At 45.0% G+C, this 132,475-nt stretch overlaps 3 protein-coding genes across 21 annotated transcripts; 1 reads left to right on the plus strand and 2 right to left on the minus strand.

The window, feature by feature from the left end:
- The first annotated feature begins 9,301 nt into the window (after positions 1-9,301).
- AKR1D1 (aldo-keto reductase family 1 member D1) lies at positions 9,302-43,085 on the plus strand. Its single transcript, XM_066997911.1, has 9 exons — positions 9,302-9,569; positions 25,494-25,661; positions 30,196-30,312; positions 33,916-33,993; positions 35,769-35,891; positions 37,655-37,764; positions 38,219-38,384; positions 39,193-39,275; positions 42,919-43,085. The coding sequence occupies exons 1-9, from the start codon at positions 9,477-9,479 to the stop codon at positions 42,959-42,961; spliced, it is 981 nt and encodes a 326-aa protein (XP_066854012.1). The 5' UTR covers positions 9,302-9,476; the 3' UTR covers positions 42,962-43,085.
- Positions 43,086-60,951: 17,866 nt separating this feature from the next.
- On the minus strand, positions 60,952-96,127 carry LOC106031013 (protein mono-ADP-ribosyltransferase PARP12-like). Of its 14 annotated transcripts, none has more exons than XR_010831832.1 (13): positions 94,293-96,127; positions 92,957-93,003; positions 91,359-91,494; positions 90,765-90,885; positions 89,624-89,714; positions 88,299-88,374; positions 87,375-87,505; positions 85,300-85,451; positions 83,337-84,666; positions 72,918-72,996; positions 72,658-72,766; positions 69,633-69,782; positions 60,952-69,277 (listed from the first exon to the last, which is right to left on the minus strand). XR_010831832.1 is itself a non-coding variant. In XM_066998015.1 (10 exons), the coding sequence occupies exons 4-10, from the start codon at positions 91,416-91,418 to the stop codon at positions 84,386-84,388; spliced, it is 912 nt and encodes a 303-aa protein (XP_066854116.1). In that variant the 5' UTR covers positions 91,419-91,494; positions 92,726-92,792; positions 92,957-93,003; positions 94,108-94,286; the 3' UTR covers positions 82,557-84,385. The 14 variants fall into 14 exon arrangements, 10 of the variants coding, with proteins under 10 accessions (XP_066854116.1, XP_066854111.1, XP_066854101.1 ...); XR_010831826.1 differs by having other exon boundaries at positions 83,108-84,666; XR_010831837.1 differs by lacking the exon at positions 72,658-72,766.
- A 333-nt stretch (positions 96,128-96,460) lies between these two features.
- Positions 96,461-114,500, minus strand: LOC106031011 (cystine/glutamate transporter-like). Of its 6 annotated transcripts, none has more exons than XM_066997968.1 (14): positions 114,482-114,500; positions 114,159-114,268; positions 111,033-113,458; positions 109,047-109,173; positions 108,185-108,300; positions 107,579-107,704; positions 105,213-105,312; positions 105,082-105,126; positions 104,759-104,882; positions 104,359-104,462; positions 102,486-102,582; positions 101,697-101,846; positions 98,719-98,893; positions 96,461-97,829 (listed from the first exon to the last, which is right to left on the minus strand). In XM_066997968.1, the coding sequence occupies exons 3-14, from the start codon at positions 111,226-111,228 to the stop codon at positions 97,765-97,767; spliced, it is 1,425 nt and encodes a 474-aa protein (XP_066854069.1). In that variant the 5' UTR covers positions 111,229-113,458; positions 114,159-114,268; positions 114,482-114,500; the 3' UTR covers positions 96,461-97,764. The 6 variants fall into 6 exon arrangements, 5 of the variants coding, with proteins under 5 accessions (XP_066854069.1, XP_047912960.2, XP_066854075.1 ...); XM_048057003.2 differs by lacking the exon at positions 114,482-114,500 and adding an exon at positions 114,386-114,403; XR_007160638.2 differs by lacking the exon at positions 114,482-114,500 and having other exon boundaries at positions 101,697-101,784; positions 114,159-114,379.
- Between the last annotated feature and the right edge of the window lie 17,975 nt (positions 114,501-132,475).

Here is a 132,475-nt window from a genome sequence, read left to right on the forward strand (position 1 = left end):
ATCCTGCAGTTTTAATCTCAATAACCACTAAAAAACTGTTTAGAAGTAAAGAGACATGGATGGATCTGACAAGGAATAAGCACAGGCAGGGGGTTAAGGGTGGATGAAACCAGCCAATTCCCAGAGAGACAAGGGACAGCAAAAAGAGCACACACACAGTCCATTTCACTTGATCCCAACAAAAGCAATTTCTGTTTCAAAATCAAGACATGAAAGAAATCATCACAATGAAGACATCTAGTCCTAAAAGCCACACCTTACCAGTCTTATTCCACACTGAGCAGACACTGTAACCTCAGGGGTGCTCACTTTATTTCCAGGTTTGTAGCCCAAGGGACAGGTTTGTGACTTGGGAAGAGGGGGTGAGCCCAAGGCTCTGGCAGCCTCCAGCCTCTTAGTCCCAGTCTGCCTCTTTCCCCGAGCTGCATACAACTCAAAGCAAATCCTATGACCCAGCATCAATGTTTTCCTGTAGTTCCTATACATATTTCTCATATTGTTGCAAGTATACTGTTACCCATAAAAGCCAACTGTGACTGTATCTACATCACTTGTCTCCTTTCTGCCTTAAACACTGAGCCCCACAGAGCCTTTTCATTTCAAAGAGCTGCTTCTCCATTGCAAATCCAGGCTGATGCTCTGCATGGAAGAAAAAAAAGCATTTTACACCCATGTCTACAATAAGCAGAATAATATACCTGAAATGTTAGCTTGACTTTTCGTGCCACCTCAGTGGAAATCAGACATACAGACTATTTAATAATTATTACTACACTGACAAAGGTACTGTCTCAATTCTCAGTTTGGAGACTTAATAGTTTTCAGGAAGGACTATCTGAAAGACACATCATCGAAGTGGAAAGAGAACCCAAAACTTCCTGTCTAAAATGTCACTTAATGAGACTACGAGTAAGATTTAAAATACACCTATACATTAAAGGTGCTAGGAAAAATAATTTTCCATTTTAGAAAATTTTTGTTGCCTTCCTACAACAGCATGTGCATGACTTGAATAGCTATCAGCGTACAGGGCCAGCATCAGAAGAGCTTACGTAGCTACTTTTTTCGAAACGATTAAAAATTTCAGGATCAAACACTTCAAAGGCGCTTTGCCAACAACAGAAGAAAATTACTTTGCAAAATTTTAAAAAGCTTAATTTGGCAATGTTTCTTTAATTGGTTTTAAAACGCTTAATAAAATTTTAATGATACGGTCCTACCCTAGGGCCACTGTTAATCCATTATGGCTATGACAGACACTAAGTAACTTGTGGGATCCAGAAAAGAACATTTTGTCCTTTATTTCCCCACCTATTAATGTTTACTAAAGTAATTACAGAAGATTTAATAGATCTTCTCAGAAAAAAGAAGTTGCTGCAAGCTCCCCTTTCTTGTTATGACAGGCAGTCCACGAGCTCCTCTGGGTTCGATCCCCAGCTTTTCCTCCCCCCGCTTTTCTACTCTTACGCAAACGAGGAATTGCTTGTCTGCCTCCATTTCCTAATCTGAAATTGGACTGCTACCACTCGATTTGCAGAGATGCTGCACAAGTCCTCGGAGAGAGGAGGCTTTCGAGCACAGAGCGGTGTGCTGCCTCCCCGCACAAGATAGCACGAGGCATGGGAAAGTGGTAGAGAGAAAGGACAGACCTTCAATAAAAGGCAGATAACTCAAGCCTAAGCTTGAATAAACCTGACAATGAGGTTCAAATGAGCAAGGTAGTCTGTAAGACTAGCGATAGGCTGGCAGTGCTTGGCAGAATATGATAAGCATGTTACACAACGTACCAGGAGATTTCCCAATTTTCCAATGTACGTGTGAACATCAAAAATTGAATGGCAACACTGGAAAAGCAGAAAATGACTAAAGGGTGGGTATGGCTTTGGTTTGGTTTTTACCTGTACTGAAAAGCAGACAAAAGGAATGGTTGTTCTCAGCTGAGAGAGTACTGAGAGGACAAACCCTTGTGGTCAGCGAGCGGCACCTTGGTAATAAACATGGAATGAGAAGGTGAACACAGCTGTAAGTCCAGCCAGACACGATAAAATTCATAACACACAGGGACGCTCTTCCTCAGCTGCCTAGATGGGCTGCTTCAGCACATGAGAGTTATTCCAGCATGCCAGCTCCAGGAAAAGGCTAGCCCACACAAAACCGATATTCTCTGGTCTTTCACAGCACTCTGGCACACTTTAAAAAGCACACAGGTAGACTGAAATGCATCAGTGGGCTGCCTAGAAGCCTACTCTTCTAAATTCCCTGTTTTTTCCCACTAGCAAGAGGCACCAGCAAAGCCTTCAATGCTGCTTATTTCTAAGGCATTCACAGGAAATACCTGCAAGCAAAGAAACCAGCAGGCTGTCAGGCTTTACCTGCAGGGGTCTCTTTCCAAACTAACCGTTTCCTCCTCCTGATGTTGGCTCTGGCCCAGGTGAGATGTACTTCATGGGAAGAGCTGCCACCATAGGGACCTGAAGCTGGAAGTGCTGTGATAAATGGGGACTGGACGCTTTGGCAGCCTCATCTCCAAACCTGCCTTGCTTTCACCCTTTTGAACAGTACAAGACAGGGGGAAAAGCCTACAAGTGCTTATACCCTGCTATTTTATCTCAACACCATTTGCCAGGTGTTATGCCATGGAAAAAATTTGTTCATTTTAGCACGCTGCCCCAGTTGCAACAAAGGTGCCTGTGTGGCTCTGCTGCAATTAGTCAGACATGTCTGCTTGTTGCTGGAGGCAAGGAAAGAAGCAACATGCCAGCGAGACTCTTAAAGCAGGTAACACAGAAAACATCTGTTTGTTCATCGCAAGGAAGTAAGATGATAGCTCGTCAGAGCTGAACTGAAAAGACCTAACGTGCAGCCCTAAGGTGGACCCAAGAGAAACGTGTTAGGTTACCTGTAAGGTAAACCAAGAAGATGGCTGGAAGAGTAGTGCTGCACAGAGGAGCGGGGAGCCCCAGACCCAGCTCTGTATGAAGAGGAGGCAAGGAAAACCTCAGGTTGGGGGAACATGTTAAGATCTGATGATGTTTCTTATCTGATGTTAAGGTCTCATGCTTGTCCCAAGAGCCTGATTTGGAATAAATGACTCAAGTGGAGACATGGTCCTCTCGGTGAGTCACCTGCAATGAATTAGGAGCAAAGCAAAACAAAGCAAAACAAAACAACAACAAAAACCACAACCCCACCCAAAAAAAAAAAACACTTTAGCCACTTGATATAGGCATGAACTTCTTCCCACTGTGGCTATCACTCTTTTTGATAAAGAGAGGGAAGAAGCTACCACTGGTCCCCCAGCCCCTGGCCTCTGTCAGCAGGAGGGTCTGTGAGGCACGGCCACATCTTCTCCTGCAGCTCCTTCTCTGAGGGCTTATTCAGAGCTGGGCGCAATGCACGAAGTATTTTCCACCAGCATCAGGTGGATGGCATACTGGAAATCCTCAAGACAGGGCTTGGATTTGCAGGATGCCAAAGGGAAGATTATTATATCGGGCAGGATCAAATAGCCAGCCAGACTAAATGAGGTGAGATATGAGGACGCTTACTTAGGGCCAAAGGTTAATGCCTCCCCACATGACAAGGGCTGGTATCCGAAGAATCCAGAGGCCACTATGCAGCTACTGACCTTTGCCTGGGGAGCTGACAGACAGTGCTCACCGGCTTCAGGATCATGCAAGTGCCGCAGCAGAAACTGAGATACTGTTGCTAAAAGAAAGTGATAGCATCAGTAAACAGACCTGGGAAAAAATAAGCTGCCTCTGGCTTGATTCATTGTGAGCCCGGCTAGCTGAACTCAAGCACGAGGACAGAGCCCAAAAGACAGCAGGCTCACGAGACGGTGCCTCCATATAAATGACGCTGGAGGACTAGAGGATTACCTTTCCAGAGGATCAGAAGGATTACCCTTGCAAACAGAGCATCTCTTTCCCTCCCCTGACAGCTCCCAGACCCCAAAGGGTGATGCTCTGGGGCCTTACTGAGGAGCCCAGCAGCCAAACCTACCCCAAAGGGGAGCAGACACGCTTAGGGACTGTACTGCCTGTGCTGGCCACCCTCCTGCCATGCCATAGGAAATGCAGTGGCAGCACCTGAACAACCCAGCTAATTTTGCCTCTCATGTTGTGAGGTTTTCCCTCCATCCCTCTCCCTCAGGTGGGGAGACACCAAGATGTCACACAAGGCTGCTGCCTCTTGCATTCATGCTCGTAGAGCATCCCCCGGGCTCCACACCAGCTCCAAGGGGAACGGGGACAAACCGGGATGGCCGTGGTGCGACCAGCCCCCGGGAAGCCTCTGTGCCTGGCTGGGTGTAAGCACAGCCCCGCAGCCGCTGGGAGCAGCCGGAGGATAATGCATAGCAGCTGCTGGCATTCCTTGTGTGCCCTGGGCGCAATCAAGCCCAGCAGTCGACTGACTTTTCCAGCGTTACTGAGAGCAATGGAGCAGCGTCAAGGATACCTAGGAATTTCCCTTTTATGATAGCTGTAGCCACAGCGCGTTTATAGGAAGCAGAAGGGATCAGTGGCCCAGCCATCAAGTATTTTCCTAATTCTCTCCCCAGCACAAGTGGTAGGCACATTTTCTCCCTCTCCTCGTACTCTCCTTACGGATCCAGCACAAGTGCTGTACCTCTGCTGGAAAAATGGGGCCATCTGAGGTTTTTGGAAGTTATGCATTTCTTTCTGGGTCTTTCAGTGAAAAGTTTCAGCAAAAGCACACGTGTATGATACTGCCAGTACTACAGAGCTGTAAGTCAGACACCATTTGAAAGCAAACTTCAAGACTCCAAGGCAGGACTTAACCAAACCAAATCCTGAGCAGACATAAAAATTATTTAAATAAACCAGAGCATGTCACTTAAGCGTTTCATTGTTTGCAAGGTAGTGTATATGCAACAGTGGGAGGCAGGGGAAAAGTGTTTGCATAGAAACTCTTGAGAAGGCCCATTATATCACACTTCCCAACAAAGCCCAGGCTGTTATCCCAGCTGTAATCAGTCTCATTTTGCAGCAGACATGATCAAAGGGAAAAGATCTTGAATGCTCCCATACGAGAAAACCCTTGGCCACTGAGCAAGGAAATTACCTGGGCAATATAAGGTATCACTCATCTCACTGGCTGTCCTTGAGAACTAGACCATGGCATACAGGAAGATAATTAGAAGCTGAGAATATGGAATTAGTAGATGCTGCAACATTTTTTTTTCCAGATAAAAAGCATTTTCCAGCTCAGTTTAGACCATTTGTTTCTATACTGAAAAAAGCAGTAAGAAAAAAAAAATCTCATTTCATTTCTAGTTCACCTACAAAACACTATGCAGACTTATTTCTTAGAGTTAAGAAGAGAGATTGGAAGTTTCTCTTTATATGCATTAGTTAATCGTATTTAGTGAGGTAAAGGGAAAAGAAATATTGGTCTTGACACATGCTACCAAAACCTCTAAGCTAAATAGTTGTAAATATACATTATAAATAGCTATTCCACAAGCACAATGGACGCATGCTAGTTTATATGAGCTATTAAAGGACTAGGCTGAAAATATGCAGACTTTAAACCCATGTTTTAAGAAGTTCTAACCAAAAACACATGCAGAGTATGCATTCTAGCAGATAATTACACATAGTGAAGCACAGCTCATACAGAAAATAGAAACGGTGTAGCAACATGCGTTTTTTGTCTAATAGAGAAGCCCATATAGTATAAAAACACTTCCTATTTTCCTTCTAAGAAAGCTAACTTTTTAGGCACTACAGGTCACCAGCCTCTAGAAACTCACTAATCTAATCTGCAATGTGTAAACACACACGAATTTACAAGACCCAAGAGAATGCTATTTTTAACATCTTCCCTTGTCCAAAACATCAGCTTGCTAAGAAAAGAAAAAGGACTGGCAACCCACAAATCTCAGGAAAAATACGAAACCTAAATGCCCATCCTTTCCAGTCAACAATTCTTTCTCATTCCCATCTTTTATCTTCCGAAATCCAGGGAGGCTGTATTTAAAGGCCACAACACATTTTCTCCTGTTCCTGGGTTACTCAGTAATTCAATGCAAAATGAGAAAAGGGGTGATCTCTTTCCTCTAAAAGACTGCTGACAAACTTTATTTGGCTAAGGGGGCCATTAAACACTTTCTTTAGCTGAGATTTCTGTTATTTTTAACAGGAAGAAACCTCAGCTGTCTGATCCACTTTTCCTTTAAGATCTTGTATGAAATCATTATCTGTTGTGTGCATATACATGGGAACAAAACCATTAAAGTATAAGCTGCTGCTTTTCAAAACCCTGTTCTTTACTGGTCTGAGATGACTAATGGAGCTATAAAACTGCACCATCAATCCGGGAATCATGCATATACCTTAGCTGCTTTTTTAAGGTGTATTTCTATGCTTTACAAGCCTTGCTAGAGGCTGCGGACTTGTGCCGATAGGATGGTAATTCTCATTACTTGCTCCTAAAGCCAGGCTGAAACCTCGTTGTTTTTATTTCCTAGAGAAAGAGCTAAGATCACATCTGCCTTTTATAAAAGCTCCTGAATAGTTGCTGATCAACAACAACCAGCAGCCAAAGCTTTGCCTCCAGAAACTTGCATTGTTTTTCAGTTGGAGTTGCTAGATACAGTGCCCTCGTAAAAAATCTGGTTAAGTCATTTAAGCTCTGAAGCTGAGAACTATACTTCCCTGAACAGCTAGCATTAATTGTTACTAATGAGAATTATATCCAAAGGATTCTGGACTGCATTGTTCAGCTCCCTTTGTTCTTTAAAGGGTACTCATCATCATGCTAAAATCCACCAGTACTTCTAGATTTTGTGAAACAAAGCTATTTTGAGCTAGTAACTCAGTAGTAAATAGGGAAAAAAATACATTTTCCTATCTGTTTCCTGGGTTTTATTATAAGATCTGTGCAGGCATTAAAACAGTAGGGCAGGGAGCCGGAGCTGCGGTGGGAATTAAGAAGTTGCATGTGTAAAAGCGTTCACGCTACTCGCTATTGGCTAGGGCTGGAGGAGGACTCATAAACCTCGCTGCAATTTCTCCAACCAGCACATGGGCTGAATTTTACAAGGACCAGGCTCGCAGTGAACCAGAAGAGAGGCAGCTGATGCCTGCTGCCCGGGGGCTGCCGGAAACCCCCACTGCACCGAGTGCCAGGGGCTCGCAGCGCAGGGGGGCCTGGGGCTGCTGGGCTCTCCTGGCAGACTGCTTTTCCTGACCATTCCTAGAAGCTGGAGTTGTTCTCCTGCCCCAGCTCCCTTTTCTGTGAATTACGGCAAGTCCATCAGCCCCCCTTCCTCAGTTGTTGGGGCTCCTCGTGCTTTTTCACGTACCCAGGACAGGCACCGCAGGCACAGCCACGTTGTGCTTAGTTTGGGGTCACGCAGAGCTCAGAGCACGCAGAGCTCTGATGCTGGAGCAATGGATCCAGCTGCTTGTGTCCCGACCCCAGGGCAAATGAGTGAGCAGTGCCATAAATCCCCCACAAACTGCTGGGTTAGGGGGAATGATTGGAAAAGTGCTAGGGTGGGCTTGGAGAGTGGGAGCTCAGGGGTAGGAACCAGCCACGGGGCAGCCGGGCCTCTTCACAGGATACCAGTTGTGGACTGGAGATGCAGGATGCAGGTGCCCCCGAATGTCCTCTACCACCTCAGACTTCTCTACTCACACCACTTCCATCTCACTCCATGCTGTTCTCTGCTGGAAACAGGGCAGAAGCAGGTCTATAGCTAAGAGCTGCGGCAGGCTGTTCCACGCACTGGCATCAACTTGTCCTCCCACAAACACACAGAGTACACTTACGCATGGCTGGCATGGAGGGAGGAGATAAGAGCTGCTCCTGAAACAAGCAAATTGCAGCCAGTTACGCTGGGGAGGCATGGAGGAGGTCACTGGGTTCCCTTCCTCCCTATCCCGTGGGAACCCCTGCGCTCCCAGGCACCCGCAGCTCATGATAACGTGGGATGGGGTTCAGCAGGTCTAAGCTGCCTACAGTGCCCACATCTAGGCTGTAGTTTGTCCCAGCTTTGCTCCCCGAGATGATAACTTGGCCACCTTACAGCTAGATCTTTGCAGTACGTTGTGCAGGTGGTCAGAAAAGCCTTGGCCTCAGTTCACTTCCCAAGGAGCACTTTACACCACGGCGTGCTATCCTTGTCCTGCAGCACTGCACGTGCCATCTAGCAGAGATCTAGTGGGTTTGCACTTAGTCATGAGCTGCTTGGCAGGTTCCTACCAGCAAAAGCAGCAATTTTTCAGTCTCCACTGGAGACCCTTGAAGGTGTCCGACCCACAACACTGATGTAAAAGGCTCTCGTGGCAGGGTATTCTTCAGGCAGATCCCCAGCCTTAACAGCCACTACCTTTTCCCCAAATGCAAACTAGCAGCCAGCTATTGATTTCAAGAACCCTGTGAAGATGGCTTATGTGATGGATCCATGAACCCCTCCTTGAATTGCAGACTTGCTAAACTACTGACACGCACAGAAAGCTAGGCATGGTATTACAAGAGTGAAAATAACCTCCCAGGAGAAGGACATTGCCATGGCCAAGGAATAATCTTCTCTGAGGGCTTACCTTCAGGCAGAACTAGGAAGATATGGAAGGCCATACATTTCAAAATGAGATAGGGAGAGCTCGGCACAGCACAGCTGCAGGACACAACGTAGCTGGCTCAGGCCAGAGAACATCTTTGCAGCGCGGAGTAAAAGCTTGGCCCCGGGTGGACTGAGAGAGTCGGAAAGGACAGCAAGAGCTGTGGGTTGGATTTCACAAGGAGCATTGTCCCCTTCAGGGATAGCAGCAATAGGAAATGCATGCATTTTTTCCACCGTGGTGCAGAGCTAGACTGCGAGGAACTGTAATTCGGGACTCACACTGAGGCAAGGGAACAATTCACCACCCTCCTGGCTGGGATTTTCTTCATTCCTCCCTGCCCCTAAAACACCGGTCGCCAACCTGCGGACGGGAGGGGTGCCCCCACCCGGGGCAGACACCAAGCGAGCCCCATTCCTTTTAAAACCCTTTCACCCCCCAGCAGGAAAACTTCCCAAACCCGCGTTCCCAAAGCCAGGGAAGCCCCGGGGAGCCCCCGACCCCCTTGGGCGCGGGCGGCTCCGCGCTCAGCGGCGCGCCCCGAGTTTCCCACGGAGCAGCCGGTGCCCGGCGCGACCCGGCGGGGCCGAACCGAGCCGAGCCGAGCCGAGCTGAGCCGTGCTGAGCTCTGCCGAGCCGGGGCGGTGCGCGGGGGCCGCCGGTGTCCGCGGAGCCGGGGCGGGGCGCGGGGCGGTGCGCGGCGGGGCGCGGTGCGGGGCCGCGGCGGGCACACGTGGTGGCTCAGCCCCCCAAAAAGGCTTCTCCCGGCCGGCGGCAGCGGCCACTTCGGAGCTCGGCCCCCGGAGGTGGGTCGGTGCGCAGGGGGCTGGCTGCGGAGCGGCGCCGCCCGGCCGTGCGGAGGCAGCCCTACCTGGCGGCACGATGAACCTGACGGCCGAGAGCCACCGCGTCCCGCTGAGCGACGGGAACAGCATCCCGCTGCTGGGGCTGGGCACCTACGCCGACCCCCAGAAAGTAAGTCCGGGTCCCGGGGCAGGTGGGGAGCTGCCCTCCTGGTCCTTTCCTCTCCTCCCTCCCGCGCCCGGCTTGCTTTTTGCTCCTTTCCGCGCAAACTTTAAAGAAAAGAAAAAAAAAAAAAAAAAAAGAAAAACCCGACTTCTCCTTAAGAGCACTGGCAGCGCGCAGAGGAGGAAAGGTGGGAAGAAGGGGGGAAATATCCCAAAATCCCGCCGATCCCCAAATCCTTGCGCTGCGCGCCTCGCCTCCCGCACCGCCGCCGAGCTCCGCTCTTGGGGGCGCACGGGGAAGGGGCTGGGGGCCGGGGACCCCCGGGGGTGCCGCGGGCAGCGGGAGCAGCCCCAGGAGAGAACCGGGTCCCCGTAGGGGGTCCCCGAGCCCCGTCCCCGGGCGGGGGCGCCGCGTTTCGGCTCCCCCGGGCTGGCCCCGCTGCCCCCGGCACTGATAAGACAAGGGATTTCGGACCGTCTCGCAGCTGGCCCCGCCACTTTCCAAGGAATGTTCCTGAAACAAAGACCCAAATTCCTGCATCCTGATTCCTGCGGCTCCCACAGCTGACTGCCAGCGGCCAAACCACTCTCAAATACTCTGCATCCCTCGGTTTTGTGCGTCCCGGGCAGGCATCCCAGCTAACTGTGGCACTTTGCTGCTGCGTCAAGGCCGTGGAAGCACACCTGATGCTTCTTCCCTCTGCGCACCTGGGAGCACCGAGGCAACTCCCTAGCAGCTACCTTTCGCTCTCCTAAGCGGACTGATCTTGCAGCAGTTCTTTTTTGTTTGTTTGTTTGAAGGGAAGCGAAAGAGTTAGCATCGCCAGCCCCCTTCTTGTGTAATAGTATCAGAGCTGAGATGCAATGTTACATGCATGACTCTGCTTACCACGAGGTATTTAAAAATACCATTTTTAAGAAAATTCTTGATTAAAGCCATTTAACAACCGCTAAATGTGGCATATTAATAACAATGTCAAAGAAGACCCTCAAGAAAGGCTGCTGCAGGCAGTGTATGAGTGATACAGAAGGGGTGTAAGAAATCTCCAGAGCTGCCAGTTTCCTTGGTTAGCAGCGCCAGTTCACACAGGGAGAATCAGTGGGAATCTGCAATTTCAGAGGCTGGGCACCGTCCCCCACATCACTAGAGTTTCTGGAGATATTTTTAGCTAGTGATGTTCCTTGAATAAGGGTTAGCGAAACAAAATTAAGCTCCCTAACAGGAGCTTTAACGTACCACAGCCGAAGATTGCATAATTCGGTGACAAAACAGTTCTGAATAAACTTAGAGCGGTCTTTGCAGTTCTGCCTGCCATGCCCCCAGCCCGCGGGTTGCTGGCAAAGGGGTGGCCCAGCCTCACCGCGCTTCCCACCCACAGCCTGGGCGAGCTGTGGCATTATTTAGCTAAAGTAGGCTGCTCGGAGCGGCAGGAACCTGCCTGAGCCCCGTGGGGAGGCGATGGGATTCCCCATCCAGGGGCAGCCTTCTCGGCTAAGAGTAACCCTGCTAAGAGTTCACTCCGCAGAAGGTCGGATGTCCTGAAAGCACCGCGGCCACAGTCCCGCTCCTTCTGCCCCAGCCCTGCAAAATCCCATGTCCTCCTTTGCCCGCCTGCGGGTCAGGGCGATGGCGAGCCCTCCCCATGGAGCTCATCCAGCAGTCATCAATCATTTTTAGGTGCTGGTGGTTTCCAGCCGAATCAGCCCCTGGGAATTGGCTTTCTGCGTGTGCCTCCTTTGTTTTGTGGTGAGGGAAGGGGAGGACAGGACAATGCAGACAGGACTTTGCTATGGCAACCCCAATTAAGAGCAATTGCAGCCGCTGTGTAAGGACACCCTCCGTGGGGATGGGTGCGTGTCCCAGCCACCCGTTCACACTCCCCCCCCCCCCCCACATCTGTAGGAGTTTGATTCTCTGAGCTGTCTCCCTTGCACATGATAAACACATTAGAAAGTTGTGAGCGAGAGGAGGAGCTGAGAAGAGGTAGCAAAGCACTGATAAGTCGCTTGCAAAAGTCTCATTTTCTCAGGAGACCAGGTGAAATACTACGTGTTGATCCGGAGGTGCTGCAGCCCTATGCTAGGATTAGGACAGTGTGTTTGAGTCAGGGAATGTGCCAGGGAGGGCAGCTGGGGAAACGTGGTAGCAGGGCACTGCTGGATTTGTTGCAGGATTGTTTGCAGCTGCTGGTTGGTGATGGGGCAGGGCATTTAAATGGGTCACGGCTTAAAGCCTGTCCATCCCAAAAAGGCTGCTCGTCCAACGGGAGGACGGGGGGCTTCTGTCAGTGTCTTGCCATGGCACGAAGTGTGGCTGAGCTGGGACAAGCTGCTCTGCTGAGTGCTGACTTGTGCCTGGCACACCTTCCACCGGGATGCCTGGCAAGGTTTCCATCCTGTTCCTCTTGCCTAGAGAGTTGAAAGGGATTGTGGCAACGAGGGACAGTTTCAAGGTTTACCTTAGTGAGCAAGGCTATAAACTAGCACTGACATGTTTCTCTTAAAATGGTTAGCTGTAGCCTTTTGTGGCTGAATTGCTTAAGAAGCAGCATCTGAGCCACCCGTTTGCCAGTAGTGGGGGCAGGCAGCTGGTGGAAGTCACGGTGCCAGCCGTCCCGAGCACGCTATTTCTGCTCATGAATCAGATCTCCGCGACATGTAGCCATTTCGTGCTTTGATATGAAACGCAGAGCCGCTCACTTGTCAGATTATTCATCTTGCTCTTGGAGGCGGACTTTTTTTCAAAGGTTATTCACCCTGGCACCTCCGTGTCAGAGCAGCTTGTCCAAAACAAATCTGTTTTCTCAATCTGGCGCTGTAGCCCAGTAGCTCGTAATGAACCCGGAGTGTTCTTCCTGAAGTGCAGGAATGCGCCCGCTGGTTAAGCAAACCAGGCGTATCTAGCTAGCCACGGAGCAGGGAAAGCTGTTCCTCTGACGGCTGGTTACAAGGAAACAGAGGCAGGAGGCCAGCTTTCATGTTTCGGGCTTTGTCTGGGTAAACTGCACAGCAGCGCATTCAGAATTGAAATGTGTCAGCAGCTCATCTTAAATAACTTAATTGTTCTCCTAAAGACTACTTCAGAAGATAAGTCCTGCTTCTGCAGTTGTGAAACATCAAACAGAAAAATAAAATCTGTTGACTGAAGCTTGGTCTCGTGCATGAGCTTACTGATTCAATAAAGCGTATCACTCAGCTGGAGCAGAGCTGGCTGCTGGGGAAGAGGTCTGTTTGACAATCAGGTTACTTTGCATTTTTTGAAAGCTTTTTCCCTGCACTTAAAGGAAAGCTGCTCTTCTGGCTGGGTACAGGTTGAACTAATTGCTTGAGACTAACAACACTGATAGTGCAATATTGGGAGTTTTTGTTTTATTCTCCTAGCACAGCGGGAAAATGCAATGAATCCACTTGCTATCAGCTCATCCCCCCCCAGGAAGAAAGGAATTTTCAGTGGGTCATAGAATTAGTGATAAATTTGGACTGATTGTTAAAGAAGCTATTAGAAGACATTTTTGCTGCTCTAAGTGGTGTTTCCTATTCTTATTTTCATGGAATCCTAATAGCTGTATTACCAAAAAGCTTAGTTTGCTTTTTGGTGCAGATGCCAGTGCACTGAAGCTGATTTTGTGCTCTCCTTGCACAGGGAAGGAAACAAGTAAAATCTAGCCTGCCATAAATTTGCCTCTCCATCCTAGCAAGGATGGACTCAAGCAAAACACTGAAAATCTCAGTTGCTGTCTCCTTCCCCTTTTCTCTCCTCCCTTCTCCCTAGTGTCCCTTCCCTTCATGGATTTGGGTGGGAACCACAGCAGAAGCAGGGAGTCTGGACTATCAAGGCCCTCCAGACAGCTTTAAAATTTGAGGCCAATTCTGCCTCTCTCTGGCTGCGCGGATCCTCCTGGCAAAGCTCCGTGCATGCAGGAGCGGCTCTGCCAAGGCTGCACATCCAGCTTTCCCTCCCTGAGGGCCCCCAGGCCACTGACTCTATTCTCGAGGGTATTGAACACCTTGGGGAGGAAGGAGGGAGAAGGCAGCCCCAGGGGGGTGGGAGGGGAGGATGGAGGAGGACAGCCCCCTCGTTGAGCCTGTAGCATCGCCCGGTTCAAGTGCAGAGCTGGATCAGAGGGCTTGGTTCCCAGTGCCACCAGTGAGTGGTACCCACACCTGGCGGGCAGCGGACGGGGCATGGGGATGAGCAGGCTCAGAGGGGAAAGGTGCTAAAAACGCTCCTAAATCCTGGAAATCCTACGCCTCGTTAAAACTGCACTTATGCCCGCTTCACTTCATAACTCATCCCTGTCAACACGGCTAAGATCACCAGCCCAGTGCCTCCACATAAATACTCGCTGTCTCCCTGGAAGGTCAAGGGGCCTTGGCCGCACATCCTCTCCTGCCTTCCTGTTTTGACTGAGGGAGGAGAGGGCTCGGAGGGAAGGTTGTAGCAACCACACTGTACACAGGCACTGCTTCTGAAACATAAGATTGGGCAAAGCGCTCAAGAATAGCACTGGGTGAGGGCTTTTGGCAAGTTGTGACACTACTAAAAATGAGGTTCTGAGGTAGCCAAATCCATTCATAAATTGGAAGCAGTTTTGTGGAATAGTTTCAGGCAAAACAAATGGCAAAGCATTTCATTTTGGGCACTGGCAGTACAAGCTGAGGAATCAAAGGATTATTAAAGCAGTTGGAGGGAGCAGTTGCCTTACCCCGAATAGCCCGCTGGTTAGGGAACCCACTTGGGCGGTGGGAAACCAGATTCAGTCCTCCCCTCTGCCTCCGGGGATCAGATTCGTATCATGCAGCCCAGGGAAATAACGTGATTGTGGGGTATGTGGTAGCTTGTGGGGGGGCAAGAAGAACCACGCACACATGGGAGCGGGAGGAACACCCATCCCACAGCCCGGTGGCTCTGGCTGCAGAAGAGCTCTGCCTGGTGATTTCTCGCCAGGCAGGAGAGACCCATGCCTGAACCCCTAACTGCCACAAAGTCACCCTCATGAGCGCGAGCCTGCGTTTTGCTTAAAAAGGGTTGGCTGGTTTGAATCAGGGAAAGGAAAAGTTCATCCAGGGCTCCCACATCCGATCTGAGTGACCAAGTGAAAAGTCTTTTTTGGATAAGTAAGAACACTGTTTTGGCACTCTGAATTACTTTTTACACCCAAGCTAGAAGCTGAACAGAGTAAATTTTTGCTGTATAGTCCCAGTAGCCCCTAGTGTTCTCGTAGGAGCTTTTATGCCAAAAATGTTCCTCGCACGAGGGTGCACGCAGAAATTATTTCAATCAGCCCTAATGGTGTGGGCTGCATCTCTGCTGCAGGCTGCCCTTCGCTGGGGCTGGCCGTAGGCTACCCTGAAGTCAAGAGAGGTATCAGTTAACTTATCCCCATGGTGAGATCTGGATCCCTAAGCTGCAGGCGGGGGGGATTACACATGATTCAATTCTCTTTGTTTTCCTCCTGGCCATCAGCAGCTTCTGAAACATGATCGGATGGAGACAGCAATGATAGCAAGTGACTTGTAAAGAAAGTCACCTGGCTTGAACCAAATCCATGAAATGGATTGGGTATTGAAAGTCCCAGGCAGGAGCAATACCCGAGATCTCTGCAGTTGGGGTTGAAGCTTAAAGACTTCCACGTCCTGATCTCTTCGCTATTAATTCCTCCTTCTCCAAATCCAAACTTTCTTCTTCATCCTAAGGCAAACCTCCCACTCTGCTACAAGATTTTACTTGAAAGAAGTAATAGAGGCAGAAGCAAGCAGGAATTGCCATAACATGCACCGTGTCCTTACAGCCTTAGTTTATTTCCCACAGCACACTATTAAACAATAAAAAAAAACACAGTCCTATTAACATGAACAGTAACACACAATCATGTATGTGAACTCAGAGAGTACCTGGAGTATGAAGTTAGCTCTGTAATGAACCTGCACAAAATCACCACAGATGTAGGCCAGTGATACATTTTGCCTTTTTTTAGCCTTAAAAAAGGTATCTGGAATCCAATTTGAAAAGAGCTGTGGGGGAGTCAGCTGACATACTTGGCTATGAAGCCTCATATTCATGCCCTGAACTTAAGAAGTAAAATAAGTTCCCAGAAGAAAACTTTAAAAATAAAAATAAAAAAAATGGTGGGGCCATATCTCCCTAGCAGCATTTCCACAGGGCATTGTGCCCCTTTACAGTGCCCACTGGTGACCACTTCTGGCTTTCTCAAGCCATTTGCTTTCTGAGCAGCAGCATTTCCCCGTGGGTATTAATCAACCTTATCCCCAGGGAGCACTCGGGAGCAGCAGAGCACACAGCAACATGCTGCCTCTCAGGGCCGGGATTTCCGAGGTGTCTCTCAGGGTCTCTGAGGACATCCTCAAGCCACACTCCCGAGCTGAGACCCGCACACATGAAGCAAAGGTGGGAGGAAAGGAGGCACATTACAACAGCCCAGGGAGAAAGCTGTGCCTGAGCTGCTACACGTCCAAGACGGCTCTTTGCCTGCATATGAATAAACCATTAGCCTAGCCTTCAGGCTGAACAATATTTACCCCCAAACTATGCTTCTGTAGCTAGATCAAAGTTATGACTCAGCTGGTTTCCCGCTCGCAGGACTAGACCATACCCCAGCCGTTCTGCTTGCAGAGTGCAAGTGGCACACCTCGCCTTTGGTTACGGGCAGCGATGCCCTCGTTGCTTAATCTCTCGGATTTTACTCCTTATTCCTCAACTAAGTCACAGTTACTGGCAAGGCCTGGTTGCCAAGAGTGGATGAAGGCAGGATTTCTTAGTATTTGGTCCCCAGATGCCGGCATGAGGCAGCAGCAGGCGCCAGCTTTTAGCAGGCAGCAGAACAACGTGGCTCTCAGGCAGGAGGGCAGCCAATGGTTTGGAAACACGATCAAAAGCCCCGTAAGAAAGAAGTGACAGGAGAAGGAGTCTGCGCGAGGCTTCAAGAAACTGCAGTGACTCTGGGCTGTGTTACCGCCTTAATCCATCTCTGCTTTTTGCTACGGAGGTGGCGAGCATGCCAGAGCACGAGGGACGAACGCTTAAGGTACTGCTGTCCTTCTCATCACAAATAAATGAGGGTACCGAGTAGAAAAATGCAAAAAAAATCAAATGGTTTTCAAACAAATCCTGCTTTCATCACTGACTTTTGCTAAAAATCTTAAAGTTGCATGACACATTTTATATTTCCCTATCATATATGCTTTAATGGCATATTTGCCACCAATGAAGAGCAGAGTTCATTTAACTTGCAAATAATCAGAACCTTTTCCACTCTGCCATACAACTTTCCTGCTCTGCAGCTGGAACAGTCTTTCTACACTCCTGTGCCTTCAATGCTTTCTCAGCCGTGACCTATCCTCCCCCTGCCTGCAACCACCTCTTGACGCCTCAGTTCCTGCTAACTCCCTGTAATCTCATGTTATACAATGGAACAGTTTTGGCTTGCATAAATGCAAGATCGCATCTCTAACTCATTAAGAAAGAAAAATTAAGTCATCTAATTATATATTAAAAAAAAAAAAAGGACCTGTTAATCAGAAAAGGCAGCCTTTTTTTTTTTTTTCCTCCTGATATGTGGCAAGCTCAAAAGCTCCTACCTTTTGCGCAAGACCTGTCCTTTTACTGGTGAAGTTGGATTTGACAAAATGACTTATCACCCTCTGTCAAGCTGGAGAAAAGATTCTTGCACATAACTTTCTTAACAATGTAAGCTGTGTTTTTATGAGTTTTATTTGCACAAAGCTCTATTTTATTGGCTCTAAGACAGTGCTGAATTCACAGAAATGCCTGTTTACCTCTCTCTATCTTCTCTGCTGAAATCTCTGTGGTTCTTTATTTCTATGAATCCCATAGCTTACAAGAAAAAAAACTGATAGTATGACTAATCTCTGCTTCGTGCCAGTGGCTTCTGTGGTGTTTCCAGCTCTGAACACGATTAGCGTCTAATCATATGTGGAAGATTAAAAGCTTCATTCACTGAAATGGTCAACATGTAAAATGCCTGATGGGGATGGGCCTAGTCTCAAGGAAGAGGGCAAATGAAAGACTAACTTTCTAGCTACAAAGTTCATCAACCTATGAAGCAAAGTGACCACAAAATTGGTAGTTGCAGAAAATGGTAGATTTCTTAGTTTGCCCTGATGAGCAGATGGCATCACTGGTAAGTCAGAGTGACTTAGCCCACACCCCCAAACCTGAATATTCCTTAAGCTACAGGACCAAGAGATGTATATCCCCCTTCTGTAGGGTGGATGACCCGGGCTGATGAAGGCGTTGACAGCTAGATAATCGCCTGGCCCTGGTGCAGCGAAGCCTGTGTAATCCAAGCAGAGGGGCTGGCTCTTGCAGCCAACCTGGCACAGCTTCACTTGGCTCCCGGAGGCAGCACCGACACACACGGGCTTGGATGCCGCCGGAGCGCTCCGGGGGGAGAAGTTCCCAGAGCAAGGCGACATTTAGGAGATGACAGCTTTGGCTCTGAGCTGGTACGGCTCTCAGATGGTGGATATCAGATGCTAACATCACCCGCTGGAGCTAGATGTGTGGCTGTGACAGAGTGTGGAACTGCATTTAATCGGTCCAGATGCAAAACTAACAGAAGGTTAATCCAGATAAGCTTTTAAGGACGGTAGCACTACCCAAAAACAGTTTTAAGGATTCTTGTTTGAAAAGTAACCAAACAGGAAGCAGACCTTTTCCGTTCCATAGCTGTGCACGGCAGTGATGAGCACGAGCTGTTTCAATACATCCCTCTTCCAAAAACTACAAAGCTAGCTGTTACCAATGCAAGAATATGCAGCCCAAATATTGACCAAAAAAAGATTACTTTTTCTCTTTCTCTGGCTTTGTAAAGATGCTGGATTTTTAACCCTGCCCAAGAGCCATAGGGAAAGCCCTTCTATGTAAACAAAAGTTTTGCAGACTGCTTTACAGAAGTGGAGACAGGGAATCGCCAGCACTGTTGAAGAGAGTGGAAAAACTGAACCCCTACAAGTGAGTCATCTGAATTAACATGACTGAAAGATACACTTTTTGGCAAGAACACTTAGAGCCCAATTTTCTAGGCAAACCTGCTCCATTTTCTGAAACGTCCCTGAGTGACTCCATACGCTAAACGTGGCCGCGCACTCCCACGTGTCCCTGGTTCCGTGCGGTTCCCCGAGGAACAGCGTAAGGATGTTCTTACAGCTCATGTGGGAAGAGAACATCTGGGCTGTGTCTTCGGTTGACCCAGGAGGCCATATTTGTCAAAACTTGAAAACGCTGTGCAGAAAATGCCTCTTTAAGCTTCATCAAAGCCAACTTTTGTTGGTTCAGCTAACTAGGTGGTGGAATTCCCCAAGCTTTACATCTGCCTTCACAAACGTTTCTGCCAGCTGGTGCCAGAAACCTCTCCCCATTAACTCTAGGGAATGAAGTGGAGGAGCTACTGGCAATCTTTGCTTTCTCCTCCGCTATTGCACAAGCTGGTGCTTCATCCTCCCCTAGTACCTCACACATCCCTGGGATCACATTTCTTGTTTGAAGGATGTTTAGCATCCACCCTTTCAGTTAGATGTGTGCTTTCTAGGGCTGGATATTGTGTGCTCCAGCTCTACAGGAAACTGTCCCAGTACACCCAGCTGGCACTGCGAGCATGGGACGCCAGCATGCACATCATTTTCTTCGTTTGCTTTAATCCTCTAGCTGCTTAAAATTGGGGCACAGCAGGCCTTTTGCTTAGGCTTGCCTTAAGTGAAAACTTGCAGCGATCCTCAAGCTGAGGATTCCGCAATCAAGTGGTAAGAAAAACTCCAGCAGCCTCTGCCAGCTACAATAATAAGGCTTTCCTGAACACAGCTTTGGCTAAATCCTAGAATAACAGTGTCACAGGAATTCTAGAAACGCTAAATCTGCAGTTATGCAATCTAGGTTGCTGCTGTTCAGGCAGTCAGGCCACAGGCTTCGGACCACTGATGAGACGTCACACGAGACAGAAAGGCAACCCTTGTCCACGCTCATTTGCAGCACGACCCGAGGCAGAGAGCATCGCCATTCACTGCATCTACTGTGGGTGCATTTGTCATCCTCCACTTTCTAACCTAGTGCAGTGCTACAGAGCATAGCCCCAGGCCAGCGTAGCAGCCCCTTGCTGTGCTCCCTGCCGCCGACCTCAGCTCTACCTGCTTTTGCAGAGATCCCTTCTCCGGGTTTTGCTTCCCGGATGGTGGCTGCCAATACTTCCGGGGGAGAAAAGCCAGATTTTCATGTGTACAAGAGAGAGAGATGTGCTGGTGGTTGCGTTTTCCAAGAAAGAGGTGTACGGTACAGCTTCTTCTTTACAAGATTAAACAATTCTAAGAATGTACCCTTGTGCAGCTTATATCCTCTGGCTTTATAAACTCAACCTGCACTTTCCTGTAATGTCTTCAGTACACGTTTTCTATGCTGTGCTCCTGACATCTTAAGCCAGTCCTCTTTGCCAGTTTTTCCGGAAAACAGGCAAATGGAAATAAGCAATTGGGCTTCTAGAAACTTGCATAAGAATCTGTGTGTGAGTGCCGAGCTCTGGCAACGGAGGCGCTGAGCCCAGGAATGTACCTACTTTCTCCTTCCTGTATTTAGCTGACTAAGATTCCTAAACAGCAGCTCCACATCTTAAATTATAGGTTAGCACTGGAGCACTTAGCCCACAGTTTGGATCCCTTGTGTAATTCAGCTGCAGCTCGAGTCAGATTTTTTCCAGGAGTTGGCCCTGTCTTTCCCAACACCTCAAGCTCTTCCTCCCAGGATCACCAGTCCCGGAGGGGGGACTGGATACCACTCACTGCCCAGGTGAGGTGCTCAGAGCTAAGGTAAACTGCTCATCCCGTCAAGTGTTGCTTCTTCAGCTCCCATGAGCTGCTAAGGCGGGGGCAACTCTAAATCTGCGTGAATGAAATGAGGCAGAGCAACACGTGGGAACCTGTCAGACTCTTTACAGTATGTGCCAGTAAGGAAAAAATGACAATACTGGTGTTAAGTCATTGAAAAGCACTGCCCATGGGAGCTGTTCATGTGGTCTTGCAAGATTGCTATCTACCACTGATATGTCCCGTTAGCTTTGTCTTTAGAGGTAGCCGTAATCCCTCTGTATCAGCTAAAAAGTAGATAGAAATTGCTGACCAGAAAAGGATGCTACAGAAAAAGCAGAATGACTGGCATGAAGCTGAAATGCAACTCTAAATTGCAGTAATGTGTTGGACTACCCCAAACACTGCTAAGCAAATACTGTCCTACTTGAGAGGCAACAGCAAAATTTGTGGGTAATCCTGCACAAAAAAAAAAAAAAAAAGTATTCTCCTGTGGCTTGATCACGTGCAATCCTGAGTAAAACTGAAGCTGTACATTTTCTGTGGTAGGGAGAATAATTTCTGACAAAATGGGATGTGATGGAAGGTGTCTGGAATAAACATTAAAAAAAATTGATGGTCTCAGAGGAAAAGAGAGCATACCCTTTCAGACAGGCAGAACTGATGAAGCACATTGCTTTTTCAGACTCATAAAATGTGGTAACTGGCCAGTTGGCTACTTCTTCTATGGAGAAAGGGCCAAATTGCTTCTTCCTTTCTTTCAGTGAAGGTGCAGATCTGAGCCTGCTCCCCGCATCCTTCTGCCAGATTATATTTACCATAGAACATGAAGGAAGTGATTGCTGGTTTAATCTGTCATGCGTGCCAGTAAATCAGTAGGTTTACAGGCTATTGACCGATAGAGGGAAAAAGCTGCAAGTTGTTTCTTTAACCTGTATGATCTTAAAAATAACTTAGATGCTATTAAAGGTGTTCTTCGTGAAAGAGCAAATGGTTCTTGTTAACTGACCAGTTTTTCTTTCATCAGAATAGTTGTGATAAATGTAATACTTTTCTGGCACACAGTCACTGAATGTAACAGCACTGCAGATAAAATCTGGCTTACAGTGTACAAGTGGTTATAAAATTCCGGTTCTAAAATAACAGCCCTTGATCAAAGTAGCACGGTTGCAGGGCACACTGATTAGAAACTGAAACGTTAATTATAGCTAAGGATCAAGCACACTTCTTATCTATGGCTAAATAAAATGTAATAAAGAAGTAAAGATTTGTCTTAAGGCCAAAGACTCCTGAATGACTACTGACAAAGCGCAAAGGTTTATAGCGCCGAGACATTTCAGTACCTCGTCAGGCATTGGTACTGCTCAAAGCCTAATCCCCACTTACTTGGGAAATGGTGTGCGAACACATGGAGGCCTACCTGAAGAGAAAAGACAGCATGGGCAACCATTCTTGCTGGCGGGATGCACCACCACCTGTAGGTAGGCTAACCAGTGAGGCTGCTGAGGTCTGGCTGCCCTGGTAGAGGTGAGCCACTGCCCAGCCCCTACTCCCTTTACTTCATGAAAGACTGAAAATTGAGAAGTCTCAGGCTAAGCAGGTGAGTAGAGGGGAGAGATCCAGGCTTGCGCCTTCTCTGCTGGAAAGACAGATGAGCCATGGTCATGATCTGAGTCATCCTGCTTTAATACGGTCTGTCAAAAACAATGGAATAAGATACGACACTTAAGGCAGCACTTCTAAAAAGTGGCATAAACCACAAGATAACTAGCCTGTGCAACTCATCAGCGCAGTTTACCACAGCCCATTACTGCAGGCTTTGGAAGGATTAGAGATGTGAAATGCTAGAGATGATAGTTTCTCCATCAGAATGAAAATAAACATACAGTATAAAGTTTCCAGACTCACAGACGTCCCAGGCCTTCAGCTTGGAGGGTTCAATAAAGGCATTTTCCAAAAACCATTCCCTAGGTTCCCTTGCATTTTCATCTGAAACACCTTAAACTAGAATCTGTCAGAGCTAATATACCACATCAGATGAAATGAACTAGCACAATGAAAACATTTGTATTTAATGTAAACCCATCTCCAGCCCTTAGTAATCAAGGTGTGATCCAAAAAAAAAAAAAAAAAGCCTCCTCCAGCCCCTAAAGAATAAGATTAATCCTTTAATCCTTGAGATGGAGGAGTCTTTCACAAGATTATTTGTACAGATGTATATAAGTCCCATGCAGAAGAAGAAATACATACAGCTCTAACATAAACTAGCCAATTCAGCCAAAGGCAGTTGAAGTAGCTGCACGCGTGCTCATTTTCCTCTGTTCCACCCTCCTGCCAAACCTGCAGTGATACCCTTCTGTGGTATGCGACACTCTGCTCTTCTTTACCTATCCCTTCTGCTTCTCTTACTGACCAAATGGCCCCAGTGTCTGAGAAAATTAGACAACCGAGAAAATCAGCAACTCAGTAATCAACTCAGAAATCCTTGCTTTGCGGACTTTAGTTTACAGTTTGATGAAACAACTGGGAGCTGTGCTGATGCCATCTGACAAGAGCAAAAGAGAGGTGAGGAAATCTTAGGATCAGGTCCTTAACCCATTTTCAGGCTTTCCAACATAAGGGAAAAAAAAGAAAAAAAAACTTTAAAAAACCTGTATTAAGGTAATATGTCACTGTAAACTGAATGTTCTGGTTGCATACACATGTGTAACGGAAATCAAACAAAAATGTCTAAAAGCCACAGTTATTGAAAAATCAGGTTTCATAGAGAAAATACTGACCGCTCTTTTTAAAATATACTTCTCTTTTGGGTAACCAGTCACCCCTTGGACCTGAGCTCACAAAAGCTTTAAGCTGACCCCCCTTGCTCTGCTGGTCAGCCCAAGCCTTGCACCGATGGCTACAGTGCCGTGCAGCTCGTTGCTGCGGCAGAGCTCTGAGGTTACTGTCAGCAGCACCTGCAGACTCGCAGTGCTCGTGCCAGAGCTTTTCCTCTCTCACCTTCCTCAGACCCTGCACTCATAGGTTCAGGCAGCGAACATATTAGATGTTGTCACTGCTCCGTGCCTTGCGCTCCTGTCACGCTGCCCAGCATGCCCCGAGTGAAAGCTAGCCACCGACTGCTCCTGAAAGACTTTTAGCTGCCCTGATCCTCATTACATCCTATCAACAGCCAGGCGAGGGCCCTCAGGGGGCTGAGCATGCCCTTCGGAGGCTCCCACAGTGAAAGCAGCAGCATTCAAACAAGTGTTTCTTGTCTCTCTTAATTAAGAAGACAATATTGCATCGTCACTGCTCTAATTACTTGAGCATGTCAAATTGCACCATTCTGCCTCTCGGCCCTCTGTAATAAATCAGGGCAAGCACAAACGGCTTTACGTTTTAAGTAACATTTAGGCACTGCATCTTGGCATGGAAAGTCTCCGCTGAATCTGAACAGAAGCCAGCCCAGTCCTGTCTGACAGCAGCCAGCCCGGATGGGATGCTGAGGAGCAGAGCAAGTTGGCAGGGATACGGTCCCATTACTCCAGAATAACCCACTGCCAGCCCCCAGCTCTGGGATTTTAAAGACAGAGATATTGGCCCCCTTGTGTCTTCAGTAAGCCTTTCTTCCATTAACCTGGAAGAGTAGTCCAGGGTTCTTGCAGGCTGCAGCAACCTGTGGCAGCTATGAATTTCACACCTTCCAGTTCAGCAGGTGGTGGAAGAGCAATTGCTAATTTTATGGGAAACTCCTGGGAAGCCAAGCCGAAGGAAGGCTTGGAGGGAGACAGTGATCCCTGTGGGGAAAGTGGTCCTCCCTAGCAGCACCTGATGCCAGTCCCATTTTCTATCGTTCCTTGTCGTCAGCAAAACCAACAAATTTGACATCCTCTCTTCATATCCTGTCCCCATTCCAGATGTCTCTGGCTTCTGTTTTCTTCACAGGAGAAGTTTGGTCTTGGTCTCTCACTTGGAAATAGCAAAATTGACTTTTTGATATTTGCCTGCTGGCAGACAGCAGCACAGCAGGTTGACTCACCCTATTTCAGTTTTCCTTCGAGTGAATCAGATGTCCCTCTCTTAGCAGAATAATGCCTATGAAAAGTGGGAGAAAAGTGTTGCCATGTGTTATTGAGAGCCCTTAACCACCACTGCTTAGAGCTGCTCTGCTCACATATTGCAAACTCTGGCAACAAGGAGATGTTTTTCAGCCCAATTTCAGTGAGCAAATGCTTTCAGTGACCAGTCTTATGCTTTTTTGCTTGGTTTGGCCTGCGTGTATTTTGCTTGCCACATTGGCTTATGGAAAATATGGTTGTTCCGGAAAGAAAACATACACACAAAAAATGCTTACTCTGAATTTCAGCAAAGATGAGTAAGCATAAGTGCAGCACACAGTACAGAAATGTGCCTTGAACTTATTAAGAGGTTTTTTTGAGTTCATCTTAAACCAAAGCAGTAAGAGGTGTATACACATACACTAAAAGCCTGCTGATTCTTAGCCACACTGTAAAGCAACTGTCCACAGCTGGGAATACCAGTAGACCCCCCTGAGCTATCGCCCTTCAGACTGTGATGCCCCCAATTGTAAGTCAGTTTGAGGAGAAAGAAGTCACACCCAAATTCCTTCTTGCCCTGCTGAAAGCCCTGATGGGTCACAAGGTATTCAAGGAACTTCTGATTAGACAGATGTTTGATCAACTCTGCCCAGCCAAAAAGCCTTCTTCCATTTGAGGAAGGGAATTTATTGAACAGCTGTTGTAGGACAGCCTTTACTCTCTAGATGAGAAATTCTGAAATCATTTCCACCTCAAATATATTCAGTTCCTACTTTCTGAGGACTCTTGTACTCTTTCTTTCCTAGATGCATAGCAAATGTTCTGCTTTTCCAGCTCATTTTTCCAACCTGGTTCCACATTTATGACAGTCTTGAAGAAAAGTATGCAGCACATTTTTGTTCAGAAGTTGAAACACAGGTGTTTGGGGAGGCAGGGGATGGTTAGACTGGGTGAACTCCATCATGAACCTTGTGGCTATCTCAGTAACTCTAATATATTGAAAGAGAGGGAAGCAGGATGCTCTCTTGCATACTTTTATTCTTTTTCTTTCCCATTAGACTCCCAAAGGCTCCTGTTTGGAGTCAGTGAAGATTGCCATTGATACTGGTTATCGCCACATCGACGGTGCTTTTGTCTATTTCAATGAGCATGAAGTGGGCCAAGCCATCCGGGAGAAGATTGCTGAAGGAAGGATCAAACGAGAAGACATTTTTTACTGTGGCAAGGTAAGAAACTTGTGCTCAAATTATTTACACTAAATCCAGGATTTCTGTGAATGGGCTTTCTTAAGAATGCCAGTGCTCAACATCCGGCACATTTCCAGACCCAACGTCCTTTGTTTTTCTTTCCTAGCATTTCCATAATGCCTCGGCAATATCAGCACTAGATTTGATATAAAGCACAAGAATCCCTGTTGTCCTCAGCTTAATGCTAAGTTAGCAGTGAGAACAACACAACGTGCATTCTGCCTAGTATAGTAGGCATTTGCAAGTTCCGACCATTGCTACACACAGTGTTGCTAACCGAGGCTGTTACTGTCCCACGTGTTGTGCTGGCACAAGCATTTGTATAGTCACATGCTGAGCCAGACATGGACAATAATCTTGCAAATGAGTTATTTTCTGTTAGAGCAATTCCCCATACAGGTTTGCCTTGAGATTGCACAATGAACGGGGTGGGAGCAAACACGTGCATGCCAGTGTCTGTGTACGGGAGAACAGCAAGTGCTTGTGTTGGTACCGCTGCCAGAAAATTACTCATCAAGCTACACCCTAATTACTGTATCATCTGTCATTAAAGACTTCTCTGATCATGAATCAGCTCAGTTGGAGAGAAGAGGTCATCACACTTCCGCTTTAGAGCAGCAAGTCTGGAGTAGTGCATGAGCTACTTAATGCTTTAAAACCCTAGCTATAAGAGCCGATTCTCTGCTAGAAGAATGAAATCCCTTGCCTGACAAAGTGTATGATAGAAGCTGCTACAACCACGATGACTAGATTGCAGGTATAAGAGAGAGAGCTCATTGCACGTTGCTAAATAAAGATCGGATGACCCCCAGAAAGTTCATGGTCTCTGCCCAGTTTCTAATGGAGTTTATGGCCTCAAGTTCCCCTTCCGGCAGTGCTACTTTGGACCTATCAGCCTCATATTTTCCCTTTCTCCTTTCCCAAATAAGACGTAATCCAGAGAAGTTACTCAGCAGCCTTGGAAATAACTATCATGATTCCTAGAGTGAAAGATCTGATGGGATAAAAGGTCTGTTTTACTATGAACAATTTAGTTAAGCTTTATGATCAGGGAAACTAAACTTCAGATTGGGTAGTTTGCAGACCAAGTGGATTTTCAGCAGCTACAGAGCAATTTCCAAGTAAAGCAATTTCCAGTCTGTAAAGTATGCAACTCTTTTCCTAGTTCCCTTCTCAGTTCTGCTGGTAACAACCTTGCCATCTTGAGAAAAGCTTCAAGTCCTCAGATTTTCCACCTTTATCAGGGTAATCTCTCAATCTCTCATAAGCCAAAAAAGTTGATTTGGGTCAGGCGAAATATTTAGTTTCAACTGTTTTATAGCTTCATTACAGCAAATTACCAGTAATATTTCAAATCAAAAACACAAAATTGTGCCAAAAGTTTAGAACCAGATGTACTAACAATATTATGTCTTTAACTTTCCCAACTGCTTCCCCTGCAGTTTATTTTTCCATATAAATTTTTAGGATCTGCAAAAGTGCATCTCTTGGTAAAATTTTATCTTGATTCCAAACTTACTTTATTAGGGCTTTCTATGTTCAGTTGTCTGATCTAATCACCCAGTGATTTTCCCCACTGCTTAAACATTGAACCATCTGTGAAACCACATCTTCTGTTTCTTGATTATAAGTTCAATTGTTCCCTAAACTGCAGGTCCTGCTAGTCTCGAGGTTGCAATTGGCAGCACCGCAATAGTCAGTGCCTGTGGTTCCAGCCTTCCTCGTGACTGTGAGATAAGACACACATGGATTTATCTTTCTATTGTGTCCTAGTTTTGCTCAACAAAATGAGGGTTTTATTTTAGGTGGTCACATTAAGCATCTCATTAACATTCATTAGAGCATCTCTGTAGTCTTTAGAGTATTCAAGGGCAGAGGTGGAAAATATACAGCAACCAACTCAATCCATCACAAGCCAGATTTTCAAAGGTTTCACAAGACATTTTCACAGTCACTCTGAACCTCCCAGGAAGACTGGGACTGGATGACCCTTATCTTAGGAGCCTACATATCTTCAGCTTTGTGTACCTTATGCACTTAAGCATTGCACAAACTATAGGCAAGTATCAAGCCACCAATAGATACATCAGCCATTCACAGGTAACTGACCATTAACTGTTGAATCTTCTGGGAAACATGGTGATAGACCACTCCTGAAAGTAGCAGGTGCAACAAAAAACGTGTTTGTTTTCACCCTCTTTGAAATCGTAAGTCCTGAAAATGCAGAAGACTCTGCACACTCAAGCCCACCATGCAGACCTTCTCTTAAACAAAGATGATGCAAACCAAAGGTCCATCAGCGGGTACTAACAGGAACAGCCCCGCTGAGTGGCAGTGTTACTGGAACAGTGAGTTGGTGCAACCGTGCTGCATCTGCCAGTTGAAATCATCAGCACTTGCACTTGGCTCTTGCTGCTGGCTGGCTGATCAGGCACAGCAGCTCAGCATCCAGAAATTTTAGAGGTTTTCTATCAATTGCCAACAGCTCTCTTGGCTTATATAGCAAGACCTTTTTGGTCTCCTCTTTCATCCCAGGATATTTCTTTCATTAAACTAAAAGTAACATTTCCAGGAAATGTGGTGTCCTGAAATGCCAAAGCCAACTGGCAGCTTTGACTGCTCAAATGTCTACATGGGTTCTATTTAGGTAGATAATACAATAACTTGTACAAATCATGAAAACAGTTGTGAAACTCTTAAGTTTCCATGGTATCTTTGTATTAAGGTAATACAAATGTTTGCTATTGCTAAAGGCTGTTTCCTTAGAACCTCTGCCATTTTTTTTAAAGGGATGGATATTCACTGCTTAGTACTTAGCTCACTAAGCTAGGAAGGGCACTTGGAAAAACAGCTCCTAAGCTGTCGATATACCTCTGGTTACTAAATTTCTAAATCAAAGTAACAAAACAAACTGAAAATGAAGGGTATACAGACTCACTTCCTTACCTATATTTAAGCTCAAAAGAACACCTCATTTTACATAAGAAATGAAAATCAGAGATTGGCAAGTGTTCAAAAAACCACCCAAACCAAAGGCTCTCAGGAAATCCAGCAAAACAGCTTAAAACTCTGAGTGCAGGACCTTGGTCTCTGTACCGTAGTACACCTCAACCCATGTAACCAATACTTCACTGATCATAAACTCTTCATGTCTTGCACCATACAGCTGGGGTAAAGCCCACTGTCAATTTCCAGGTGCAAAGCCTGCTTTGGTGTGTCAGCTTAGAGCAGGGACAGACGTGCTGCTCATGGTACAGCTAAGCTTCAAGATAACGTGTCCTTGCCTTTGCTGGCACAACTGAGCAGGTAATTACTTGCTGGTTAAATAACAATCTAAAACACTTCAAAACTTACCCAGGCTATGTCCTTTGAAGCCTATAATCCTCATCTTCTCCTGATAATCTCATTTCAAGTGTTTCATGCCTCAATAATGGATTCATTCTACACCTTGGCATGCTGTGGCTGTCAGCACTGGTGGCAGAATTGGCTAGACAATGACCATATCGACAAACATCTTTTTAAACTTTGTTTTTTTTTCCAGCCATTAAAGGTGCCAAAAAGCTCAACGTGACTCCAAATGTCAGTTTTCTGCGTTAGGGGGATGGGGCAGGGGGTTGGGGATAAAACAGCCTAGTTTATTTTGTGCAACCAGATGGCACTTTTAACCTTCTATTGTGTGTTAATTCCACTTTTTGTAGATTTTAACTGCAGCAAACAGTTTACAAAGAGCTCTTGGTTACTAATTACCATGCTATGGCTCCATTCTTGCAAGAGATTTGCATCAGCAGAGTTTCTGTTAGAGGTAGCACTGCACGCCAATCAACTGAGCATACCCCGTGGCAACCTCGGGGCATAGCCCTGCGAGGAAGTGGCTGTGATTAAAGAGGAAGAAAAGGCTGTGCTTTAACTAGTCACACCTGCGTTACAGCAACAGAACAATAAAATACTTTTAGTGAGGCTAGGGGAGTAAGTTAAAGCTTCCCTAGGTCAAGCAGTCACTCAGGCTCCACGACCACAGGAGAAAACCAACAGCTCCTCTTCGTGCCAGGTGCCTGGCTATTCAATAGCCAACTCACGTGATCTGAGCTTCTGCCTTCAAGCATAAACCTGACCACAGATTTCTTGTGGGAACAAAGTTTTCCAGTGAAAGCATATGCTTGGAAAGCTCATAAAACAAAAGGAATCTGCCTAAATTCATTGAGCAAGAGTTTGCAATATACTCAACTCTGAATAACCTGTCTTGTAATAAACAAATATCTAATGGCTTTACTGTGTCAGCACACAGGCTGTCCTGGGCAAGGATTCCTGTCTTAACCTCTACAACTCCCTCAGGCAATAGGCAGGATAAGACGCCTTCTCTTTGTCTTGCAGCAATGTAGACCACAATGGCTTTGCAGTATGGATGCTGGGCTTTGTGGGAAGGACAGGAGTGTGCGTGGGAGGGGGGAATCAGCTGAAGGGAGCTCACTATGCCTCTGGCACCAACAAAAAGAGCCTGTGTTTGCCTCCCCAGCTGTGGAATACCTGCCACCCCCCAGAGCTGGTGCGTCCCACGCTGGAGAAAACCCTGAAAATCCTGCAGCTGGACTACGTGGACCTCTACATTATTGAGCTGCCAATGGCTTTCAAGGTAAAAAGAAAAATTGCCCTAAAAAGTACACGGTTGGCTTGAACTAAGGCATCCATTTAACATCATCTTTGTAGCCTCCAGTCCATGTTGAAGATAGCATTTTTGTGATATGTTGTATGTACACTGCCTGCTCACATTTCTATGCATTACCCACACAAAGAAGGGCTTATAGGTGTGGGAGAATAGTTACTAACAGCTGTAGCACAGGAAGGACAGGACTCCTGACTGGGATTGAGCACTTCATATGCTGAAGAACTGCATAGCTGAAGCTGCACATGTCATACAAAGCAACAAGGGGCTAGAGGCAAAGCCGGGGGGGGGGGGGGGGGGGGGGGGGGGGGGGGTCAGTGTAAAGAGCCACCAAACTGATTTCCATTAATCTGTCTCAAAAACAGAAAAGTCTCAGTAGCACTAAAAACAATAGGCAAATCATCATTGTGATCTTAATCTCCATAACCATAGTGATCCTCTCAGACAGCTTCAGTAGATGTCAGTTGCAATTTTTTTGTCTTTTTTTTTTTTTTTTTTTACAAGGTAGGTAGTTCTCTGATTATTAAAATTATGTTGTACCACAGACACCAAACTGCCATAAATCATCAGATAAGAGGCAATTTACCAATGGAGCAATCACTTTAGATCTGCAGTTCCTTTTTCCCTAAGTCAGCAATATCCCATTAAGACCTATATAGGAGTACTGTGCTTAGATTTTAAAACTTTATTTATATGGTCCCATGTATGTAATCCTTTTGGGTGCATTTTTAAAAATTTCCCACCGTTTTCAATTTCCTGTTTCCCCTTTCTTGTGTTTGTATTCTCTACTAGTTCATTCTCCCACATAGTGAAGGTCATTGTCTCACAATATAAAGATATAGACAGCTGGCTTTAAAGCAATGTACATCTGACTCCCTGAAGCTTGTATCAACAAGCTGGCTTGTTAAAAGAGTAGAAGTCCTGGAGACTCATTCATGTCCCCCTTGAGAGGGGAAAAAAAAGAAGTCACCTTCTGCCTGAAAAATATACATTTTTCTGTGCCAAAGATTTATTTCCTTTTTTTTTTTTGCTCCCTCCCTCCCAAATACACCCATCCCACGCACAGTGCTTGCCTTTGGTGAGGAGTGTGCAGGTACAGCACACTAACAAACTCCTACTCTGCAAAAGCTGGCACTTTGCTGTCTCCCCAAAAGACTCCTAATAAAACTACTTTCTGCTTGAAATCAGTGAATAACTTGAGCCAAAGCTCACAGTCCCACTCTGGAGCCAGAAGGAAACATGCCTCTGCACAGCCCAGTGGTGCAAGTTCTCACAGGGGCTTTTAGGCAGACTGAAAGGCATCTGCTTCCTGGGAGCACCACTCGGAGGAGGAAAGCCCCGCCATGATCTGAGTGGATCAGGAATGCTGGTATCTGGGGTGGCATTAATTCCTTCCTACTGCTTTCTGTTTATGCAATAGGCATTTACAAGTTGTTACACTGCTCTCTTGAGAAAGCCCCTATGTCAAAGAACACTGTGTGACAGCAATGGGACGTGCAGACCTGTCCCCCTACATCTGTGTTGGTGAGGAAATCATTATCATGGGAGAAGGTTTTTCTTCTCAGTGATTACCAGCTGCTGTGCTTCAAATATGCAAGTAAATTGTCTGGTAGCTTTTGGAGTGCCCCCAGACTTGGAATATGATGTGATATGATCAGAACCCTGCACAGCAGCAGTGGCTGTACAGTGTTGTCCCAACTGTTTGTGCTCTCACACAGCAACGTGGTATGAAGCCACCTTATCATAGAATCATAAAGTTTGGAAAAGACTTCTAAGATCATCTAGTCCAACCATCCACCTACTGCCAATATTGCCCCTTAAACCATGCTCAGTCTAACATGTGTGGCTATCTCCATGACAATTGCAAGAGAAGATGAGAGCATTTGTGGGAATGACTGGTGATGTACAGTCTGAAGAACCCAAGCTGAGAAACATGACAAACTTCTGAGAGACCTTTTTAAAGACTTAGTAACCTCCATCCCATCATCATCAAAACACTGTCTTTATCCCTCTTTCTCCATCTGCACCCAGATCTTTCATTCAGAAACTTCCTTGCATTAAAAAAAATGTGTAGCTTGGCAGAGAAAGTACTGCCTGGAGACTATCAAGCAGAGACAACCATAGTTCAACTTCTTGTGCAGTTCCCTGGAGGTAGAAGGAAGGATTTATCCTTGTGGAACTCCTAAACTCAGTCAAGAGAAGTTCATCCTCAAGCCACTTTCATCCTGACTTAGTTGGCTTTAGAACACAAGAGCTAGAAATAGAGGAAGATATTGGGGAATGATAAATTAGCGAATGTAGATGCTGAATATTGGCTACTATAAAAAGTAACATTGAACAGAATTAAAAAAATTAGAAATGGAACTGAGTAAAAAGTGTTGAATTCAGAGCCATCGATCTGCTATGCTTGCGTGCACTGAGCTCACAGTCCTTGGACAGCCTGCTGGGATATCCTAGGGATGAATGGTTTGTTCCAAAATACCAGAGGGTGGTTTTGTGAAGAGGATTTCCCCACCTCAAAGGCAACAAGTTGTCTTTGTGGAATTCATTGATGAAAGCCAGTACATATGAAGGAGACGGGCTTATGCTTGCAACTTAGACCTTGGGGTCTGAAATCTGAGGCCGTGTTTTCCCTAGGCTCACTTTTCCCATGAAATGCCTTGATTTTGAACTCAAGAATTGAGAGGCGCCAGTTACTGATCATATTAGTCACAGCTGCATGTTCACAAGGAATTAACATGTCAACATCTTGTACCCGGTCCTTTGAAATGTAGCAGCTTGCAGTCAGATCAAATGTCAAACAACACTGAGGGGCTTTTATGAAAAAAAGTGAAATTACAATCAGACAAAAGGGAAGGAGGTGTTAATGCATTGTCTGCAATAGCAGTAAAACAGTTGGCAAATAAAAGAAAGCTGTGCTTGTGAGATATCAGCTCATAACTCATCTCTGAAGTCTTGTTTGCAGAGTATAGAGATAGGAAGGAGGAGTTCCTAGTGCCCCAAGAAAGGTAGAAAATACACTTAGAAGGTTCACGACCTGCACTATGGCTGTGCATTTAGACCTCTAATAGTAGTATATAACTCTTGGAAATGGTCCCTCCGGCTGGAGCTGTACTGAGGTACTCTTCTCAGGTGCCTGGGACAAAAAAAGAGTCAGAGGAAGGCTGGGAAGAAAGGAGGGAAGGAAAGAAGGGGAAAAGAATACAGATTGGCACTCTAACCCAGCTCTTGGAAGCAGATGAGCTCTTTGGTTGCCATACCATAAGGGTCAAAAGTTATTGAAAAGTAAAGCCATCCTGGAACTCCTGAGTATGCACTCATGTAACAGTTCAGAAGGGTATCCAAGGACTATAGAGCACTGGAGGATGTGGTAAGCCCAGCATGAATGACCTGTTGAACTTTGAGTGTTTCAGAAAAAAAAAATCAAAAGCTTTTTTTGTTTGTTTGCAAATAGAAACACCAAGACTGGAAAAATCTTTGTTCTGAGGCACAAGAGTTCTCCACCCATCTTTTTTTTTCTTTTTTTTTTCTTTTAAAAAAAATAGGAAAAAAAAATGTGGTTTTACTTTTCAGCCTGGAGATGCACTCTACCCAAAAGATGAAAATGGAAAATTTATCTACCATGAGACAGACTTATGTGCCACTTGGGAGGTAAGCAAACACAACTTCCATATATGCTATAAAAAAAAAAAAAAAAATCAGATCCTCATTTTCAGTCCTGCTTGTAGCCTTCATAAACAAGTTTGAGGCATATTGACAGGGCAAATGGATCAGATTCTACTAGCTCCATGGATAAATTTGACTTCTGTCTCTAGGGATGCTGCTTCTTGCCATCACTTAATTATTTTTATAACAAAACAAAATACTTGAGATATCTGATGTCTACATTCCTTCTTTCAGAGGATGCACATTTGCTAGTTTTTGTAGCAAATATTCATATCTGTAGGGTTTTGTTTTTCTCCAGTCTCTCCTTTTTATCAGACCCTTATAGCAGCAAAAAGTTGCAGCCCTGAAGGAGGAAGTGACTTGATCCTCCTCAAAAAAGAAAGTTTTTCACCTTCAGGATAAAACAGAATTTGCCCTAAAGCTAATCATTAAAAATACATATATCTATATATAGATATATATATAGAGAGAGAGAGAGTCAAGCGCTATTCCAGGTCTAGTAGATGAAGGTGGAGAGCGGGAGAAATTCTGAGTAAAAGTTCAGAGTGGCCAAGAGCCCAGGGCAGGCCAGGGCTTTCTCCTGGCAGCTGAGACATTCAGGCAGGGTCTCATAAGGCTGAGGACTTCCACATTAGCTGTTTATGTTTCCCTTATCTTGAGCTCATGCAATTCATTCCTCTGTTTCACAAGCTAGTTGCTCAAAGCAACAGCTGTCTGAACACTTCAGGCTGGTGCTTTATCTTGAAGGATATCCTGTAGTAGGTCTCTCTTTTCACTTAAAGAGCTGAGAAAAATAGCTAGTGGTGACTGTCTGGAAAGAATACCATCAATCTAAATAAACCTGGCTAAACTCAGTCCACGTAATTTCACTCTTTCAGTATGGTGCCAGCAAGCAAAAGTGGCTCCAGATGGTATTTGCTGACTTGTCACTGGGTGATACAAAGCATATGAGGCCAACTAGAGGTCACCAAATACCTGGTGCCTCTTACCTCCCTGCTTTCAGCTCCTGTGAGACATGAAAGGAAGAACAAAGCCGGCGGGGGGGGGCACCCAGCTCCTCTGGGGGTCTGAACTGCTTTGAAGCTCTGTGTGCAGAGTTTCTGGGAGCAAAGGGGGGAGACCACAGGAAAGGGCCCTCTTTTTGCTTAGAAAGACTTAGCAGATGAAGCATAATGAAGAAGACTGGAGCACATGTTCATATCCAGCATTAATAAAACTTTCTCAGCTTCTAGGATTTTTTTGAATTGCAAAATCTCTAGAGTTCCCCGCTCTCAATTTTTTCTCCTACTTTGTATTGTACCAAGGTTTCTGTGCTGGTTTTGTGATGTGCCTTGCTAAGTATTCGAGTGATTGCACAGGACTTTATATGAAAGATTCTCATAAAATGACTGATCAGGAAACAAATATGTTTTGTTCCCTCTCCCTTCTCCAGCTTTGAGACAGTGCTAAAGCAGCACAAACTAAGCAAAGCTCTCTGAAAGCAAACATCTGATGCAAATATCTATACATCAAATTAACCTGTCTGCTTTCCAAATTCTACCCTTAGAGGAAAACATCAGTGTTTGGTCTGGAAAGTGGGCCTAATGGAGTTTAAATAGCGGGATAGCACCATCCCTTGTGGTAAAAGAGCTGCTAGCTCTGCTGCTGCAAGGGTTTTCCAGCAGTCTCAAGAACTGACTGGCTTCCACCTCTCTAAGGCACGTGCTGCAAGGAACGAAGCCAACGTTTGGTAATCTAACCAGCCTTTGTTGTCTTTGCAGGCTATGGAAGCATGCAAAGATGCAGGCTTGGCAAAGTCTATTGGAGTATCCAATTTCAACCGCAGACAGCTGGAGATGATCCTGAACAAACCAGGACTCAAGCACAAACCCGTCAGCAACCAGGTATGACCACAAGCTGAGGGCAGTGCCCGCCCCAGCATCGCTGCCCAGCAGGGAACACGGAGGCAAGACATGGCCCAAGATGCCACGTGCAGAAGGGTGATACATGCTTTGCCATAGCTGCTGCCCTATATACTGTCACATATTTCTAGCTTCAAATACTGCTCATCCTATCTAAGCTAAAGATAAACACTTGAAGGTGCTGGAACGATTGCTCAGTTTCTGCTCCAGGACTATAAAACACCTCTCTGTGCCAAGCTCCTTAACAAGGTTGAATGCTGAATCAGGGCAGATTTTAAATCTCTGCCATGTACCTTACCTCACACCCAAAAAGTTCACAAGATAAATCATTCAGGGCTAACCAGTCCTCAATGAAGCCACATCTACGTCAGCTGACACCACACCTAAACAACCCTAAGTATCAGAGATTGAGTCACTCTGAGCTTCCTGAGATTTACAGCCATTAGAAGTAACTCCTGAATTTCCCATACTTCATCTCTTCTGCCTTTCCCATAAGAGTTCCAGTAAGAGTTGGAGAAAAAAAATAAATAAATAAAGGGGAAAACACAGATAAGCGACCAACTGGAGCTGAACAAGCCCACAAGGTTGATAGGGATATCTGGGTTAAATCACGGTAGCTAGGCTCAGAGATGGTGGCAGGCAGCAGTGACCCATCCAATCGCCCAGTATCTTTGACTGGCATTTGGCAGCTCACTACATTTCCTAGAAGTCACTGGGAAACTCTTCTGACTCATCTGGCACAGACGAACATCCATGTTAGCGGTATCAGAGAAGAGGCCAGAAACCATCCGGGCCCAACTTCTCACCCTCCGCGCGTGGCCTGGAGGGCTGGGATTGGCACGGAACAGGGCACGGAGGCTGGCCATAGCCCTCATTTCTGCCTTTGGCCTGCACAGCAGGGCAGCCTGAGAGAGGAGATTCTGGCACCCTTCACTGGTACTAACATTCCCAGTGGGTACAAAACACAACTGCAGTTCGTGGAGTGCCCATAGGACTGCACTGTGCACTGCTGCTGCCTTATGGGGTCAAGAGAAATTGGACAAAAGATTAAGCCCAGCTTAGGGCAGCTGGCCGGCAAGTATAGGTGTGCCAGATAGCTTCAAACTGTATACAAACAGAGATAGCTCCATCATCTTGTAGACCATCCCTTTCCCAGAGACTGAAAACATAGCCAGAAAATCCCTGCCTTTAAGGGAATGAGGCAGTTTTTGCAGTGTGGGATGGCAGAACTCATAACAAAGTCATAACTGTTGTCGAGATCTCACCTTTTACGTATTCCCCCTCACCTTTCTGCCTGGGACAGCTCATGCCAACACTTCCCCTAAAAAAGACACGTTGAAGTCGTCCTGAATGCAAAAGGCAGAGAAACAATGATCTGGCCCACAAGACATGAGTTGCTTTCTCAGCCTAAATCTCTAGTCAGCCTCCCTCACCTCCATCCCCCCACTTATTGTCACCTTTCCACTGGGACCAATACAAATGCCCTGCAGCCAAACTGTAATCATAGACATTGATCTGCTGCCCACCAATAAATAAATACATAAATAAAAATCCATCACCACCCAGCAGTGTACCATTAGAACTGTAACCACAGACTGAATTTCCCTGTTCCTTAACTTAATATATATCCTTTCCTGAAAGTTGAGAAGTCATCCGTAGTCTGCATCGCTTGCAAATATTGGGACACCATTTGGTTCTGTATCTGGCCCTATTAATCAATCATTCTTTATATCTTACTCTTGTAGGTCGAATGCCATCCCTATTTCACTCAACCCAAACTCTTAGAATTTTGCAGACAACATGACATTGTTATTGTTGGGTACAGCCCACTGGGAACCTCAAGGGATGAAACATGGTAAGTCCCCTGCTACCCTCAAATAGTAGGGCCATTGTCCAGAAAAAGAATAATAGATCTCCACTGCTCAATCTGTGTGAAATGCGTGTCCCCACTTTTCACAGTAGTTTTGAACTTGAGTGTCTAAATATTGCAGTTGTGAATGTAAACTTGCAACACTCCTGCTGCATGCTGTCATCAAGAAGTGCCAGGTGGTCTGTGTGGGAGGCCTCCTCTGCCAGAAAGCAAATGTCTGTAGTTGGGAATGCTGAGGAAGTAGAAACTAAGTCAATGTTAGGACATCACATAGGAAGTTGTCTTTGACAGTCCTCCATCGTAAGTGTCAAAGCTTCTCTACTGTCCTTCACACTATTTGCCAAAAAGCTACAATGTTCTGTCCATGAATGAGTAGGTACTGTATGTTTTGACATTAAAAATAGGGAGATTTTTTTTTCTTTTCCCAATTCTCTTCCAGGGTAAATGTGTCCTCCCCTCCTTTACTGAAGGATCCTGTGCTGAATGCCATTGGCAAAAAGTACAACAAGACAGCTGCACAGGTTGCTTTGCGTTTCAGCATCCAGCGAGGGGTGGTGGTCATCCCAAAAAGCTTCAATCCGCAACGCATCAGAGAGAATTTCCAGGTACATTTGCACTCTAATGGTGCACACATGAATCCATTTGCATTGTCTTGGCTCCTGAGGAAGGCAGTTTTCATATTTTTTTCCCATAGACACAAAGCTTGACCAATGCCAAGCTTTGCCACATTCGATTCTTTTTCTCCCCATCACTTCATGGTACTAAGATGTGACAATAACAGAGCAGAATAGAGAAGAAATTTTGGTGTCTTCTAATCCTTTGAAGTGGCTAAAGTTCCAGCCAGTGGTGTTCCCCAGAGTACCCATCACTGCATTGAACAGCGCAATGGAGATGAAGTAATTTGGTAGGTCAGCAGACCAACGTTGCTGGCAGTAGGTGTTCAGGGATGACTGATTTTTTTTCTGCCCCATCTTCTGCCCCAGTTTGTTGGGGAAGGGAAGGTGCTGCATATGGGTGTGCCAGGAATGCTCATAACCACTCCACCAGAAAGCAGATGGCTTGACCACCACCACCCTAAATAAGATGAAGCATTTTTACCTGTATCCCTTGCAGCACTCAGTACCCCCACTGCTATACACTTTCCCTGCCAGTGTATTACTTCTAAAGCCAATGGCCTGGTACTTACCAGACTGCCTTTCTCTTCTTGGAAGAGTGTGTAACTGAATGTGACTGAACTTATTCATGTCCTCAAGCCTTCCCTATAAACACAAGCAAGCATAGATTTGGGGGAGAGAGAAGTGTGCGGGGGGGGAAGGAAGGGGAGAATTTTTTCTGGACTTCTGAAATATGGAATATATTAATATTGCCTGTGACAAGAACTGCTAATTTACTCCTAACTGCTCCTTCCATTAGATCTTTGACTTCTCCCTCACCGATGAAGAGATGAAGGAAATTGCAGCACTGAACAAGAACGTTCGTTATGTGGAACTTTTAATGTAAGTCCAGGAGGAATCCTATATCCTCCCAGAACACTCTTGTGTTTTCAGAGATTTTTTTTTTTAAACTCACTTTTAAAATAAGGTTGTCTACACAGAAATTAATATTAAAGTAAAACTTTGATATAGGAGCTATTTAATGCAGCCCAAGTAGACCCCTTAGCCATTTGCAAAGAATTGTGCAACACATGCTTACAACTCAGGAGTCAAATGCCCACCTAGTAGATGACTGTATCTGGCTACTCCACCTCTGCACCACCTCCTTAAGCACCTTCCACTATATGTTGTGATGGCTGTCTCAGCCAGTCACAAGCTGTACTGCTACCCCTGTCCAAACACCAGTGTGGATAGCAGAGCTTAAATTCTAATAGGAACACTTTCTTGTCTTTCCCCTCCTTCACACCTTCTCTCTCAGTGCTTAGCAAGTCATGTTGTTGCTCAAGTGCTACTGCTTATGGATTGCAACCCTAGTATTTTCAGAGGCAATTTGTCCCAAAATGACATGCAGAAGAATAATAATTAAGAGCAATGCTATAATAAACCACAGGACTAGTTTAAGGTGAGCTCTGCTCCATCTCCCTTAACAAGGCTTGGTCAGAACATAATTTGCCCAACCAACATCCTCTTAAAACCACAGACAATCAGAAATTGTTTTGGCCTTCCCTGAGGCCAACTTCTTCAGCAACCTCGCTTGCCTGCTGCCATGTTGAGTTCTACCTTCTTACATGGAAAGCAGGAAGCCATGCAGCTTGTATGACTGCTAGACCGGTTCCTCATTGATCTTTTCTGAGAATTAACAAGGCTTGGTCTCTTGCTGCTTGGGATCTAAAGCTTAAAACCCAACATAGTTTTTCTTCACCTGAAGGCTGCACTACCCAAGAAGGCTCAGGCTGACCCAACATCTCTTCTGGAGAATGAGGCCATTTGTTTTTCCTTCAACTCAAGAGCATCTACAGTTTATGGCCAAACTCTATGCTTTCCCCTTTTCAGGGCACTCAGTGTGTAGCCAAAGGGATTCATTTCCATGCATTTCTCTAGTTACCTTGGATTATCTGCATCTTGCCAAACTGTAGTGTACTCAAGCACTAATGATAATGAAAAGCAGGACAGCAGCATCAATAGCACTCTAAAATGTTGACTATCACTCAAAAGATAGGGGGAATTTTGCAAAGGAACAAATAAACCACTTACTGTGCTGAATAAATACGATAGGAAATATGAACAAAGTTAAAAGCATCATAATGGAGTTCATCTTTCACATTTAAGCTCAGCAATGTGCTCTGAAGCTTTAGTTTCTTAAAACAGCCTTCCATCAATTAGCAGCACTCAGTTCCAGAAGGCTTCTCACAAAAGGCCTAGCAGATTCTTACATGTGTTTTGGTATTGGAAATTGTTTTTTCATAGCCAAGTTGAGCTATAGCATCATTTAAACTTTGTTAGTGAGGATATACATGAAAAGTAACCTTGGTGCAAATGCAAGAGCCTTTTGCGGAAGCAAAATTAAAGAATGTAAATGCCCACAGGAGAACTTTCTAGGCTACTAATCCAAAACTAATAAATGAACTGTTTTGTTTTATTTGACTAAATTCAGTCATAAAAGGCCACTGAGGACAAGGAAAGCAGGATGTATGGGATGGACATTGGCAGCTCCATTTATTACAGAAGTGCCATGTTTGGGGAAAATGCTTAAATACAGTCTGGCCTCAACTTAAAAAAAAATAACTTCTTGGAAAAATGATGTTGACATGTAAGGAGCAAGTAAACCCATATCTACCTACAAGTGTGTTCTTGCACTGAAGTGTCTGGAGTTGGCACTGCAACACGACTTACTAGTCTAGAGAGATTTATTATTTTATGTAACAGCAGGTATCTGAAAGGTTAAACCATCATACAGAAAGACTTCTGGTTAGCCGACTTTGTCAAAAACCTGCCACTGCTGTGATGCAAGTGCCAGGGAACAGAAAAATCCAGATTTCCTGTAGTTATTCCAGTTATCAGTTGTTGTGGGTACAACATCCAAATCTGTTGTTCTGATGATATAAGCCCATAGAAACATAATATTGCATTAATTGAAATGAGCTAGCAAGTTAAACTTCTGAGCAGAAAATTGTTATTTTTCTGGAGTACTCATTTTTTCAAGAATTCCGTCTGAATTGGTTTCTTCTCCTTTTGGGAAATCTAAAGGTACTGTGCTGGCAAGTTTTACAGTACTCTGTGTGTTGGATTTATCTTGTACTCCAAGTCTCCGCTACGAACATTCTTCTTTACCATTTATTCCAAGCTACATTATCTCCTTTGAGTGAATCATTTTGGTACACAAGAGGACTCAGACCTTTGAACATGTGTGATCTGATTAGAAAGCATGCTGCATAGATAGAAAGTAGAGATTGTGACACTGATGGCTTAGAGATTGTCAAATTACCCCAAAACCAAACATGCCAAAGTGTTGTGGCTTGTTTTTTTGAACCATCTCAATCTGTTAATGTGTAAACACTTGAGCTTGGCTGAATATCAGAATGAAATGTTTTGACACAACCAATTCAAAATGTTTGATGTATTCCAGTCAGTTAGCTTCAATATTGTGAAATGTATCCTTCCCAAATTGGAAGGATTCACAGCTGGGATAAATGCCAGTATTTGTTGTGCTCTGCTGTAAGGCAAGGCAGCCAGCTGCCATGGTGCACCTGAGAGAGTTCTTCAGAAATTCTTGGTTTTGCTAATGGAAAATGTTTGTCAAGCCAGGGCTTGTGGTTTAGCACCATCTTCTCAAAAAAAAAAAAAAAAAAAAAACCACCCACACACACAACCCACACATAATCAACACTCTGCCATTAATGGACAATGAGTGCTATTTTTCACCTGCAGTTTACTCTAGGAATTTGCCTCTTGCCTTTTATACTGTTCCTGAATCATGCATCTTCCTTGAGTTTTTAAAACCAGAGCCTGAAGCATCTCTGCCTTTGATAGCATGCAGCTATGAACATCCCTTTCTTTCCTGTATTGTGTCACCCCAAAGCTTCTTTGTAAGCTGTATGTCACTGGTGCTATTAATCTGGCAGCACATCTACACCTTGGCTGAGCTAGTCGGTTTTAGCTGGATACGGCAGCCACTTGGAGAAAGGACCAACGAGACCCAGACCTGTCTGTGCCAGTTCTACATGTAAAAGCCAAAGCAGTACAGTCTGGTATCTCCACCTTCACTCTAACTATAGCCTTTGTATCTGAGGGTATTTCTGGACATTTGAACAAAGTCATCCTCCCATTCCACAACATGCACATAATGGGAACTTACCCCTTCCCTACAATGCTTCCAGTAACATGAGTTAAATCCACAAATAGAGGAAGAATGACTAACCTCCAAACTCTTGTTGTTTCTTGCCCCATCTGTCCTTAAGGCACGTGATCTGTAGACCCAAAAAAAAATGGTCCTTCACTGTTCTCTCCATAACTGCATGGGTTTACTTCCTGCAGGGAAGATTATTCAGAGCAAATAGCATCTGAATCAGCAGAATAGCCTTCCATGAAGGCTGCCTATATTCTTCAGGAAAGAGAAGAATTTTGCTTGACACAGCACAACTGCCTCAGTGACAAGATAACCTGCTTCACCTGAGAAGCTTACTTGTTCAATCTGACCTCTCCACAGGTGGCGTGACCATCCAGAGTACCCCTTCAGCGATGAATACTGAAAACAAAGTGTGTTCAGGCAGGTTCCTAACTCAGCGTCATTACACTTGGTTGAAAGAGACCCAATGTTTGGTGCTTTGGTTTTATGGGAGACTGTTCAAATCAGCATTAAAAACATGAAATTTACCTCTTGTTGTCTTGTCAGTTTGTTACTGCTACTGAAGAGCATGTGTATTTAAGCCAATGAGTCTAGGGTTTTGGCTTAAGAGACTAGCTCCATGAGCATTTAAGTTTCAAAATTGACAGCTGATAAAATTGAAGATTTCTCTTGAAAACAGGCTCACTCAAGCAAGCCAAACCATCTTTATTCAATGGCACATTCACCACTGAATTTGAAATGAGAATTTTTGCCTCAGTAGATGCAAAGCAGTATTGTTTTGTTTCACAGCTCAAGTGAAATTTAGAAATAGGGAACTGACTGGATTTTAAGAGTGTGTGCAAATAAATATAAATATCCATTACTGCATGGAATGAAGCCTGTTTTACTCTGACCAGTGTATTTGCTGGTACCCATACAACTAGTTCAGGCCCTAACACAATATAAGCATGTTCATATCCCCTCTGCCTCAGCTCAGCAGCCTCAATGAAGCACAGGCCAGTCTCTGGCTCTACATTTGAGCTGCTATGTAAGGATGGCATTGAATAGTGTTGCATGATTATAGCCATTCTGGAGCTAGCACTATTGTAAGTAGTTCGCAAGAGCCTTATCTCCTGAAGACAAAAATCCCTTAATCTTTCCTATTCCATGAACCATCTCACCCAAGAAAATTTCTGTTCACTTAGAAGTTCTTACGGGCTTTTGTATTAACTTTTGGCCAAGACAATTCTTAATTAGTAAACTGAGTTTTAAAGGAGGAAGTTGTTGCCTTTGATAAATACCACTTTCTACTGTGCTTTGAGATTGCAGAGCACTGTCAGGTCCAGGAAATGGGTAGGAATAAGGCAGAAGGAGCCAGGCTGAAGCCTGGGCGTTTCCTTCAATCTTGTTCTCAGCTTTCTGTAACAAAAGGGGAAAAGCACGGACACCAGTGTAAGAAAGACTAACCCCACAGCATGAATCTCTTTCAGAGCATTTTGCTAAACTATTTTAGCAGCTTGTAAATCTGTCAGCCCGTGTCCTCATCTGCAGAAGGCTACTTTCCCTCCCTCCCACACCCAGGCACTCCAGTTTCCTGCTGCAGGAGAAGGTGTGCTAGAGAAGTACTGGAGAATAAACCAAACCATACAGAGAAAGGTTAGTTCATATACTAAAATCTACATTCTGCAGGAAAAGTAGGTCATAAACGATCTTCACTCTATATCATCTGCTTTTATTTGTTACCATTGATGTTCATTATCCCGGGAGTGTCTAGAATAAGAAAAGCACCAGAGCAGACAACCCATGTAGACACTGCTGTTGGGACAGGCCGTGCACCTCAGAGTTGAGGCAAAGAGGTACAGGGGTAACCACTTCACAGGAGGAGCAGGCAAGGCTCCCAGGTGGACCCAGTGGATCCCAGCCCTGGATGAGCTCCATGGACACCTCTAGAGAAGCCAGGCCCAATCACAGAGGGGATGGCCTTTATGCAGCATTTATGAATCCATTAATAAAGCTGTGGCAACAAAGACACATTCTGTTTGCCAAGGTTATCCAAGGGTAATTCCCATTTTATTCTATTACACACTTAGACCAAAAACCTGGACAAAATCCAAGTCTAAAAACCTGAGTGCTGGAAAGGGGCACAGTTCCCACCATACCCAACGTGTTATTCCGGTAGCTTCATAAGCACACGCTTTAAATAGAGCTATCAGGGCTCACCAGCTACACAGTAGCACTGTACAAGCTTTTGCACTGTAACTTGACCAGGTGCAGGTCTCTGGCCACAAATGAAATTCAGGTCAGCTTTGACAAAGCTCTCATTTTGTATACTGCAAATGTCAACTAACGCCCAGCTTAAAAGCTCATACCAGCTTCTTCTCAGCAATCTGCTCCTTCCAGACATCCCCCCCCCCCACCAAACGTTAGGCAGGGCCTGAGGTTGTAATAAATCAGAATCCCTTCATTTGACCTTGTAAACTTGAGTAAGACAATATGCTGAAGCCTCTCTAACAGGAAATACCCTATAATCAAGACTTCAATCTGTACTGAGTTAACAGGCAGGATGGACTGTGAGAGCTCCTCTGGCCCAAGATATGCCAGCAAATCCCTTTCCCTGCTGCTCCCCCCGCCTCTAATTTTAATAGAGCTCTCCTCCTCTGCATTGTCTCATTTGAATCCAATGAAAAAGATTCAGCCTCTTCGGGCTAATGCTCCCATAGTTGTTTCCATCAGTTATGAAACTGCTACTGACGTCTAGCCTAGTTTTTCCCCTCGCTTTGCTCAGTTTCAGACCATTGCTCCCCATTGTTCTCCATCTTGCCATATAAATAAAAGATGTGGAGGAGGAAGAACAAACAGGCCTGCAGATAGGGGGCTTGGGAAATGTGTTCCACCAGCAGCTACACAAAGATGGAAAAAAAACAAGCCTCAGCCCCACATCCAATCTGCTCCCATCCAGCAGGTTTCAGAGGCGCATTGAGCAGGCTGCCTGGTGTGAACCAGGTTGCTCCAAGTACTGCCTGCAGCCCTGTCCAACGGGAAGGGCCAGGAGCAGGCAGAGGGGGCTCAAGCACCTCCTGCTCTAATGGCAACTACATGCGGCAGGAATAGACGAAGACCTGTACTGGGAAAACTCAGTTACCATAGGTAAGCCAAGTAGTTTGTGATTCTTCCTGTAGCTGCAAAGTGAAAAGAAATCCAGAGCAAAGAAGCTTGCCTCAACCATGCACAAGTGACTTTACAGCAGACAAGAACAACCCATGCAGTGTCTCGCATCTTTGCAACCCAAATGCTGCTGGTCTGATCAGCAGAAAACCAAGTGGTACACTCACGTCCACAGCAGCAATACAGTTGCCACAAATGTGTGCTGGAGCACAGGCTTCCCTGGCTGTCAGAGGAGGAAGCTTTCCCTGGTGTTACACAAGCTGAGGGCAGAGCCCAAGGCTTTTGCCACTGCAGCATCTTGGCCCTTCCTCAGGCACGGGCATGCTCATGTTTAATAGGTGAGGCAACAGGGAAACACTGCTGAGCAGTTACTGTGTCACACAGGGATGCTGCCCACCTAGGCAGCTGAACTGATTTCCACGTGGGGCAGAGCTTCGTCTTCACACAGACTAAATTTCTGCAAAAGTACTCCATTTCAGAAGGGATATCTACCTAGTTTTTTCCTGATGCTGTGAAGCTGCCCCAGGAGCTAGAGGGAAAACACTGAGAGGCAAAGTGGGACGGGCCCAGTGTATATTTTACAACTTTATATTAAAGACTGCCCTTTGTGTTTATATTGCATATTTTTGTACCACAAAGCTATCAAGAACTTTTACAAGGGTGTGAATTTCACCCTGTGGAGGGAAGGGTGAGTGCTGCAAGCCCACACTGTGCCATCAGCCAGAATCAGAACAGCTTTTGGGTAAACAGAACTGGACACAGGGAGAAGGGAAGGCAACACCTCCCATGCTTTTCATCTCTTACCTGCCATTAAGGGCTAGGTGCTGTGGAGCTGGATGCTCTGTAGTGAAAACAAGATCTCTTTTCTCCCAGCCAAAGTGTAGTGATAACCAAGGACAGGAAGCATGGCTTGCAAACATCAGGAGAGGTCACAAAAGACAACTCCTTTGGTTACACAGAGCAGATTCCTTACTTGATGATATTCCTCACTTCATTTTTTTTAATCCAACAAACCTCAGAAGCTGCTTACTTACCTCCAGGCTGACAACATATTTAACCTTTCCCATATCTTTTGGGCTTGCAAAGGAATTCAACGTAAGAGAGGCTGGTATTTTCCCAAATTCACATTACCCTATAACCAGAATCAGAGTTCATTCTTCAGTGTAGTTCATGAACTACTTAAATAAGTGTGGAAGCAAAGCTAGTGCTATAGAGACACGTAGAGGAAAAGAAAGCCTGGGATGTGCAAGATATGTTTCAGGTCTCTGCATCAGGTAGAGGATAGATTCAGATCCCTCATATATTTTACAATAAACCTGATTGATAACCTTAAGAAGAGGCATGACCTTCCTCCTTGTGAGTAGCACTGAAGTTCCCTTGTTGCCATCCTTCAAATGTAAACACTTTGAAATAAACTGGCTTGGTACCTGCAAGACCCTCATCCCCTGATTTTCAGGCAGGGAGGAAGCTGCTGTTTCCATACATATATTTTGCCCAGTTCTCAACAGGGCAGATTTCACAATCTAGAAGAAAGCACCAAGATGAAGAAGAAAGTCAGTAAGAGAGTGACATGTTGGAATGAGATTCAACATGCTTATTTCACTTATGACCTAAACTGCAAACACATTTGCTTTTTGGGGTGGGGCAATCAGCGCACAGTTGGGTACTAGTGCAGTTTTTTGTTAATTGATTCTTAGCAGTGCCATATTTCAGCTCTTCCCAACATCCCACCACCCTGGAGCAAAAAACCCAGCTTATAATAAAGGACTATGAGAGTGCAAAAACAAAAAAAGTTCATTTTTATTTTTCAATGCCAGACAGACTCCTCAGGGAACCTTAACTCAACATGCATGAGCAATACTCACAACAGGACAATACACTGCAAATAAAATGCAAAGCAGAACCAAATGGAAAAAGAGGAGGCAGAGAAAAGGGTGGAAAGAAAGATGCACGCGTGTGTGAACACATACGCATGGCACAGAGGGGCACTCAGTTTTTGCTCTGTAGACTGCAAAGCTACCTGGATGGAAGCCTCAGATCAGTCTAGAGATCTCCAGTTCAGAGACCACCAAGCTGCTTGGCTCATGCCCCTGTGTTCACAGAATGGGTCTGTTTGGCATTTGAGGCAATAAAAGTGCTCTCAGAGAGCATGGCTGGAAGGTGAGGAGGGGAGGGGAACAAGATAGCTCCCTTCCCTCAGTAGTTAGAGCACAGATAAATGATGCAGCAAGGCAAGTTCAAATCCTTATGGAGGCTTAAACCTACATGTCTCAACTGTTACCAAGCTGTACAGCCTTTTGGAAGGGATCTGTCTACAGCCACCCCACTGAACCTTTCAACTTTGCACAATAAATTCATTAGGGCAAAAGTGGGAAAGACTTGGTAGCTAACAAACATAATGTGTTTTCTTGAGAAGGAGGAAACTCACGGTGCAATCCTCTCTCAGTTCTCTACTGACTGTAGAACACTCCCACAGAACAAGAATCCCTTGTACTATGGCTCATTCCTATGTTATGCAAGTTGTTCTCTCTCTTCTGTTTCTTTTGGACACAGCACCAGTTATGTTATCAGAGAGGATTCTGAGTCTTGGAAAAGATGAGGTAAATGCCCCTTCCATCACAATATGTGTAAATATGAGTCTTGGTTTTGTGCACGTCTAGAGGTTATTACCACAGCAAAAGCAAACCCTGTAGCATCACTTCCCAACACAGACAGTACAGATCCAGATGAATTAAGGCATCAATTTGCACCTAGTAAATAAATACCTCTAAACCAGTTGTTCCAGCACTCTGTAGTCATTAGCTATTGAACTTGTTTAATTATCTTGGACTCCTCCAAACCTATTTCTTTTTACCTTCTTTCCAGCTAAGTGCATCCATCCTGACTCTGCTCTCCCAAGTTTCATTTTGCAATATTCATATTTTGCCCCCGTAACAAGTTCAATCAAATTTAATTGCCAAGCAAGACTCCACCTCACATGCTGTCACTCCCTGTAAAGCTCTCTCAGCCACTTGTCCCCATTCTTAAGGTTTCCTCCTACCCACCAAGGAAGAAGGCCTTAGCGTGGTCCACCTCCAGGAAAAGGTCACTCACTCAAGCTCTTTCCCAGCTCTGTTAAAACTCAGCACTTAACAAGAACATTGCAAGTGAAATATTTATTTCTTTTAGCTTTTGTCTTGGAAACATGGCTATGCTGTGCTAGATAATAAGACATACAAACCAAAACTATTTAGGAGAGAGAAAGCATGAGGAAACAATGTTGCACGTCTCTCAGTCATTTTGACCCTGTGAAGGATTATGAACCTTGCATGGAATAAAGGCAAGACTTGCCCTACAGAATACAGCTTCTGGCAGAGTCAAAACAGAAGAAGAGTAAAAATAGAGGTGGGGAAGCTAAGGAAGCCAGCTAAGAGCTACAGAGACTGGCTTGTTTAGGGTGGTAAGGAGAGAAGCCAGATCCTCATATGGCCAACTACATAATAAGGGATATGCATTCACCTCTGTATTTACAAGTTGTATCATGGTACAAGAATGAGGAACTATTCAGAGAAATCAAAGGGCATAAGATCAGTCAAGATATGGCTTTTTAACTATGCAGGGCTACTCTCTGGAACTCATGGCTACAACTGTTAAAGGGTCAGATAAGGTTGTTGGAGTTTTAACCTAGCTGTTTTTATTATGGCCAGTGCATGATACCACTGTATCAGATACTGCCTAGCCAGCTGGACAGGCATGCTGTGGGAAGAGGAGAACCTTCCCACCTCGCCCTGCATGCTGTACATGGGATTATATGACTGAAGACTCAAAGGGATTTGTCTGGGGCCAGGGCCACAGACTGTTTGGGGCTTAATATTGTCCAGTTGCATCCAAGAAAAATGCCTTTTTAACAAAGGTAACCCCAGTGCTCCATGAGGAATACTAGAAAACAGAGGTATTTGGAGCTTTGCAGCCAGGAGGCTGAGTGTATTTATGACTGCAGAATCCTGCCCGCTGCAGAGGCCTGCTGCATGGTGCTGGCATGGGGCACATCAGCTTTCCCACACACCCAGAGTGCCTCCACCACAGGCACACACACACACAGCACCTCGCTGACACCCAGGGCTCACAGGCAGAGAGCAGCACAGCAGCCTAAACCCTTGCACAGCAGACGGAGTCTGGCAGGGAGTCACCGGGGTCTAAACAGTAAAACAAAACACCTAAGCCTTCTGCATTAACTGGGCATCAGCTCGGTATTACCGCAGCCTAATTGGTTGGCATCAAGTAGATTATTTCAAAACCCAGAGATATTTTTCCTCCAGCACACACCCAGTCCTTCCTCAGAAACCACCACAGCATCCTGCCTCACAAGCCAACCTCCAAGCAGGAAGCAAAAGGCCTGCTGGATGTGCAGGCCCACACCACTGCAGCAGGTTTGCTCCATCCAACACTTTCCCTTCCTCCTTCCACCCCCATGTCCCTACAAGTGCAAGGTGCAAACACTTTTTATCTGAGGGAACGAAAAGGTGCAGTGAAACCATCAGCCCCCATATCAGCAGCTTGAACTGGAACCAGGACAAGAAAGAAACTAGGAAAACAAACAAGCCACCCAGACCCCTGCACGTGGGAGACCCAGAGGCAACAGAGAGCTTATGTGCTGCTAAGTTAAGAAGTCACAGGTGCAGCTATTCTCAGTCACCCTGACCTGAGAGGGGGAAGAGGTAGGAAAAAGCCCCAGAGCAAATCGTCGGTGTTGGCTGGGGCTCAGGCTGTGAGGTAAACCAGTGAACCTGGGAAAGTAAAAGACCATATATGCTTTATTGTCTTTTGACTTACTTTTTTCTTTCCCTTCTGTATGAAATTTATCTCAACTGTTTCTGGGTCATCAGTCTGCAGATCTACCTTAGTCATCCAGCAGGGGTGTTCACAGAAGAATAAATAAATGAATCACACTCTTTGCAGGCATTGCTGTGAAATAACTCTCCTTCCCTGCTTTCCCATCCTTCCCAAGTGGAGGAAGCTGAAGCAGCGTGCTTTGGTCATTGAGCATTTCCCAGGGCAGCTTTGTTCTGCACAGCTGTGCTGCTGCCAGCACCTTGGGGTAGCTCACTCTGGGGGTCTGTATTGGCCTCAGTGCTTGGCCAGGGCCCTGGATGTGTCCCTGTGGCACCAGGAGACAGAGGACAAATCCGTACCCGTAGGGGCGGCACAGAGCAGGCACACCTCACACACTTTGCCTGCTTCTGGTTATGGGATGTCTTCACATTTGCAACTTTCTTAGATCTTCAAAATGAAAGCCGGCAAATAAGAAAAGGCAAAAAGAGAAGTTTGAGATAAATTAAATTTAACATTACAAATTCCTTCCACATGTGGACCTGAGGGGCTTGAACCCATGGTCTGCACTGGGCTGCTTAGGTGTGATTTTGGAAATCATCCTACCCAATGTAGAGAGCAATAGGCAGAAGGAGGTGCATTACATGTGGCTTGATTTGCAGGGTGGAGGCTTTGGATGGTATGGTGCCAACCACCACAGCACCAGCCTTTGGTCCAGCCACATTTGTGTCTCTAAGATTGCAGCTGGGGCTCTGGTGGGCAACAGGACCTCAGAGGGCCTGCAAAGGGCAGGAGAGTCAGAAGAAAGCTCAGAGAGGAGATGTAAGCCTCAGTCCATTTCCACCATGAATTAAACACTAAAGTTTTGGTTGTAGGAAGGCTCTTGTCTCCAATTTACCTCTCTCCTTGAGAAAAGCATGGAGGTTTTCCTTCTGAAAATCTGGAGGATGGGCATTTGGTCTTTTTAAACAGTGAAAAGAACAAAAGTAATTTCCACTACCCTTTAACCAACTCCCTTCTCTGTAGTCACTAAGCAGAGCACTAGGCAAGGCTATGGAAACCCTTGATATTCATCTCTTTCCTCCCTAAAGGAGGCTATAGCAAGGTAAGGATCCATCTCTTCTCCCAAGCAGCAAGTGATAAGACAAGAAGAAATGGCCTTAAGTTGCACCAGGGGAGGTATAGTTTGGGTATTAGGAAAAATTTCTTCACTGAAAGAGTTGTGAAGCATTGGAACAGGCTGCCCAGGGAAGTAGTTGAATTACCATCCCTGGAGGTCTTCAAAAAATATGTAGAGGTAGAGCTTAGTGACATGGTTTTATGGTGGTCTTGGCAGTGCTAGGTTAAAGGTTGAACTAGATGATCTTAGGGGTCATTTCCAACTTAAATGATTCTCTGATTGTATAAAAGATTTGATCTTCCCATTTTTGAGGGAAGTGTCCTAGCTCAAGGTTTCAGATCTGCTGTATCTGTGTACCTATGGCTTCTCTAGGTTGTGTGTGGCAGGTTTAGCCACATCGCAAGTCTCCACTGGACAACTCTTGCAGCCTTTTTAGCAATTGCATTCAGTGTTTCAGTTCATTGTCAGGGTTAAAGTTTGCTTGTCTTTAACTGCCTACTGTTTATAACAGGAAACCTAAAAGAGCACTCCCAGGATCCTATGTGCAATTGCTCTTGCCTATTTATAACTACTATGGTACATGAAGATGGGACTTTCCACCCGCCTGGGGAACACCAAACTTCACTCTAATTTCCCGAAGACTGTCTTCTCTTCTGGGATTAGTCCCCCTTCCAAGCTGCCCCTTTGTTGAAAGCCCTTGACAGAGCAGAAGAGATTTATGTGCAAAGTGACCACATTTTTTTCTTTCATCCCGTTGATTTTTTTTCTTTTCCTGTACCTTAAGTGCTCATCATTAAAAGTTGTATTTTGCTAGTTTCTAAGTGTGATGTTCAGTGTAAGATTTCTGTGAATAAAATAGCGCAGATCATGTCTCTGAACAAGCTCTGAGAAGAGCCAGGTTTTAGGACTTGCCTATAGTTAGTTGTTTTCTGCATTTCTAGTAACTCATGGGATAAAATTACTTGTCCTTCTGTACTTCAATAAAACTTTCCTTTTCCAAACAAGGTGTAGAGGCCGTTGTTATGTTGTTACAGTTCCACGGAAGACCTTTTTTCCTCCAGAGGAAAATTACTGCTATGGAAAATTTTCAGCTTTGGTAATACATGTACAATAAAGTTATAAAATTTTATTTCTTTATGTATGTTCTTATACTCAGATTTACTATTCTGTTTATCACTTCATTTATCCACATTTCTCCTCTGTGAGTTTATGTTGCCTTTTAATATAGAGGGCAGTGCATTTGCCTGGAGCCTTGGTATTCACTACTGTTTTCATTCCCCATTAAGCAGATTGTCAGGATATTAATTAATAGTACAATTCTAGAAAGTTAAAAAAAATAATCAGATAACATCTAGAAGTCCATGAATCCTTATGTATAACAAACGTGCCTAACAGCATAAAGTAAGCAGTCATCTATCTGTTCAAGTAATCAAATGGAACAAAAGACAGCTAGCCATAACACATCCAGTCTTATTTACTAGCTTCTTTTCCTGATCTCAGCCATACATACAAATGGATCGCTAACTCTGAGTGATTTATTTTGCCAGTGTGAGAATAGCCAAACACTGTCACGCCCCTGCAAGCCTCAGAGGGCTGCAGCCAACAGCAGTGCTCTGCCTGCACCAACCACTGCATAATGTCTGTCCTCTCCTCAGCCACTTCTGCATTTCCAGCATTCAGGTTCCCATGTGTTTCCAAGAACTGCTAATAAATGCAAGCTTCTGGAGCATCTCTACGTAGACAGCAGGTTAGGGTTGAGCTTGGGTGGGACAGATGTGCTCCCATAAAATTGGTAAGGTGGCCCCCAGACTAGTCTGTGGTGGTTAGAAAGATGAGATGTAAAGTCGTGATCCTGCTAAACACTTCGAAAGTCATCATTTCAGAAGATGCCCATAGTCCCTATAATTTCCTAGAGTGTCTTGTGCCTGTGGATGATACCTTGGATGTGTAATTAGCAGGTTTTCCAGATTACTGAGCCAGCTGCTATATTTTTCCTCCATCTAGAGGCTAAGAGTGCTTTGTGCAACAGCCAGGGAATGCTGTTTTAAAGGAAATGGTTGAAAATTGTCTAGAAAGTGCTTTCTGTAGACAAATCATGTTAGGAGAGGAAGAAACAACTAATAAATGTTTTGTGATCTATTGTAAAAGTACGGAAAATAGTCTAGTCAGGACTGCAGGAGGCCATCCAACTCCAAGGCGAAGCAACTGCATCATCTGACAGACATTCTTAAAGACTGTCCTGAAAGGGATCCTCACCTTCCTCAGTGATCTGTAGCAGGACTGAATTGGTACAAAGTGTTTTGCTGAAGTCTAAAGCAAATCTTCCCTTGCTGACACTCACAGTCTCTGCCTCTTCCTCCGCTCAGCACACACTCAGCCCTCCTGGTGCTCTCAAATCCCCTTCAAATAGCACACAGCAGCTTCAAGGCTGTGTCCTTGACCTCCAGGTTGTTGTGAGGAAAGATTTCTGAGCCACTTGGAGTACATAGTCTACCAAGTCCTTTGAAATAACCACCTGTGGCAGATGTTGCCTGCTACTACAGGGGAACCAGCCTCATGACTCACCTGGCTCACTGCAGCAGGACCTCGTGGTGGTGGAGCTTTTAATCAAGTTAGCCACCATTTCCACTTTGTGTCATCTTAGGGCACAGTCTGGGCACTTGAGAGAACATGATGCCTGTGTTCCCAAAGCACACAAACCACCGTGTCAGATCAGATCAGGTCATCCAGCAAAAATAATAAAGAGAACAACCATGGGAAAATCTGTCCATTGCAGAAATCTTATTCTAAACACCCATCAGGTATTGGGGTGGGTCATGCCCTGAAACGGTGAGGGAAAGTTATACTAAAATGTGGATGAGAGGGGGAAAGATTGCTTTGGACTAGCCAAAAAAAATAAATTCTTTCCAGCAAAAGGAAAAAATTCTAATGGTATGAGTAGTCAGCCTTCTGCAAATTAAAATGAAAGGACTCTCCTTAAGGGAAAATAGTTTCAAAATAAAACAAAAAATGGTGTATTTAGAAAACCTAAAACACTGTGACTTTCCTCAGCTTTCTTTGGTTGCTTTCACTTAAGCTAGTCAGGATTTGTACAGTACATGATCCATCAGCTACCTAGGTTGTCCATGCTTTTTCTCTCCTTTTTCCTATTGATTCAGGCCATACCTGCATACGGTTTCCAGGCATCCTTCTTCTTCTTCACACAATTGGCAATCCAGACATGATTTGTAGAGGATGTGCTAGAGAGAAAGATGCCAAAAATGCCAAAATTGGCCATTTTGCCAATTGGGCAAAATGTGGATAGATCTCTCTAGCTGAGGAGAGTCAAACTCCTCCTGCATTTGCTGCCAGGGGCTACATGCACTCTATGCAAATCTCAGACTGAAGGTAAAAAGTTGCATTAGATTCTTTAACATGTTCTTCACAAACTGTCACTTTATTTAAATTCAGGGCTTGGGAGCTTCTTGGCACAGCCATATCGCCACTATCCATGTCAAGACCTCACCCCTAGCCACAAGACGAGCTTCCCCTCCTATACATCATGCTGAGGCCCAGATCACGCATCTCGACAGCCTGAGATCGGCTTGGGATCTGAGCAGAGATGCTCGTTGCCTGTCACAGAGGAGGAGATGATGGGGAGGGGAGGGCTAGGTGCCTCTCCGCAGCTGGGCTGCTGCTGAGTGCCCCCTTTGTGGTCTTCTTGGTGTCCTCTTGCCCTAGGGAAGCCAGAGCCATGTCCCAGGGAGGCAGCCTCCACAGAAAGGCTCAGGTGGGAGAGCAGGTGCTGCTGGGCTGAGCACCAGGAGGGAGAACTGGCAACCCAGAGCCCTCAGAGAATGGCTTTATTGTTTTTCAGTCACAATCTCTGACTGCTTTTTCAAGAAAGCTTTAAACAGGAAACTCCCGCTCTGATACACTTTTCCATTCTGTTTTGGTTGCTGTGGCTATCTACTGGAAGGGCACAATTCTCCCTGGGAAGTGAGGTGTCAGTGCTGATTTGTAGCTGGCACAGCAAGAAAACATACACACGCTTACATGTCCATGCTGCGGGTGGAGGATGTAACACCCACCACCGCTCTGTTGCCTCGTCCCTCCTAGTTTGACACCTTGATTTTCACCTCAGCTAGCTTTGCTCTATGTAAGTATTGAAATTTTCCATGTTGGAGAACTGCTTCCGTGTGATTATTGTTGTTATTTAACAACATTAATATCCAAGAAACATTGTAACATTTATTCCGTTAGGAAAACTATGTGTTGTAGCAGAACATCAAGCCTGGCAGAGAAATGGTTTTCATGGCAAGGCCATGTCTTTTGCTAATCCCCGGAAAACCTGCCCAATTTGGTCAGTTTATAAGTCTTTGCACAATTATTCTTCACAAATGTGCTGTTGAAATGCCTTTAGACTTTTTGGCAGCTAAGCTCCCCTAAGGTTTCTCTTCATTGCTCATGCATTTGAACAGCCAGTCCCTGGGGCTGCAGCTCCTGCAGCCTTCACTACCTTCAGTCCTGACCTTCTCTTTCTAACTTTCCTCAACAACTCAATTTTGCACTCCCAACATTTTTTTTTTAACCTTCCAATATTTGTGTGCGAGTAATCGAGTACAGGCAGGCTATCTTACAGCAACAGTCTGAACTGATTTTAAACGATTAGAAGACCTTGGCAGTGGATGCTAGAGGAGTATGAAATGTTTATACTGCATCTGTTTGCTTGTAATGCACCTTTGCCAGAGCCTTAATTCAATTTGTGTATATGGATCAACTTTTTAATACCTTCCAGGAATAATTATTTTCATCATTTTATGTTTCAGTGTGTGCATTCAAATAAAACATGTTGCAATTGGATTGAAAAGTTTAAATCCTGTTTTGAGAAGTCTCATGAAAAGTTAATGGGTTTTGGAACTTTCAGAATAAAAGTCATTTTTAAAGATGTGATGCAGCAGTCTCACAAATATATTTTTGCAAAATATAAAGACATATAAATATAAAATATAAAGACATATATATAAAATATATATATTCCTCCCTGTTCTAACAGAATTCTGCTTAATGTAGTATGATTTCATTAAGCAGCTGTCAGACATTTATACACGTGATAGAATACATATATATACACACATGTATGCATAAATATATTTATAAATAAATATATAAAGGAAAACCCAACATCCATAACTCGATATGTTCCAAATTATTTCTGAGACCTTACCTAAGACTATTTGAAATGTGTAATTATTGCTTCCTGGCTTTCATTTAGGAGCTTGTTCTGGTTTCTTGTTCAAGAAATTGTCAGAGCTCTATGCTAAGACGCCTGCATTAACAATCACGTAGGTGGGTATGAGCAATGCACCACAATCCTATATGATTCCTCCAGTTGCAAGGAGTGCACTCCCATGCTTTTCTCACTATTTTAACTACTGAATGTCAAAATATTAAAGTAACCACCCTTTAATAAATCATCACCAAAGATTACTGTAATAGCTACTTTCTTGATGGTCAAGAAGCATCGCCAAAACAAACAAAACTGTTCTCTGTGGCAAAATTTGTCAGCACTGCTATGAAACATAGAAAAATATTATCAGTTGTTTTCTATAGACGGATTTGTTTGGTTATATTTTCATTGTAGGTTGAAAGTTGACCTTTCTGTTGGCCGTTAAATGAATGCTCCTTTTTGCAGATGGCCAGGTGCATGAGATCGTAGGCACCCTCCAGAACCCAGCAAACCTATACATGCTGCCAAGAAGGAGTCCACTGTGGATGGCTATAGAAGACTTCAGATGACAGTGGGTCCGTTTCTGCACTGTAGGGAAGCCTTTTAAGAGTTATCCATGGTTTAATTCACACCGTGACTACAAGAACAGTATCTCATTATGTTTCTTGTCTAGTCACGGCAGTTCATAATATTCCTCATGTCAACCTTAAGAGGTCTAAATGTTTGCTTCACTTAGTATACTTGGTGAGGGAGAAGCCTTTGGAATAGAAGTTGACAATAAAATCTGAAGTATAATATGATAAATTAGAATAATTTAGTGTAACTTGGTTTTTCACTAAGCAGCACTCAGTAATAGACCGTGTTATTCTGACCCCAGTAGAGCAATCAAGGAAAAATTCTTATTCCAATGGCTTCTGAGCTTTTCTCAGATCAGCTGGCCTGATTTTCAGGCTGCTCTTTAAGAGCATCAGTTACAAGCGGGGATATTTTTTTCCAGAAAAAAAAAAAAAGGGGGAATCAGAATAACTTTTCCAATTACTGCAAGAACAGCTACTATTAAATATTTTGCTTCGGAGTGGGAAAGAACTTGTGGTTTTGTACAGCAGCCATTTTTTGTGGCACACGGTCAGCACCACGTCCTCTTCTCAGAAGGCAGCCGATTTCAGTCCTTGGCGTTCCTGGGGCAGTGACAGCCCTTGGAGGAGCAGAGCCGGTGACCACCCTTCAGCCTCCCCTGCTGCTCCAAAATGCCTCCAAAAATGCATCTTTACATGCTTATTTTTCAGAGAACAACAACAAGCTTGTTTCACAACAGCTTTTGCTATGCTTTACTTACGTTTCTTTCTCTTGCTCTCTTCAAGGAAGAAAACACATGAATCAAGCCTTTGTTCACATCAGCATTAAGCTTCCATGGCATAATCCATGCTGCACAGAGATGCACATCGGCCACACGTTGTCACCCCTGCAGTCATGCACAACTCAGGATCCCACCTTCATGTGACAACATCTGCCTATGTTGGCTTCCAGTCTCAAAATGATACTCTAACAAACCCAAATCTTAAAATTGAGGTGCCCAACTCCTCCTTGGTACTGAAAATTACTGAGTACTTTATACGTTACTGATGCTTTGTTTGCACCTTGCTGCTTAGAGTATTGTACTAGTGCTGCTGGTGAAGGAAATGGCTGCTGTTAGCAGCAGAGGGTCAGCAGAGGGTCTTTGGCACACATAGCAACATGCAAAAACTTCTGAGTTTCAGACAGACGAATTTCCAGTTCTAACACTCAAGATATTTAGACCTCTGAGCTCATCCAAACCGATCATATTTGCCCAGGTGTTTTGCAGGATGCTTGAACCAAGCAAATATCAACATATGTCTAATTATTAATTACTGCCTTGAATGTTGCTAAATAGCAACAAAGGAGTGACATGGAACATAGAAGAACCCACAACCGTTTAACAGCTGAGTCACTGCACATCACTGTCAAAGCCCAGGTCTGTAGCAATATAAAAGAGGGTATGAATTATCATTCATGCAATTCAGAAAAATAAACTCTAGAAAGTACAACTTCACTTTTAAGAAAATGGGCTGATGAACCACAGAAAGAAAGAAACTAGGAAACCATCAACATCAATGTCAGAAACTTTGCAGTTTCAGTAGATGCCGCCACCGAGATAGTTAGACAACAGTTTGGTACTTGGCATACAAACAGCATTATCTTAAAAAATGATTAAACCTTTCACAGAAAAATAAATCCTGTTAGTAATTTTGAAAATAAGCTTACAAGAAGGCTACTTTTTAAAAAAAGTATCATACTCTTATTCTAAATTTTCTTTGGGCTTTCATTGTTTTGCTACACGGCATGGGTTTTCACATTGTGCTAGGAAGCAAAGCGATTACAGACCATACCCCCCATTTCAGTCACTGTCTGGTAAGTTCAAACCCCATCCACCTCACTGTGCATGTTCCGTTCTTTGAGCTGCTGATCCTGGCTGAGGCTGGATGCTGATAAGGGTATCTGCAGCACCACCCAGAGCTGGCAGGCTCTGCTGCTGCTGCCACTGCCACCAGGGTGAATGATGGAGTGGGTGACACCAGCTGCCTCCAAGGAGTCCAACAGCTCACCCCCAAGTACCAGCCCAGCTACAGAGCTGTTGGGCATGCTGAGAAAACCCTGCAGAAGATCCCCTAACAGCTGCCACGCTTTTGCCAGGGCTTAATTTGTTAGTCAAGAATAAATTCCATGAGGCTGGGGAAAAAACTGGCACAGCCGATGATCTGCAAGCCTAATCAAAGGATTTCTGTGGTCTCAAGCTTGAAGCTGAGCTGCAGTATTAGGACATGCTGCAGAAAATGAGTATACATAAAATACATAAAATGAAGAATGCAACTGTTGACAGCCAGACACCGAAACAATTTGTTTAAAAAGAAAACAACTCAAAGAAAATATACTAGCAACTTCACTGCCTTAACAGAAGCAGATGTAAAATGTCATAAAGTGATGATTAGAGTGAATTGCCTGAATGCATAGTGATGTTGTGCAAGATGGATCAGTTTAGAAATGTAGAGCTTGTGATGAAATATTTGCTTGTTCCAAGCCATAAGAATACAGAACATTGAGTTTTGTGTTCTGAGGGCGTGGAGCTGTTTGGTGGAGCCAAGGCCCTGCCATCCAGAGGGCACCCTGTGCTCCAGCAGGCAGCACCTTCTGATAACATTGTCTTTCCTCTTGCTTGGGGAGACAGAACCTGGGAAGCTAAGGTAATGACCCAAACCGAGCACATCTCCTACTCTTCCACAGTGCCAAATTTTAGGCTTGTGCCGTACCGAGGTCCTGCCAGAGACTGTGACAAGGACGATGCTAACACCAAATAGGTATCATGCATTTGATTTGTAAAGCCTGCCCAAGAAGAGCAGTACATATCTGCACGTGTGCCTGTGTGCACCAGACTCTGACTTTGAAAGGAAGCTGTTTGTTTGGGAGAACTGATTCTCCAACATTTTTTTTTTTTTTTTTTTTTTTTTGCATAAGAGCTCTCTGGCAGTTTGCCTGATTCCAGAGCAGGGTTATTTTGCAATTATTGTCGTCCGCTTTGCCTTAATCTTCTTTTTCCGTGAGATGCACTGCAGCAGGACAACCCTGTGGTGTACTCTCTTGTTCCTGCTTCCAGGAAACAAACCGATGGCTGCAGAGAGGCAGGGGAGGCACCGGGGAGGGAATTGAATGGCAGAAAGGACCTGGGGGTGGTTTCCGTCTGCCGATGCACGTACCAGGGGTAGGAGCCATACAAAGATGTATGGGAACAACCAGCCCTTCCCACTCAGCCTCCCTAATGACCCGTGTAGCTAAGGGTTTTCCTTCCAAACATACCTGCAAGGCCCTATTGCCTGTGCCAAAACAAGGAGGAGGGTTGTTGGATGCTGCCTCAGGTTTTTTTTTCCGCTTGGCTTTTAGAACAAAGTCTGGCCCAGAGACCTTCCGTAGTGTGACTGTGGCATTCACTGTCCCCAGCTGAAGGAAGCAAGGTCCACCTGCCACCTGGCTTCGTACCCTGGTGTGTGTGCAGCCCTGCTGAGTTTTCTCCAGAAAACCTGTGCTGTTCCCACAAGAGTGTTATGGCTGGGCAAGTCTGCAAAGAGAGCTCCTGCTTCGCTGTGAAAGAGAGCCACGGATCAGCCTCTGACCAAGAAAATCAGCTGCAGGCAGATGCCTGCATTGTGAGAGCTGCTCCGCAGTTATGAACATGAATTTATTCTGGGAATCCCAACATTTTCTGGGAAAGATGGAGGAGTAAAGGGAGGGCCTTGGATGGAAAATACTCCTCCAATGTCCTGAAGCTGTAAACAAAATTTCAGCTTCCAAAACCAGGCTAAGGAATAGATGTCACAGTCCCCTTACTCATCTTTGAATATTCAATCATTTATTCAAATTGAGAAACCTAAGACATTAAAGGTGTTTGAAAAACACATATAAGTAGTCTTACTCCATGTAATTACATGTTCCAGTCCCTTGTTTTTAGGTTTTGAAGGAAATGAGTTACCTTCTGTATTTTGTCTTATCCCTTATCTCAAGATGTATTCTTAGTTCTCTTATGCTCTCAGGTTCATTCACACACAAACGTGACATCCTAACATATCACTAAATATATATATTTTTGCTAACAAAACTGGAAATCAAAGATGCTCAGATTTCATTTGGCTAAAATAATTTTTTTTGTTAACATTTGCTCACAGTCCTACCATATGTGTGCATATCTACATACACATTTTCTTAAAGTTGTTCAGGAAAAAAGAGTGCCTGCCACTGGATACACAATTTTAGAATAAGTCTAGTAAAATTAATATTTTTAGTGGTAAAGAAATACTGAAGTTAAAGCCATGGTGGGAGGGAGGAAGGCAAGAAAGGGTCTGATTTTTAATGTTCAGAGAGCAGCTAAAAGAAAAGGAATGGTACTGTGCTAAGATAATGAAATCCAAAACATGTCCCTGACATTGAAAATACACTAAATGCCTTACAGGTTAGGCTTTTTGAAACACAAAAGTCATCTCTTGTTTGTTTTTAAAGTGCACTGCAACCAGAAGCATCAGTAGCTACTAAAGTGTGTCTGGTATGGACATCAAGCACGAACGACTGAGTTTTCAATCCCCTCCGGAGGTACCGGAGGTTTGATGGACTATTGTTACTGTTGCTAAGCAGCTGACATGAATTGTAAGTGAAGTGGTCAGAGCAGTATTTCCATAGCACACAGAGGAATTCAGATCAGCAGTATCACTTCTGGGAGCCTAGCGCGCATTAAGAAAACCAAAGCAAATACAGCCATTAGCTCAATAAATGTATGGTGAGCTGGGAATCCTCGTTAATTCATTCAGTAAGGGGGCACTTGCTAATTTGTTTGCCAGGAGCGTTAATAAATAAGATCCAGCTGAGCGTGACCTAAGCCATAGGACCTGTTCTCACTCAGCTCTGAAAAACTATGAGCAATTAATAAGGCAAAGAGCAGAAGTTCTCCTAGAAGGAACTGAGTATTTGAAAACAATTAATTAAAAAAAAAAAATCAGACCTGCTCAGCTGGAGAAAGGACATCATGTTGTTTTTGTTTTGAGCACAAACACACGCACACACACACTACTATTATTAGGACTCAGTTTCTAGCAGAAGCAGAAAACCAGATGGTAATCCCCAGTCTCAATAAATGGGAGTATTTCTGTGTGCTGTCATCTGCTCACCCCGTCTGCACAGCGTGAACTCAAGGACCAATGTGGGGAAACAGAAACAATTTCACTGACAGGCAGACTTGTTGCTATATAAAGACAAACATTTGTGTATGGCATTCATTAAGGTCTGCATGTTGTTAAACATCTGGTTACAAGAATGAGAAAAAATTTCAGTGATCGATTTTTTTAGATGAAAGGTATTTTGCCCAGTCAGGGTTAAAGGGTTCCACATTTATACATGCTACTACCAAACAAAACCAATTTCTTAACTTACTTAAATGTGTTTAAAATTAATTCATAATTAACAAATTGCAATATTTTTGTAAGACATTCAAATGCCTTTAGACAGTTTTTTTAATGTATGTTTAATGTATGTTCTTTCTTTTCTTTCTGATAATAATGATGCTGTAGCAAAAGTTGTGTAAAAAGACACCTTTGTACCCTACACAAGAGAGGAACAAGTTACAAACAAAATTTACAGTAAAGACAGTCAGACCTATTGGAAAAATGGGAGAAAATAGAAAATTAAATGTATTCACAAAAGCAAACTAATGATCAGATGATCATTATGATCATCTCCCATGATCAGATCCCAGAGCTATTAAAGGGATTTGAGATTTATATCAACCCTGCACACTGGTCAGTCAAATCCCTGCCTCTGCTCCAGGCAATATTCAATATTTCTGAACGATGAACCAATCCAAACCACAGTACAGACCAAGGGGTGCACTTCAGAGAAGTAGATATTGCTTGGACATATTTGAGGTATTGAAGGAACATTTAATGTACTCTTGTGTGTTTGACAGAGTTTCATTTTCCAGAATCTAAATATTGACATTTAGATAGTTTTGCTTATCTTATCTTAGGTGTTTGTCCTTATAGTCCCTGCACCTCCTGGGAAACAGATACTGTTTTTTCCTCATATTACAATATATCCACTTGAGAAACTCTCATTTGACAGCAAAGCAAATTTGTATAAAACAGCAAAAAGCACCAATGCAACTAAATATTTCTTGTTGACTCAAGAAACTTTGGTTGGTTGGTTGGTTGGTTTTTTTCCTTCAATGTAGGCTTTAAAAAATTTCTAATTTCCTGAAAACTTGGGGGGAGGGCGGGGGGGTGTGAGGAGCAGGAGCTGTTGAAAATCTAAAATTTGCTACTGTAAATTTCCATTTTGCAGATTCACCCTTTTTCTTCAAAGAACATTTCATGCCAGTGCTATCAGGGGTGGCCATGTCAACACCTACATTTTAATACTGGTAGATGAGAAGCTGTAATAGTGCACTAACCAAACTAATTGGAACTACTCATGTAGACAGCATCCTGACAAAGGCTTTGACATTTAACGATTTCATCTGAGTCAACTTTCTGTGAAAAACCCAACATCTGAGTCAGTTTTCTAACCCACTGGTGATTTTGAGGGGGCAGAGTGCTAAAGGGGATTTAGTGTTGCTCCTTTCTGTATAAAGCTCACGGATTTGAATTGTACTTTAATAGAAAGCACAAGACTCAATTGCTGGAGCTTAATTTCAGTCTGAGCAGTTAACTTTCTCTGAGATGAAAAGATGGACCAGAGTTGTCATTTTATTTTAAGCGACAGAGTATTTGATAATAAATCTTAATAAAATTAGAAAGGAATAATATTACATTACCTTTACCTTGCTCTGGCTCCCACCTGGCTATAGCAGATGATTAAGGAACTGTTGACCATCTGGATTTGGGGTTGAGGCGTGTTGTTAATAAATAAATAAATAAATAAATGTTGATTTGAAGACCAAAAAGTGAATCCTGAAAGCCCACTGGCATTCTTTTACATTCTGCCTTGCTTTCCCGTTCCTCGAGTACCTTTATTATTTTCATATGCATTTCAAAGGGAATTTTAATTTCTTTAATCTATATTTTGAACTGCCAAGCTATACTCAGTGCTAGAGAAGTGACACTACAACATGAGCCCTGTGATACACTCCCAACTCTAGGGCTTCAGGTGGCAACAGATGAGGAACCTCTCATCCTATGGTCAGTAAATGCTAGCAACCACTCTCTCAGAGGCTTTTCCCTACAAGAAACATCTGTTTAATGTTCAGAATCAGGCCACCTGTCCTTTTATGCCTAAGAATCCCGTATTAATGAGACTAGGAACCATTTTTTGGGGGGTTGTCCAAACATTTCACAACAGAATTTATTTACCCCGATGGCAGCCTGGGTGACTCAAGGCTCCTGCTTTCTTGCTCTCTAGCACCTTGTCCGGAGTCCCACTGCCACTGGCCAGCTAGAAGATGGTGACATTTACTGCTGCCCCACTGGCAGGGAGGTGCATCCACCTGTGGCCACATCTTGGGAACCCAGCCTGGCTTTCCCACTGTTCCAGCAGTGGCCAAAGGCAGCTTCCTCTTGCTTTTGGCCATGGTGAGTAGGCAGCCTTTATTTTGGGCTGCCATTTCATGGTTCCTGGGTCATGTTTTTGTCATCTGAGGAGCTGAATATGCCACATTATGTTGCTGGGGCTGAGTAGATTGGCAGCTGATATTTAGGTATTGACAGAGGTCTTTCCTAGTTATCACATCAACAGGATTTATAGCTGGGATGTTTTGAGTGGCATTAGTTTTGAAGGTTCTAAGTGGTATAGCAGTTGTCTATGTTAGAGGTTAACATTTTGCATTCCATCTTCCAAAAGAAGTGCTATCGTTACAGCTCTTTGTGTTTACAGGGGCCTCTGAGGGTCTGCAGACCATGGAGGATTCTTTCCATGGCCAGAAGTAGGCTGACAGCATTTGGTAGCTTGAGCAGTCACTGAGGAGCCAGGCGTAATTTGAGCTGCTGGGTGTGTGACCTGACTGGAAGGCAGCGGGTGCCCACAGCTCTGGGTGGGCACTGACTTCTGCTATTTTGAGGCCAAAGACAGGAAATAAATGGCAACGAAAGGATGCAACTGGAATCAAGCTTTGCACTGTCCCAGAAATAGTTTTAAAACTAGAACCAGTGCTTAATACTTAGCTGTGAGGCAATCCTTCCTTCTTTCTCAAACCATCAAATGCCTGCAAACCATCAAATACCTACAGGAGCTGCAGCACTCTGCCACCTTGTGAGGCCAGGGAAAAGAGCACGGGCAAGAAGCCCATTCTGTAAGTCACTGATTAGGAGGAAAACCTTGGCCGCATTTCCGGCTGTGAGCACTCTGCAGCCTCAAGGGATGTTGCCGACCCTACAGTGGTTTGGCTTTCTGGATGAATACCTGACCAGATCTGCAGCCCCAGCCTTGCCCTCAGGCTCGTTTCCTCCTCTGGTTTCTAATTCAAAACCAAAACAAACTCTCGGTTTCATCCTTCCTTAAATACTGCTGCTCCCCCTTCCCATATGACATCTATGAGCTAATCCGACAGAAACCTAGTCCTCCTCCAGCAAAAACCTGCCACCCTGTCCTTCACACTGATATAGCAGCTAGCTATTACCATGCCTCTCAACAGCATTTCCTTCAAACACATTTCACTTAGAGAGAAAATCTACCTACCCCACTGGAAAATGATGATTGCTAAGGAAAAATATATTACAGCCAGTGTTTGTTACGTGATTGTGTTAGAAGCCTCATTGGGCAAAGTTTTCTGCAAGAAAACGACTTGGACAGCCTCAATGCAAGAGTTAATGCAGAAATGGGAAGGCTTGGCCCAAGCAGAGAAAGCAGACACTGATGTCTGAGAAAACTACCTGACTGTCAGCAGCCCTTCTGCAACCACCTTTGGATTCAGTATCAATTAGCCATTGCTTCCTATCGCCAGAACAGCCTACAACAACCAATACTAAACTGGAACATTTCCCATGGACCCTTATTTAGACCTGCAGGAACCAAAAGTCATTACTTCCCATAAGAGTTATAAATCCCAGCCAGTGAGAAGAGCTACATTTATCACACACTTCTCCCAGTGTATAGCGATATAGTGTGTTTATTTGTGGGGTGAGTAAATAAGTATTCAGTTTAAGCCACATGGGACTTTCTGGAGGCTTAGAGATCAGCTTATCTACTTGGCAGACATCAAAACCTCTTCCAGTAAGTACACTACAGCCAGCTGGTGCTGTCCATGGCCAGCAGGAATTCCCCTGTACTGGTCAAAGTCCATCCTCTCCTTCATTTCCTCCTGCCACTCAGTGGACTCTAGTCACGGTTTCCCTTTATCACATGATAATTGAATTGAAATAGAGTAAATTTAGAACAGTGCTCTGGGGTGCTTTTCCCTTGAGACTCAATTACCTGAAGGGGCAGGATGCTTTCATGGTGCAGCTGCCCTGACGTGAAAGCTTGCTGGAGAGCTGAGGAAGACACACAGCAAACAGCAAGACAAGACGTTGCATTCAGTTCACCAGCATTTGTTAGCAAACAAGTCTGCAAACATTCAAAAATACAAAAAGCTCTAAGCAACAGCATTTTTTGAAATTAAAGTATAGTCATCTGCCTCCTAACCTTTAAAAAATATGAAATAAGGTGACTGGGTTTTGAGTTATGAGGTTTAAGAACAGAGCAGGAAGGAAGCGAGCTGTTTACCTGTATGTGATTTAACTAACAGTGTTTGCTCTGTTACAAGCCTGTTGATGCAGGGTGTCTTTGTTTAACTGGGAATCGGATATGTGGTTTCCACAAAAAGTATAGCGGCAGACTCCTGTGTCTGAGAGACAGGAAGTAGCTCATTTGAAACCCGTAGGGGTGTTCTGCATTACAGAGCAAATGTTTGTACCCAGCCATGGCAAGAGGCCATCTCAGACGCCCCCACACATGTGCACCTCTACCCCCGAATCGGAAACTAGACATTCAATAAAATGGGACCCTCAGATCATTACGCAGAAATGAAATTCATACACCAGGTCTTATCAGTGAAATTAATGTAACCAGGTTTCACTAACCAAACAGACAGGAACGCTTCAGGGTTACAGAATACAAGATTTGATAACCCCTTAACGAAAAGGGCCTACATCCCAGCAAATCCCAACAATACCTAGCAGTACTGGTGGTTTGAGGGAGCCAGAACAGGTCTGGATTTGGTAGGCTGATTATTGAAGAAATAGAGATAAAAGAAAAGTCTTAATACTAACTGGATGTGTCACCCCTTCCAATGCATCCTCCACCTCCTGCTTTTTAAGGACCTGCTGGAGCTCTCCTCGTCCTACAGGAGCCACAGGGTCTCACAGAGGATTTCGGAGAGAAAGGGCCGGCACCACAAGGGAGCTGCTTCCAATTACCATGCAAGCATAGGAGAGCCTGCTCTTCCCTCACCCAGAGCAAAAATGGAGCAACATCTGCCTGAGATGGCACCACCCCTCCCTCTGCTCTCTCCCAGCCCCAGTTTAACACCCAAACGTGCCAGCGCTGCCATCAGCACAGGACAGCCAGGCACATAGCAGGCTTCTGTACACCTATGTGGCAACACAGGGCAGAAATCCACTACGACATCCTGGTGTGAATCCAGGGAACCTTTTACACGCCTCCTCCTCCAAGTTTGGGGAGGTTGTGTAATCCCCTTAAAGCGGCACCCAGCCCAGCCTGCACTCCAGGAGGGCACAAACAGCTCAAAATAACAACTTAGCTGTTTCTAGAGGAGCAGGAAATTACTGTTGTTCTGATTTGTGGTATGACTGGACTTCAGAATAGCCTGTGGCAGCTACCCTTTCTATCAGAGGTGCTAAGTGAAGACGGGTCCCTTCACAAGCTGCCCAGTACATTACATACTCCAGCTTTAGCAGCAGTCAAGGCAAACTGAAGGAGGCCAATGAATCACTTGCTTCTTTGTTATCCAGGAATTTTTTTTTCCTGTCTGAATTGGAGCCCTTCTGACTCTTAGTGCAAGATAACCAAATGGGACTAGCGGAGAAATTAGGGAACATGATGTAACTCTCCTTTAGGATATGATCTAAAAGCCTTTTCTTCCCACAAAACTCAAAGCAGCCAAACCACAGGACAAAAACAGCTCTGAGCCCATTGTCTGCTTTTCCTACACTGACAAGATGCTGATGATCTTCGCTCTGTGGAAAAACAACTTCAGCGAGTCACTCCTCAAACATGCTTTTTTATACTCTGTTTTCCCTGTTTTCTGTATTCATTTCCCCAAGCATGTCCTAAATAACATCTAGTTATGTATCATATTGTACATGGAAGCAATTAGTTTTACAAATTAATCATAACGCACATTTAAATTTACATCACACTTGCATCCAAATCATCATCACATTGTCATGGTTATATTATTTACTACAATTTAACTGCCACCAGTTTGTTTAGGAAGAAAACAACGCTCATAGAGGACCCAGCCATTCCATAGGTCACCATCCTTGTAGTTTCACTCTCGCAACTGAAACAGAACTGAAGTGTATCTGAAAGTCACCTATAAGGTATTTACATGCAACATAGAGTTCGAAAAAAAACACAACACATATGGTTCAAGTGTAGTTTTCAGACAACCTATCATTACCTCTGACAGCATCCTACAAGTATACTCCAGGATATAGGCAGGATAAATCTGGTTCTTCTCAAAGATGACAAAAATTGAAGGATTTTTTGATCGTCTACACAGCTGTCCGAAAGTCTGTTTGAAATCTCAGGTCTGGAGGGAGGGCAAAGGTAGGCCTTGATGCCATGAACAAAGTCTCCAACAACAGCTAAAGTTACAAACATGCTGTGGTAGCCTGTGCTGGATGGGCAGTACTGATGAGAGCAACTGGCATCTCTGGCAACGTAGCTTCCTAGGGAACAGAAAAAGCCACAAATAAGAAAATGTTTAAACCAAAGCAGCAAATGTCTGCCATTGACATTCTGGCAGCCAACATCTCAACAAGCACCTTGTTCTCCTTCCTCCCCCAGGTAGCTCTGAACACATCCTTGCCAGATGTTTCCCCATCGGTTTATTTTAAAGCATCAATAGACAGAGCTGATCTGGCAGCTTTCACCACTGCTTTTTTTCTGGTTCACTGGTTACACAAGGTCTAAGGAAATAGAATCAGGCCCACACAGCAGGAAGTGCAGCTTGTGCTGAACCCATCCCTGAGCTCTAGAAACACCCTGAGTGTTTCAATGCAGGTCCAGCCCATGTGCTTGTACCTTTTCCATACATTGTCCCATGAGTGCCACAGATCCTCCAGTTGAAATTCTGCTTGCAGATGGCTAGCGCATGGGATGGATTCATCCCATGGAACAGGAGCCACTCACCCAGCCCTGTCCTTAGCTTCTCTTTTTCATGTGCTCTTCTGCCTAGAGAAAAACATATTTAGCATATGCATATACCATGCACAAACACTCCTTGTTTTTATGGATCTCCTGCCTTTGCCACCCAAATCATGCTCAGATCCAAATAATTTGAAGGATGGAACAAAAAATGTTGTGGTCGTATGACCTGTCCCCAAGTGCATGATAGAAAACATGCACGGAGCACACATGGGAGCATTGCCTTGGTCTCACCAGCAAATCTCTGTGTACCTGACTGGACCAGAGCCTGTGATGTTTGAAATCAGAAGAGGCAAAGGATCTGAGCTAAGATCCCTTTTTTCTTGTCCCTCTGTCACTTGCCAGAACAAAGCCTTTCATCTAAAATCAAACTGGATGGTGTTTACCAGCATGCCAAGGGAAGACATGTAGGACCAGTGCCCACAGCTAATTTCTGTTCAGTACTGTCTTTGCAAAGCTTTGTTAAAAGAAAAAAGGGGGGGCACCCTTTCTTTTGTGGTGTTAGATCTGATCTGAGCAGATTATGGCCTTATACCAAAATACCAACCAAGCTAGAACACCCAGACTGGGATTGATGACTTAATGATGGCCCTCAAAAAGTTTTCTTTTCTTCTTTTCTGATCATATCAGTGACAGGAAGGCCAAGATAACTAATGTGTTAGATGATTTTCCCCAGTCATGCTTTTCCCTGGCCTCCATCCTGAGAAAAGCATCTAAGACCTTCTTTCTTGCAACACCAGTGATGAACCAAGAACATTTTGAGCTGGAAGAGGAATCTCTGTGCCATCATAAACAGAAATATTCCCACTGCACTTCATATTTTTACAAGACACTTTGCTAGTTAAGTAACAGGAGATATTTCAGAAATGCAAGGTTGTCTTGGTGAGGGCAAAGAGACCCAGAAAAAGAAAAATGAATTTCTGATATAAATTGCTGCTATTCACACCTCATATATGGATAAAGACAACAGATCACAAGCCAAACAGTGCACTCTCTCTTTCTCTGCAGCCTTGAACTCAAATTCCTGACAGAGAGAGCACTCTAAGTTTTGGTCTCAGACTTCGATTTTTCTGTTAAAACACTGGCCAGTAAGCCAACCACATTTTCTACAAATTCAGTATATCTAACCTCAGAGAAGAACTGAAGTAGTCTCTTGCTTAGATTGAAAAGTTTTCAGTTCCTGTCTCTATCTGAGGGGTAAAATTCATTTAACCAACTAAATCCATCCCCTCACTGACCATTAAACCAAACCCGACTACTAATTTCTGATGTTCTGTTCAGTCACGGCAATGCTTATCACAAAGAAATGCTACACCTACAAGACAAGAAGCTCGCTCCACCAGAGTTTTGACTAGATTTTTTTCTGAATTTGTAGGAAATGTTATTACCAACTGGAACCACTGGTTTTTTGCACAGACATTCAGTTTTGGTGCTGTTTTTCCTTGGAAATCCTCAGAATCAGATTAGCTCTGGTTACTGTACTCAAGCCCAAGTGACCCTATCCCATGCTCCATTTGTGAAATGATAAGGGCAGACACCAAAAACAGGGAGACTTAGGTTCAGTTCAAGTTTAGGATTAAGTGTAGGTCTCCCATATCCTGGGGAAGCAGTCCACCCACTCCTCCGGCTTCGGTCAATCAACCTCTCAGATTTCATGTGAAAATAAAAGTCTGGCCTTCTCCATTTTGAATGGGAACATTGTAGTTGTGAGAAACCAAACAGCAAAGAAAACATTTCCCCATGTTGTTCTCCCAACAGGGAGGTTATGTACAACCCAAGCTTATAATGCCTGGGGTTGTTGTTTTTCCTTAAAAAGGTCATAGAACAGAATGGTTTTAAAATAGCTTATGTAAAGACAGAGTTACAAAATTTGCATGTGCCCCAAATCTAAACCCCAGGTTTATAAAAGCCGTCTCTGTAATAAAAAATCTCTTAAGTTGCTGGGGTTTCCTAATCAAAATATAAATTTCACATAAATTCTAGGTCTAATTCCACAGGGCCCCAACCTTTTTGCTATTTCCCTTCCCATTTGTGGAATGGGTTATTTCCTCATCATAAATCACGGAAAGGGAGCAGCCCACTCACAAGAGACACTCCCATGCCCACAACAGTTCAGACCTCTGAGGTTCTGAATCCTCTGCAGACTCTGTAATCCTTCGCTGTCTGCTGAAATAGGTCCTTGACTGCCCTGTATTTGCTGTCAGTGTGGCTTGCTTCTACCAGCTGAAGAAAAGTTAAGGCAACAGAGCCCAACACGTTACAACTCTTTGGGCTACCTCTCCCAGAGGACCTGGGTGCAACCACAGGCTGGAATTTATTTTTTTTTTTTTACCTCTCACTTACTCACAATCCTTCCCTCACTCTCACTCCTGTCCCCAACGTGCTCTAAACTCTTACTCCAAGGGCTTGTCTGTAATACAAAGGAGCTATTGCTCTCTGTGGAGCACATTTTTTCTGCCCAGAGAGCATCTGTAGTCCTAAGCAAGCTGAAGCGAAGCTGTGCAAAGACACTAGGGTGTTCAGAATAAGTTCCCAGCTAGAAAAGAGAAGGTGAAATAGTTCTTCAATACTAAATGCATACTTATCTTACATGTGCACTAACTCCTCTGTTTACAGGAGCCCTCATGTTACTGTAATGAGTCATCAAAACAGCTTTATTTATAATCGCACTGCCTGGTGTTTCAAAAATACACAAGATCTAAATCTCATTATAGCAATACTAAATGAGTTGATGATCCCCCTAAAGCACATGCTTTGACTTGAAATTCTAGAGCGTGACTGAGCTTTAAAGGAGAAAGAGTCCTGTGAATAGGGAGCACTGAGGCTCAACCTCCAGACCATCAGCTGTCATCTAGGTCAAATCAAAAGCACTATGGTTAAAGCAACATTTCTGTGCACTGACCTTTTAGATGTACAATGCCATGGTGCATCACATGTGCAATGGACAATCTTAACGAAACCTGTGTCCCCTGGGAAGCTCTTCTACAGGGTCATCCTTGTCTCTTTTGTCACTGTAAATTTTAAAGTGACACATTTGCAGGCTGAAAACTAACAAAACCAGCACATGGACTTGGGCATGTATTTTAGATTTGCACAACACAAAACACCATTGCAGACTATTACTTTTCCCAAAGGAGTGAACAGATGTGAAAAGTTATATACCTCATATCCTATTTCAGGCAGGGCTGAATGGTCCCAGTCTGACGAAAACAGATGACATGTGTCAGCAGCATCTCACTGCCTGTTTAAGACAAGTTTAAACAAGATTAGCAGACTCAAAAGACTTCTATGAAACAGTTTCCCGGTCATGAGATGTAAACTATCCTTCAGGATACCTCAGAAAAAAAACATCTCTATTTTACATAAACTCTTCTCCCTTGCTAACATGAGCTGCAGAAAGAGACCTTCCATGTGTGTTACAGAGATACACTGCACCAAGATGCGTCACAAAATGCTTTCAACAAGCCTTTTCCTTCCTTGGTCGGCCACATGCTTAAAAACATAATGAACAATATTCTAACATAGTCCCACCTGAAGGACAGCTCTAGAAGCAGAATCCTTGTATCACCTCTCCTTATCACTGCCAGGCCATATTTGCCTTTTCTGCCAATAAGATACAAATGAATAAATAAATAATCCATGCAGTGGCACAGACAGTTCACATAGTACCTGTTGAAACTCTAAGAAACCATTAAAACTCTTATTTTCCTGATTTTACCTAGATGCCTAGGGCAGAACTGTTGCAATTCAACCTATTAGGAAGGAAACCAGAGAAGGAAAAGGCCACTAAAACCCATCAGATTATCAATATTTGCCTTTTCAGAGAATCATTTAGGTTGGAAAAGACCTTCAAGGTCATCAAGTGCAACCATCAACCTGACCTACTTAATCCCATCACTAAACCATGTCCCTTAGTGTCACTTCCACACATCTCTTATATACCTTCAGGGATGGGGACTCCACCACTTCCCTGGGCAGCCCATTCCAGAGAGCGATGGGGCCTCCCCTCAGGCTCCTCTTCTCCAGACTAAACAGCTCCCGCTCCCCAAACCGTTCCTCACAACTCATTTTCTAGTCCCTTCACCAGCTTCTTTGCTCTTCTCTGCTCATGTTCAAACAACCCAATACCCTTCTTGTGGTGAGAGGCCCAAAACTGAAGACAATACGTGAGGTGCAATCTCTCCATGCCAAGCACATGACAAGGACAGTCACCTCCCTCATCCTGCTGGCCACCCTACTGCTGATGCAGGCCAGGACTCCATTGGCCTACTGAACCTGTGCACACTGCTGGCTTGGGTTCATTTTTTTCTCCAGAGCATTCACTTTTTTCCCATTTCTCTTATTTCCCCTGACTGCTAAAGACTCTACCCATTCCTTTTCCAAAAACCTTGTGCTAATTTCCCCTAACTGACATCTCCATTCTTCCAGCCACACTCTTTCTCCTGCTCCAGACTAAAGAATCCACAGATCAGGATGCGAGCCTTCTTCCCTGAGCTTCCTAGATCATTACTGGGCTGTGTGGCAGATCAAAGGTGCATCTTCCCCAGGCTGTAGGACTATGCAGGCCTGGGTGGGACGCTGTTTCACACAGTCACCAGTACCAGCCTTGACTGAAGAATGTACAAAGCCACCTTAGAAACACCATTACGGTAAGGTTTTTCTGTCTCTGTCAGATTTGCTTGAACACCCATATAACTTCACATCAGCAGAAAGTGGAAAACTGCCCTGCAGTCTCTAGGCCACTGGGATTTCTCCTGGTGTGCTCTCCTTGCAGTGTGCCTGCCAGAGCCAGGAAAATAATGAGCCTAACATCCCATGCCTTACTTTGTCCTGTGCCACTGGTTGCAGCGCTCAAACTTCTGCAGATTTTTTACCTCCGTGTGAACATTCAGATTTCTCTGGACAATTTCGTGAAAGAGAAGACAAATGCATCAAGAATGAGAGAGGAGACCTTTGCCATCTGGGAACATTGCCCAGGAGAGCAGATGTCATTGTGCAATGCAACAGGATTAGCCTTGCACATGCTGCTCTCCTGCATCGAGCCCCTCCTCTACTCCCTGACATTTCTGCTTCAGGCATTTTGCTATCACTCAGAAGACATCTGCACAGGGGATTCACATTGCGGCAGCTAACTGAGGAGCTGATTACCATTACCACCCAATTTCACCTTGTCTTTCCTTCAGGTAGACTGTGCCTCTGAAATCACCAAGACCTGGGGGTTGCTAAGCTAGCTTCCAACCAGAACTGGGTCATCTTGTGGTGCTGAAAAAAGGGCCCCTCTCCTCTCTGACCTCGTGCAACAGCACAGGGTAAATGCTCACTGGTGCTTAAGTATTGCCTGTGAAAGTTTTGAAAGGTTTGTGGACATCTTTTTGACTGTGCCTCACTTCACTCAACTGGAGTATAAAACCCAGCCTGAGCTACAGCGATGGTGCTCAGCCACCTCCTGAGTGCTCACAGCCCACTTGTGAGAGATGTTGGACAAACTCCTCTTTGTCCAGCTGTTGGAGAAGTCCACCAGAGTAGCCATGCCCTTTCTCCAGCCTCACACAGGATAGGGCATAGCTTTCTGCTATACCTCTTGCTCCCTCAGACTGGTGTGGAACATGTGCACATCCTCCTCTAGACAGAAGACATTCACTCTTTTCAGCTGTTTAACATTTAACGTTTGAATTGTCTCCTTAAAATGTGACACATCATGAGCAGCAGTCATTGCACATAATTTCTTTCTAAGCTCTGCACAGAACGTATGCATGCCATAGAAACTCATATAAGCTCTGCACAGAACATACGCATGCCATAGAAACTCATATATGGTTCACAGTCATCTTATATTGTGGTGTCCACAACCTTCCCTCCTCTCTCCCAAGGCAGTGGCCACAGAAGCTTGTGAGGTGTTTTTTTGTTGTTTGGTTGTTGTTTTTTTTTTAATTTGTTTTTTCTTCTACTTGGAAAAACCCTTATTATACTTACTTTTTTCAGCCCCTGATTTCCTGATTGTAAATAAATAAAAAGCTTCCCATATTTACAACCTTAATACTGTATGTCGTAACATCAAGGAAACAGAGACATTACTCTAAAATGGCTCTCTGTTTAGAGCAGAGCCACCCCCAATTTCAATTAGTCTGAAAAAAAATGCTTCAATTTTCTCTATTTTATATTTTATTTTTTTCCCCTTCCTCTTGCACTAAGAGCAGCTGCTTGTACTCCATGAAATGTGCCCTCGTTGCTTTTGCATCCAAGCTTAAAAGTACTGTAAGTACATTTTGGAAAAGGAGCTGCATGACAGTTAGCCCCACTGTAAGTATGTCAAGAGTTAACCACACAGATCTTTTACCTCTCTCATGTTTCTGTGAACCAACTTGAAATTCAAAAGGGCCCTCCTGATGAGTTTGAAATCACTGCTCCACATCTGCAGAAGTTATAGAGGCAGGACCCTGCTCTGGATGCTATAAAGGAGGGGGATATTCGTTAGCGATGGTTTTTGTGGCACGCTCAGCAGAGCTGGATTTTGCATCTGTGTGTGCAAGTCATGGGGAAGAGCAAGTGACATAAGCCCATCAGACGGTGGACTCATCTCTGTGCCCCAGCAGGATCTCCCTACTGTCTTTACCAGCCCCTGCATGGCTGCAGATCGGAGGGACTCCCTCCTGTCCCTCTCCTCTCTGTCTCCCCCCTCCAGGGACTGCAGGTGGCTGCAGTGCACTCTGATTACCTGTGCGCATCACCTCCCCTGTGCAGTGCCACCTGCCTCGCTCTCGGCAGCTCCTCACCCTCCTCTGCCCTGTGGCGAGGGAACAGTGGCTCCCTTGAAGGAGGAGGTGCGACTACAGGCTCCCAAGTTATCTCCAAGAAAGATTATTGAAGGGGATAGCTCCCATGGGCCTTGATGGGTAAAACAGGTGGTTTTCACTTGCTTTTTTCAGCGGAAGTATGCAGAAAGCAGACCCTCCTCACATGCCCAGAACTTTTGGTTTTTTTAACCAAATCCCACAGCCACCTGTAAAGGCAGTCTGTTTTCAGAGCTAGTTTTCTGAGGAACATTGAGGAAAATCAGCAGAACTGACAGAAACATTTGAGGTGATCAAGCAAGCAGTGGGAGAACATCTGAGCCTCACTCATTAAATAAAGCTAGCATGTGATGAGTTCAAAGCAAGGAAAAGGAGCTCCTCCTTCAAACAACAGTCATTTCAGCTGTGGGAATACTTGCCACAAGTTGTTGCAGATGCTAAAGGTTTACACAGGTTTAAAAAATAATGGTATAATTACTGAAGGAGGAATGTATCCAGGCTTAATATTTATAGATACCAAATCTTGATGCAGGAAATCCTCAAGATAAAAATTACTAGAGGCATGAAGAGCATTTGGGGGAAGTATGGCTACATGCCTGCCTTGAACTTAAATTTTCCTGTGGGCACCTGTCACCCAGTGGTGGGGATGGGATCTGGGGCTAGAGGTAGCTCCTGTCCTGATGTACCACAGCCTCTCCTTCAGTTGGGGGGAAGCAGCCAGGAGGAATGAAGCAAATGGCCTAGGGTGTTGGGCATGAAAGGGGGATGCTCACCTCATTCAATACAATGGTTGTGTTGCCAGTACCAGCAGCTTTCTATTCATCAGCAATAGACAGAGCACAGAACTATGTCCGTGGGCAATAAAGAAGGCAGATCAGCTTCTGGCAGTCCTGGAAGCATTCCTGATAACCCTGCAGCCACCACCACAGGCAACCTCGCCTCTCCTGTCACGCTGAACCCCACAGGTACTGCTCTCATACTGCTGAGAACCTGCTTGAAACTGGAGAGCGACTTTCTGTTTGGCCTGAAATGCCTTCTCCGTCTGGGCAGAGGTTACAGCACAGTTGTTGGGGATTAGAAAAGAGAAGGAAAATATGCACTGGAAGACAGCTGTGTGTTAAAGAGCCCGCAGAGCTGTGTTTCATTTGCCAACCAGGGTTAATTGCCTACGAACTGGAGTTCCCCAGCACAGAGGCCTACCCCAGCCCTGACCCCAACACCCACCAGAAGCTGTTTCCTGGACTCTCCCCGGCTTGTTCCCAGCACAACACACATGGACCAGGCCTGTTGGCATGGCCAATCAATGGGGCCCTGTCCATCTCTGCATGCTATGGGGCCCACCAGCCCCTCCTCAGCCCTTCCACTTGTGGCTGGAGGACATTGCCGCAGCTTTCAAAATGCTTGTGTCTTCCTATTGTTCTTTGTCAGTGCATGGGATAGCTTTCTGGCAGTCTTCATCAGTGGGTTATTAGCATCTCCCAAAGAAAAGAGCACTTCCCTCACAGATGCGCACACAGCAAAAATGCTGTTTAGATGAAAGCGATTTTGAAAGTTTCTGGTTCAGCCAAGAAAATAAACAGTGCTGAGGCTTAGACCTCACAGGGTCCTGAGGGATCTAAGTAAAATCACGGGAGGTGCTGAGTAAGTCAAAATGCACTTGATCTGTGAGGAGGCCCTACGATACCCAAGACGAGCTTGCACTACCCAATACCTGAGATAAGCTTGCAATGAGCAGAAGAAGCGGCAGCCCCTGAGGGGAGGCTGGCATGAGGTGTTGGCTTGGGGAGAGGTGCTTACCTCCTCTCCATGCTCCTGCCACTGGTTCGAGTTGTCCAGCCCATACCAACAGTTTCTTGTACTGACCATGGGCAAGCACCAGTGCATTCTGGTGCCCCTACCTCACAGACAAATCCCTAAATTGGGCCAGTCCCCCAAAATTACTGACACTGAGCAGGAAGGATGGACCTGTGGGCCTCACTTCTCCAGCCACCACTGTCCTCTCCACAGCAGACCCTAAAAGCTAGTTGTGGGCTTCATCACCTAGAGACACAGCAACCCTGAACTGAGCACCCTGCACTTTTCCTCCGGCTGACTCACCTCTGCTAGACTCATTCTTTAGCCACTGGCAGATTTTTCTTGTCATCTACATTTTCAGATTTCTCTGGAAGATATCTTGAAAGAAAACATGAAGGCACGCAGAAGCAGAGCAGTTATTCAAGAAATGCTTAGCTCTACTGCAGATCCCAGTGCTGCAACATGATGCAGATGCTAGAGGTTTGCAGCAAGTCAGGAAAGACTGAAGAAACCCACAGGAGAGAAGAAATCTCTCATTAAATACAAAGGTGTTATTTAGTTATTATCAGTGAATTAGGAAGTCCCTGAGCTGCACATCACTGGCAGCAAGGGATGCCTCACTACCTGCTGCTCATCCTCTTCTCCAAGGATCCAGCACCTATCACTGCTGGAGACCAGAGCCAGGCTAGCACCCTTTGGCAGTTCCCTGTTCAGCCACTGCTATACAGAAAGGAACACTATCCATATGAAAAATTACTGATGTACCCATACAGCATCTTACCGATGGCTTTTTTCACTTTATTAACTCCACAACATGGGGTCATTTTCTGTAGCATTGCTCCTGCTTGAACTGGCAGCATGAGCAGTGCAGACGTGCCCTCTTGGCCACCTGTAATGACTCCTGTTTTGATCGCATCACACAGTGAGTTTTGAGCTCTTGCAATGCCACTCCTAGGTTTTGGTTTCAAACTATCATCCTAATGCTTTTGCTTTTTTTTTTGGTGAACACCATGACTTTATTTTTCTAATCTTTTAACTGTATTGCTGTCCAATAGCTCCAGCAATCAAATCACAAAGTAAAACAAAAAAATGAGATTTTATTATTATTTCTCCCCCATTTCATGTTTTGTCAGACATAAGCAGCATCTCCTGTACTTTTCCAATTCACACAATTAATTTTATAGTGAATGCTTTTAAAGATGTACTTTCCCTCTGGCTGGGACAGACACTTCTGCTGGTTATAGGGCTCCACGAGGCACATTCAGGAGAGATAAACATGTATTAAATTATAAGTGAGTAACTATTTCACCTTTAAAATTTATGTTCTATTTCTGTGAACAAACTTGAAGTTTCAGAGTGCCATCCTGACCTGCTTGATACACCTTCTCCACCTGGGCAGGTGTCACCATGGCTGCAGCACCAGTTCAGTGCTACAGAAATGACAGAAGTGGCAGTACCTGTTAGAGGCAATTGACATTGAATACTCATAACCGGGTCTTTGTAAACGTTCAGCATAACATCAGAAACGTATTTAATAGCCAGAATAGTGCCACACTGTATTCTAGAGAAGCAACGTTCTGAATCCAAGTTTTTTGGCTTCCTAGTGAGTTGTGACCTACCCTGCCCTCCCTCAAAATATGCATATAATGTATATATGCATGTGGTGTTTGTGCGTGTGTACAGGAAAAAAAAAAACAGCCTCACAGCCTCAATAATTATCTTAGTCACTCCTAGGTCCTATGACATACAGCTGTGCTTAGAGGTGGCATTCAGGAGCTCTCCTGAGAGCATCAGTGAAAATACAAGGGTTGGTCAGCAATGCAGAAATATGGAGAAAGACTTTCTGCCACCTTACAGGTGGTCCTCACCAAAAACAAAACAAAATAAAATTTGAAGCAGTTGTTCCCTACTAGTGGCTGAGACTTGGAGCAGGGTGTCAGGGCTGCTGTGGAGTTTACCTGCTTCCCATCCTCAATCCACTGCAGGGAATCATCTGGCCAGTACCAGCGGGTCTCAGTGCCACTGAATGAGCTGAAGGAACAGCCAAAAAGTGCAGAACTGACTGGAGGAAAAAAAAAAAAAGTAAAGGAGGAGAAATGGGGGAAGAAAGGATCAGCTTCTGGCAGGTTGTTTAAAAGCAGTCTCAAGAGGGAAACAGCAGGAATTCCTAGACATATGTTATTATTTCATAGCCCTGAAAATTTTATGGTTTCTGAATCCTCAGGGAAGAGAACAAATCCTAAAACTTTTTTTTTTTTCCTGTGCTTGAACCCAGACGTGCCATTTTTTGCTGTGTGAGTGTGCCAGCCCCTAGTATGTGAGCAGACACCTGACGCTGGGTAGGTGGCAATAGCGTTGTTAGATTCTTACCAATGTTTCAATTGTAGAAGTCAGTATTTCTGATTCTCTCTGGGTTCATCAGCAAAACCTCAGCAGATGTTGGAATAGATCACCCATCTACAAAGTCCACATCTCTTACACTGCCTACTTTCAGTAGGTTGAGCAGGATGAGCAGCACCTCCAAAATCTCCATGAATTCACAATCAGTCATTACAGAATGCTGTTAATTTTTATCTCATGTGATAGCATTTAGATAGCTAAGACACCTGTTAATTGCCTCCCCAGCTGCTATGTAATGAAGCTTTTTCTTTACCTGTGAGTCTCGTTAGTTGTGTTTCAGAAAACTGCCAAATACTATAAGTTAACAGGAACAAGAAGAAATAGAAGTTGAGGAAAAAAAAGGAAATAATTCCAAAAATTGATCTGAGAATGAAGGAAAAAAATAATAGAAAAAACAGGCGAGCAGAACACACCATGGAGTTACTCAGACAATACAGAAACAGCAGCAACTGCAGGAAACCCTAATGGAAAAAAATACATTTTTGATAGTGCTGTGACAAAGTTGAGGTTTGGTTATTAGCCTGCAGTTTTGTGCATTGAAACAAATCACATCTAAGACTATACTAAAGAAATATGAAGAGTATTGTGTTTGTAAGGAACTCGAGTTGCTCAGTGTGAACCCCCCAAAAAAGGAAGGGGTTTTCAAGCCATTTTGTAAGAACTTTCAGTTAAATTATTTATGTGAAGATAGGGACTTACAGGAAGCAAGAGTGAAAGAGTGCACAAAGTGTTAAAGAAAACAGAGATCAATGTGACTTCTAACATCTCCTTTGAACGTGGCAAAGGGAAAACAATTTTGAAAAAGAATTTTAAGGAGACTGAAGCTACAGATACAGCCCAAGAGAAATGATTCAGAGAACACACAGTGATAAAGTGCTGCTCTTTGGGAATGAGTAAAGACACAGCTTCCTCCAGTGGTTAGGCTATTGTATGTAGACACTTGCCAGGTATTTACAGGTTGAGCTCTGGCACACTGATTAATGGGTCCTTTGACATTGCAGCAAAGCATCTGGAAAGGAAAATCTAAGCTTATTCAGAACAGATGGATATGATTCAGGTTAGCCTTCCCTATTCCTTGTACTTGTAGGCTAGATGTAAAAGCAATCCTGGAAAGATAGTTCAAATTGGTTTAGGAAACTGTGTCTAGGACTCAAATACAGCAGACAACAGGCTTCCTCAAAAGAAGCATGACAACAGAAGAACAGGAGCAATTGGAAGAGGTTGTTCCCTGGGCAGTGAAAGTCTGATTCCTGATGATCTACCTCCTGCAGCCCCGAGCTGAGGACTCTGCCCTTCCCACAAGCCCTCGGTCCCACATCATTACCACAACCACATGCTAATTCTGGACTGTTATTGCCTCGGTCCAGAAACAGCTCTGATAAATTTAATTATTGAGCACATCACAAGAACAATATCTGTGTTTTCTCACTGGTTACGGGGCTCAGTTTGATTTTTAGGAGTTTAAGTGCTTTGGAAAATAACATGCCATTCAGCACCTTCCATCGAGTGTTAGGTTTGTACAGTCTAATCAGCCTGTAATAAATTTTGTCAAAATTGTTAAAAAGATTCTTAAAAAATGCTGAAAAGTCAAACTTGGCATGAGTAAATTAAAAGAAAGCCTGAAAACTTGCTGAGGTGTTATTTAATAGAAAGCCTGGAACAGGTGCATGAATATGTAACCAACAACATGAAAACCAGGTACTACACTACAAAGACCTTAGAGCACCACCACCAGGAAATCAATTAGAAGTAAACTACGATGAAAAGACCGCTTGAGCTAACATCTTTGCAAGAGGAAATTAGGTACGCCTCAGTATGTGGAAGAAATGCATTATTTATTTAAGTGCAAAACACAATTGATTCTTCTGATATTGCTGCTGGTTCCTGCAAGACAATTGCTAAAGGAATGACTAGAGAAGCTGCCGATACGCTGCTTCCTCTTTCTCTCACACACAGAGGGAGAGTTTTGTGAGCGTGTGTTAGGATTTTTTTTTCTATTTTTTTAAACACTAAAATTTCCTATCTGGGGACTCCTGAGCAGGGGGCTGACCTCTCAGCATGGCCCTCTCCCTTGGGTGTTCTGCAGCTGCCGCACTCCCTAAACCTCCCCATTAGATGCAAATAAAGCGCTTTCACAGCACCCTGAAAACAGGCAATGTACTGGAAAGGTGCAGAAGTCATTAGTCAAGATCCAACTGATCATTTCATCCCACGCTGAGAGCAGGTGTCCTCCGTACCCATCAAAAGAATGAGCTCCACACACTGTGGATGCTTAGGGACAAGCCCACTCCAACACCTGCCCAGCCAGCACCTCTCAGGCTGGCACAGAAGGCAGTGAGCTCCACAGAAAGCAGCCTGACTACTCACAGCATTCCTCCGTTGGACCTTCTCCACCACCACCTCAGTGACTCTGAAGCTGTCAGTCACATGTGTCTGAGTCAGAAGTTATTTAATCCATTCTCGACAGGGTAGAGAAGTCCTCACACTTTTTTTTTCCCCCCAAGGGGAAAAAGAAAAGCTCACATATCTGTCAGATCCATGCTCAGTGCCTGCTGACAATGGCACGTGTTGCTGCCTGTTTGCAAGCATTTCTCACCTGAAAGGGTACTAAGGAATGATTTTGTTCACAGCTGCAGAACTTGGGAGGTGCACAGGTGCTCCCGAGGTAGCAGTAAGTTCAGGTCCGCAGGACGTTTTAGCAGATCTATAATATCAAGCAAAACCCCCACGAAGAAGTATTCACTGACGAAGTTGCTTTTCCTTTTCAGTAGTGGTCTCAGCTCTCAGCACCTCACTGACCAAGATATTCCCCAACATTTTACCATTCAAAGCCCTGCTTGGGCTGTAGGTTCAGCATCACCTTTCGCCAAAGACTGCAGTGCAGCCTGCCCTCTTCTTTATTAGGTCGGCACAAGCAAAGCTGGGAACTGTCCTCGCTGGTATTTTGGGTTTGCAGTTGCTGTTTTTGTGCTTTGTTTTTTTTGTTGGGTTGGGTTGTTTGGTTGGCTTTTTGACTAAGTCGGTTTTCAAGTAGGTGAATGCTCTACATCTGATCCTGCCCACCCCAGTACAGTCATCAGCACTAGCACAGGGAGAAGAGCAGCAACCCACACCCAGAGGTGGGACGGCTCCTTCTAGCAGTGACACGAACCGAGGGTTGTGCAGCGACCCTGAAATAACGTGGTCTTCTCAAGGACTGCTTCTGCTTCAGATCTGGTAGTCCAGCCCACGCAAAGTTAAAAGCAGCTACACCTCAGCAGCCACACATCGCAGTGCACCCTTAGAGCTGCACCCACCAGACCCCTGCCTGATCTTCTAAGTATAATACCTAGCACCTAATTGCTGGAGGCTCTGTGAACTCCCCCTGCAGTCAGAAATAATTTTTACTCATTCAGAAAACTCCTTTTCTTCCAAACTCCTCTCTGCATTTTTGCATCCATCCTCTCCTCTGTGCAGTTTCCTCTTCTTCAGACCAACAAAAACTATGCCCCAAAATCCTACAGGGGATTGATATCGGTTTGCTGCATGACAAAATGTTCTCTAGCTTCTCAAAGGAAATTTTGATATTAGCAAGTTCAAAACTTGTACAAACATGAAGAAAATATTAGTGTTTCAGTGAAAATACAAAGAAGATTCTGCCATTCACTACAGAATCACACATGAAGTTTCAGTGCGATACTCCAAAATATAGGCAGGGTAAATCTGGTACTTCTCAAAGATGACAAAAATGGAAGGGTCTTCTGGGTCATTCACGCAGCTGTCGTAAAGCCTGTTGGGACTGCCGGGTCTGGGTGGAGGACGGAGGTACTCAGATTCTCCCTGAACAAATTGTCCAACAAGAACCTGAGCTACAAACATGCTGTAGCGACCACTCCTAGAGGAACTGTAGTCATGAGCATAACTGGCATCTCTGGCAAAGTAGCTTCCTAGGGACCAGGAAAAGACACAGGTAAGACAATGCATCAACCAAAGAACAAATACCTGTTATCAGCTCTTTGGCAGACAGCGATTCAACAGCCCCAGGTAGCTCTACACACATCCTCACGAAGTGTTTTCATGTTGGCTTATTTTAAAGCATCAACAGATGTTAGCTGCATTTCTCCATCAACCTCTCTGTTCCACCTGTCCAAGAGCTTTACTATTCTGCAAATACCTGAGGCCAAAAGGGATGTTTTCAGACGTCCTGACAGCTGCTGACACTGCTTACAGTGACACAGAGGCATGCAGATGAGCGTGCCCTAACGGCAGGAGCGCTGTGATCAGGGACAGTCAGTCACCTCACACAGGCCCACCAGCATGGCCAGCATCTGGAGCCCATGCTGCTGAGGCCCCTGAACCCACTCCTCCCAGGCCAGCAGGTCCTGCTGTTGCCTTTGGAGTCCCACCACAGCTGGGGCTGGGCCCTTGGTAAGACCGCACGTGTTGACCTGATGGCTTTCACCCCTGCTCTACGCAACTTCACAACTAACAGAATGGAAGCATGGCTTGTTCTCAGCTCTTCCCTGAGCTCTAGAAACACCCTGAGAGTTTCAGTGCAGGTCCAGCCCATGCCCTTGTACCTTTTCCATACACCGTCCCATGAGTGCCACAAATCCTCCAGTCAAAATTCTGCTCACAGATGGCTGGCAAATGGGATGGATTTGTCCCATGGAACAGGAGCCGCTCATCCACACATTTTGATTTATTGAGCTTCTTCATCTGCTCTTTTTGCCTAATGACAAAAACGAATAACGTGTTGCCCTGATTCAAACAAGGACAATTTCCCAACCCAACTTGTCCTACTTTGGGGTTGTGAGGAAAAGTGATGCAAACTGCTCTCAGTGGGGCTACTGCCCGCCTTGCACTTCTGCTGGTAACTTTACTGTACAGCAAAACAAAAAGTTCTTGAATCATCATGGACTGTGCCACCCAAAACTTCATATCACATTAGAGAGTAAAGAAACAAACACCTCAAGCAGGAATTGTTCCCAGGTTATATAAATCATGAATTAATAAATATGCTTATAAATGAACAGTGTGAAGCCACCGTAAAGACTGTAGAACCTCTTCCTGTAGCTTTACCACATAAAAAGTCCACGTTTTTTAAAAACCCCATGTAGAAGAGACTAAGAAATAAAAAAAATAAATTTGAGATGCCGCAACTCAGTCACAGCGAAGGAAAGTATGTTTCTTTTTGAATAAAGTAAGCAAGACCCACACATACAACCTGTTAGGTCTTGCAGAAAAAGTCTTGTTTCCACACCCACAAAGGAACACAGAGGCAGTGACAGGCAGGGGAACCCCAATAACCTGATTAGGGAGAAAGAAGGCTCAGCTCTCAGAGCTTCACAGGGGAGCCTCAGCCCCAGGGGCTAGGGGGACATCCAGCACCACAAGCAATGGAGAGACTCTGGAGCACCTCATGGGCTGAGATGGGTACTGCCCATGGGGGCATGGTACTCCTTGTGGGATGCAGGGGAAAAGTATTTGGGGATTGCACAAGATTTATAAAGGGATATTTGAGGGGAGGAACAGAGGTAATGAAAGGGAAGGTTCAGGGTGGTCTAGTGAGGAACACACATGGGAAAACAGATGGAAAAGGGGAAAATGGGTTGGTGATTTATAAACAGGTGACTGATTGGTCAGTAAGCTTGTGTAGCCAGGCCCAGCACCTAATCCATGCAGTCTGCCCTATCTCTTCATTAAACTCCATTTCTAACTCTTATCCTGAGCGACGGACCCTCCAGACCACATGCAGGAACGCATATGGGGGGGTATGTGTACAGCAGTTGAAGTGGGGCCTCAGCGTACAAGCAACTGCAGCAAGGATATGCATGTGTGAATGTGTGATCACTAGTGAATATCAAGCTGGACAGTCAGTGAGGAGGGTAAGTGACCTGGGACACGGGTATCAGAGCAGTCATAAGTCTGGGCAGATACTGGATAGAGCAGAGGGTCTAGCTTGCCTACCAGGGGGACCAGGAGGTTCAGGACAACTATGGAAGGCAACATGAAGTACAGGGGTCAACTGAGATCCATTTGCACATTTGTATATCTGTGCAGAACACAACTGGAGATGAGAAGACCCCGGGACCAGCACATGCGTAAGCTGAGTGTCTAAGACCAGATCCCAAAGAGACACATACTAGTGTGCATATATGTGTATGTATATATATATATATGTATCTATATACATGTATCTGTATGTATATATATACATGTATATATACATATATACATATACATGTATATATACATATTTACCTGTACTTAGATACATAAATATGTGCACGTCTGTTTTCCAATAACAAGCTTTCATTCTGATTAGCCAGAAGGGAACAGGATGAGATTGTTGGCACTATTTATGATTGCATGAGTGCTGTGCTGTCTATGTTAATTTTGGGGGTCAGATATATCTCTATCAAGAGATAGAGATGCACTTTGTGCATATATGTATGTATTTGCACATGTGTGCCTATTAGAAATAAGTGCTTAACCTCACTACCAGCTAGACCAGGGCACATGGAAGTGTGGCAGTCTCAGTTCTGTTGGGCTACTGCATTTGGCAAATCCTATCACAGCCTGCAAGGACAATAGAACAGGAAATTGCAGTGCTCTGCTACCATGAGAATAATGAAGTAAAACAGATACTAACCACTGAAAAACTTGCCATAGTGCTGGGTTCTGGACCCTCTGTAGCCGACAGATGTTGTAACCTTTCATTGTCTTCTCAAACAGCCTCTGAATTTTTACATATTCGCTGGAACTGTAACTGAGCTCTACCAACTGAAAATTTTAAAAACATCAAAAATAACGTGTTACTAGTACTAACAGCTCCCAGTCCTTCCAAAGGACTCATCAGCCTCCTTGCATTAAAGGAAAAGCCCTGCCATTAAAATCTTGAGCTTCTGCTGTCTTTCCACTTAACCATCCTTTCCCCACCATCGCTCTCCCTCCACATGCTGGAAGCACAGGCACTGAGGTGCTGATGCACAGGGAAATGAATGTAATCCCACACAAGCTGCCTTCGGTGGACACACTTCTTATGCATATAGATTATTTTTACTTCAGAGTAACCCAGATCTGAAACGCATGGCAGTATTCAGTGTGGAGAAGAGTGGCTATCAGTTTCACTTTAATTTGACACCCTAGGTCCTTCTAGATACTTTCTTACAGGGCCAACCCCTAGTTTTACCACAGAAAATAACATTTTGCTTTAAATAGACTGAGGAAATACTAAAAATCCCCTTTAAAATGCAATTTCTCCAGTTTACCAGAGGATAAACTGCTGTGGAAAGAATGCACAGGACAGGCTAGACCAGCAGTGCCCTTAGCCTGCATGGTATATATGAGGGATCTCAGAGAGCTTCCCAGGAGACACAGATCTATTCTGAATGTGGCACCATTAGTCTTGTTTCACCTCATAGCTGCATATTGTAGAAGATATGTTTAAAAGCTGAGACTATCTCAATCACCTTGGTCTTTAGAGATGAGGGTCATGTTTTATATAGCTTACTGCTCAGAAAAATCAGTACAGAACACAGTTCACTCAGCCCACTGGAGAGGTGAAAATACATACCTTGTACCCAATATCAGGCACTGCTGATTGGTCCCATTCTGGAGGATATGAAGAAAATGATAGATTCATGTACTGGCTAAAAAAAAAAAAAAAAAAAAAAAAAGAAGAGAGAGAGAGAAAGAGCACGTCACAATCCATAACACTTCCAACCAAAACCTTCTTCTGGAGAATCCAGCTGGCTTTACAGCACCCTCCAGGCATCCTGGGATTTTCATTTTTTTTTACCTTCCACATAACAGTTACCCCTTTCTCAAGTTTAGATTTCCATACACATTCTAATAGTACTGATGAATTTCTTGGCAGGCCAAAGCAGTGGTAGGAGCGTTTCAGTCAAGAAGTAACAGAGGCTCGTAGCCAGTTGGTTTGTACAACTGCTCTCAGATAGACCTCCACGTGTGCTGCGTGCACCTCTAAGAAACTGGAGCATGAGCCCTCACCCTCCATGTGGCTACTCATCTCTAAATCACTGGCCAGATGGGCAGCTTGTCCCTCCCTGTCCCCAGGACCAGCCTGGCAGGAGGCCATGGGTGGACAGTGGTGCCCCTATGCACTACTGCGGCAGTCAGTCAGTGCTTAACAACTCCCAGCACAAGTCTTCAGTCATCTATGTGGCATGAATGTTTTATCACAGGCAATCGGAGCATTAGCATCTGTTTGGGAGCTTCAGTTTGTTTTGCCTTTAAACCTTTGGTTGAACCTACCCTTAAATTTAACCCTTGGTTTCTTATGCAGTGTCTGACGGTGAGTTTCTGAAGCAATTGTTTTTTTTTTTAAATAAAACAATAGCTCAACTAACTTCTACAGCAAACGTGCCCAAATTCTGTCATGCTAAACTTCCTTTAAAAAAGCCTTATACTGACTATCCCAAATAATTGCATCCTGGTCACTTCATTTGGGCAATTTTTTTGTTGTTTTATTTAATACTTAGCTTTCCAGGGGATGGCATCTATCTGCTCTACAGTTCTTGGGAGGTAATACCCTGTGCACAGTTTTGCATTGTTAAGGCATAAATCAAGGAACAAAAATTCCTGGCACACTTGTGTCAGCCCTGTGTGACCTTACTGTCACAGAAGGAACAAATCTACTCTAGGGGTCTGTAAAGGCTGCCAGAGACTGCCACTAAATATCCCTCAAGCATGCTTCACAGAAGTATTGCATAATTTACAAATACTGTCACAGCAAAATTTCCTGTTAAACTAGTCAGCAAAAGGTTTCTAAAAGTGAATTTAAGAAATCTAAAATTGAATTGTAGAGAGGTAAAAGGAATTTCTTAGTAGAAAGGTGCCATCATCCTAAGACATTATTAAATAATCGATGTATAGTACCTTATGTCGTGTCCATATTGAGGGGATAGAGCTTTTGGTAGTCGGACAACTTTCCTTCGAGTTTCAAAGAACAAATTTCTTTGGACCATGTCTTGAAAGAAAAACACAAAACCTCAATAATTAGATAACTTATTGCCCAGGGACACACTGGGCCTTTAGAAATGAAATAAAACAGAATGTAGCCCTGAAGGCTGCAGGGTAATGTTCTTTCTACCATGTCCACCCCACTCTAGACCACTTCCACTTTCATAGCTTCTCCTTGGAGATCACCAAGGTCAACAACCTACTAGCATAGGCTGTGAAGCTCAAATGCAACCATCAACTACTGCACCTCCAGATGCATTCACATCCAGGCTGTTGGCCAGAGAAAACCACATCTGATGTCTGGCCTGCAGCAGGGAAGGATTTTCAACATGATGGAGTCCATAAGTCTGGCTTTTCTGGCAATATGGGATTGTTAGCTGGGGTTGAGGAACATCTTTTTGGTCCTGCAACAATATCACAGAGCACACACAGTGTGGCATTGCTAACTATCCATTGTTTCCTCCTTTAAACACCATTCTTTTTATTCATGCCAGGAAACATTTAAAGTTTGGAAAGCTAGCAGAAACCTTAAGATGGTTAAATAAATTATAAATAATTAGAAACAGAAAAACTTTTCTTATTTTCCCATTCTCTCCCTGTGTAACTAGCCCATAATTTTTCCTTTGCTGCACTGTTTTCTCTCCCTGTAACTATCTTGTAAGATGTCTACCAGAGCTTACTTCTTCACCATTTGACTTTTTAGTTCTTACATTTATATATAATTATTATTTTTTAATTTCTCATTTCTCCTCTTTTGATATGTAAACTCGAATGCATAAGCCAGATGCCATGAGGTGTTTATTCTCAGTTTTTGTTCTAAATGTACAGCATTGTCAGAGATGCTTTTTTGACTGCAGATGCACAAGTCTATAAGTTTGCGCAGGGTATCTCAGAACTGCAGAAAAATGTACTTAATACTCAGATTCGGCTTGGAGAAAACTTATAGGAGGAAAAAAGACATGTTCAAAGAAACCCAGACATAGAGTGACAACTCCACATGACGGAGGCTACATTAGAGTCAGCTATGTAATGAATGGTAAACAAAGAGATACTTCACCTTTAAAGTTTAACTCATATATCTGAGAACCGGCCCTGAATAACAGAGTGCCGTTTGGGTCAGCTAGAAATGCCTTCTCCAGATCTGCAGAATTTACCGTGGCAGATGAATGATACGGATGCTAAAGAAAGAACAAGGAAATTACACTGTTAAACTAGTCTTCAGTTTAGGTGACTCTGTAGGGACATACCAGTGTTTCCCTAGGCTACAGCAATGAGATGCCATGTAAAACTAGTCTCTATGACTTCCAGCATTTTATTCTTCAGGGACGTAGGGGTACCTCACAGGGAACAGCTGCTTATAACAACAGCAAGAAAGCAGCATTCAGTCTGTGTGGTCAGCTTCAGTCAAACGACTTCTGTTGCCTCCGGAGAATACAATCGTTTTTCAAAGCTTGTCTTTTGAAAGCTTTCACTGAGTATCAGTACTGCTTTGAGGGACAATGAGTAAGACAAATCCACCAGGGTATCAGAGCATCATTGCAAGGGCACCAGCAGGGCATGTACACCACACCAGCCGCAGAACAACGTGCCCTAAACAATTCTCCAAAGATGGCTGAACAAGAGCTCTTGGCATCGACACCGAGGACCTCACCTGTTTCCCATACTCGATCCACTGCTCGAAGTCATCAAGCCAATACCAGGTGTACGCCATTCCGAGGGCGCACAGATGGGTCTGGAGGTACCACACGCACAGAAGAGCTGGTTGACACCTGGCTGTGTCCTCACCCCTAACACAGAAAGAAAGATCCAGAGTCAATACGTGTCTTTTCCAAAGCTGTCAAAATATATGGTATCTCTGATGAGGTCAGAAGTCTAATCACATCTCAGAAAAGAAGACCTCTTGGGCTGGAAAGTGCAGAACCAAGGAACTGATATTTGTATGTTTGGCATGGCACGCATCAGAGAAATGACCCTGAGTTCTGTGACTTGAGCCCAGGTCACTGTTTTTCTCTAAAAAATATAATTCTAAAATATATATTGGAAGAAAACACAACTGACACAATGATCTCAGCTTGTTAGGTGAAGACCAGTGGTGCCACCTGGATAACAGTAGCAAGACCTGGCTTTTAGCAAATTCCAAAGTCCAAGTACATTCAGAAAGCACCAACAGCACCAGTCCTCCTTCATGGGTCAGGAAAACAAAGCAACCCCTCACAGGTGCTGCATGAGGACAGGGGCCTTGGTGCCATCAGGGGTCTGCAGGGCCTCTGTGAGGAAAGGCTGGGGGTGCCCCATGACAGACACAGTTCCAAGGGCCGAACCTCAGGCCACAGCTGGGCCCCACAGCCAAGGCGGTGGCTCCTCGGGCAGAGCCTGGGTGAGAGAGGGCAAACCCCACACGGCAGCAAGGAGTGAGGGGAACAGTGTGAGCAATGGCCCTGCAGAGAAGGAGGAGGTGCTTCAGGCAGAAATTCCCCTGCGGCCTGGAGAGGCCCATGGTGGAGCAGGCTGTCCCCCTGCAGCCCACGGAGGACCATGCTGGAGCAGGCTTATCCTGAAGGACTGCAGCCCGAGGGAGAGACCTCCACACTGCAGTTGGGGAAATTTCTGAGGAGAAGAGAGCGGCACAAAGGCCCTCCGATGGACTGACAGCTGCCCCCCTTCCCCACTCCCTGTGCCACTCAGCGGGGAGGAGGCAGAGCACTCAGGAGTGACAGTGAGCCGGGGAATAAAGAGCGGGGAAGGTGATGTTCTGATTTTTGTCTGTGTTTCTGCTCCGAATCTATTTTAATTAGACACAATTTAGATTAATTTTCCCAAAGTCAATTCCATCTTGTTTGTGATGGTAACTGGTAAGTGATCTTCCTGGCTTTATCTTACCCCACAAGTTTTGGCATCTTATTTTCTCCCCATCTCCTGTTGCAGAGAGGGACAGGAGAGCAGCAGAGTGGGCTGCCTACCAAGATCAGCCCACCCCAGGTACTCAGCAAGCCCTCAGAAGAGGAGCAAATTGCTCACCAGCAAAGTCCCCTCCCAGCACTCTGCCCTGAGGTACGCCACCTCCAAAGACAGGACAGCTGACCACCTGTAATTCAAATACAGAGGATTTCACTTTGCTTACTGCCATGCTTTCTCCTCCTTCCTGGGGTCCCAGTTTTGGACCCCAGTCCAGATGATATTTGTCTATGCATCACTTCACTGCCCCTACAACACAGTTTTATCACAGGTCACACAGAGCTGCCCACCTACCTGCACTGGAGTTTACAAGGGTCTTTGGTAGAGCTGCTCACAGCTGCCTGAAAAATATGAACACGGTGTGCAAATGGAAATGATTGTTCATTTATCTGGCCCTGACACCCTTCATGCTTTGTCAGGGATGATGGGTATTTACAGCAGGCTAATCAAGGGAAAACAAAGGAGTAGTTCCCTTCTGGAGTTGGTTGCAGTGCAACGGTCCACAAACAAAGGCCTGGCAGCTCCATGGACTGCCAGGGCAAAGAGCAAGGAAGGACTCGGGTCTCCTTTTTAGCCTTAGCTTGTTCCACTGCTGTCTTCAGACTGTGGTTGCTCTTTATACACAGTAACACCAGCCAGGCCTGTTCCTAGAAAAACACTCCTGATTCTTTTTCTTTCAAATCCCATTGCAGGAGATTCATGAGACCCAACGCTCCCGTGAATTTTTTTTTTTTTTTAATGCAGCCACCCCTCCTTCCCCGCTCTGCACAGCAGTATGCTGCTGCCATGGCAGAAAAACTGGGAGTTTTTGGATACCATGAGTGGGATCTGACTGGGAAGAGTCAGACGAAGTTTCGAGTTTTTCTCCCCTGTTTCCCCCATCCCTGTTCCCTCTCCCCCTACTCCACACACCAATGCTAACCCCTGCTCAGACCCAGAGATCCTACTCTGCCGTCACACCCTCTGCTTTCTGAAACCAACCGCTTGAGCCCTGCTTTCACTTTCACTTGCTAGTGTTTCTGCTCTCTGCAGTTCTTTTCCGCTCAACAGCTTACCCCAACTACAAAGAAACAGAGATAAAGCACTTAATAAAGCAGACAGAAATATGTCACTGTCAAGACACCTAGCATCCTTCGCCTTTTCCTGAGGTGTCACTATCTGGTCTTGTGCAAGAGAGATACGCTGTAAATTTGCCTTTCATTTCTCCACAGTAACAGCTTGCATACATCAAAGACAACCTCACGCCACCTTACACACTTCCTCCTCATTCAGAAGGGTGGATGAACTGAGGAAGACAAACGCAGCTTATGGTCTGACTAACAGCAAGCAGGTGTCCTTCCAGCAGAAAGCAAAACTCACAAACCATAAAATCACCGACTTCCTCCCCTCTTCCACCTCAGATGCACCCCAGAAAAGATGTCAGAGCCCTGCAGACTTCTACTCACGGTCCTGCCACCAGGCTGCCAAGCCACCACTCCCGGATGTGTCAGCCACGTGCCTGTGTATCAGACCAGCCTCTGAACCCTTGCTCCACGTTGGAAAGGTCCCCCGCATAAAGTACAACCTTCAGAAATGAAATATGACCAGCCTGCTTTAGCCCCACATGAACTCCTAGCTGTATGTTCAGTACCTCCTTTTCTCGCTGTGCCTCGCTGTGGGACGTCACAAACGCCTTGCCACTAGCCACCAGCCCGTAGGAAGAGGAGCTGAACAGCATTTCCTTCTGGTTATTACGCCATATGCATGTACCCCTGCCAGGCATGAGCAGAACGGCCAGGCGGAGCTAAGGGTTCTGGCAGATGCATCAGTAAAAACCAACATCCCTGTGAGCCAGCATAGTTTACCCTTCTTGCTGGATTTCTGTCGTCATGTACCAGTGGTTACCTTGCACCAATTCCTCCTGTTCCTCAAACAGCCAGGGATACTCCAGATCTTCTCCTTTTGAGATTCCTGCCAGGAGCAGCTTCTGCTGAACATCATTCTTTGAAAGCCCAAAGCTACCATTGCCTTGCAAAACATACACTGATCTCAATACAGAAAGAGGGTGTAACTCCCAGCACGTGCTCAGTGCTGGTTATGCACCATTCAGAGGGGTTTGCAGTAGGCAGCATTGCACAGTGAACCAAGCCAGTGCAAAGCAAGCACAGAGCTCCGCAGGGCAGAGTTAAGTCACCCCACACAGAGCTCTGGAGTCTCCTGAGAGTCTTTATTCCTTTACCTTGAACTCTGAAGCTCCTCTCTGCTTTTTCCTGCTGAAATGAAAGGAGGGTGAAGAGCTTTCCAACCTGATCTCTGGCCTTCCAGTTCAGAAGACTGACAGAGTTTCCCAGCAGAGCTCTGAAGCATAAAGCTTAATAATAGGTCAAGTAATGCTAACCACATAAACCTACTCAGATGCAACAATTCTGTTTTAGTTCAGTTATACGAATTACATTCAGCTGAATTGCCCAGAAGAGTTTTATCTTCTGATGGTCTAGTCAGACCAGATCAGTGGTGGCAAAACATAAAGTTCTGTTTTAGTTTCTGGAAAGGCTGCACCCTGAGTGCATTTTATACACACAAGATAACAAAAGAAACAGAAACGCAATTATGAAGTTGAACCTTGGTTCTTCCCCATCTGGCCTTTTCTGACTGGCTTTTCACCTCCCTTATAGTATCTGTCTCTCATCTCCATAGTTGTGCAACTTCTATGCTTCTCTGACTGATTAGATTTATAGGATCAGATCCTGCAGGTTCATTTTTGCGTATGTGAATTCTCTAGTAAAATACTTTTCTGAACTGAAGCCAAGCTTTGCAGCAGACACAAGATATCAGCTCTAGGAAAAACATTCTGGCTTGGTAGAAAATATTTGCATAGCTCTGCTCGGAACAGCATAGTATCCTCTCTAAAACAAACAACTTGCCACAACCTGGAGACCTGAACACATTGTAAACTGATACCTTCTAACTTCTTTTTTTTATTATTATTATTACTTTTAACTGCAGTGTCTGCCATGGAGCTGTTGAACCTCAGATTCCTGCTGTCAATGTAACAGCAGTAGTAGAAGTGTCTGCATTTTAAGTATCTGACAGGTCTTTGAACAGACATTCTACATCCCTGCAAGATAAGATCCTTTTCCTGCACAGTCAGCAGAAGCTCCCAGGTGTGGTTTCCCTACATTTGTCAAATAATTTATCGTCCATTAAGAAACCACAGCCCACTTATTCTTCCCCCCACAAATTTCAAGTCTCATTCCTGTTTTCTCTTCAAAGGAAACAGATGGAAAAAATGATGTTTCACCCTTTCTAAGTGTGTATCTGCAGACACAAAGCAGCTCTGTCGCAATTGCAGATCACTCCAAGGTTTGACAGAGGAGAACTGGTGCTACAGCGAGTTCACAGGGCTCTTACAGCACAGGAACAGGCTGACAGCACCTCATGTTTCTACCTCAAATGCAGAAAAATCCCCCAAACCAGCATGTAAGGAGGTGTACTCAGGCCACCTTTGGATGGTGGGGCTCCCCTCTTCTGCACGTTGGTTCCCCAGCCACACACAGGGCCTGAGGGGGCGCAGCCCCTGCTTGGGAGCCCAGAAATGTTTCCAAATCTCACTTCAAACAACACTTGAAGGCAGTACCTTCTTCCCTAGGTTGTGATGCTTTTCCCAGGAAGTCTGCATTTCCTGTTGGACAGCTTCCAGCAGCTTGTAAACTAGTTCGCGGGGCAGGGGGAGGATGAGCCTTGCAACTATGCTATTGCTCTCACAGCTCGATTTAGCACAAGAACAGAAGCGGTCTTAACAAGAATAATAATTCTCAATTGCTTAAAAAAAAGTCCTAATTATTTATTTCCAAATCTTGATAGTGCATTTTACAAGTTTTGGTAGATTACATTGGTTTTGTAAATGCTACTTATTTTTCTAAGTACATAAATGCTCGATACAAAAGATTAAAAATGCTTCACATTCTGCTCTTCCTCTCTTCAGGGGCCATCAGACAAAGCCCTGTATGCTACTTCCGATCTTTTAGGAAAAGATTAACTATTTCCAATCACTTAAGTGTTAATTGCTCTTTTATCTGGACATAACTTTGCAACATCGATAATGTAATCCAAAACAACCCAACAACAGAAACATTTCTGCTGACAATGGTTCACGCGAGCATTTATGTATCGATTCAGCAAGTCATTTGACTGTAGATTTAAAGTTAAAGCTCAGACATGAAGTCTTGAATGTCTTCTTACAGCACCAAAAGATGTGCTTACGAAGGAATCTGCCCAAGACTCATCAGTGATCTTGTCCTCCTACAGGAGGATGGTATTTCACTGGAGTTGGGCCAAAATCTCAATTTTCCACTTCACTAGTAGTACCAGGTGAGGAATCAGAATTTATTCTGTCCTATTCTTGTAGGTGTTTAGATTTTTTTTTTTTACTGTGTCAGTACATTTTGAAACATCATTTCAGAAAAATAAAATTCAAAATTGAAACATTATTGTATAAGCAAAATAAACTTATTTTCCTTATACAATTATCAAAGCAAAACATTCTAACTTTTCTTTGTTAATGATTTGCTCTTCCTGGTGAATGAAGTTTTAGCCTCCCACCTCCTACTTTCCAGTTCATCTACCTTATTTTTAATTTGCTCTCCTCGTCCATTTCCCTTTATAAAGCTTCTCCACATCACCATTTCCCTTGACTGCTACAAAGCTTCAGTTTGAAACCTGTGTTTGGCTTCCATGTGGCTGGGATCTTCAGTAGTTCTGCAGTAGGATCTCTTCCCCTATTTGCCAAGTTAGGAAAATAAAAATAGCATATATTTTGCTGAGGAATGGGCTGGGCCGCAAAATTAGGATCTTCGTTTCAAACACACTTTGCAGGCAAAGAAAGCTCATTTCAAAGAACTAGATTGTTCTGTTAAAAAAGGAAAGGGCAGAAGCAGATGTGACAGGCTCATCCAGATCCTGACTGGCAAGCTTAGGACTGCTTGCAGCAACATTTTGGCTCAGGCTCATCCTCATTTGCACTGATTAAAAGAATAAGAGCGTGGCCTTCTTTTTGTAGGATCAAAGGTATCAGAAATGGAGTAAGTAGATTTCATCTTCTCCTGTAAGTTATGATGGTTTTCTCAGTACGTCTTGATTTCTTGTTGAACTACTTCCAGCAGTAACTGCAGCTTCTGCGTAACATAATCTGAAGGGAGGAAAAACAAAAAAAAGTTTAATCTGAAGGATAGCTTAAACTGGGGATGAAAATCAGAGCAACACTAATTGCTGGAGCATTTTATATTAGCAGATCACTGTATCTGTTTTCTTTCTTACTATACTTTTTTTTTTTTCCTGTTCACTGGTTACCAGTATACCTCAGCACAACACCAAATCCAAAGAAATCAAGATTCACAATTGAAGTTATAAACTAAAATCAAAACTGGGCTCTTGTTTCAGAGTAAGTCATTGTACTTGTGCCACCAGGGCTACACCCAAGCTAAATCTATGCCATACATGGGATGGGGAGATGTCTTTCATTTACACACCCACATCTGTGCCCAAAACTGTACTGTTAGACAAGCTGCCCCATCAGCAAAGAGCCTGCAGGCTGCATCATCTTTTCCTATCAGTCCTCTCCCCAGCCTTTCAGCAAATATGTTTGTGCATGGGGTTACAGTGCCTGGCTCTCACCCTCTCCATACTCACTTTTGATCTTTTGGCTCAGTTTCAGCCAAATTTGACAGAGGTGCTGATCACACAGACATGATAAAGATATGATAGCAAAAGTGATCCTCTTGGTTCCCCCTGTTGGTAGACCTCAGCCCTGTCTTTTCTAAAATAATACGTTAAGCTGGTTTATCAGTGCATTCACGAGCCAGGCCAGCCCCACACAGCACAGCCTGCCCCTTCTCTTTGGCTGTGGAGGCTGTATCCCAGAAAAGGCAGGGAAGGGGTGGCAGGGCTTGTGACTGAGGTTCCACGAGGTCTGTTGGTCACAGAGCGATTTGTGTTAGAGATGAGCACTGGCAGCAAACCAACATCCCTACCCCGAGCGTGCTTGGGTCCAGGATGCTGAAAGCCAAGTGCATACTTACAAAGCAGGCTACGGCAGCGGTTTGACATTTGCCTGTGGATTACGAGGTAGTAGACTGGAAAGCCACTTAACACCATGGTGCATCCGATGCTAATGTTTACAGGGTCTGAGTAGAAAGACATTGCCACTGTGAAGAGGCAGATGATGGTAAAAGAGACAGGAATGAAGAGGGGGACCTGGGGAAAGAACACAGAGGATGCTCAGGCAAAACCGATCAGCCTTCATACACGCCAGCACGCACTGTATTCTCTCTTCCATTTTAGAGAAGATGAGAAAAGTCACATATCTATCCTGTGCACTATTTCAGTATAAACAGTCGTGAGCGAGTAGGATGCATAGAGGAAAAGTTGACTTGTATCACCCTGGGAGCCCAGTGTGCCCTGAGAGGCGCACACCTCCCTCTACGTGCATTGATATAAACCTCACCTCATGTGCACTGATATAAACCTCACCTCATTCGCAACAAGAGGCCAAGCCAGGGTCAACCAGACCTCACTGCTCTGTGAACATACAGCACATGTGCATGTCCACACACACCTCAAGCTTGCCACCTGTGGCAACTGCTAGTGGAAAATCTGAAGCTGTGAGTAAAATCCCTTAGAAACAAGCCGTTCTTTGGCCATAACACTTGTGACTCATTTTGAGCTGCCTCCAGCTCGCCTGAGACCTATAGTGACTGAAACAGGATAAACCAGACACTCAACCCCATAGCACTTGCATCAAGAACATGATTTTCAATGACACCCTGATGAAAGACCAAAGTAGCTCTCAGCACATCAGCCTCACCTTGTTGGGTGAGCCAACTTATCTGTATTATTTGGAGAGTAATTTGGAAGACCGTAACAAATAAGCTGTGAAACACTCCCTTAGTCCCTAGATCCAACCAAGCCAAGTTACTCCTTGCTATAGCTGATAAAGGAGCTGCTGATCTCACCTAGGGTGAGGATCACATTTTGGATGCTGACCATGCCGAGCTGAGAGAGATCAGTTGCTCTAGCGATGGCAGCCATCCAGCCACCAAACTCGCGTGCTCCTGCTGCCTTTCCAGCGGGAGCATCCCTTGCCAGGGTCTCCTACGTGCGTACATTCACACTGCACATCTGTGTGAGAGGTGCGTGAGGGGGCTGCTCGCTCCTCTTCCTGGTGTTTTCTTACCATTTTTAACTGAAAATGCTGTGGGGGAAAATTACCAGCACAGCCACTCACATTTTTTATTATTTGTTCTCTGTAAGCAGGCTAGCGTCAGAAGAAGAAATATTTCTGACCACTGGAGAGCAGCACATGTACACATCACATTCACTCAGTCCTTCGCTGTTGCAGATGACTGTATTTTGGGTTTGAAGTGGGCATAAAATCTGGGGAGAGGGAGGAACAGACAACCAAACTGCCAGCATTTCCCTCACTCATTCAATCTGTTCTTAGGAAGCATTAAAAACCTAAACCTCTATCTAAAACAAAACGGGGCAAACTCCCAGAAACTGAAAATATCACCACTACTATCAACTAATAAGCTTCTCCCAAGCAGGCTGGTTGGCTGGTTTAAAAGAAAAAATTAAAGCTTTTTAAAAAATCTGGTTCTGGGTGAGTGCATGAGCACAGCCAGCCAACAAGCTGGGAAGCTTCAAGGTCTCTGCTAAACACACTGTCTCCAGCAAAGACCAAGAAGAAAAATTACCCCAAACTTCGCATCAGGCCTCTCTCGGCTTGGGGAGGAGCCCTGGGAGTGGTGGAAAGCGTTTCTTTCCCCTGAGTTTTTTGCTGATCAGCTGCCCAGTGCCTGTGGCCTTGGAGGTCTCCTCTCCTCCACAGGAACTGGCTGGAGACACCATGCAGGCGCGACCAGAGAGGGGAACAAATTGTGCACATGATGAGCACAGCCCCGGCCAAATGCAGATGATCCGGCAGTGGGAGAGGTGTCCCAAGCACAACAGGGCTGCGAAAGCCATGCCAGCTTCTCCCACCGACACAGGGGACCGGTTGCTTCCCACGGGCAAGACCCCAGCAGCCACCTGAGGGGCCCAGCTGGAGGCCAGAGAAAGGCACAAGGGGACAAGCTGCCCCTTGAGGAGCAGGGAATTGAATCTCCTTCACCTCCTCACTTCCCTCTGCCCACTTTTAATGCCTCTTGATGGTTATGCCCACGGGTCCAGTGCACCCCAAAAGTGCTGGAGCTGTACATGTGCACACATCTGGACGTGGCATGCATCAGGCAGCTCCTCAAACCCCACCAGGCACCTGTGTGCTTAGCACAATCTGCATCCCACAGCGGTCACGTATGGCTGTAGGCTCACTGAGCCCCCCCCGCCTCCCCGAGACAGGAGGGCAGGTCCTTCTCTAGGTGCCACGCCATCCAGTAGCTGCTGTTAGCTAACAGCTGAAGGAAATGTTTTGTGTTATACACGCACACACTGTACACATCCTCAGGGTCTGTAACAGCACAGAGTTGTGCTCAAGCTGCTTTACGCTACACGGTATTTTTGTGCCGGGAGTCCATTCCCTGTAAGTCAGGTCTGCTCCCAGGACTCCTCCGGCAATTCCCTTTTCCCCCAAGCCTGACAGCTTTCTGCTTCTCAGCCAGGGCAGAGACCTACCTGCCACTGAAATCACATCCAGGAAGGGTCCCCCTTGCGGCTCAGGAGAGGTGAGCATGGGAACTGCACATCTACCAGCTCCCAGCCCAATACCTTGTCCCCTGGAGCAGGCTACCACCCCCTTTGGCTGCATCTGATGACACCACGTAGCAATGTTTTTATAGGGTTTACCAAATCTGGCCATTTGGGCATATCAGCCAACCTCAGCAGCTCCCTACATGCCTTACTGAGCAATAGGGATTGAGGCTCTCAGAGCCTAAAGGCAATCACAGCCATGCAATGCTCTAATTCTTAGCAAAGGATACAGAGATGGAGAAAAGAAAAAAGAAAGAAAAAAAAAAAGATTGGCACGTGTGTCTCTGGCTGTCAGACACACGTCATGTGTTACCTTGAATGGGCTCTGCAGCTCTGGGTGACGGCAGCGATGGACAATGAGACCAAGGGTGGCTAATCCTATGAAGAGCCATCGGGAAAAGCTGAAGAAGTTCATTAGATGGTAGATATCTCCGATACACACCATGGTAGTAACCAAAGGGAACTGAGCATTGTGAAGATGAAATACAGTCATTAACGCCTTACTGCAGTCCTCAGACTGGAAAAGGTAATATGGATCATCTCCTCCAGCCCCCCTGCAATCGCAGGCAGCTACTTCACAGCCCCAACATTTCTGAGGTCACCAAACATGTTACAAAACCCTGTCACAGACTGAAGATTCCCATCAAAAGTCCCAAATACAAAATTGCAATATGCTACAGAAAGGAACAATGGAGATCTACAGCAACCCAAACCTGAGAGCCTCTCCATAAATACTCATTTGCTGGATTTCCACTGAGCCTGGGAATTTCAGTTTTCCAAATAGCCAAAGCCTGGGGGAGACGATAGGAAACATCAAGCAGTAACTGTGGCAGATGGTGGGGACAATACTTGGAAAGAACACGTTCGAGGCAGTAAGGCAGGGACTTTGGGGCAGCAGGGTTCAGATCCCACTACCCGCACAAGTGGACGTAAAAGTTTACAGCCATTTCCAGTGTTCCACTTTCTTCATTTTTTGGAAGCTCACTTAGTGTCTCGATACCCTTTAAAGCTCCTCAGCTTCTCCAGGTTTGCAGATTGCCAGACCAAACAAGAAAGCCAAGACTGCGAGAGGAGGGCATGTCAGACAGGCAGATCCTCTTACCATTAACATGACAGCGGGAAGGGGAGTATGTCTTCGAATGTGGATCATGGAGAAGAGTGGAGGCCACTGCCCTTCCCTGGAAGCCACAAACAGTGTCCTAGAAAAAGAGAGGGAGCCCTATGCATCAGCACCCCACAGTCACACTAGAAATGAAGAGATCAATAGCTGGACTGACCGAAAGCCACAATGCACCCCACCCACACGTCTGCTATTAAAGGCCACAGTTCTGCACTTAGACTCACTTTTTAGAGGATTTGGGAAAAAAAAAAAAAAAAAGTCTCCAAAGATTAATTTTGCCTAGTTGTCCAAGCACCAATTAGCTCGGCACAGAGCCCACTGCTGGTACTGTCCCTACGGGTGGCCCATTAGCAGAGACCTTTGGGCAAGTCCAGAGCAACCATGAACGAGGTCAGGCTGGAAACAGAAACAAAACAGTAGGAAGCAGAGGGGTCACAAACCTCTGGTCTTTGTAAGAGAGGCTGGTGAGTTCATGAAAGGCAACTGTCAGCCTTGGTACCCACTCCAACAGGAGACTGAGCTTAAGACCCTGGAGGGCCTGACAGGCCAGGAACAAAACATATATGCATAGATATAGATATATAAACTATATAGAGGTATAAATGCACTGCAAGCTTCTTAAAGAAGAGAGGGTTTTCAAGTCTCTGGCCAGTTGTTGGACAATATAGTTTATCATCCTCCAGGGAGGCCAGCTACACACAGAGCCAGCTACAAAACGACAGCAAAGAGCTTCTTGCCTCCATCCCTCCTTTAAACCGTGAAAGGGCAATTAGGGAGAAGGCATTGCATCCAGTTTTATAAACTTAATATCCACAAACTATGCCAGAGCATCAGCTGGGCTGGAACAGAGCCCAAAGCAGCTGGGGCATGAGTATATAACTGGTTTTATTGCTGTCTCTGTGGTTTTGCTGGGGTGTGGCTGGCCAGCAGCCAGGGAGGCCCCATCACTGTTTATACGGCCTTTCTGCAGTCATTATGTTAATGATGCCAGGAAGGGGGAGAGAAGGATGACAGGGACATGAAGAACCTCCAGGGACTTCCCATCCTCCAAGAAAATTGCTATCTAGAGGAGTTAAGTGGGGGGATTCTCCCCACTGTATTCAACACAGGACTTGAAGGTAGTGGATCAAATAACTCATTAGCTCCTGTGCTGTGAAAGATCCCTTTCATATCAACTGATTTTTCCTTTTGCAATCAGAGCTGTGAAATGGAGCTGGCCCCAGAGAGTTTGCTCAGCTCCCCAGGGAAAGGACAACACACTTCTCCATGAGCTCTGCCCTCCTCTCCAGTTTCAAGGCTCCCACAAGGACCCGCAGTGTAGTAGCCAGTGGAGCTAGCAAGATGGTTTTTTCATGGAACAAAGTTGAGCCTTGACTATTGCTTTGAGAGTGGCCTGGCCATGATAACTTTTCAGTGAACTCAAAGCAAAGTCCCCCAGGGAGCACTTGCTTTTGGCCAGAGATCCTCACAGTGGAGGGACCCTGTGCCCTGCAGCAAAGCAGCTGGGTGAAGCCAGCAAAAGATGGCTCCATTTCACTGAGCAGCTGCCAGTGTCAACAAAGCTCATAGTTCCCCAGAAACATTGACATTTCCCTTTAAAATGAGGAGATGGGGGGAGAGGCAAAAAAATCTTGTTTTTATGACCAGACAGACCTGGCCAGAAAAAGGAAGCAGAGACCCTTAGACAGCCAACGGTGTCCTGTAATTTACATACTGGGAGTCAAAGGCCTTGATTTTCCCACAAGAGTGCCTAAAATGCCATCAAGGGGATGGACAGGTGCACAGGTTACTGGTGCTTCCCTCTGAGTCAATAAGCCAAAAAAAAAAAAAAAAAGTAACATCTCAGAGATCTGACCTTGAAAACGTGAGGATTCCTCCATTCATGGTTCCAAAGCAGGAAAGCGCGACAAGGACCGGGACCACTGAGATAAGGCTTCTGCAGGCCCGCTGCACAAAACTCTGGGGGAAGAGCAAGCATGACTGTAGGAACACATGGTGATCTCTAGATGACATCAGATTCAAGAGAAGGAGTAAAATATAACTCATAAATCTTGCCTTTTCTACTGTCATCTGCAGGTTCTTTTTCATTATCATTTAGGAAAGACTAGAAGTTACTGTTGTCCAATAATCCAGAGAAATAACAAAGCAAAAAGGCATGTTATTAGGAAAACCATCTCCTAGACCCTTGCCATAACCACCCCCTCAGCAGAAGCTGACCACACTAAAGAAAGATATCAGTAGGGGTGACGACTCACCACAGCCACAGCTGGAGAAGCCAGAACATCTTGTGTTCCCAGGGCAGTGTAATAGGAGACATTGGTGAGCATATACCCCACAATGACGGTGATCACAGACACAATGACAGCCAAGGGGATGTTTCTACAAGAAAGGGGAAGAGAGGCACACAATGAACAAGCCATTCCCCCCTTGTTTTTCATCGCATTACTGCAAATTGCAGCTGGCGCTGGTTAGGTGAGCCCACAGACTTATTTCTTCCCTTGCTGTTTGCCAGCATTAGGGGAAGCGGTGGTACCCCGGAGGCTGGCACACTAGAGCCGCCTGCTTCTCCCAGCCTTACCGTTCAGGTCTGACCAACTCCTCACGCACAAAGCTGGTCTGAAACCTGCACAGCGGGGAGACACAAGGAGAGAGGTCGAGCCAGGTGTCAACGCAACGCACCACCCACCAGGTGCCCTCTGTCACACCTACCAGCCTGAGTAGGCGAACATGCCTGCGTAAAAAGCCAAGGGCAGCTTGTCTGGGACCAACGACTGCTTGTCAAAAGCATCCTGGAAGTTTTCGGTGTGGCCTACAGAAGAGACAAATGACAGATACAGAGCAGGGAAACATCAGGGATGGACTTCTTTCCCATGGGCTAACATCCTGCCCAAACCTGGGAGAAGCGGCTGTGACTTCCCTGGAGCCGGGCATTTGGATTTGTTTCATTGCTTTAATTTGTGGTGCTGTGCTGACATGCAAGCTGCATACACAGTGACAGAATAAATCTATCTCCTGACCAGCTACCGGAGAAATTTCAGGAAAGGCAATGGCAGCGTCTGTTTCTCCCTCAGATAGTGCCTGCTGTGGAAATGGGGGATCGTGGGGACAAGAAGTTCTCCCGTCCTGTTTTTCAGCCTCAAAGCGATTCCCCAGGTTGAATCCCTCCTCCCCATCCCACCAGCAGCTGGACGCTCGCTCTTTTTTGATGTGGCGCAGCCAGCGAGGCAGCAAATCCGGCTCTCACCGTGCTCCCCCCGGCCCTGCCGCCAGCTTGCTGACCCCGGCCCCACGCTGCGCAGAGCATGGGAACCAGGGGGGGAGGCAGCCGGCGTGGGAACAGCCCTGCGGGAGGGGAGCTGGGGACACAGGGGGCAAAGCAAACGCAATAATAAAAACTAGAGGCAGCTCGGATAAACACCCTGTTTTACCAGCTCCCCGAGTTTTCCTAAAAGCGCTTTGCTTGAAATGAACCTTGGCCAGCACTGAGAAGCAGAAGAGAAATGGTCGTTTTTACAAAGCTTGTTCAAAAAAAAACGAAAAAACATCAAAGTCGGGATATTGGTTATGAGGTATATTTTATATCAAACTCAAAAAAAAAAAAAAACACCAAAAAACACAAGGAAAGGCAAGGAAAAACACCTAATGGCCTCTCATTTGAAGGAAGAAGACAGTCAAAAGCAGTTATATTTCTAACATTTTGAAATCCAAGTGCCAAAAAGTTTGGATTCCACATCTATATTCAGTTATCCATATCAAAGTGTCTTTTCATATCAAAGTGCAGAGCTCATGCAGTTGTGTCTCTCCAGGAAAAGGAAGAAATGACACGGAGCACGTGGAGAAAATCAGGCCACATCCACAGAGGTGCCTCTGCGAGGAGCTCTGAGATGACACTTGGGCATCCAGGTGTGAAAAGCTAGCCCAGAAAGTCTCTTTAAGAAACCTGAGTCAAGGGGAAGGCAGTGGCAGAGGAAAGGACAAGAGTGTGACTAAAGAAAACAGAAAGACTGGGGAGTGAGGCTAACCAGTTTAAAAACAAGCACAAAAACTAAGTCAAAAAGAAAATGGACTCGAAAAAAAGCTAAACTAGAAAATGGAAGTGGGTCTATTGGGGTAGTCTTTTTATATTCTAAAATGACTGCCGATAAGTGATGTGACATAAAAAGAATTTACAGTCTGCAATATATTCATGAGTGATTTAGAGTCCCCCACGAGTCATATTAAACACAACCTGACATACTCGGGTCTCTCCACAGATTCTCTCTCCAGATGTCACCGGCACTTATCCTTCTTGCCGGAGGACGGGTGCCAGGGCTCCAGATTGTCATTTGAAGGCATTCCTAATAATAATGGCTCGGGATTTCTAGCTGCAGGGCAGTCCTTCATTTCAGAAGTGTTGCCCGCCTGAGGGTTTTTTTTTGCACGTTCAAAGGAGCCAGCTCCAAACATCAGAAAGAAACACAAATGTTGAGCCTACTGCCTCTGTTGTTCCCTCTGCAGAGGAAGGAAATAGTGTGAAGCCATAGTGGGTTTCATCCCTTGGCTGTGAATGCCAGGGGCTTTTCTACTGACTGAGGCTTGGATTAAAGCCAATAAACCTGTATCAATCCCAGAAGACACCACTGGTAGTGTTTTTGTTATATTTTTTCCTCTGCACGTGAGCATGAAATCCTGCATGAGTCCATTGTAAGCGTACCGCCTTACTGCCCATCTCCATTAGGAGGTAAAAAGCATCAGCTGAAGCCACAGGATGGTTAGAGGTGCAGTTACCAGGGGGCTGGTAGCCCCTTACACAGCTGTGACAGGCTCAGGTCACCAAGGGATGCTGTCACATGTCCCTGCTATCCCTTGCATTTATGCTGCTTTCAAAAGGTTTGGAGCCACACTGACAAGTGGCTGGCTGTAGGAAGGAAGGCATCAGCAGAGGTGGGTGCCTACATCACCCTGGGTGGATTCATCTCCAAAAAAACCTTTGGAGAAAGCAGAGCTGAGCCGGGAGCATCGGCCCCAGCGAGGTGACACAGCTTGAAGCCAACAGCCCCTCTCCCTCGAGCACCCTCCGTCGGCCACGCACCTACCCTGGGCCAGCAGCATCATCCCTGGCACGATGATGAGCACGAGTGCCAGCAGCTTGACGATGGAGAGGGCTGTCTGCAGCCGGGCGCTCCAGGAGACGCTCCAGGAGTTGAGGGTGAGGACTGCGTCTGGAGAGGAGACCACACCGCTGCAGCCCATGCTCGACACACGTAGAGGAAGAAAATAAATAAATACAGGAATGCTCCCTGCCCGGGGGATGCTGAGGATAAGGCTGCGTCCTTACAGAGAGGGTGTTCAGAGTGAGAGCGAGCAGGCAGGGTGCTTTCACGGCTGGGTGCAGCACACGAGGCCTACAAAAGCCTTATGGCCTCAAACCAGGCAGCCTTTGCGCAATTACACGTGAATAGTTTCTACCCCTGTACTTGGCACCATCCCCTCAAGACCCTCAAGATCCAGCTAGACAACAGGGATGCCATTGCTCCTTCTTGGCAAACACAGGGGCCCCAGAGCAGCTCCTTGGAGCAGGAAGCTTCGAGTGGCCAAGGAGGTAGCACAGGACCCCAGTCCCAGAAGATAAAGCCCTGTAAGCACCCCGGGTCCTGGGCAGAGAGGCCCCGAGACTGGCAGTGGCATGAAGGTGTACTTACAGTACCCCAGGAGAGAGACGAGCTTCACGGCAGGAACAGGGGCTGCACAGGGGGCAAAAAAAGGCTCCAGCAGGTAGCGCCCGAACGCCAGCGAAACCACGGCGCTGTTGGCAGGCCTGGTGAGGGGAAATAAGCACAGCATCAAACTCTGGTCCATGGACAGCCAAAAAATACCACGAGGGAAAGCTGTGCACAGCTGGGGAGGGAGGGAGGCTTCCCACCCAGCCTAATCCTGCTCCACAACGTAGATCCCATAGAGTCTTTTTCATAGGTTTTCTCAGCAAATGGGTTAAAAAGCACATGCTGCAAAAAGGTTAATTCTTAGCTTGAACGCAAAAGTTGAGATTAATCATACAGAGCAAAGCTGTGTAGTTCGTGTGTCCTACTTCATCCCAACATACATGGAGGACAGGCTGTTGGAAGGGCAGGATTTTCCTTTTTCAGGTGGAAAGAAAAGTCATTTACAATTTTCTAAGTTATTATTAACTCAGGGCTAAGCCAGAAAGTTTTTTTTTTCCCCCACAGAAGAATGTGAGAAGTTTCACAATAGAATGAGAGGATCTGAAATGAACCTGGCATCCACTCCCTGTCACCAAAAATATATCACAGTTCTTGGATGATAACAGAGCTGCCAGGGAAGAGGAGAGATATTCCTCAAGTACAGATCACACTGAACACATGTAACTGTTTGCTCATTCTGTCTTCTTCCTTTTATTACTGAAAGTCTTTAAAAGTTTTTCAGATTTTTTTCCTTTTTCCTTTACAAACTGCTTAGACTGTTGCCTGGAACCATAAATTAAATAAATATTTTCTTAAATAAATCAGAACATCCAGCAAAGGGCAAACAGACAAAATCTCTTACCTGATAGCAAAAAACTCAGCCCACAGAAATAAGAAACTTGGTAGAGGCCCTAATGTCTCCAAAATGTAGATATAATGTCCTCCAGACTTGGTGATCCTTGTTCCAAGCTCTGCATAACACAAGGCACCTGGAAAAGTTCGGGTATAAATGAACTGAGTAAATCATCTCTTGGATACTCTTTTCTGTATGACTTCCAGGGATTGAAGGAGTCTGTTTAAAAGAAGTGGTGAACTAGAGGAAGAAAAGGGGATTTTAGCAGAACCACTCTTTTCCTTATTCTAGTGTGTTTAGAAGAAAGTTCACTGTTTTGTCAGAAGGAAGGAAATTTTGTTGCCTGGTTAATGATACAACTTGTCCAGGGAAGCTGTGTGGAAGTGTGTGTGGAAGAAACACTGCACTGAACTACGAGAGACAGCCTTTGACAAACGTCTTGGAGGTTCGCGTTCCCTCATCTCCCCTCTCAGCTTGGTGTAACGGTGCTCACAGGGTGGCTGCAGCACTCAGCTGACCACCAGTGGCTGCCCTGACCATTTCAATCACATTTCTGATCACGGACCACGTTCCCGTGTCCTTATCTTGCACGTTCACATCTTCATTTGAAGACCACAGGGAGAGGACCTGGAAGGATATGTCTGAGAAGGGAGACCTGCTGCCGATGGAAAGCACGGCCCTGATGCTGCAGAGCAAGGTGAGCCTGAGGAGACAGCTTTAAAACTTCCAGGCAAATGGAGAGAAACCTTTACACCTCCACCTGTGCCTCCTGCTCCTGCGGAGATCATTCGGGTCACACCACTGGTGAGGGCCCCAGTTTTTCCTGCCACTCCGCCGGTGAGCTTATGCTGAATTCCTGTCCAAAGTCTTGGATACAGGCAGAGCCCTCCTCTCATTTATCCCAGTGGGTTTCTTTACATGCTTAAAGCTTGTGTTTAAGTGCTTTGCTGAAGTCAGGCTACAGAGCCCATATACATGTTACACTTTATGGAAAAAAAAAAAAAAAAAAAGGCATAAAATAAAGCAGGCCATTTAAGTATCCAAAAAAAATGCATCAGAAAAGTGATCACAGGAGGTCATCAAGCTGACAAAAGGGAAGAGAAAACCAACAGATTCAGCTACAAAATGCAACAACTCGACAAAGAGGCTACAAAAGACTGCCACAGAGAGAGAAACCTTCCCAGCGCTGAGGCTGGGCTATGTGGCCAGCACATGCCTTATCACTTATCGCTCTGCTCAGTTAAGAGGGACTCTTTGCTCACATTATGCTTTAAGATTTTCCTTAGGCGAAGTATATCACTCCCCAAACAGCCACGCAGAAGCTGCATCCCACATGTAGGGTAAAGCAGCCTATGCTCAGCAGCACAATGTGAAATACTGGTAGGCATATGCGAAGAGCAAGAATCATGACTGTTGCCAGATTAACAACTGAACATCCCAATTTCTAAATGTCACAGTGCCAAGGTGTTTTATCCACATGGAGTATTTCTCCTTTCTTGTTTTTCTTTTTTTTTCTTTTTTTTCCCCCCTCAAGTTGTAAAAGTGGAAGAACTTTAAAGTCACTCGCTGAAAATAAGCTTCAGATTTCTCCCCAGAGCTGAGATCTTGCACTTCTAACAGCACCTTTAAAGCATTTCTGAGAAGAAGGTGCTTGTATACAGTTAATGAAGGAAACTGAAAGCCATGGCTTTTACCCATGGTAACTGTAAGAACTGCATTATTTCAGAAGAATCAGAATGAAATGCACCAGGAACTGATCCGCTCCATCTCCTCGCTCCGAGAAGAACCAGGCATACCCGGACCCCTTCTGACAGACACCCACCAACTCTGGCAAAGGCCCCTGTTGACCCCCAGGCTTGCTAAGCATTTTTTTCTGCTACATTCAGAATGGGGAATTTTAGGTCTATTCCGCTCCCAGCTATTTATAATACAATTTTGCTGGCTCCCCTCACCTCCCAGGTGCTTAAGCAAAGGCTTACCCAACTCCGCACTCACCAAACATTGAAAGGAGCCCGCAGGCAAACCAGACCACCAGGGAGAAGCCCACAGTGCCCGAGTTTTTCAGCACTCCTTTCGGGGAGATAAAGATGCCGCTGCCAACCATGCTGCCGATGAGAAGCGAGAAAGCCCTCAGCAAAGTTATCTTTTTCCTCAGAAAGACAGCCTCCTCTTTTTTCTTGTCTTTCCCCATGGCTGCTCTTCTAATCCCAGGGGAAGCTCATGCATTTAGGAGTTATGGTGCCTCTCGGCTGTCCTCAAGGCTCACCTGTAAGACAAGGAAAGAGTTAGGGATTTGGGCGTCTTCTTTTTTGGACAAGATTTTTTGCAGCAACCTGTCAAGACCTGTTGATTCCTCCTCAGCCACTGGATATAACCAGCAGACAAACCACAGTTGCATATAATACACCCAGCACCATCTCACACCACCACAGCTCCTGAGAGGGACTGGCAGCTTTTTCTCCCACTTCTGCCAAGGAGCACAGGGCATTACAGGTTGCATGGCACACTTTAAGACATGATTTCCAAATGCAACTTTGATGTCCGAAGAGAGGTTTGCAGCCGTGGTTGGAACTTGCCAGGTTAGGAGTTAATTTATTGGGAACTAATTTGGATGAACATCGATATCGGCACATCAGCAGAAAAACACATTTCACATTGCACACCTAATAATCAAGACCTTGAGGGTCAATTTTATTTATTTATTTATTTATTCTTGGAGGAGCAAAGAGCCCTGTTATCAGACATACACAAATGTTTTAAGCTGTTTTAATTTCCCATCCATCCTTGAACAAACCCCAGTTACAGCCTTAACGTGAAGGCTTCACTTTATCAGTGTTCCTTAATATAACACCAAGCCTTTTCACTATCAGATCACTGAAGAGCCAAGAATAAATATTGCTGTCTATTCTAAGATAGAGGACTGTCACTGATATCAGAAATGCTGTTTCCACTATTAATCCAAATCCCTTCTCAGTAAGAACAGCAAGGGTGAGGAGTTTTTCCAAGAAAAGAGAGAACTTCAGGCACTCCAGGGATCTCAGAAGCTGACCTCAATCCAGCCCTTGTGCTGCAGCAACCTCCTACTTCATCACCCCAGCTCTCGTTCCCCATTACTCAGTGGCCCTTCCCTGCAGGGACGGGCAGCATTACAAGCTGCATTTCCAGTCAGTAAAAGACAAGACACAGAGGCTACAGGCTGTGCTCAGGGTCAATTTGAGGCAAGGAATCAGCCTCCAGCTTCTCTGGGCTGGTGCCCTCAGCAAGAAACTCTCCTTTCGCTTAGGTAGGTAAGGCAAATTCACATCAGTTAGCACAGTCTAATTTGCTGTAACAAATATGTTTGTAGTTAACCTAACCAGGTGGACATTTTACAATGCTAATTAACCCTGCTAGAATAGACAAGATGGGTCTGGAATCATCTGGGTCCTCTCCTCACCTGCCACACATCGCCTCCAACACACACTGCATCAGTGGTTTTTGCATTATTCTAATGCTGTACATCACGGGTTTAGCTAATACTTGCCCCAACCCCGTGACTGTGTACTATTGCAGAGCGACACTGTACATGAGAACTGCATTTTCTAGATTACTTGCATTTTTTAATAATTGTATTGGTGTGTTTGTGAGCGGGCAGTAGCACATCTAAGAAGCCAGAAGTTATTTTCCTGATGGGCTGTATTTTCTGTCCATAGATACAAGTGCCCCCACACCTCTGCAGGGACGTTTCCCATTGCCACTCACCCACGATACCACACTGTGCAGTCCCAGCATAACGGAGGGCTTCTGTCCCATCTCCCCAGTTATTTCCCCTCCAGGAAGGAGCAGGGTTATCGCTTTCTCCGCACACATATGAGCAGCACATGTACAAAGCCCTCTCATTCCACCAGCTTTAGCTGCCTTCTCTGAGATCACGCCAAGCCTGCACAAGCATCTTCTCAATCAAGCCAGCCAAGCCTGGTTATTAAACCCCTAATAATGAGTCCCGGAGGGCTCCTCAGGCTGGGCTAGGCCACACCAGCATCGCCTGGTACCGCAGCCCCGCTCCCCAGAGCCTCACAGGGCTGCTGGAGGCAGGGGCTGGGAGAGACCCCAGCAGCCTCCCGAGCCCTCAGCTGCAGCAACTTCACTCTAATTAATCAGCACATGTGAAACACTACTATTATCTGGCATTTCTCAGCAGAAAGGAGAAATACAGAGCATTCGTTTGTAAGGGTGATGCACAGACAGCTCCCCGAATTAAAACCAGCATGAAGAGAGGTGTTTTGTGCACAGATATGTCTAAAACGCTATTGTGAGAAAATTAAAAGGGCACTTATCTGTTTGGCTGGGTTTTAAACCAAGCAGGTGCATTTGCAATCCATCAGCCTCCCATTTCTTGCTGGGATCCCCAAGCAGCAAAAGGCTGTGTCTCCTCACGGGCTCTGAAATTCCACAAAGAAGGTGGGGGGAGAATTAAAAAAAGAGAGAGAGAAAGAGAGATCAAGTCAAATTTGCACACCAGGTTAATGATCCAAAGTAAATACCAAACTCCATACTTCTGTCCACATGCCTCTTTTTTTTATATATAAACTATTGCCATGCAAGAGTATTTGGAGATAAAACAGTCCAGCACAGTAAATTTCAGAAAGGTGAAATCTATCAGGATTTGTTCCAGAAGCTGTTGAAGGAGTGGAAGGAAAAAGAATGAAAAAAAAAAAAAAGGAATAATAATAAGAAAAAGAGTAACAGAAAGCTATTGAATAGCACTTCAGAGACACCTAGCAGAGAGCACCGCCTGGAGAGCCCGTTCCTGCCTGCTCTGCTTTCTAGCTAAATTCCGGCACGAGGCACATTAAAATGCAGAGATGTTAATCCTTGTGGCAGTGCCTAAGAATATTCACAATGTGCTTAGCACGAAGTAAATGCACAAAGCTGCTTTTTGTTCACCCTTTGACTTAAACTACAGGCTCAAATCCTTCTCGTGCAAAATGCAATACCTTTGCGTGAGCTCACCAACCAGCAAGACTGGAGAAAAACAAACCCATTTCACAACTTTTCACACCTGCTGCTCCTTTACTCAGTTGTTCTTTGTTTTTACTGATTTCTTTTTTTTTTTTTTTTTTTCCAAGCCATTAATCTTACCTTGCAGACACTGCAGCATGGATGGAGATGAAGGAGACAGACATAAAGGGGAAATCGTATTTGTTATTTGTGGTGGTGTCTAGAGGCCCCAGCCGGGAGACGGACCCATCCTTGTGAGCACACAGAGAGAGTAGATGTTACTCTGCTGCAAAGTTATCCATATAAACAAGCAAGTTAGACAGAGAAGAGGAGGGAGAAAGCATCATTCCCAGTCGGGGAGCTGAGACCTAGAGCAAGTAATGACCTCCCTCCTATCATGCAGGAAGTGGGTGGCATCCCTGGGAAATGGTTCATACCTCCAAAGTCCCAGTTCAATGACTTACCAAAAAAAAAACCCCTCAGCTACCAGGGAATAATCCTAACTATTTACAGCTGTATTTTCTTTGCCTGGGCCTCAATCAATACAATACAGCCAAGAACAGGTTAACCCCTTCCTTTTCATACGGAAAAGATCTAGGCATCAAACTGTTCTCTGCAGTCACACTACTTTTTTTTTTCATGCCAAAAAATGTCACACCAATTCAATGTCCACTACAAGGCACAGGATCTAACTAAATAAAATCAGCAGTGAATGGGAGCTTTTTTATTCATGCATGAAAGTAGCATAAATAAGCTTTAATGAGACTGGTGGTGGTCTGTTCTGGGAACTCGATCAGAAAATCTATTTAGGAGACCTGAAAGATGTTTGTTTATAGACTATAATGAACACAAGAAACAGGCTAAAAAGACAAGATGTGCAGCTCGACTTCTTTTCAGCTTTCTACAGCTGTTTTACTGCCCTGGATAAGAAACCCAAAGGGACAGTAGCTAATAAATCAGGCTCAGGCTTGCAGCCTGAGATGTAGTAATAAATCCAGAGTGATTGCTGTAGGTGTAAGCATAAGGATTGTTTCCAGTGGGTCCTCTTTTTAGAGAGTTTCATGAATTTAGTCTTGTGAGCTGTCTATGAAAAGACTTAAATGTCTTAACACTTTTTTTTTCTTAATGAAAATACTTTAAGCCTTGAGAGGAAAACAGTTCTTGGCCTGGGTGACACTTGCCCCCTTTTCATTTTATTTAGGCATTTCCAGCTGTACTTTGGACAAGAGTGAAAATTTCTAGAAAACAGACTGATGAATGTGATGTGTCTGACATCCTGATAATGTGGTGATGATCTTTTAATTGAGAATCTAAAAGCGTTGAATCCACACTTCCATTCTTTAGCTAGAAATTGGACTAAACTGAGTCTGGTTTTCAAGAAGGAAAATTCCTCTTGGTTTTTGAACTCATTCCTACTTGAATTTTTAACCTATTCCAATTTTAAAATTCTTTATTACAACCAGTCTGCCAAAGCATCCATTGCAAGTGCATATATTTTAATAATAGTAGCCCTGATTTACTTTCACAAAATGTTCAGATCGTATGATGTCATCTCACTTTTCTAAGTATCTGTAATTTTTTCATTCAACTGCCTTACAAAACACAATTCTGTGCATCAGAACTCATTTTCCATGAAAGCCGTGCAGGAAAATTGGCTCTTTCATGAACCTTTCTTCCTTTCATGTCACCTGTGACATGTGCAAAACACAAATACAGGACTGACACGCACCTGATTAAAATGCTCAGCACCAGCTAGTAAAGACTATCAGAAAGGTACTCCAGCATCCCTGTGAGATGAAATAATGCAATTCCCCTTACAAATAGGAGAAGCAAATAGCCCAGGCACTTGCCTCCCTGCCCATCTTCCCCAAAGGACCAGCACCGAGATGACCAGGTGCTAGGGCACACAAATCCTAGGAAAAAAGCCATTTCACATGGAAACTCTCTAGCATAGTAGGACGCTTCCTGAGGCCAACATCTTGGCTCAATAATCTCTCTTGTGGGGCACAGCGTAGGGAACGGTCCTTAGAGCTTTGTTCTTTTGCAGACAGCACTCCAAGTAGCAAGCTGTTTTCACTCTCCAGATGAGACCTCCTCCCTGGAACAAGACAATTTGTCCTATTTGAAACTGTTTTCTTAGCTGCGTAAGACAGAACACAAACAAAAATAAATCTAAACATTTCTAGTAGAGGAGATCCAACAGAGAAGTCTAACACTGTTGCAAAGTACAGCCAAATTTTCCAAAAATGAGAATTCCTTTTAACCACTCCAAATCAAAAAACAACATTGAAATAAAACAACATCCCCCCCCCCCCCCGCCCCCCCCCCTCCCGACGAGTTGTTGCACTACATCAGTGCTGTGGTCTGAGGCCTACTCTGCCTCTGACAGGGAGCTGGGCAATGCTAGCACCCAACAGCCCAAGATCTTGCGGGAGAAATTTCTCCATGAACCAGGTCTTTGCTTTACCTCTCACTCTGTCTGGGAGCTATGAAAGCTCTTGGTTGCTAGCCACTGCCTGGTCATTTACCAGAAAGAATTTTAGCAGCTTCAGGCTGTTCCCTCGGGAGGTGGCTCCCCATATCAGGGTGTAGGCTCGGTGCTCTGCCTCCCAGCCCTGGAGGTGTCAGCCTGTGGAGCAGCTATGGTGGAGGCCAATCTTCCCACCAGTGCTATGACAACACACCATCATCCAGAGCCACACCACACATCTGCTTTTGAGCGGCAAACCGGTCCCAAAGCCTTCCTAGAATTGTTCCACAAGAACAAGACGCATTTTCTGAATGGGGGGGGAAGTGCCAAAATGGCCCCGCTCATCGCCATCTGTCCTCACAAAGAGGGCATTTCCCACAAGCGCAAACTGATTTAACCAGCTATGGAGACAGCTCTCTCCAGGAGAGATTTTTTTTTTTTTTTTGGAGCAGAGGAAACCTTCAGCTGCTGCTGCTATGCTGCACGTTTTTGGATGGTGGGCCCCTTCTGACAGAGGTTCCTGATCTACCCCCACTTCAGCCATCTGGAACTGAATCCTTCCAGAGCTGACTGTAATAAAATGCCTCTTTCCACATTGCCTCATATATTACCCCAGGTCCCCCCTTAATCTCACTGAAATGCTGCTGATTGATCACCCCAGGCCTCCCGCTCCCCTAAGGCTCCACCACAGTGCCTGGCTTTTTTCCTTCTCTTCCTGCCTGAAGGGAATTCAAAAGAAAATTTAAACATTAAAAAGAAAAAAACCAACAGCCTTCACACCTGCATTAGCCACTCACTCTCGATTGCTTCTCACTCTCTGTGTAGCTGTCTAATTCATGGTTAACCTTCAGCGTGCGGTGCTAACTCCCCCACCGCAGTACCTGACGCACAGACAGCACAGGCCCTGCCTCGAGCATAGCTCAGGATAGGGGGGGGACTCTCTTCTTTTGGCCTCTCTGCTCAGCTGTTACTCATTTATTAAAATATAAGCCAAATATACAATTATGCTGGAGGGAACACATTTCCTTGTTAACCCTTTCTGGCTTTCATCCAACATTTCGCAAGCTGCGGAGATTTATATTTTACTGCGCAGACTTTCAGATTAATTGCTCGCCCTTCCCTGTGCCTCTGATGGAGGAAAGGGGGACAAGGAGGGTTTCTCCAACCACAACCACTACCTCATCCCCTGTGAGACAATACAGGAATGCACGGCCAGAGTTTCTGACAGCCCATCCCAGGTAACAGGGAGAAGAGTCCTGTAAAGAGCAAGCAAAGCCTCTGGCCAGGAGGAAAACCTTATTCCAATTCTGCATCTACAAAGCTTGCTACAGGATGGTATTTTGCACTGTTGTCACAGGGACAAGCGTGCTGCCTCTACCAGCTTTCCCACAGCCCGAGGGATGGAACCAAAAAGTACCCAAAAACCCAACTCGCATGTCTTTCCAGGTAACGTACAAGCCACCCCCCATTTTCACTTGCATTCAGTAAGTGAGAATCAGATTCTGGGAAGGAGCACGTCAATAAAACCAGATCAACATGCTCACTGGGAAGGTTAAGTCAACATCAGGCCGTGTTTATTCAATTTTAAAGTAAGTACAGTCACAGACGTGTCGACTGGAACGGACCTCTGGGTGCCCATGAGAAGCAGGACTGCTTCCAGCACTGCTTCAGATCAGCCACGGCCTTGTCTAGCTGAGTCTTAAACTGACCAAGGATGGAGAGTCGCTGAGTGCCCTGGGTGACCTGCTCCAGTGCTGCACCACCCTGCTGGGAAGAAGCCTCTCCCAGTATCCTCCCTGAACCTCCCAAACCACGGCTGTCACCCACATCTGCCACTACGGACACCTGCAGCAGTTAAACCTCACATTTTCCAGCACAGATATGCTTACACCTGACTTTGACACTGCTCCTTGCCATCCCTGTCCAACAACAGGGGCTCCACCAGCCCCAGAGACTCATTTCTCCACTTCGGGTTTCCCTGAAGACACTGGCCTCAGCACAGCTGTGGGTGTGATGGCTGAAGCACAGATAGCTACAGCCAGGAGACGGGCACCCCGTGGATGTTCCCCCCCAATGTGGAGGCTCCAGCACAGGCAGCCCATCTCTGGTGCTCCCTCTGCCCATGTCCTGCCCCATGGCCCCTCCACATCCAAACGCCAAACAAGCTCCACATCCAAACAAGCTCCTGCCTTGGAAACTCTATTTTTAGGGTTGGTTGTTTGATTTGTGTTTTTTGCCCCGTCCTTTTTCCATCCTGGACTTTGAGCCTCTCTATGATCTCTGCTGGTCAGCAGGATTGCATCAGGCATGGCAGGTAGCGTTAGCAGGAATAGAAGGAAATGCAAACAGCACTTCACACAGCACGCCGGCAGCTGGCAGGACGTGCAGCCAGCAGAGGTTACAGCCCCCAGTCAGGCTGAATAAAGACCTGCTGGAGGGGCAGGAGCTCCAGCTGCAATTATCCGTGTTGCAGCAGAGGTCACCGCATCTCCTGCTTCAGGGGCAGGTCTGAGCACAGAAGAGAGCCTCAGGAGGACATTTCCTTCACACACAGAGTTGAGCAGGGGGCCAGGGCAGCCCAGCAAGGCTCCAAAACCTGCTTCTCAAAGGAAAAAATGCCATGTGCATTTTCCCCTGTCACTGTGGCTCACTATAGATGTAGCTTATGTGTGGAGACAGGAGGAGAGGCCCTTCCATTGCAGGACTGGGCCATAGCCAAGTGTGTCTCTGGGATCTGGGGTCCCTATGGCCACCACTAAGGAGTCACCACCCTGAACGTGAAGACCTGAAGTCAGCTCCTCTCCTGGGTGCCTTTAAACAGTCCTGACCAGAATACCCCCAGCCCATCCCCTGGCACCCAGCTCCTTCAGCACCCAGTCTGTTCAGGAAGATGCTTATCAGCAACCCAAAAAATGCTTGCTCTGGGCATTTTGTTTCAGCTCCACAAAGCACCAACGTTAACCCCAGAGGTAAAAGCTCAGAGCAGAGCTGAGTGGGCACAGACACCACAAACTCAGGCCACGGGGGAGGGCATTGGGAATGGGCATGGGGGTGCTTGCTGAGCAGACGCTGGGAATTCAGATTTCTGCAGGCTCCTCTTCCCAGCAGACTGACCACAAAGGACAAGGAGAACACGGAGACTACCACTCACCAGGGAGAGGTAGGAAGAGGAGGGTGTTTACCTGTGGCAGATCGCTGCTCTGGCACTCTCAGCAGTGCTGTCTGGCTTGCAGGATCCTCCCTGCAGAGCAAGTGGTGTGTGAGAGGTGTCCTGCCTGAGCGAAAGCGTTGCAAAATTTGGGACCTTTGCATGCACTCCACACTGATGCAGCTGCTCAAATGTACTTATGAAAAATATCAGCAATTGAATTTTGAAGGCATTGCAAAACAGCTAAGTACAAAGAAAATAAACTGGCATGCTGTGATTGATGCAAGCATGTAACGGTCTCCACATGTCACTGGAGCCAGCATGATCTGCACCAGCTGAGGGGCTGTGTCTAGAAACACAACAACACTTCCAAAAGGAGCAGGAGCACAGCCAGGGCCAAGCCCTGTCACAGTGCCGGTGAGCCCCGTGGGCCTCCTCTGCCACGCAAGGATGGGTTTTGAGGGATACGAGGCCTCTAGACACGGTTTGTGTGGCAAGCACAATTCTGCACTTGCCAAAGCTTGGGGTTAAGGCGTGCTGAGCCAGGATGATTTACCCAGGTGTCAGGAATGCTCCTCGGACCTGGTCAGAACCAGACATCTAGGCCACCAAGGCCTCTTGCTTTCCAGCAGCGGTGACACCGGCCATCCTGCACCTGGCCCGGCCCATCTGTGCTCACGAGCCCCAGAGAGGCGCTGGGGCACAAAAGAAGGAGGCGATGGTCAGCAGGCCAAGGCTGCCAAACAGCTGCCCACTCCTTTCCTGGTGTCCAGAAGAGCCTGGCATGAAGAGCTGGGAAAAGGTTTCCGTGCCAGATGCATCACACAACGCGTTTCGGCCAGCCCCAGACCGACGTGCCATGCCTCGCGTGGCTGTGGGGACACGCAACGTGCACCCAGCCCTTGCTGCTCTTCCATAAAGCACATTCAGAAGGAAGAGGCAGGGTACCCTGCCTCCCACGAGGAGAGCTGGTGTTCCTCCATAGCCCCTGTATCAGGAGCTCCAGGTATGTAGTTCCCATCCACAAGGCCTGCAGATGACAGCGTGGAGTATTGCAGGGTAGGGCCCCCTGGGAGCGGGGACGTCGCTACCAGCCATGGGGATGGGTGTCCGGCCAGTGCCGAGTTGTTTTTGCAAAACTCTTCCAGGGAAGGAGAGCGGGGAAAGGCAGCAAGCCGCAAATCCTCACATCTAGCCCTCATTTCCCTGTATTACAGTAGGCAAATAATAGTTCAGGGTCAATAGCATCAGCCTGTTTCCTAGAACTGAAACAACCAGAGCCATTGACCAGGTTGCCAAGCTGGGGAGCTGGAGATGCAGAGGTCCCCGCTCTGCAGTCAGCTTCTTTTGTTGTCTGCAGCACCATGTTACTTCATGGCACCGAGCAATAACAGCACGTCTCTCCTGGGCTGTGGTCTGGGGAGTAAAAGCATAATAAAGACGGAGCAAAACCAGCCATGTGCTTGAGTTTCTCACCAAAAGTCTCAGCAGAAGTACTCAGGAATAAGCGGGCAGTGGGTTACACACCCCTCGTGCCTGCCAGGGTACAGCTCCCACACTGGGCTTGAACAGGAGAAGCCTGAAAGAAGCCAGATTGTGGTTGGTTTGCTTTCCTTCATAGGGGATAAAGAGATTTCAGTTTTCAGAACTGTCAGACTGATGCTTGCCTTTAGTACTAGCGACTTCAAAACAAGAGCACAAAGAAAAACTCAGCATAACTGGCAGCTCCGCAGGCACAGTGCACTTGATGGTCCACACAGAGCTCAGCTCAGAAGATCCAAGCCATCTCCAGCTCTTGCTAGGTGACATCCTGTCTCCTACAATTTGGAGTGAGGATGAGCATAGTGATGCTAAGCTCCCCTCACAGCGTTTGGTTACAAGACACAAAGGCTCGGCAGGCATCCACCCTGGAAAACAGCATTAACAGCATTTTACAGCATTACTCAAAACATCAGGCAATGCACAGTCTTCCTTCTGACATGAAAAAAGTTCAAGCCCCTGCCACACAGAACTGTTACAGACAGGTTTTGTGTACCATGGTGCTTGCAGAGAGCTTAAATATGCTTACATCCTTCTTGGCTGCACAGATGTTTGGGTGTTATCACCAGTTTTTTGGGGACCATCATATTTAGTCCTTGTTTTTTCTTCTCCCGTGAAAGATTTCATCATGCTTTGGACTGGCATTCACTGACTCTTTACAAGCCACCCTCTGGCCTTTTATTTCAGGACACCTGCTTACAGAGGGCGATGCGTTTCTGGCTGGTGCTGACACCACATGTTTTGTTAAGGAAAGCCAGTTTTTAGTCTACGAGGTCAGGACGTTTCTGAAAAGTAATAACAAGAAAGCAGAAACCATTTTAAATGGATCTCGGGTCACCAGTGACCAAGGTACTCTGCTTTATCAGTCTTGCATACAAAGGACTAGGCATCAGCCCTCATACCTTGTTAAAGCAACATGCTGCCTCATGTGAAGGGGTGCTTCAAAAAGCACCTCTGTCCCGATTTACCCAAAACAGAGGGGGGAAAAAAGCTGAAGGTGTGCTCAGGCCACAGAACTGCCCTGCAAATACCCACGGGATGATTTTTGCAGGGAGGTTCCTCCCCTCTAACACCGCTAATAGAAAGTCAATATTTAACAGCACAGACGCCACAGAGATGCACTCCTTAATTTCTGGAAAAAAACACAAAGGCCGTATCGAACACGTCCACGCGTCCCTGACATGACGCAAACCTACTGCGTGGCCTTGAGGAGAGAGGTGAGCTGGACCTCGGGAAGGATCTGTGCGGTGAGGAGATGTGCCACATGTGCCACCTGCAGTGCTGACGAGCTGCGTTCCTCTCAGGCTCTGTACAAATGCCGTGCCAGGAGACACTGGAAATCCAAGGGACAAGCGCATCATCAATGTCCTCAAATTAATTTCTGTCAGGAACATAAGTTGCAGAGCAGAGGTTTCACCTAATTTAACAGAGCAATAGAGTACTTTCAAGGCTAACAATTCATCACTTTTCTCCAACCTCCTCATTTTAGGGGCAGACAGATTGCAAGGTGGATCCCAATGGAGCAGCACTTGAAGTTTCTTTGCTGTGACACTGAAGTAAAGCTTTTAAGCATTAAAGCACAGCTTCAGACATGAAATCACATTGGATTCTCACCTGTCCTCCCTCAATGCCTAAAAGCTGATGAACTGGCAAAAAAACCTTCCAAATGTCTTATTGCACGAGCGAATGCTTAGGAAGGCTGAGAAGACAAGTGCACTCAGTGCACTCGGGCACCAGGAAGTCCAGCAATTAGGCAGGAGGTATCAAGGAAGGGAAGCGGCATTGAAGGCCTAAGCTAAAAGAAAAAAGGAAAAGGTCACAGGATGAAGACACAAGGAAACCAGGCAGCAAGGTACATTTGCTTCATCCCCATGACTCCTCTCAGGCATCTTCAATTGCTTGCAGTAACAGCCTATAATGGTGTGCTTCCAATATCGTTACCAAAAATTACCAAACCTACCAAAGCATCTTGAAACCCCGACAAACCCAAGCCACAAGTCTGTATCTGAGTTGGTATTTTCACTTTGTTTCTCTCTCCAGCAAACTTCTCCCAGAAAATTCAGTCAGGACATGTTGGTTTTACAAAGAGCAAGAGAGCCAATGCCTTAAGTCCAAGTGAATTTGAAATAAAAATAAAACCATTTGAAGTCTTTTCTCTAGTGGAAAGAAGCATCAAAACCCAAACTCTTTTTCACACTGGACGTAGGTGCAAGGAATCTGCACCCCATGCACATCTCCTGGCTTCATGGGAACTGGAGGTAAACCCAAGGAACAGCTGAGAGGTGCAATGAAAGGATGGGCTCTTTTCTATCACAGGAACATCCCCTTTGACTGCAACCCTGCCACTCCAGCCGTGGTTACCCTGGGGTACATCATGACTAACATCTCCCACTGTACAGCCCTGACAGCAGAGGAAGTGCTGGCCTCCAAAGCGGTAACTGTGGTGAGTGCAGCCCTTTGTTTTTACCGGATATTTTCATGGCAGCACAGAAAAAGGCAGCCACATCTGGGACCATCTCAAGGGGCTACTGGCACAAATCCAGAGGCTCCATAGAAGAGGCAGCAGATTGTGGGTTTTGATGCCTTGGGCAGGATGTCTGTTTCCACAATGGCTGGGGAAGGAAGGAATATAAAAGGAGATGGTCTGATAAGAACCCGGCCATGATAAAAGGACTCTGTCTGCTCAGTATTAATTTATTTTAGCAAGAAGAAAGGTGCCCACAGTCACTGGGTTACAGACGTCGGTCTCTTGCCTCAGTGAGATGGGAACTGGTTAGCCTCGAGGCAACGTAAAATACTGGATTTCTCAGCAAGTACAAAAATAGATGCAGAGCAGAACAGATGTGACAGACAGTGGGTTCTTCTCAATTCACGATGATGTTTTGCAGAAAGTTGTAAAAATAATTTCCTCGGGAGTTTCAGTGTTGGGGCCTCTGTCCTGCTTTGTCCTGGACAGAGGCAACTTCGCAGCTGCAAGGTGAGGGTCTGTGCTCTCGGAAATCAGCCACCTCTTCCACAACAAAGCTGCTGGTCTTTTAATTACAAATTTGTTCTGCAGTCCTGGGACAGCTGAGAGCATTCACATCACCCAGCGGAGCGCAGTTACTGACTGGCCCATAAAGAGCTTTAGGAAAACGTTAAAAAGCACGGCACCATGTGAACGCTCCCCCCTTCTGGCTGCCAGCTGGCCTTTATTCCACCCCGGCTGCCTGTTTTTATGAAGGGAAAATAGAGGTTTCAGACGCAGGGTTTGCGGCTGTGACTCCCCGTACTGACGAGGCTGCTCGCAGCATAATGGGCCACCCCGTTCTCTCACCCCCAAAATCTGCCCGTGGCAAATTGTCCCACCTGCCCGCCGCATCGGGTCGCTTTGCTTTGTGCAGATGCCGTTCAGTTTGTGCAGTTCCGTGTCAAATGCCAGCATGCACAGCCTTAAGGGGATGGCTGCCCACACCGGGCTGGGACATCAAGTTTCTTTCTCGAAATTCTTACAGGTTTAGGGTAGGGATTTAACACTGCAAGCTGTATCGTGAGCTCCTCCTGGTGGACATTAGTTTCGCATTAACCTCCCTGCGTTTCAAGCTCAAAATTAAAAATGTAGCTTTTGGATATGTTTCTCCTCTTTTCTTCTATACTCAATAAACACATTTTAAAATTGAAACACAAAATAAAACATATATGCTGTGAGTGAAGTAAAGGCTTTCATTCATCACTGTTTGCAGATGTGGCTAAATAGCCACACATCTTTTATCCTTGCTTTGATTTTTCAATAAAAACCATGAGTTTCACTTAACATATCTACTGCACATTTTCTTCTCAGCAGAAGAAATGATTTTGTGTGCAGTTCAAGGGAAGAACAGAAGACTCCACTCTTCTATATGACCCACACCCAAAAAATACATTCTTCCTAACTGTTTATGCCTGCTGAAGACAGCCTTCTCCATGCAGAGTCTACAGGCTGGGAAGAGGGAACGAGGGAGGAGAGTTATCCGTACAATTTTTTGACATTGGGGTAAAATGTTAAATTCTACTCTACTCAAATAATATGGACAAAACTCTTACAGAAAGCTAAATTATAACTAATGCTTGCTCAAGGCTTTAACTGAATTAGTTTGATAGGCACCACACAAGCACCTAGCATCCAAGAGCTGCTGTCTTGAAAAGATTGCATTATAAAAAGCAAGCAGTAACACATAAATGAAAAAAGGTGAGAAAGAACATGACAACAGTTTTTGGAAAGATGGTCCACTAGCAATTGTCTCCACTCCTCTCTAGCCGGTCATTCGTATATGGCATTATGGCTTTGCAGAGACTCTACATAGCCAAAATGCCCTGTCAGGACTACTAAACCTAATATCTTGCATTAGAAAGGCTCATTTTAGAAACGTTTTGTCCAGGATATCCTTCTGATGCCTCGGCGTGGAATTGTACAATAGCTGGTCTATGCAACATCAGAGAACATGCTTTTTCCACTATCCTCAGCATCACTTCCTTCTTTCCTTTGCTGCTCATACATAACCACTGTCTCTTACTCAGAGTAAGAAGTGCAGACCATGGGCTTCCAAAAACCAGTTTGCTCAGGCACCATCACGCAGAAAGAGAAGTGGATTACAGCAGAGATCAGAGGCACAGCCTGGCCCTGTGTCAGGCTGCATTCTTGGGTAGACAGCATTTGCCTCAGCAACCAATTCCTGCTTCTGGGAAAAGTGTGGATTAAATGAGTTGCAAACACCTACAAAAGCACACACACACACTTGTTTGTTTTGCATACATGTAAGATGCATTATGTGTTGTTAGCAGTGCAGGTCCTATGTCAGAAATGATCTTCTTTAAATCCCCTTGCTATATCATCTCCAAGAGAGAACAGATTCTTTCCTAAAATTTACTCTTATGCCTTTTTATTTTTAATTTCCCAGCTATTGACGTTATCGATGATTATCTTGATGGTGTTGATTTGAAAGCCCTTTGGCTGTTCAGGTTTAATCAACTTTTCACAGGGATGGCAATCTTTGGGTTTGCACTGCTTTGTTAATGATATAAGATGTTACATGCTTTAAGATATCAAGACCTTATGAAGAGACAAGAAAAAAAGCACTGCAGGAAACAGCAATAGTTGCATTCTCAAATGCCCTCAAAGATTTGAAGAATTTGAAAAATAGAGATATGGAAGAGCAGAGATGTCTTAGGTTACATATGAGAACTGTATCAGTGAGAAGGACTACGGTACTTTAATGCAGAAACATTGCAAAGCCAAGCCAACAACAACAACAACAACAAAATCAGTGGGAAAAAAATCTATCGATACAGCTCCCTAAAACACCCAGTAAGATTTTGTAGGTGTCAGCTACATGAACTAAAAATCTACAGAAATTATCAATTTATTATTTTTTTCAGATTTCAGATTTTTGCTTTTTAACTTGCCTGAAGCTTTTTTTTCAATGGAATACAAGACTAAACATAACGCATCAGTGAAAAGGACCAAAAATGACTAAAAATCCTCCAGTTCAGATCCTTTGCAAAGCCAGCCAGCATCTAGATCTATTACAGCCCAGACTTCACAGCAGCTGATAAAGAAATTTGAGCAAAGAGATCCAGAGATCCTCAGTAATTATCTCAAAAATGCCACATAATCAAGAGAAGCAGGAAACACAGATTAGTTCAAATGCAACATGAAGTTGTTCATCTCCCTGAGCCTTTGGCTGAGAAGTTTCTGTAGAAAAGGAAACGTGTCTGCTCAGCCTCCTTCCGTCCTGTTACAGCAGTGACTGAAACACTGATAATCCAGTGCTGCAGCGATAACTTGGCTTCCAAAGTAAGCTGCTATGTTATTAGGTGACGGGAACATCGGACAAGGCTATTTTCCAATCCATTTTACTCAGCGTAGCAATGCAGGTATGGAATATAGCAAAGTGACCACTCTGGGATTTTTTGAAAATGGTAAAACGGAGAAGTTTGCTTCATATGCACCAGTGGTGCAAGTGAAAGACTGATTTGTTGCAGATTTAAATACTACTTCAAAATGCTCGAACTCAGGCTGACCCCTAGGGGTTACATTCATAGAAGAGTCCACACCACTCCACGTTACCTGCTTGGATAGTCCTGTATTATTTTCTGTCCTGTTAATGACAGAAACGTGCTTAACCTCTCCAAAGGTGACCTCTGCGCAAGGGACAGGGATGCCCCTGACCCAGGGAGGCTCAGAGGAGCCCTCACCCTTCTGGGAGCAGTCCCAGCGGGCAGTGCCTGAGGATGGCAGCCTTCCTCTTGGCCCCACTACTGCCTCCCTCCCAGCACCAGGGAAAGCAGTGGTGCCCATCTGTCTCCCAGGAGTACCATCGCTTCCACGCTCTGCACTTCACCACTTGGCCACGTTCCTCTTGAATACAAGAGGAAACAGGCAAAAAGGGCAGCCCCGCAGAAGCCAGCCAACCCGCTGAAACAGGAAAAATCCCTTCTGCCTTCCTCAGGTGCCTCGGTGATATCTGCAGGGCTTCTTCAGCCTCCTGAAAGGCACATGGTCCTCTGCCGACCGGCCACGTGCCCCGAGCCTTGCCGGGCCGCCCTCCCCAGTACACCCCAGAGGCCTTCAGTCACATCGGCAAAACAAAGGTTAGGATGTAGCAGCCTACACCATGCACAGCAGGTTCAGCAGCTGGACCGGTTAAAAATCAAGGGTAGAATTGAAGCAAAATGTGCAAATCTAAGCAGATTCTTCCCTAGAAAAATACAACCTTGGTGCTTCTAGCTTTAAGTCAACCCTATTTTTGCCTTATTACTTGCAGCCATGTCTATCACCTGGCAGTCTGACCAGATATTTTAGGTATCTAGCTTGTTCAGTGCAACTCCTCTGTGCAAGTGAAACAACTACTGCAAGTGTGTTTGTCTATTTCATGTATACCACGATAAAAACCTAGCATTCCTGTACCTAATTAGGCAAAAATTACCACATTTTATAGGTACGATTTCCCTTCTGATTTCTACCACGATATACAATTTGATCTGTGTAGTCAAGAGTATCTTCAAGATCTCAAGTTACAGTGTAACCTGTGCTTTAGTGCCTCTGCTGATTAATGAAGGCGCAGGCTCCAGAGAATGTTCAACAAATCAGAGATTTCTTTTTGTATTGTTCCCAGTTTTTAGAGCTCTTTGCAGTGAATCACAACAGTCTGGCACAGAACGATATCCAGGTTTTTCTTCAGGCTGTAAGATTAAAAATCGAACTGTAAGATACAATGTGAGTTAGCATTAGGGCAAAAAAAAACTGTATTTTAGAAATCCCTGAATGTCCCAACCAAGTGGAAGACAGAAATATTTTAAGAGTATTGACAGTGCTATTTTGCTACAAATTAAATGTGAAATAAATAATAGAAGGACCTGTGAAGACAATCCTTTTATCATAGCTGTGGTATAAATGTTAATATTATCGGAGTTTGGTAACGGTAACCAACCAATATCCTTCTGTATTGTTTAAAATCCCTTGAAACTGGAGGAAACAGAAAATATGGGACAAGAAAATACACAGACACACTGTAATTGTACCTGCCATGACTGAACACAGTTCAAGTAGAATAAGACATATAAGAAAAATGGATTCTGTGGCTTGCTTAAAGGATTTCTGACTTCCTTAGTTTTGTAATCTTGTGAAGAGTCCTCCCTTCAAAGTTTGTTTGTTTCCTCTTTGCTTTAATTTACTAAATACATTATCCACAGGAAATTCTGCCTTATTTCTGCATTTTCTCCCAGGCATTTCAGACATCATGCATTCAATCTATCCAAGCTACATCATTTTTCTCCTCGTTTACTATAGTAAGTGCCATTAAAAATGTAGCTTAAAATATGAAAGCTATTAATGGCAACATTACTGAAGACTATTTATAAGCTACCAGTTCATAGCAGTGGCCCTGCGTGGTGAGGACATAAGCACAGCAAGGTTTGTGTGGAGAGGAAGCATCTTAACTCTGAGCTATGTGCACTGAACATCACATTTATTTCCCTCTCTCCCAATATGTCAGTCTAATACCTATCACTTCCCCTTACAAACCTTTCTCATAGGGTAACTGTGGGATGTATGACATGAAATCTTTCTGCTTTCTTAACAAATTGAACTCCTCCTTGAAGTGAAATTCACTTAATATTGAAGAAAATGGTTTAACAGAACCAACACCTAAATTTTTATCTAGCCAGAGAAGAGATACATACAATGTTTTTGCATTTTCCCCAAAGCACCTCACTAACCCCTCTTCTCTGAGCTGCTGGAACAGCCCAGCGAGGAAGAGATTATTCAGATGCCGTGTCCCATTTAATGCTTGGTCTCCCTCCTAAGACTCTGGCAATTTAGCATCACTTGTGGCACTTAATTTTATGGCAGGCACAGCTGTCCACCAGTCTTTGGAATCTGACCAACTCATTTTGCAGTAGCCCACTGCACAGCTCACAGATTTCCACCACCACCACCCCCAGTGGACCTGGGCTGAATATGGACACTGGAAGCAGAGAGGTTCCCGTCAATGTTAACCTTACCCAAACCACCTAGTTCCTTCTCACATCACTTACAGCACAGTTTATATGGTAAATGTGCTCAGTGAATGCCCTTCTTCCTCAGTGGTACAGGTCTGTATGAACACAGTAGTGAGTTGCCTCTTAAGGAGAAGTGATTTAACCATACAGAAAGGCCTCTGGTCAGCAACTGTCACGCGATGGAATTTAAAACAATTTCTACAAGCACAGGTCGAGCATGGGACAATCCTTACCGGACCAGACCTGTAACCTAACTATTCCAAGGTCCTTTGTAAAAAAGCAAAAACTCTCTAACTAAAAATTAACAACTTGAGAATGAAGCACACCTTTCAAATTAGTACTAGTATGGAAAAGCTACCCAGTTAAACCACATTTCCACAGCACAGATCGTGTTCTAGGAGACCAGGGTAGCAGTTACTGGAGTTTTGTTGGCTTTCAGGTCCACCAGAAAAAAAAGCTGACTTGCATCTTTACGACTTACCACCAAAGCGTCTGGGTCATGGGCAAATGTTTCTTCACATGTGTATTATCTGCGTATGGGTGGGAACTTTACTCACATTTATTGAATGAAGCAAATAAAACATCTCTTATGATGAAAAACTTTCGAGCAAAGCACCACAAACAAGCAAACTCTTTGTATACTGTTCTTTTAGTTGACTTAATATGCTCCAAGGAATAATTTTTCCAAGACCAAAGCAAATACAGCAGAAACAGCACAGATAAATAGATCTATTAAGCCAAACACAATTATTTAAAAGTTTGCAGTACTTATTCTAAAGACTAAATATAACTGGCTTCAGAGAAATCAGACTTAGTCTAGACAAAGCAAACTGTTCTATGAACCTGCTGTTAGGTGGAATACTACAAGCTCCGGCAATGAAACTATTCACCATCTTGACCACCAGAGACTTCTGCAATTGAATATTTTAGTCGTTGGCTGCTGTAGAAACAAAGGTATTTAAAACTCCTGGTCATTTCAGAATGAATAATAACATTCTGTTTTTACAGTTTCAGTCTTCATTAACTTTTGGCTCAAGACAGCTGACATTACTTACCAGCAGTAAAAGCATAATTTCGTGGGCTCCCAGGAGAAACACTTCTATACAAAGGAAAAAAAAAAGTTCCTACAGAAACAAAGACTTGGCATGATTGACTTCACTACATTCATTCTACTACTCAGGCTTCCATCATCAATCCAAGGTTATAGCTAGACAAAACACACAAGAAAAGGTTTGGCTGGCTGTTTTATCTAATTGGCCAATGCCACAATAGCTTTACAACTTAAGCAGGTGATGGAAAGCCCTCTAGAGAAAGCGTTGACCTGCACTAAATGTACACAAAACCAACTTTGTAGGCACTTTAGGGGGGAGGAGGGACAACACCACCATGACTTTACCTTAAATTCCGTAGAACACTTGATTTGAAAAAAGAAAAAAAAAAAGGAAGAAAAAAAAGCACACTTCAGTCATTCACTTCGGATACCAAGAAAAGTATCTTGCCCATTCCCTGACTTTTAATTCTTTTGAAATGCAATTCTTTTCTCATATTTGGTAGCTTTCTGCCCATCTGTCCATTAGGGAAGAACAATCCAGGTTAAGGACCCATCCTCCCCAAACAGGAAACCAAAAAAAAAATAAGCCAGAAACTCTCACTTTTAATAGAAATAGGACTCCGGATGCTGAAGGCTATCCAGTAGCATTTAAAGCAGCACTTTTATGATATTTCATATATTTTCCCCGTGTGTTATCCTACCTATTACGCACCAAACAGTGGTCATATACAGAAAAGCTCTGGAGTATAGCTGGCAAGAGCAAAAGGACAAAGAGTAAATGTGCTTACATAGATTTTTATATGGGTATGAAACTTTTGTGTCCCACTGAGACACTCTCAAGTCTACCACTTTATTTTAACACCAAAACAAGTATGAGCAGTGGGTCCAGTGTGACAAATCCAGATGAGTGTCTGATGGAAATGCCCAGGTTGCAGCATTGCCCTTGACCAATCACAGTGATCACTTAAAAATACATGGTTGCTCTGATAAACAGCTCTTTCAGATCTTTGGCAAATCTTTGGCTAACCAAATTTTAAATGAATTTTGACACATTAATTCAAAAAATGTAAAAGGTGTGTCAAAATACAGAAGAAACTAATTTCTGGACATATAAATATTTAATCTTTATCCTCTGTACTTAAATCATGATTTTTCCCCATGATTTCTTACTCCACACAAATGAAATCTGTTATTAAAACAGCACAGAAGTTTCTGTCCTCAAAATTTACAAGACTTAGTTCTGTGCTATTTTTTTTTTACAAAACTATTTTAAAACCTTAAACTCAAGCAGGACATGGTTTGAGGACAGTGTTCTTGTTCTTTGCAAAGCATGTGGTGAAACAGAGTCCTGGTCCATGAACAGATCTCCCAGTCATTGCAGTCAACCATAAATTCTCTGCAAACTAAAAGCCAGCCTAAGTAGTACACTTGCACAGCTGCAGAGGATGCTCAAACACTTTTTGCCATCTGATTCTTCCAAGCCCACTGCTGCACAATTTATCTAAGGCTCTCATAAAATGACCATCACTGGAATCTAAGCATCTGTCCATACACGACACTGAAATTGTTCAGTAGCACAAAGCACCATTTGCAAGGGAAGAAAATGCAATGCAGTGACTGCAACACAGTAATGTTTAAATTACCCCAGGTAGGGTACCCACATGCAAACACTGTTATGCCATATGGAGTCAAAACAGGAAGCACTGACAGCTGTATAACAGAAGATGACATGT

The sequence above is a fragment of the Anser cygnoides genome, chromosome 1, assembly GCF_040182565.1.
Source record: "Anser cygnoides isolate HZ-2024a breed goose chromosome 1, Taihu_goose_T2T_genome, whole genome shotgun sequence".
Lineage (NCBI taxonomy): Eukaryota > Metazoa > Chordata > Aves > Anseriformes > Anatidae > Anser > Anser cygnoides.

What these genes read in the sequence shown, in the direction of transcription:
- AKR1D1 (XM_066997911.1), top strand. Translation starts at nt 9,477, where the DNA reads ATGAACCTGACGGCCGAGAGCCACCGCGTCCCGCTGAGCGACGGGAAC. An exon ending in ACCTCAAGGGATGAAACATG is followed by an intron (nt 37,765 to 38,218) that starts GTAAGTCCCCTG and finishes ATTCTCTTCCAG; the next exon opens with GGTAAATGTGTCCTCCCCTC. An exon ending in GCATCAGAGAGAATTTCCAG is followed by an intron (nt 38,385 to 39,192) that starts GTACATTTGCAC and finishes TCCTTCCATTAG; the next exon opens with ATCTTTGACTTCTCCCTCAC.
- LOC106031013 (XM_066997987.1), bottom strand. Translation starts at nt 94,424, where the DNA reads ATGCCTGGCAGGGGTACATGCATATGGCGTAATAACCAGAAGGAAATG. An exon ending in AGGCACAGCGAGAAAAGGAG is followed by an intron (nt 93,004 to 94,292) that starts GTACTGAACATA and finishes CATATTTTTCAG; the next exon opens with GCAGCTGTGAGCAGCTCTAC. An exon ending in ATATGAGTTAAACTTTAAAG is followed by an intron (nt 89,715 to 90,764) that starts GTGAAGTATCTC and finishes TTTTCTTTCAAG; the next exon opens with ACATGGTCCAAAGAAATTTG.
- LOC106031011 (XM_066997968.1), bottom strand. Translation starts at nt 111,228, where the DNA reads ATGGGGAAAGACAAGAAAAAAGAGGAGGCTGTCTTTCTGAGGAAAAAG. An exon ending in CGTCTCTCTCCTGGGGTACT is followed by an intron (nt 107,705 to 108,184) that starts GTAAGTACACCT and finishes TCTCCTCTCCAG; the next exon opens with ACGCAGTCCTCACCCTCAAC. An exon ending in GGAATCCTCACGTTTTCAAG is followed by an intron (nt 102,583 to 104,358) that starts GTCAGATCTCTG and finishes CTCTTTTTCTAG; the next exon opens with GACACTGTTTGTGGCTTCCA.